Source organism: Rhea pennata, chromosome 2 (assembly GCF_028389875.1).
Source record: "Rhea pennata isolate bPtePen1 chromosome 2, bPtePen1.pri, whole genome shotgun sequence".
Taxonomy (NCBI): Eukaryota; Metazoa; Chordata; class Aves; order Rheiformes; family Rheidae; genus Rhea; species Rhea pennata.
The window spans coordinates 25,058,147-25,188,441 of NC_084664.1; the positions used below are offsets into that span (position 1 = coordinate 25,058,147).

A 130,295-nucleotide genomic window follows, 5' to 3' on the forward strand; every position below is an offset into this window, starting at 1 on the left:
TTATTGAAAGCTCTTAATATACAAGAGGTGACAGTTGGTAGAGCTGGAAACCATTTAGTTATGAATCAAACAGCCAATAGGAGTGTCCTCTTACAGAATAAAATAAGGAGTTTATGGCCTGACAAACTAGTTTATTAAATAATATCCATTAAATACTTCTATAGTTGTCATTTAGGCAAATTCCTCAAAGATGCTTAGGCACCCTTCAGGATAACAGTATATTTACATTTCTTAGGCACAATAAGCATCATGATATCTAAAAATCAGATAGATTCCTGGCAGAATGGAATTCGCAAAGCTCCAGACAATGATTTTAGCCACGTAAAAAGAAAGTGCATGTGAGCATAAGAGAGTCTTTAAATAAAAGTGAAGGATTCATAAAAACACTCAGTCCTTCGTAGATTTACCTAATAACATTTTAGGAGCACAAATCTTGTCTGTGATGTCTCTATTTTTCCTTAACTGGTGACTAAGGAAATAGGGTGATGTTGTCAGCTGGTACAGATTAGGAAAAAAAAAACAAACTTTGTAATTAATGCCAAAGCTGAGACTATTAGAAGTCCACACTGAAGACATAATATTTTTTATTAATAATAAATCATTCTAAGAAAAGCTAGTTCCCTTGGCTTTGGTGCTCTTTATGAGTGCTCAGAATTAGTTTTTCTAAAGTGCTACAATTTCCGATGCTGTTTCTGAAAAGGGACAGTAGAAGAGATGTATACAATCTTTCTATCTAAGTAGTTTAAATGTCTTCTGGCTTGACTCTCACCTTTTTGTAGACTTATTTCCAACTTTTCCTTTCATAGCCTACAACAAGTTAGTCCTGTCTCTGCACTCTCTCTACCTCCATTTTCACTGAAATCTCAAGCAGAATTGACAGAGATGGACTTCTCAGAAGACCATTAATGGTGAGCCACCTTAGGTCAATAGCTATAGTAAAACAAGTTTGCTAAAGAGAGTAGCAAAACATCAAAAAATAGGTTTCTCCTGTAGACTTTAAGTAAGGGCAATAACAAAATAAAAAAATGACCTGAAAGGAGATTTTTGAATACAATTACTATGATCTGGACTTAGAGTTCCCATCAAATTCTTGCGCACATCATTCAATCTCCATATTCAAGCCAAGGTACTCTTTAGTCCAATTCCTGAAACCATTCACAGTCATTAGGATCACAAATTACTGTTGGCTTTGATTTTGGTCTTTTCACAATGTTGTCAAGCGTTCATGCTGCTGTACTTCCTTATCCTGCTGCTTATTGATTATATCCCTGCAGGTATTACAGAGCTAAGCAAAACCATAAATTCTGAACCACAGAAAGACTCACTTTCTCTCCCTTCCTCTTTTCCTCACAGCCTTTTCAAGCATATTGCTTCAGCATCTGCAAAGTTTTGGACAGTTCTAGATCCCAAAAGCGTTCCTCTTTCCCAGCACTCAGAATCTTCCTCCTGCAATTTCCACAAGTGTTTAGGAAAAAGCTCACCTTTCTGAACTAAGCAAGTTCTCTACTATAGTGATTCACGGCTGTCACTCCCATGAACCAAAGGCAAGGTCTCTGAAGGAGTCTCAGTGCTCTTCTTTATGCTTGATGTTGCAGGGCCTGTTTTTTCTTTTCCCAACAGTGTTCAAGAAAGGAAGACATTCTGAGAGATAAGGGGGGACTTTAAACCCCTAAACTTCCGGAGATTGTCTAGTCCAACCTCTCCCATCCCCCTGCTCAAAGCAAAGTCAAACAGAACAGCTTATTGAAGACTGTGTCCAGTCAGAGTTTGAATATCTTCAAGGATGGGGACACCACAACCTGCCTAGGCAACCTGCTCCAGTACTCAACCACTTTTCCACAGAAAAGAATTTGACAATGGATAGTATTTTTGAATGGTTAGAAATTGAAACCAGAATAATAGTATACAGTTTTGGACAAAGAATCATTTTTTTGTAAAAATCATAAAACCATCAAGATTTATGAATACTTTTGCTCCACTTAAATACTTACAATTGATATAAAATGTTATACCAGTATTAACACTTAAATTCTTGAAAAATATTTCCAAATCTGGCAGAATGTCCAACATAACAAGTTCTAATTAACACAATTATTTCCTTATTGGAGATGTGTAATTACGTTGTCAGACTTTCTATGTAAGTAACAATTCCCCTACCAGCCAACCATAATAAATGTATTAACTCAGTAGTCCCATGGTAGATTTTTTGCCCAAATTATGAAGACAGACAACTTTTAAGTATTTATTTAATGCTTTATTTACTTATGTATTAATTACTTAAATTATTAAGAAATGTTTAATTATTTAAATAATTACAAGTGTATTGCAAGGTTCTGCTCCATATTTATTTAATTGTATCAGATTTATAACAACTGTCTGAACAACTTATTTTTTAAGTACCTGAGTACTCACAACACAGTGTTTTAAGATTTTCTTGCAAATTCTCATTTCTCAAAGATACCTTGGTATATAAGAAATGTCTTACAAGTACCTTGAAAGTGAATTTATTGTCTTCCTTCAAATCACCTTTAAAATTAGCAAGCTGTAGCAGTCGGACTGTTATCATCACTCTGAAGAGTGATGATACAGCCTGACATCCTAACCATCATTGTCTCAAAATGCTCCTTTAAACTTTCCAGTTCTGCTTCTTCCCTCTATTCTTCCATCAGCCCTCTCTCCTATTGTTTGTGGGCTTTGTTTGTGCAGGACCTAACACAATGGACTATGGTAGGTTTTGCAGTCACTGTGGTAACAAGCAAAGAACAGATGATATAAATGCAAGGTACAGTGTCAGAAAATGTCTCACGAATTTTAAAGAGTTAAGAAAATGAGGTAGAAAGCAGAAACCTTTTCTGAGAAATTCCTGAGGTAGAGGCCTGGGAAAGAACATGGCCATGAGAGAGATGGCCATGCAGTGTTTTGGTAATTTTGTGGTCTCACCACATGCCATCAGATATCCTCAGTGCAAAATACAACATTAGAATGCCATTCCCAAGCCACAAAATTTATCATACAGCCATAGCTAAGAGCAATAAACCACACTAAACATTTTTCATAAGATATGCTCTGAAATGTATTAATTTCAAATTACTCTTGTACAGATATTGTAATAAATTGCTTCTTTCTAACACTTACAGGTAATATATACACCACTGCAGAAAATATACCACAGCTCTTACACAATTAGACAAAATCTAAACTGTTTCCTTTAGAACAAAGGAGGAAAAGAAAAGTAAAGGAACTGAAATGGGATAGGTCAGATGCCTGCCTATGTGCCCAATGTCCTGTCTTTGTCCAGCAGTCCTTCCCCGAGGACTCATTCCTGTATTTACTTTTTACAGCCTTGAAGTGCAGCAGGTTTGTGAGCCAATGAGGAGAGGTGTGCTGCTGGACCTTGTGCCACAAACAAAGAAGGACTGGCTACAGCTGTGGAGGTTGAGGGCAGCCTTGGCTGCAGTGACCGTGAAATGGTGGAGTTCAGGATCCTGTGTGAAGGAAGCAGGGCAGTAAGTAGGATCACAATCCTGGTCTTCAGGAGAGCAAACTTTGGCCTCTTCATGGACCTACTTGGAGGAATCCCACGGGTTAGGGCCCTAGAAAAAAGGGGAGTCCAAGGGAGAGTCCAAGAGAGCTGGTTAATATCCAAGCATCACTTCTTCCAAGCTCAAGAACAGTGCATCCCTATAAGTAAGAAGTCAAGCAAAGGGGGCAGGAGACCTGCATGGATGAGCAAGGAGCTCAAACAGAAAAACTCAAACAGAAAAAGAAAGTACACAGAACATGGAAAAAGGGACATGGTAGGAGAAATACAGGAACATTGTCAGAATGCAGGGATGCAACGAGGAAGACTAAGGCCCATTTAGAGTTATATCTGACAAGGGATGTCAAGGACAACAAAAAGGGCTTCTTCAAATACATGAGTAGCAAAAGGAAGACTAGGGAAAATGTGGGTGTGCTGCTGAATGGGGTGGGTGCCCTAGTGATGAAGGATACAGAGAAGGCAGAATTACCGAATGCCTTCTTTGCTTCAGTCTTGACTGCTAAGGGCAGCCCTCGGTGAATCCCAGATCCTGGAAACAAGAGACAAAGTCTGGAGAAAGGAAGACTTTCCTTTGGTCAAGGAGGATCGGGTTAGAGATCTTTTGGGCAAACCTGACATCCAGAAATCCATAGTCCCTGATGGGATGCACCCACAAGTGCGGAGGGAGCTGGCGAATGTTATTGCTAGGCCACTCTCCATCATCTTTGAAAGGTCCTGGAGAACGAGAGGTGCCTGAGGACTGGAAGAAAGCCAATGCCCTCCAGTCTTCAAAAGGGGCAAGGACAACCTGGGAAACTACAGGTCAGGCAGCTTCACCTCCATCTCTGAAAAAGTGATGGAACAGCTCATTCTGGATATCATCTCTCAGCATGTGGAGGAAAAGAATGTGATCAGGAGTAGCCAGCATGGATTCACCAAGGGGAAATCCTGCTTAACCAATCTGATAGCCTTCTGTGATGGAATGACTGGCTGGGTAGATGAGGGGAGAGCAATGGACGTTGTGTACCTTGACTACAGCAAGGCTTTTGACACTGTCTCCCATAACATCCTCCTACATAAGCTCAGGAAGTGTGGACTTAGATGAGTGGACGGGGAGGTGGATTGAGAACCATGAACCTCATGAAGTTCAACAACGGCAAGTGCAGGGTCCTGCACCTAGGGAGAAATAACCCCACACACTGCTGGAAAGCAACTAGGTGGAGAAGGACCTGAGAGTTTTGGTGGATAAGTTGACCACGAGACAGCAATGTGCCCTTGTGGCCAAGAAGGCCAGTGGAATCCTGGGGTGCATGAAGAGTGTTGCCAGCAGGTCGAGGGAGCTGATCCTGTCCCTCTACTCAGCCCTGGAGAGGCCACAGCTGGAGCACTGCGTCCAGTTCTGGTCTCCCTAGTACAAGAGAGACATGGCACTACTAGAGAGAGTCCAGCGTAGGGCTACGAAGATGATCAGAGGGCTGGAGCATCTCCCCCATGAGGAAAGGCTGTGAGAGGCCTGTTTAGCCTGGGGAAGAGAAGACTGAGAGGGGATCTTATCAATGTCTTATCAATGGTAGCACTACCATGGGAGGGGTTGTCAGGATGATGGGGCCAGACTCTTTTCAGTGGTGCCATACAACAGGACAAGAGGCAACGGGCACAAACTGAGACACAAGAAGTTTCATCTGAGTATGAGGAAAAACCTCTTTCCTGTGAGAGTGACAGAGCACTGGAACAAGTTGCCCAAAGAGGCTGTGGGGTCTCCTTCTCTGGAGATACTCAAAGCACACCAAAGCACACAGGATGTGATCCTGTGCAATGTGTGGTAAGTAACCCTGCTCGAGCAGGGAGGTTGGACTAGATGATCTCCAGAGGTCCCTTCCAACCTCAACCATTCTGTGATTCTTCTACACGCTGGTCTGAACAGCCCTGTCAAATAATGTTGACATTATTGTTTTCTTTCACTGTATTTCTTCTCCTCAGCTTCCTGTAACTTGGTATTCATGACTTAACCCCCTTAAACCCTCTAGGGGAATTCAAGTATTTCAAGCAGTTTGAAAGCCACTTCTTTGAATCAGAGTTTGTATGGTAAATCCAAGCCAAATAAGACATTTGTTTGACTTTAACAATTTTATTCACTATGAACAGCTGGTCCTTTACTTTACATTCATTCAACAGGGGATGTAGCAGTTGTCTGCTTATCTGATTGCCTTCTATCATATTCCCTTGGAAAAGGAGCTTTACTAAACGACAATAAACCAAATATGTTGTCTAATGTGGCTGTTCTAAGATGGCCTTATCCTAAGAGAAACAAGCATTCCCTACCAGATTTATCAACAATTCCCCCTCACACCAACACAAACAGAGGGCAGTTACCACTTCTACTCCCAAATCAGCTATTCAGGAGTTAACACTGTCATTTCTCATACTGGTATTTTCAAAATTAGACTACATTTCAGAATTTCAAAATATTTCAAAAATTTCCAAGTTTGTACATGGTTCTTTGTGCTTTTAATGTTTTTCCTTTTAAAGAATCTTGGATTTTGAATTCTTCACATATCTTCCTTGCCTAAAACTTCAACCTAGTAACACTTGGAGTGAATCTCACAATTTCAAAGGAACTGGACAAATCCTCTAGGACTCCTGGGAAACTGTAGCTATCTTGGATCACAAAAATCTACGGAAAGAGGCACTTGGATCTGTACTATTTCTTCTCAATGCAGCTGGAGCAATGGAGTCTTTTTTCTCTCTTAGGTAGAGATCACCCTTCACAGACCTTGTGCATGTTATACTTTATATTACCTTTACACAGACAAGTATATCCAATACTCTCTATTCTCCAAGATTTATACAATTTATACAACGCAACTGCAGTGGCAAAAAAGGTGTGCTTCACTTTGCTCAGAGAGCAGATCCTGATAGCATAACCAACCATCATGTACCTTCTCATCCTTCATTTACTTATCTGCCATCCAATGAACCTTTTCAAAGACTCTTCATTTCTCATTTACCCATTCCCTGTTACACAACAGTAACTCTCAGACTTGGACTTGTGATGATGTAGCTGACAGCAAGAACAGACCTGTGCAATATTAAATGTGTGGACATGAATGTAAAAATCCTAAGATGTGTAAAAGGTAGAAAAAAACACAATTGAGAAAATAACTGTCTTTCACAGCTATCAATAACATTGTTCCTCTGACCTGAATACTTAAAACTGTGTATAGCGCCTTACAACTGATACCATTACAAGATAACAAAAACATAATTATATATTCCTTCATTGCTCTTGTTTAACCAAAAGTCAGCTGTCTTACAGACAAAAGAAATCAAGAAGGGTTAAGTATACCTTAGCTTTTCATTATTAGTTTCTTTCCCACACAGATCTGTCTACCCCAAAGAATTAATCTTAGCTTCTCCTTTGGACCATGCTACAAGTATAGCTTTAACTATGGACTTGCAGTTTACTCCAAGATGTCCATGTTTTCTGTTTATTGGCATAACAGTGCTAAACAGAACACGCAACCTTGCCTGAGCAACCTGGCTTATTCACCTACACTGAAATCAGAGGTGTTTACAGTGCTAAACTACAATTTATGGCAGCTATGAAGGAGTTTTATGTTCCACTTAGAATCTGAGGGTGGTGACTCCCACAGAGGAGAAGGCAAACAGCTGGGAAATGCAACATTTTCAGCCACACCCATCAAAATCTGCCTTCAGCTACCAGCAGCCACAGCTCTCCTGGCTTCTTTGCTGCCTTCTCTGCGCCTTCGGTGTTTTCCCCATTGCTTTTGCCACTTTCCTGACCCTGTGCTAGCTGGCAGAAAACCGGAACTACATAGGCTAGACAATGGTAGCTATATATGTTGTGTAGTTTTCATTCCCTAGTTTTCCTTCATTACAGTTCTCAGTGAAGCTGTATCTAGTTATGAAGTATTGGGATACACTCTAGGAAAATTTAGAAACCTGAATGGTGGCTGAATGGGATTTCTGGAAGTCTCTAGTCCAACATCCCACTCAAAGACCACTACCAAAACCAGATTAAGCTCTGGGATGCATTAGGAACAGTGTTGCTAGCAAGCCAAGGGAGGTGATCCTTTCCCTTAGCATCTGGAGTGCTGTGTCCAGTTCTGTACAAGAAAAGCAGGGGACAGTCCTGCAAACATAATGGGCTTTTGACATGTGTGGAAAGGCTGAGAAAGCTGACACTGCTCAGCCTGGAGAAGAGAAGGCTCAGGGGGATCTTACTACGTGTATAAATATCTGACGGGAGGCAGTAAAGAAAAGCAAGCTGGACTCTTCTCTGTGGTGCCCCATGAAAGGACAAGAGAAAATGGCCAGAAAGTAGAATATACGGAACCCCATGTAAACGTAAGAAAAAAACTTTTTTACTGTGGAAAAGTGGTCAAGCACTGGAGCAGGTTGCCCAGGCAGGTTGTGGTGTCTCCATCCTTGGAGATATTCAAACTCTGACTGGACACAATCCTGAATAAGCTTCTCTAGTTGACCCTGCTTTGAGCAAGAGGGTTGGACTAGGACATCTCCAGAGCTCCCTTCCACCCCCAATCATTCTGTGAATCTGTGAAGTCAGCTATCACTTTGGCTAGCAAAATTTTGAAAATTGCCGAGATTTCACAATCTCTCTGAATTTTCACTATCCTCCCAGTGAATATTTTTTTCCTAATGTACAAACCGAACCTTCAAGCTCTAACTTGTGGCCACTGACTGTTGTTATCCTCACTAGCACTACCAGAAAGAGTAGTGCTCTTCATTACCTTTGTAACTGCCCTTTAGGTATTTGTAGGCTGCTACTAGATCACCCATTGGTCTCCTCTTCACCAGATTAGACAAGCCCATCTTCCCCAGTCTTTCCGCAGAGATCATGTGGTGTAAGCCCTTCACCATCTTCATAACCCACTGCTGAACCTTCTCCACTTTCTGTCTGAAGTGCCTGCCTGGAAACCCATCCATTGTCTCAGTAGCTGAACCAGGCCCATTGCCCTTGTTCAAAGTACAAGGAAGGGTTTCCACTCTTCCACACCATTTCTTCCTATGCACCATCATTTCTGAGTCACCCAAGGGCACTCTAGACTTATCTTGCTGACAGTAGCAGTTACACTTAGCTTATTCAACATGCAAGTGTTAGTATGATTAAACCTCAGCATGTTTGTATCTGGAAGACCATGCCACTGCAATTTTTCCAACCATTTGGCAAGTTGTTCTCAGAACTCCTAGTCTAAACAGCAGATGCAGATGATTTGTCCTGACCATCGAGTTCTTCCTGTACAAAAGTGCAGTGAAAATATTCTGCAGATTTAACCACAATCAGGCAATCTTGTAAATGATGTAATCATTTTTCCCCCAGAAAAAAACAATCTACCATTCCCTCGTGGCTTTGTCTGAACAAAGATGTGATAAAGCACAGTGTTACTAAGACAGAGTCACTAAAGTGTTTTTCATCTCCAGAAAATACCCCCTCACATTTCAATAACCACAGAAATATTCCTCTTTTTCACCAAGTACATGCTGGGTTTAGGAGTACTAACACTCTTCTAAATGTTTGGAGCTAGCCAAATCTGCACAGCTGTAACTTTCTTTCTATGCATGAAATCTTCCCCATTCCACAAGTGCCAAGATAAACTACCTTACCTGATTCTTGTTATGCTTCCTACTATAAGTCTCACACTTCTTGCATAGCACTTGCATAAGTCACTGTTAAAATTTGTCAGCATGCAGAGGTATCACCTAGATATAAGTTGGAAGGACAACTGCCATGCAGTTTGCTTTCCAGTAGCCACTCTAGTACGACTGGTACTTTGAGTGAGCTGAAAGTAATGCCTTAGGGAAACCATGAAAACAAAGTTTGCCCTAGCATTTGAATCTGCTTCCACTTGTCAGCACCCAGATCAAATGAGTTTAACACACTTATTCACAGACAGGCACTTGCGATGCAGAGATCAGAGGCGATTGCCTGGCCACAGCAGCATAGCAGTGTCTGTGCAGAGCAGTTTACTAGCTGTTTAATACCCATCTCTTTCTTCTGCAGTTCTCTCTGGCTGGCTTATCATCTTGTCTTCTTAGAACACTTACTCTGGAGCTTTGCTCTTGTGCAATTTATCAAAAAGGCTTAAATTATAGGACAGGATATCCAGATGTTGAAATAGCTCAGCATCTAGAACTACTTTTTGGTCAACAAACTTAGTCCCCAGAGTTTACCATTGAGCTCTCTTGGAATAAAATGATGCTTTTAGGCCTTAGCATACAACTACAAATGCTTATTCTAGCCTCTGTCTTATGCTGATAGCCTGATAGTACAGCTTAAGTCACTGTGTTCTCCCCTATGTTCTCCCCGCTAGATGTCACCCTGCTGATGCTAGTTACTGAGAACTAAAAACAAAATCCAAAAGCAATGATGCAAAAAAGGAGCAGAGAGGGAAATCAAATGGGATTTTTAAAAAGTGAGAGTATGCAAAAGTTAGCATGCATTGTGAAGATGAAAAAATAACTAATGGAAAGCATGTGGAAAACTGCCTTCATACAAAGCAGGGCTGAAAACTGTAATGAGAGCAACTATTAATAAAAAGATTAAAAGTTAAGGCTTTAGCCCAAGAAGGGCAATGACTCTTTTATCTGTTCTAAAGCAATCTCCTCTTTTCTGCCAGATGTAGCATTCAGTTAGGAGACTATGTCCATTTAACATCAAGTCAGAAAGGAAAAACAAGTATATTCCCAGGATAAAAAGAGAGAGAGAGTAACTTGGCATCATTTCTGTGAAGACACCCTGAGGAAGCAGCTAGTAGCCCTGCGTGAAGTCAACATTTCTGACTCAGCCTGGCCACGCGTTGTGCAATGTCAATAACCCATTAGGCGCAATAAGACCCGCTCGCGCACACAGCGCTCGCACGAGGACGGCAGGCCGCACGTCCACGCGACGGCGCCTTCGGGAGCCTTTTGAGAAGCGCCAGCACAGAACCGGCGCGAGGCCACCGAAGGAGTTTTACCTGCAGAAAGGATTGAGCAAGTGAGGGCTGCTCCTGCTAGAAGCGGGATTCAATATAACTTTTTGTCGGGAAGGTTTTATGGCTTTTTGTCAGGAAGAAGGCTGGGGGAGGGACTAGCTTGGAAGAAGCAGTAGGGAAGGAAGAAGTGGCTGAGAGCTGAGCTGGTTTCCTGGGTGGGGATTTTCGGCGGGCCGCCGGGGGCCCGGAGCCGCTGCGGCATCCACGGGAAGTCGAGGCTCCGCAGCCGCTGCGCTGCTGCCCGGCGGCCGGCTCGCCGAGGGTGAGAGGCGGCGGCGCGGGGCAGGGCAGGACAGGGCGGGCGCGGGGAGACCCGGCGCGGCGCGGGGAGATCCCGCCGCCCGGCAGCAGCGGGCGCTCGGCGAGGCCGGGGGCGGCGAGGCGGGGGGCGGCGGTGCCCGCCGCGCACCTGGCTGCCCGCCCCCACCCGCGCCGGGCCGCGCCGCGCCGGGCCAGCACGGGGCAGGTGGAGGCGCCTTTTGCCCGGGCGGGGCGGCCCGCGCAGCCCCCGACCCCCACCCCCGAGGGGGCTCCGCTGCCGGCGGCCGCCCAGGCCCCGCGGCGCGCAGGTGCGGGCGCCGCTGCCGGCGGGAGCGGCATGGGCGGGAGGCGGCAGCGGGAGGGGGCGGCCCCGGCCCCGGCCCCGGCCCCGGCCCCGGCCGCGCTCCGCCGCTGCCCTCGCGGAGCCTGCGGGCGCCGCCGGCTAAGCTGCGCCCGCCCTGCCTGGCGCGGCCGCGGCGCTGGCACCCGCCGCCGGGGGCTCCGCCGCCCGTTACGGAGCGGAGCCAGGGCCCGCCGGGCGCCCGGGAGCCTGCGGTGCCGCCGAGCAGCTCCGCGCCGCCGCCGCCCCCCCGGGGCCGGGCGGCACCGCCGAGCCCGGGGCGGCTCCCGCCCCCGCCTGGAAGAAGAGGTCTCGGGGCGGCGGGTGAGGTGGGTGAGCCCGGGCGAAGGCGGCGGCGGCGGGGGGCAGCGGCCTCGCCGCTCCGCGGGGCGGCCCCGGCCCGGTGATCGCGGTGCCCCGCGCCCAGCCCGCAGCCAGGCACCGAGCCGCCCCCGCCCCTCCAAACCCTCCGGTTCCTTTATTAGGCTTGCCATCGGGCTCCGCAGATTTTTTATTTTTTAGAGCTGAATAAGCAGAGCAGTGGGAAAAGCTACTCACATCCGTGTGCTTACACCTTTCCGCACAGTGCAGCGGTCACCGCCAAGGCAGCGAGCTTGTTCTTGAGAATTTGGTGCTATAGTTTTCCGATGGTGCCGAAGGAGTGAGATGAAGCCGTTACCCCGTGCCTCTTTCATCGCCGTGTTATCCTGTGGTATCCTGCTTATCCTGTCCACTCCGTGGAGCCGGCTCCTAAAGTCCTTGCTCAGGAAAACCTCTCACGGACGTCAGGAGATACTTTCTCAGAGCAAGGCCTTTAGGTCCCTGTGGGCTCAGCATTACAAGGGGACAGTTTGCGTGTTAAGAAAAGCAGTAGTGACTCCTGGCACCGAAACGCGGCTTCCCGCAGCGGGACGTCCTCCGCTCCGGTTCGCAGGTAGATGTAGCAAGCGGTGCCGCTGCCTCCCCGAGGAGAGCGGGTATTCGCTCAGGAGGGACACTGCCACAACCGTTTTCCTTTGTAACGGTTGTGGCTTTCGTAGGACCATAACTGATGAGTTTCTGTCTCACACAGGACTCTCTTTGTGTTTTTTTTTCTTCCCCCCTCCTAAGATGTGTTCCCAAGAGGGGCATGCTGCGAACTCGTGTTCGCTGTCAGAACTCCTTTCTGACAACTTATAGGCACTTGAAAGTGGAATTATAAGTGTCTTGCATTCAGGGTTTTCCAGGGCTACAGCTTTGTTATTGGATGTATCCAAGAAATTTTTTTTTGTGAAGTCTGACTTGAGAAGCCAAGTAAACTCTTATAGTTCAGCACCTATGTTTCATTGCCCGTAGTTGCACAGCTGTAACCTGTATTTCCCTGGATGCATACATGCATCCATTAACATGTCATTTCCCTTTTTTCTTTTTATTTTGTTCTCTGCAGTATAAACCATTAACAGTGTATTTGACATAGTATTAAACATTGTTGTTTCCTAAGAGGACCAGTTAAGCAGCATTTAGGATCAGCAGCTGGCACTCTAGCTGACAGATTCTTTTCTTTTTGTGTGTGTGTGTGTGTGTTATCATATGAGACTTAGTACTTCCTTATCAATACAAACATTTAACTGGAGGCTATTACTGAATTCATCATTTCTAAATTAAGAGTGATAGCAGCATGCAAATCTGCTGAGTTAATCAGTGTTTCCACAGAGAACTTCCCAATCTAGAATATGCTTTTGGACATCCAAATACAGTTGCATCCACAAAGGAGCATTAGAAGGATAGTATGGTGGCAAAAATAAAGCAGTTCTGAAGATATCAGGATTGCTCTGTAAACTCATGTAGATTGTAACAATTGAAAGTTTAAGATCAGTACAGAAAAATTGTAAAACAGCAGAGATGTGGGCCATAAGATGCTTAATAATCTTTAGAAGAAAGTCATATTATCATGAGAGAATAAAAATTAAAAGTTCTCCAAATCTTTATTGTCTACCAGACCTTTAAAAATCGGAGGGTAGGCCTCAAAAATAGTGTGATTGCCCTAAGTAGTCTGAGTTCTGTTAGTAGTGGGTCTGGAACTTACTTTTGTTATCTTTGTTTCTGAGTAAGTGTATTATACTGAGATGTGTTTGTAGGCTGTTCTTTGTCATGGTAACATCTAGAAATGCAGGTCATTAAAATATGCAGAAACAGAGATTCTTAACTAGTCCTGGGACTGCAGGAGCTGAGATTTGATGAAGATACCTGATATCATGAAGCATGTGATAAAATCACTAGGACTAGCCCCAGGAATAGGAAGGAATGGAACTATGCCTTCATCAGCCCATGCGTTCTTGTGTACGGGATATACAAACCATCCATTAGCTAGCATAGCAAAGGGTTAATAGCCTGACCTTCAGACAGAAGCTCTTGTTGACCCTACTCTGCAATACGTGGCTGAAAGGTTATGCCCAAAGGGAGAGCTTGCTAGCAGGAGAGAAAAACCCAGGAAAGAAACAGTTAGGAAAAGAACACTTAGGCGTCAGAAGTCTGTTTACCTGGCAGAAAGTGAATTCTCATATCAGAAAGTACAAGAGTACAGGACTCATCTACTGAAAGAACCAGAGTGGGAAAAAAAGAAAAAAAAAGAAAAAGAAAAAATATAGACACAATTGTGTCAGTACAATTTCCCCAAGGTTTCATGGATATAAAAGGATCAAATTTTAGCTGTAGGATGACTGTACTGAGGAGCTGCCTAGTCTTAATGAAGGTAGCCACAGCAGTTATATTTTGGTACGAGACCCTGAGCTTCCAGTGACGTGGTGCTAGCACATCTTCTCGTGCTGTGTGTGACAAAGTGATGCACACATTGGAACGCTGTTGCAGGGTAATCCATGCAGTTATTTTGCAACACTTCAGCATAGTGTCTCTCTCATGCTATCTTAAGATCTTAAGGAAGAAACATCTCTTTTATTTTATCCCTTCTGTTCCTTTTTTCTGGCTGCTGCTTTCTCTATACCCTTTGTAGCTTCGAACCATTTCTGTTGCATCTGTGGATGATAAGCAATGACTACTGGCGGTGTACCTTGGAACAGGATGAATGAAGCTGTAATCAAGAGTTTTCTCAGCGTCTCAAAGGGCAGATAAGTTTCTAAAGACACAGACTGACTATACAGTAGACTGACATTAAAACATATTAGGAACCACAAATTTGAGTGGTTCCCTACATCAGCAAGTCTAATTCATTGTCATGACAGAGACAAGTTCATGAAAAGCTTTAATAAAATAATCAAAATCCTCCTTCGTAACATTTTACTTACCATTTTATTGAAAAGCTGTTTCAAACTTTACTGCTGTAATACTTAAAAACTTTTAGCCTAAATTCATTGATTCATTCCTCTGCTGACATGGGCATTTAGCTTAAATACTGTTTTTCATCAATGATTTTGTTCTGTTGATTCATATCCTCTCCTAGTCTCAGTTTTACTTAGAAAAACAGCTGAGCTCTTCTGCTCTCTTCTCAGAGGACAGACTTTCTGTTCCCCAGGTTATCATAACTTCTATGGCTAATGGGTGGAGGAGGGGAAAGAAAATGTTCTGAGGGAAAATAGGCCCCAAAGTTCCAGTAGTGTATTTCAAAACCTGATTTACATCCTGTGTTTGTTTTGCAGGGAGTTTCCGCAATGGAGAAGAGGGAAGGTGATAACTGTACCATTGATCAGAACACAGCTCAGAGCATCAAGCCAAGAAGAAATACAGGAAACCTTAGCAACTTGGTAATGCTTCTGTAAAAAGCAGTTCATATATCACACAGAATATTGCTGTCTTTCGTTCAATTTTGTCCAGAAACACTGGGTTTCCCTAACAGTGGCATATCATCAGTACTTCCTAAGTTATGTCACAATATTGACAGAGAGAGAAAAAAAACATAAGGAACAGTTCATTCTATTTAATCACAGTTCCTGCGAAAAAATACACAAAATTTGGGCCAGCGGAAAGCTACATGAAGGATCTAATTGCATTCTACCAGCTAAGCAAAGGTCCACAGAAATGAATAGGGATTTTTGTACAGGAATATAAAGTTTATCTTTGCAGGAATCTTTTTGGAATTACCACATCACATTAGTAAGTTTTCCGCACCACACAGAAGTCCAAAAGAACATCCGCTCCAACAGACTTTGCCTTTGCAACTGCTGATGCAGAGAAGTAGTTCAAGCCACTGCTTCCTATTCTGATGTGAGCTATTGCACATAGTATGAAATACTGAATTAGGCTTCTTTATAAACTATCACTTCAAGAAACAGGAATCTCTAGGTGAAACTTGGTTCAGAGGTGAAACTCAGTGGTTATAATTTATTCCAGCTTCTGTCTCTGTAATGCATAGACTCTACCTTTCTTCACTGACTAGAGCATAAGATTTTCTTAGATAACACCTCCACTGTTTGAAGGATATGTTTTTATCATCAGATAAACCTGTATTAGCTATTCAGCTATAAAATCTTAGTGAAGACCATGTCCTTTAATTTTACTGTGAGACACAGTAGACAAGCCAGGCAGACGTGGTAAACAGACTGCCATGGCTCTATTAAGGATTGTAGAGCATCATAGCAGCGTATATTTGTTATCTCTCTGTTAAAATAAAGCAAAACGAAACACCTCTGCACTACTGGAGGCGAACCCAAGACTTGCACTTACCCTTGCACCTTGTGCATCATGTTTGAATTGATTCTCTAATCAGCTTCACTATGATATTTGAGTTTTAGGAATAAGGCCAGATAATATGACTGAGAGAGAAGGATTTCCTGTATCCTAGGAGAATGCCAGCTTAAAACTTTCAAAATACAGACAGCTACCTTCTTCAAACCTAATAGTGCCACTCCTCCTTCGGGAGATCTAGATATGTGTCACATTAGCCATTTTAAACTTGCTCCATTGCAGCTTTAGTTCAGCTTACATTTTATGTTTTGCTGAAATATTAAAGGAATTGCATGTTACCAATTCTCCGTTCTCCCCATGGACAGCTGTCTGCTGCATCAAATGTGAAGTCCTGCTGTTGGTACACCTTTTTGTTTTGTATGTTCATGGGCATGTACCTCTTCCAGGAATTGTAACTACAGGACAGTCTTTAATTTTATAATATTATTCTAAAATTTTGTACTAGCTTAGCTCCCGCTAAACTCTATCAAAATTTTGCCAAGATCTTCTGTGAGACTGGAATCAAACCATGCCTGCTTGGCAGCAGAAAATTCAGCTTTTTAAACTGAAGTGACTCAGTTTCACATGTTTTATTTAAAGTTAAGTGAGGACTCTATTACATTTCGGGAAGGAAGAAGAGGAGAATGGAAATTGATCCCAAACATTTCTACTTACATCCCTATTCCCACAATTAGGTGTAATTAAAATACCAGTAGATGAACGAAATACTGTATTGGTATGTCTCAAGAGTCTGTTACCATGCATATTATTTGGGTTACAGTATTAAGTCTGTAGCTGAACTCTTGAAATCTGTAGCACCTGTCATAAACTGTAATGATATCTTCCTGTAATGTAACCTTTTGTGGTATAGTTAACTTCCTGGAATGAAAATCTACAAATTCAAATCAGAGCAGATAATGAATAGAGAATGAGAAATCTACACTTAAATTTCCTTGCTCAGCTACTGACCGTGCTGTTTGAAACTATATTTTCAAGCTACCTTGTCTTTAATAGCATGTATGTTGCTGTTTGGTATGCAGTTTCAGTGATGTTCTGTGCAAGTGCCATAATGGTGAATACTGTGTAGAGTCTTTATTCTTCTTTTAAACACACTTAGTGTTTACTTTCTGTCCTTTCCAGAATGTGGATATGCAAATTACTAGTACACCAGAAGCAGCTGCACTTTTTAGTTTACACCAAGCACACCATTTTGGTGAGTTTGAATGCTCTTCAGAACAGCACTGCAAGCAGGATCTATTCCCCAAATGGCACCTGCCAATGAAGATAGCATCTGTGATCTCATTCTTAATGTTTGTTTACACTTCTCTGAGAGATGTCATACATCCTTTTATAACCAGAAAAGAAAATGTTTTCTATAAAATTCCAATCCTCGTCATAAACAAAGTTTTACCAGTGGTTTCAATTACTCTTTTAGCACTGGTATATCTACCAGGAATATTAGCTGCTGGTTTCCAGCTGTACTCTGGTACCAAGTACAAAAGGTTTCCCCAGTGGCTGGATAGATGGATGTTATCAAGAAAACAATTTGGACTTCTCAGTTTCTTCTTCGCTACAATGCACGCCTGCTATAGCCTATGCTATCCAATGAGAAGATCGTACAGATACAAGTTGCTGAACTGGGCATTCCAGCAGGTATGATGGGCTCTCAAATGCCAACACTTCTGTGTTGAGAGAATCTTTGTTTTGTTAATCCAAACAAGCCTGGATGGATGGAAAGCTGTTTTCATTGCCTTTATTTGACTTTGAAGCATCTCCTACAGGCTCTTTCCCCTTAAAGAGATGGAGCAGGACCTAGTTGTTAAGACTTGTAATAGGGAATCAAGAGTCATCACAGCTGTGCCAGTTTGTGTTAAATAAATCACTTTCTTCATTTGGGTTTTTTTGCTCACTGTAAAATGTCCGTAATTATACCTGCCTCACAGGAACATTTAAGTCCTTGGCACACTATTACTTTAGTGTGGGTAATCCTCTCTGCACCAGTAGAATCTAACTATTTACAAAAATTGCTGCACATACCATTTTTAGAAATCTTTGTCCGGAGAATTAGCCAGCAATGAAGGAGAGCTGACACAAATCACAATAATTTGCATTTGCCACTAATATGAACTCTTACGAATGCAGCCACAGTTTGGCTAATGCACATTGACTTGTTAAAACAGAATTTCAATCATACTTCTGAGTCATGAGCAATAATTGGCTTACAAAGCATTCTTAAGACCTAACATGACTAGAGGGTTCCTAGTACTTGCATGTTGCCTTGAGTGCCAAGAGCATTCCCAAATAAGTAATATTCCAGTATAAGTTAAAAACAGCAAATGTGCATTTTTATTACAGCACAGAGGATACAATGTTATTAGCTTCTTAGGAATTCTGTAAACAATCAAACCTAACTGAAGAAAAATCTGCAAATCAGTCTTACTGGTAATCTGACCTGAGTGGTTTACTAGAAATTTCCTTGAGAGTCCAGTCCTAAAATGCAGATCAAGAAATGATCATTTCTGGAGAAAAATACACTATGGTGGTCACTAATAGCCTCAAAGGACTGTTGCAGTTTGTCATAAATAAGAGAAGCTTTGACATCAGAGTATTAAATTCACAACCTTCTAATCCATACCAGCTCTTATTCAGTGCAGCTGAATGTACAAAGGTGTTGTTTTTGAAAAAAATAGAGCTAAATGACTATCCTGGCATGATAACAAAGTAGTTGAGAATGCCTGCTGAATTAGCTTCTTAAAATAGTGCTGTTAATAATTTCCTGTTGTTATAATCTTCCAGATAAGGTATTTAGCCATAGATGGAATTTTTTTTCTTTTGTCAAAGATTTCCCCTGCTGTGAAGGCAGGCTAACAGGTCTCTTCTGGGCCAAGACACTGATGAAGTCTACAAATTCTTCTCACTCAAAAGCCCTTCTTTGCTCTGCAGATCCTAGTGGAGACCTTGTCATCAAAGGAAATAGAAGTTACAATCAGGGACATTCAAACAAACAAAAATACTATGTTCCTTGGCTTATTTCCTGATGATTATTGTAAAAATAGCTGTATTTCACAGAATCATCTAAGTATGCTTGTCTGACATTTTAAACATGGCGTTCTTGTGGCAGGTCAAACAAAAAAAAGAAAATGCCTGGATTGAACATGATGTTTGGAGAATGGAGATTTATGTGTCTCTAGGAATTCTGGGACTGGCTTTGCTGGCATTATTGGCAATAGCGTCAATTCCATCTGTCAGTCACTCTTTGACCTGGAGAGAGTTCCACTACATTCAGGTACACATAAATGTCATCACTGCATGTCATCAGTCCTCATTTGTAGACTGTATATTATCAGCTGAGGTCATCAGTAGTTAAAAGTAGGAGGAGTTAATGAAACCGGTCTAAAAGTTTACTCAGTACTTCTTGCCAGTTGCTTTGCAAGAAATGTTCATTTAATTTGTTATTTTGCTGAGAAGAAAAGACTGATCATCAGGTTCACAGCATAAAGTGGAAAAGATAACTCCAAACCATCTTTTAGTTCTTCTTCCCTGGTGACTAGCAGCAGCTGTCCCTTTAGGACCTATTCTTTGGTTGAAGATCTCTGGTGCTGAAGGCTTTTCAGTTATCCTCTGGGTCTTTTATATGTATGAATAATGCCCTGTATCCTGTTGAGTCAGGGATAGGTGGTATAGAGGGGTACAACTGGAATCTTGAATTACAGGTCTGAGATTTAATTCAAAGCCAACATTCTCTTTTCTTTGTTTTCAGTATGTTTGTTGAGGCCCTTCCTGCTTTTTATATTTGCTTAATAGAGTAATCTTTTGCCATAAATAACGATGTTTTCTTTCTCTTTTCAGAGCAAGATGGGATATTTAGCTCTGCTGCTGTGCACAGTTCATGCACTGGTGTTTGCTTGGAATAAGTGGGTTGATGTTAACCAATTTGTCTGGTACACACCACCTTCATTTATGGTAGCAGTTTTTCTTCCTATTGTAGTCTTGCTCTGTAAATGCATACTGTTCCTCCCATGTTTTAGGAGGAGGATAAAAAAGATCAGATGTGGTTGGGAAGCCAACACACAAGCCAATCAAACCAGCATAACTTCCAGATTGTAGATAAAGTATGGACAATTCTTGTCTGCTGCATGTAAATATGCCTAGGTCTGTGAAATGTTCACTTGCCAGCTCTGTTTTCATATTTTGCTTAGACGTTTCTTTTATACATTTCATTTCCACTTCAGGTGTATGGGGTATTATTTTATGCTATCTGGACCTTTGCTGGATGGGACAGCAATTTTACATTTTAATCTATTTGACATTCTGATATTTGCTCTTTTGTTTCTCCTGATTCAGTGCTTTTAAATTCCAAGTGCTTCCTCCCCTCAATCATATTTCAGTTGTAAGCAAAAACGATCATAAATCACTGTCCCAGATGACCACAGAAAGTAAATAAATGAGTACACTGCAGAGTTCAGGAATGCTTTCTGCTTCCCACAGTCATGTTTGTCCCCTGGTAACATCTCAGTATTACAGTGGGACAGTAACTGGGTATTTACCATCCTGATCCCCCATACACCCTTCATTCTACACATTTCACTCTGCAGAAGGGGGACCTTAGCACGTGGCAAGACAGAAGCCACGTTGCATGCCAGCAGGTATTGAACTTAAGGCAATCAGAGAAGTAGAATTCTAGGGAGCTTTACAGAGTAAATTTCTCCTGAGGTTTAGACACAATCTAAACAAATTTTTATTAGATTCCAATCTACAGCTTACAGCACATACATCTTACAGACATCTTATATGGTGTGTGTCTCTGTTTACTACACCTAAAACTGTAAAACATCCCCCCCCCCCTTTTTTTTCCATGAATATGTTCTTTTGTTTCTGATGCTGGAAATTTTCCATGCTTTTGACCTAAGCCTGTAGCCCTTGACATGTACTAAACTTTATTCACACAAATTACTCCTGTGGGATAGCAGTGGGATTTTACTACTTACTCTAGAGCCAGCACAATTGTATGACTAGAAGAAAAACATCAAAAATAGACATTTGAATCATGACATTGATTGGGTGAGATTTTCATGCAAAATTGCTTCTGGATGCATTGGCGTTTACTAAAATTCTAGCACAAGCTAATGAAACTTCACTTTTTTATGTTGTCTAGGTCTGATAATTATTTTAAAGAAATAGTTTGTTAGCATCTATTTTAAGATATGTTACACAGTAGTTACGATGCTCACCCAAAATCAGAAACATCCTGTTGCCAGTCTCCCCACATGAGTTGACTAGGATGGGGACTAATGATGTCATCTACTGCTGCGAACATTTGAATTCTAATTGGTAATGATTCTGATATTAAAACAGAAACAGGAAAACTATGGCTGCATAAAAAAATATGTAATAAATACATGGAGCTAATGATTCTGCAACTAATGATCCTGTTGTATAGTTTTGGACTTTGAGCGTAAATAACTGACCAACAAAGATACTACATTTTCTATTTTTTTGTGGTTGTAATTCCATGCAATTATTGCAGTTCAAAAGTTGGCCTTATTTTTTGCTTTTATTGTAGTAAGATATTGCTGCAGAAAATATAGCAGGATTGTGGTGGTCTGTGTAATATAGACCAAAGAGAAATGAGTTGGCATTGTGTATAAACTCAGTAATGCATGACAGAGACAAACACTGTCTAAAACACAGGAAACCAGTCTGCAATGTGAATCTAAGAAATCTAAAATAGAAAAGGAAAAGTGCACTTTTCAATATGTTAACATTTAAATTTCTATAGATGAAATAAGGAAAATTAATTAGAAATAGAATTAGGGATAAAGAATAAGATCTACAAAAGGCTTATTCAGAGTATTACCTTCACTTTGTTGTCAGGAGTCATGAAAAAACGTACTAAAATTAAGTTCCCTAGTGGAACAGGCTTAGGGAGGTGCAATGATAAAGAAATCTAATTGTATTCTGTATTATCCATTAACTATTCAGAAGGTGTGCCCAAATTTACCTTCTAAGACAAAGCAGAGATTGTAAGTTCTGCAGGCAATCCCTATATGCATCCAGTGAAAAATTAACATTTGGTTTTATTGAAAGATTTGTTAAATTGTGCTCTCCAGAATCAGTCCTACTTCATCTTAGAAAATTCTGGAGAACTTAATTCAATCTCCAACTTTGTTAAATTCTGGTCAAAAAGTTGGATTCATTGTTTACAGCTGACCATAGAAGCCAGCCATTTGACCCAGAGTAAAATAAACAGCTGCAAGGGTAACCAAGTGTTGTGACACAGAGCAGAACCTGACCCTTGATCACGGAAAACTGAAAGGAGGTGAATGAAGACACTGCTTGGAATAAGCCATTTAAAGCTATTAGTATGGCGTGTGTTAAAAAAGAAAAAACAAGACAAATATATATGTGTGTTCCTGTGGAGAGCAAATAGTTCTTGGGAATAAAAATGGACTTCAGGGCTTTTCATTATCACCATTACTAATTGAAATCCTTTGAAAGTAGGCTCAATTAGATGTGATCTTCCTTTTTCTGTGATCACATCAGTTTACACTGAGATCCATTAGCATTGAGAAGAGCTGTATGGTCAATATGAGTATGAAATTAAAAGTTGTTTTGGCCCTTTTGAAACACTTGTCCAAGTTCTCATAACTTTTTCTCACTTAAATCTATAAGACATTGTCTTAATTTGGTGTCTAACAGATAGATCTTTATTGCAGGTACCATCATTAGAAGACAGGCCAAAAACTGTGGGCCTGTAAATATATTACATACACTTCACTGTAAAAAGTGCTCCAGGCATCTGTTCTAAGGCATCTTTATCTAAGCAGAAGGAAAGAACTGTTACCCATACTGTTATACTTACAATGTATAAAATCAGAACAAGGCATATTACAAGCACAAAACTCCTTTCAAGAAGTACTAAAGAAAATGCTTGTACATGTACATCTTTATTTATGTAGGTATTCTTAGTGCAGCAGCAAAGAATTTAGAATCATCACACTTAAAGCTATAGAGAAGTTGTGTCCTAACAAAGCATTCTATTATTCTATTCTGCTTTATGCACTCATTATACAAGGTAGTACAAAATAGCATAACTTCATTAATTTTAATATCTGTTACTATGGGTTGAAATACTAACTTAAATTACAAATGAAAACCAATTACAAGATTGTCCCGTGCTATCCAAATTGACATTTAGCCTCATCGCTCAGTTGAGGACATTAAGCACACTTCAGTTTTTCTTTCTAGAATTGCCCAATGGTCTTTTACCAGCTGAAGTTTGCATAGCATCTACCAAAGCTATTTCTAAAATGACACATCCAATCAAGCAGATTTTTTCCGGTGGATTCTCTCAAATGGGAGCCAGATTTTCTGTGTAACAACTAGTTTTTCCTCTACAAAGCACTGTTCAATGTTTAGGGCCAGAATTTGAGACCTCATATCAAGTTTCTTCTCTGCTTTATAAGTTTTAAGTAAACTGTTTAACCTCTAAGTAACTCACTTCCCAACTACTGGAACAGTAACACTTTCCAGGACATTGCAACAGTAGGTTCAAGGTCCAAGACATATTAGATACAATGCAGGGGGGAGATCACCTAAGGCCTATAAAGGGCTAGAAAAGAAAATGCTGTTGACAGTATTTCATTTTTTCCCTTTGTAATGGATATGATTTAGTTGAAAAATAATCAAAATATGTGTATATGCACCTTTTAATTTATGCTTATCTAGCCATTTCAAAATGCAGTGTATTAATATGCCTATATACTACTAAAATGCATATAAACAATGAATCTGCTAGTTTGGGGCATTGATTTATATAACACTGATTACTTTTATAAAATTATGCATCATTAAATGCTTCAGTGTGTATCATATCTGCCATTGTGTCATACGCATCTAGGCCTGTACAAGGATAAAAAGGCACAAGAAGTTCAAGAAAAGCTGTTGATACGAACAATAAACTGGCTTTAATCAAAGGGAACCATTCTCCCCAAACTGGCTGCAGTGGTCTGGAGTCTCCAAAGGAGGGAAGACAGAGATGTGAGAAGCAAAAAGGATGCTTTCCTAGTGGAATGTACAAAAAAGAGTAGGAAACGTTTTACTGACAGACCACATATGTTGCAGTCAGAGGAGATTTTGTGAATGAACATAAGGCTGAGCTAGTTGTGGAATGCTTGGAGATAGATCTGTGATCCTTGAAAGCACTGTCTGAAGACCAAGAAGGGTGCAGGCGTGGAGGATAGGAATTGATCGCTCTAGTGTGAACATTTTTGCAATGCCTTTAAAAAGGCTGCAGACTGTTTCATTTCACTTGTTACATGCCCTTGATGTATGAATTCAGAGATACAGAATTGGAACTCTGGAGAGAGACTTTTAAATTGCTGAGGAGATTTGAGGAATTTTATGCCAAGTTTATCTGGGTTAATCAGATCCCAGAATACTGTTCCCAAGAAGTGGTACCAACAATCAGTGCCAGGGCCATGCTGGGTGTTTTCGATGTAAATTCCTATTGACAGCAGCATTCTGTGTAAGCAGTGCCTTTTCTGTTCTCTGAGGTCTGCTAACACAAGTGGTTAAAGCTGTGAAGATAATCAGACCAAGGAATTTGATCCAATTGAAAAGTAATCTAGGGAAAAGGATGATTCAGCCAGATCAATACCCTAGTCTGATTCACTTGACAGCCACACATAGGCTGGCACAAAGGTCAGGAAGAGCAGTGGCATGAAAAGGCAATTTAACTTAAATCAGTTTAAACTGGACAGAGTTCAGTCGTATCTATCCAAATGAGCCTAGTGACTGTCCTGCTGAGGTGAGATGTTAACCTGAATTTTGACTGATGACAATAGATATTATGTGTTCTTACATTCGGTACTCCCATTGAGAAGAATGATCTGTATCAGCAAACTCATGTTTTCTGTTAACAAGACTTTTAAGTGCAAGAACTGATGGAAAGAATTTATATTCTTCCAAAACAACTAACTCCCTGATTTCCAGATATGTTAGCTCGCAAGTAGCTGTGTTTGTGGATTAGATGATCAAATGCAAGGTCAAGGCCCACTCCAAAACTGGATGAAAAGCTCATTTATTGCCATCTACCTAAATTTTTCTCCACTGTCCAACATTCTTGTTTTCTTCATTAAAAGCTTGATCCCATTCCCACTATAGTATGGTCACTGAAAATACTACTTAAAATAAGATGAAATTCTTTGCTCCTGCAGCTACCTCATATAGCAACACTTCAGAACTTTTCTTGGCAAGAGCTTCTGAAATTCAAAAAACTTCATTCTGTTGCAGTAGCAGGAATGCTTTATTGCTTGGTTTATTTGTCAGACTCTTAGTTTTCCATGAATCAGTAGACAAAAAATGTGTTCTAGAAATTATCACCAAAACATACAAAACGGACTGACCTCAACATAACTGTGGAACTGCTTGGCTTCATTTGTACAGAAGATGATCTCATATCTTCCTTTCTTTTCCACTACATCCACAGTTTCTACTATTGTCCCTTGATAACATGAAATGTTATGTTAACCTTTTTTGAACTTCAGAATAACTTTTAATAATGATTTTCTTAAAATGAGATAGAATGAATTGGTTAAAAAAATAAAACACAAAGATGGAATTCTGAAAACATGCTGAAACCTCTGGAAAGTGTAATGTGCTCTAATCACTTTTATGAGTGTCTGTCAATGGTTGATCATTGCCACTGATCTTTTTCAGTAGTGCCAGAATTTCTTGGTCCCATCAGGGTGTTCTGTTGCTGATGGCAAAACAATTTCTTCTGGTGAGACCTTGGATCCCATAAAATCCCTTTGAATCAGTGTGGTACAACTGAGTTAATAAGTATGCATAATAAGTTTTCAGAGATTTTCAAATGAAAATATATAAAACCAGACAGTGAATCAAACTTTGTAAACTTAAAAAAGACCATAGCTACTTCCAATAAAGAGGATGCAACAGAAAATATTTTTTCATTTTTTGTTTTTTGATACATATTTCATCTTTGTAGCAAGAAGGTACATTAGTAAGATAAATATGCTATGTCCATGACTCAGTTGTGTAGTTGCTTGGGGACCAGTGGAATACTATCACTGCTATGGAAGGAAGGATTTGGTCCATAAATTTAAACTTTTGGATAAGTATTAAAAGTAAGTGAGGACTATGTGGGGATATTTTTGAACGGGACAGTCAATCTTGTAGTTTGAAGTCATACGTAGTCTTTATATACATGCTTACATTGGTTTGTTGAATGTATTGTACTGAAAAGTAAGTTTCTGGGTGAATATGTGTTGTAGAAATTGTATCTATTATTTGAAATGCTGACTTGAGGAAGGGCCACATGACTCTTCTGTAATTTCTCCTCTGCTTTTTTGTCCAGTCCTGCATTCAATGAGATGGTATTTCTCTGTCTTGTCTATCCAGCCATACATATGCATATACCAGGATAACTTTTGAGCAGTATATCTACTTGATTCAAAAATAGTCTAGGTGTTCTAGTGGGAAATCTATAAAATGCAGAACAAACAAGAAATCTGAATGGAAAAGAAACTAAACCACTTGCAGGGCATCTCAGGCATCTCTGCAATGGTTTAGCAGTGTAACAGTTGTTTGATGGCACCCATAAATAAAAATAGTGATGGCTACCTCTTGTCCTTTCTAACTTCCCATAGAGTTAGTATAGTCAAAATGATATGATTAGCCTGAATGATTTATTCCCAAATAATTAATGACAGACAAAAGAGTAAGCTGGGGAAGAGGAAGGTTAAAACTATGAAGCTATGTGAAGAGACATTAACTTAGAAGGGGAAAGAACAGGACAGTTGGAGATCCTGTTACAAAGTGAAAGAGATTGCAAACAGATTTTGTGGTAAGAGGAAAGAGAAAGGGTTTCCAGTAGATATGAAAGGGAAAAATGAAGTAGATGGGGGAAACAATGAGGTGAATAAAACAGCATCAAGATACTAGGGAATAAAAATTCTTGTTTAGAGGAGATGGGTCAAATGGAGAATAAATGAATGACAGAGAGGAAGGAGTCTGAAGAGCTTGAAATGAATCCTTACAATTTCTCCACCCTTGAAATGCCATTTGAGTCATTTCTGATAAAATCTATTCATATGCTGTTGAAATGTGTGAACACCAACAAGGTGTTAGACCCAATCTAAATGGGTCTGTGATTTGAAGGAATTATTCTCTGAAATACAGCCATGCAGTTTTATTATGGATAAAGGATTGTTTCTGAAGATTGGGAGACATGAGCACTGGATATTGCTCCACATTTCATAAAATTCTAGACAAACTGATTTATCTTTAAATAGATTGTGTTGGAACAGATATGGCTGTTTTACTTTATGGTAAATTGGACAGTATGTTACACTAAATGAATGGAAACATTTATTTAAGACAGTGAAGCATTCTTAAACATTATTTGCATAAAATAAGGAACCAAGTGAAGTCAAAGAATTAGGTGGTACATTAGACTATATTCAGAAAATTAATTCCTAGCAAGTTTTTTAATTATTCTGAGATCACTATCCTATTGCCAGTATTTAATCCTCATCATTTAGTTCTTGCAGATGCAAAATTCTAAGTGAAATCAATGGGATTTTTACTTAGCTATTCAGTCAGGCTTGTTCCCTCAGTCTGCCTTCTCCTGGACACATGTACCCAAGAATTGTTCACTTTCTCCAGTGTTTGGGATGGACTCTGTTCTACTGCATACCCTCTGTCAAGAAAACCTTAAATCTGGAATGGCACTAAAATGGTAGCAGCCCTTTCTCTATTGGCCTGGCATATTCAATATCACAACTCATCAGCTCAGTCACAAAACCTCCTCTTCACCAATAGCTTAGCTTCCTTTAGCCCAGTCTTAATATCCTGTGCTTGCTTAATTATTTCCAAATTCCTCCCTGAAATCTCCTCCATATAACTGGGCTCTTGCACCTATCTCACATCAAGGGCGCTTTACGGGAATATAAGCAGTAAGGAAGACTAGTGGTGGGGAATGTTAGTGGTGGGGAAAAGGAGAATGAATTACATAGATTAAGTGGGAATGCACTACATAGAGCTACCAGAATGAGGTGAAGCCAGATAAATGAAGCAGGGGACAACTGATAGCCTACATAAAGTTTGAGACATGGAAGGGTGAATGATCATGTACTGAGTGTGGACCATGAAAGTTAGGCTACAGAAGCTCTCAAATATGAACCTCAGCTTTCTCCAATGTGAATAAAAAATACGATGCCCATGCAAAGAACAATAATTTTTTTTTTACATTTAATTTAAATACATGAACACCCATGATGTTTTAAACAACTCTATGACTCTTGTCTCTGCATCTCAATAAGGACACCATGGGGGAAGGGAAGGTACCTGTCAGAAGGCTGCTCTGTTTCTGCAGCCACGAGCACAACTGAGCACATATTCCCAATAGGTAAGCACACACACATGCACATGTACAAAATTCACAATATACATACAGCCAACCCCTTTAATCCCCTTTTCCCTTTATTTTCTCATTCTTGTTCCTCCCTGATCCACCTTCATCCCTCCTCCCTCACTTTTGGTCCTTTCCCTAAACATCCCATAATAAGTCTGGCATATTCTCACAATCCCTTTAAAACATTCCATTAAAAGTTTTATACAATTCTCTTTTCCCTGCATCCCCAAATAAATCCTATATCCCTCTAAAAAACCACATCCGTAGTTTGCATGGCATTTCGGGGAAAGAGTTTCTTTCTTTGACTCACTTTGGTGGTTCTCACCCCAGGGACAATGGTCTGATCATTCTTTTTGGATGGTCTTAGGAGTAGCCAATTCAGCTTTATTTTCACTCATTAGGTTTCTGGGGTTCCTCTGCCTGTTATTGCTCCTCAGATCATCATCTTTGTGTTCACTATGGTTAGCCTTTAGTCACATGACCTACCATTACAGAGAAGAACATCTCAAATGATCAAGGTGTGGAGCAGATGCTTTGCTATGAGAGACGAAAAAGGAGGAGCTCTTCCAATGGGAGGGGAGAAGGTGGAGGGGGATATGATAAAGATTTACAGAATAATGAAGGCAGTGGATAAGATGAACATAGAGCTTTTATTCACCAAATCCCACATTATCAGGACTAGGGCACAGTCAATGAAACCAATAAAAGATTAATTTTAAACCAGTAAGTATGGTGGGAGGGTACAGAACCTCTGGAACACAGGGGGCTGTGCAGCCAGCAAGTCCAACAGGGGATCAGACAAATTCATGGACAACAGCTCCCTAAAGAGACTTCGCAGGCATGTACTCTATGATATCACTAATACAAATGTGGATTTTCAGGGAGGATACAAGATAGAGTGGCCAGGCTTGCATGCTCTCCCTGAATAGTTTTTTTTTTTTTTTTTCTGCTCTTGAACACATAATAATGGATTAGATGGACTATTGGTCTAACAAAGTATAATATTTCTTGTGATCCTATACTTCAAGAGGAAATTTCTAAGACATCAGCCTTAAACTCCTTTAAGTTTTTATGCATGGAAAACAAATATGTTGTGAATGGCAACTTAAATCTTGAGTAAAGAACCATTGCCTTGGTCTTGAAAAGAACTGTTTAACTCTCGGGCTCAGAAGTAACACACTGAACTAAGTTCATTTCATTTCATTTCATTTGGAACAGTATTAGTATTTTATTGTTCCATAGAGATACAAGTTTTTCTTCTCGCAGTACTAAACTGCAGTTGAACTACTGTTGTTTAATTTTCTTGTTCAGGGAATGTTTCACATAGTTGGCCTGTTCAGGGTCCCATTCAATTAAATAAAATGTTCAAAACAAACTAACCAAAGATCTAACCTAAGATGAGATATAACAAAGTTATAGATATTTTACACATTAAATTAGATATTCCAACATTTTCACATTCATGATGCTGAATGAATAGTACTACATACAGTGTGGTCTTAATTTATTTTTGCTTTGCTCTTGTTTGCTTATAAGACCTGCAGCTTTGTGAAGGAAATCTGAACTCAAAGAACTAACATCCCAAACTGTTATCAACACAAATGTGCTGGTCCTAGGCTGTAAAATGATCAAGCTGCAATCTAGCCTATGCTTTCCCCAGTTGTTTTAGTATTCAGGTAAGTATTAGCGTCTCTTTTATGACATTTTCAGTCTTCCAACAGCTAGGTTTCACTAGGAAGGATTCACCTCTGTTCTTGGTTAACAGGTCAACTGACAAAGTTTTGCTCTGGATCTAATAGTTTGCATTCTAAAAATAATCAGCTTTTCCCCCACCATGGCTTTCAGTCCAACAATTATTGAAAGCACAAGATCACATTTTTAGTATCTGCTTTCTCACTCTATAGATGCCTTTTAAGATGAGCAGCCACAAACCAGAAAGATAAACTTTGACACTCTATTACATATACCACAAAGCAAATGCTAGAGCAAAAGTTATAGGGAGAGTGGAAAGGTCATGTAAGATCGTGTGCTCTGTATAGAGCCAAGAACAAAGGGCCTGAAACCCTTTAATGGGGCTTCAAAAATGGCTCTGGGAAAGCATAGTCACAGAAAACTAGGAGAGGTTTCCTTCCTTCAGCTTCTTTCTGGTAGATACAATTAGTCAGCTAGATCAAAAAAGTAGAAATAAACATCACTGTTTTTCTGCTTGGTTTGCCTTAGAAAAAAAGATTTTATGTCTGTATCAACTCTAATTTTGTTGTTTGCTGATGGTGAGGTTTTTGTGCGTGTGCCCCCTGTTTGGGATGAATTGTCTTTAATTTGTAGTTCCTCCTGGGAAGAAGGGAGGGACTGTCTTATTTCACATGAGCTGCTGGAGATCCTCAATTATAGTTTATTAAATATGTGCTATACAGGCTTATTCAAATATTGTAGGAGAGGAACAGAGGCGTCCTATCTTGCTTTTCTTCTTTCCTTCTTTTCTTTTTCTTCTCCTTTTTCCCTTTTTCTTTTCTTTCTTCTTTTTCTTCCTTTTTCTCCCTCCTTCTTTCCTTCTTTTTCCTTCTTTCCTTTTCATCTCTTCTCTTTCTCAAAGAATACCCAAATGTTTTTGTGTACTTATTTCAGTTTGACTGGTTTTCCTTGCTTTTGACTACTACAAATTAGATCCTGAATGGTCTGAAAAAAGCAGTGGTACTCAAAGAATTCATGAAAATGGAACATCACAAATGGATGAAATCCAAACAGTGAAGGAAGGGAAGAGATTTTAGCTGGATATTTATCATTTATTTTTTTCTCTTTGATCACATTTAAAAAAATGTTAATGGCCATATTTTTATAAAAGAATGTCTTTATTAAATCCAACATCTTTTCAGGTAAACTATATCAGATTAATTTTAAAAAGCAGAAAGGAACAAAAACCAAAACTGCAGTTTGTTTCTACAGAAAGGAAAGAAAGAAAGAAAAAAGAAATTCATTTCCAGTTTCTAAACCTCTCAGATCCATTTTGTCCCTCTAAAGAAGGAATTAGAGGTATGAGTTTTATTTTAAAAATAATTGTAGGCAGTCATAAGAATTCGTTGGCCTGAATGTTCCTGGCTGGAAAATACTGTATGCTTCTGCTAAGATACGAAATTAGCTGTGTTGAGGGTAATATGCCAGAAACTATTGTATCTGGGTTTGTTACCCTTATAGGAAGCAAATTTTTGTTTGTTTGTTTTCACTCTCTTTCCATGGGAATCCCCTGGGCTTTGCTTTCCCCTTGCCAAGAGGAAGAACCAAAATATTTGTTTCCATTTGCCAATTGGAAGCTCCTTTGTTATGTTCCATCTCTGAAAGGAAGAAATAATAATGCCTGCCTGGACGCTACTTGAGAAAGAAAAATACCTGCTGAGTGAAAATAATCTCCCTTCTTTACAAACAAATTGTTTAAGACAACCCTTTAACAGGACACCAGAGAATTATATTATCTATAGATGTTTGTGTATAATCTGAGAGAACTAACTATCCAATTTCATAATCTCACTAAAAAGACATGGTCCAATTCTGCAGTGAGTTTTTTATATAAATGGTGTGTATAAACCCTTGTTCTCATGTTAAACTCAATGCAAAAACAGGACCTCTATGCTTCTCTTGTTTAAATGGATCAGTAACAGAGCAATGGAAAGGAGGCTGTAGTTGTTTTCCCAACAATTTTAAACATGGACATTGAAACTATAGAACCTTAAAAACATTTAAGGAAAGCATACAGTCATGTGAAGTCATTGAAACTGCTTTGATTTTAACTTTCAAATGTACTAGATCAAGTTAGTGGTGTCTGTTTAGTAGGCTGGTATACAATCACAATGCAAAAGTTTCTTCATTTACTCCTGTCCACAAAAGCTAAAAGTAGGTAGGTTTAAACATAGACAGTGAAAAAGTCACACTAAAAGAAGGGTTGAAGCCAAGGTTAGGGGATCAGCTGTCCAAAAGAGAAGAGGATAGTATATAACTGTAGCACACAGCCCAAGGATTCTGAGGCCCCCTCTTGGTTTTCCTTGTCTGTGTTTTATTCTGTAAAACACCATTACTGGTTACCAGAAGACGTGGAGATGCTTATCAGCATGAAGAAACAAAACAATGTAACTCACAACTTTATCAGTAAGGCTGGCTTTGTGCTTTGAATATACTTCGTTCATTCTAGGAACATGTAGAAACACTTAGAGTAGAAGAAATTAACAGCATAGCTGAGAAATGACCTCTGACTAAAGTCAGTGGGAACACAAATAAGTCAGACAAGAAGGACTGGGGTCTGAGCTGGCGTACTGTATATAGCACAGGCTGGAAGAAAGACCCGGTGAGGCTTACAGATGAAGAACATAAATAGTGAGCAAATCACAGGCCAAACACTGCACAAAACATCAGTAACAGTATTCAGGGAGCCTCAGCCATACTATCTGTTTAAGAAAAAAAACCTCCTTGTTACAAAGTAGATACATCTAATGGATCATCTCCTAGAGCCTGACTATTCTGTTCCAAGACTCTATCCAGAACAATACAGAAGAAATAATGCAGGAAACAATGACAGACATTCAGATTTACAACCTTCTTATTAATGTTATAATTCAAATAAACTAAACATTATAGGAATATGACTATTCTTATTATATAAGCGTATGATGTGCCATCATTTTGAGGGATATGAATTAGTCTCAGAACTAATTATGCCTATTTTAATGTAAATACTTTTATAGTTACAAAAGTCACATGAAGTAGCATGTAAAGAGAGACAACCACAAATAATGCAGAAAATAATATTCTGCTTTCTTCTTTTGGTGTATTTATAGATTGGACTAAAATTTTTAAAACTCAGACTACCGAGATGACTTTTGCATCAGTAACAAAGAAAAGGGGAATATCTGTTCATTACAACAGGAAACCAAAGGCCTGAAATGCTGGTCCTCACCCTGAAAAGAGCCAACTCATTCATGGGTAGTCCTGCAGCGGACTCACCACTCCACCGAGCAGGGATCCGGCCCTCACGGTCTGGGAGTTGAAAGTGCAGTCTGGAGAATCAGGCAATACATTTTCTGCACCTCTGTTTACCAAGTGAAAAAAAAATAATAATAAAGACGTGTTAATTATTTAATATGTGGGGGGGAAAAAGTAAAGAAAAACAACACTTTCTGAGCTTCAGTGATGAAAAGGTTTCTCAGCTTTCTTCTCAATTTCCACAGCCTGTTTGTTAGTAATTATTTATGGAAACGAATGTTTGAATTGACTGAACAGCCGTATAACCTCGCAGAGCACCATTAAACCAGAAGGCGCACGCCGTGCTTGCCAGGCGCTTGCCAGTCCTACGCGGGCCTGGGTGACACCCAAGGGGCGACCAGCGCCGAGGGCCGCGCGGCCTCCCCGACCCCAGCGCTGCCGGCGCGGCGCCCCGGGCCCGCCGCTCCGGCTCTCACTCCGGCCGAGGGCAGCCGGGGGTAAAATGCCCCCAAATCCCCGGAGCGGGAGCGAGGCGCCCCGGGCCCGTCGGCCTGCGGGTGGTGACGGCGGACGAGAGCGACGCCGGGCGCTGGGGCCCCGCTCCCGCGGCGCGGCCTCTCCCGCCGGCCGGCGGCGGCAGCGCGGCCGCAGGGGCGGGCCGCGGCGGCACGAGAGGCGCCGCCTTCCCGCCCGCCCGCCACTGCGGGGCCGGGGCCGGAGCCCGCGGAGACGAGGCAGCAGCGCGGGGAGGTGAGGGCGGCGCGGCGCGGCGCGGCGCGGCGCGGCTCGGGCCGCTCTCAGGCCGGCCGCGGTCGGGGCCCAGGCCCAGCGCGGCGGCGGCGGCGGCGGCGGCCCGGCAGCCGCGGGGAGCGGCAGGCAGAGCCGCGCCGGGGGGAGGTGCTCAGCGGGGCCGGGCCCGGCGGGCGGCTGCCCGGGCGGGGCGGCGGGAGGCCCGGCCCGGCGCGCCGCGCGTCTCGCTCCGCGGTCGTGAGGCTCTTGCGCGCCGCGGGGCCGCGCCGCCGCCCGCAGCGCCCGCCGGTGTCGGTGAGGAGCCCTGGAGCGAAGGGGCGTCGCCCGCAGAAGCGACGTTTGTATTAACTGCAGCGGCAACGTGTGCGGGCACCGCCGGGCGTTCCGCCTCGGCTCTTCTCCTCCGGTGGTTGTTCTTCCAAGGGCAAGGTCTCACCGCTGCGCCTCCTCCTGGGGGCCGCGGCTGGGTCACGTTTCCTTAGCCTCTCTAAGGGCACTGTCAAAAGCCTCGCAAATGTCAAATTTGTATCACTCCTGCTCTCCCCTGTATCCAGTAAGCTAGTTAGTCACCAAAGAAGACTGGTTTTGTTACAGTCTGTTCCTGAACAGCCCTGGATCTCCTTGCCATCTGAGTGTTTACAAATTGCTTAATGATTTGTTGCAGAATCTTTCCAGAGACTGAAGTTGGGCTAACAAGTCTCTGCTTCCCTCAGCCCTCCGCCTCCCCTCTTTCAGCAGTGCCTGCTAGTCCGCCTCTCCTGTCCTCTCCGACTTCTCAGCCCTCGCTTCCCTCCCTTCCGTAAGCATCAAGGGTGGATTTCGTAAGTGCCTGCTGACTTAAAAAATCTTAATCTTATCTTTATCTTTTACTCTTTAACTTCTATCTTTCTACTCTGACCTGACCTTCTGTCTGCCTGTAAAATTAATTTCATTAAATATCTAGTCGCAATTAACCTTTCTGCCAAAAACTGAAGAAGGTATTTAATACTTTAAGCCTATTTTTTTATCACCTATAATTTGTTCCTTTTTCCGAAGTAATGAACCTTGACTTCTCCTTTCACTTAGGATGTTGATAGAACCTTTGCTTGTTGTCCCTTATGTCCTTTACTAGTTGTAACTCATTTTTGTGCCTTCACTGTTCTGATTTTATCTCTATATGGTAGCAGTATCTCTTTTACTCATCCTTAGCTTTCTGCCCTTTTTTACTTTTTGTGTGATTCTTTTTTTTTCAGATCATTACAGCACTCTTGATGCAGTTATAGCAATCTTACACACTCTCTCCCTCCTGAATTGCCATTGTGTATTTAATATAGCCCCTTTCAGTAACTGCCAGCTTTCCCAAACTCTTACGCCTCTTAGATTATTTGCCAAGAAATCATGCCTACCTTTCCCTGATGCTGTTTTTTTGAAGTTCATTAGTTTTATTCTGTTCCTCATGCTCTTCTTTCCTTAGAACAGACAGTGAGGAACTTTGGCCAGTGGGCCAAATTCAGCTCACCACAGCAATTCGTCGTGTTCTACCTCTTGATGCCCCCTTTCCTAAGGATCTTTCAGACAAAACCCAGAAGTGCACTGCAGTATGGTTTGTTGGTACTGGTAGCCCATTTCCTCATGGAACTCCCTTTCTATCCCCAAATTTTACACCTTCACATCACATGGCATGAACTGAAATGGGCCTCTATAGTCACACAACAGATGCGTACATATTCTGTTGTACCTATTTGATGTTTATTTCTTATCTGATCAAAATAGAGCCATTTTCATTATGTTCCTGGATGTGCACAAGTCATGTACAGGAAATGCTGGTATTTTGCTTGTGTATTGGATGTCATTCTGGTTATGTGGTAAGAGATAAGTTGATTTTTTTTCAGTCTATCATCTGCCTCCTGTTTGTTCAGTCTATAAAAGTCTGTGTTGTCTGCCTCCTCCAAAAAGAATCTTTTCATAGGGTACTGATTTTGTGGTTACTTTCACATATTATTTTCCATCTTTAGAGTCTTAATCCAATTTCTGTGAGTTCTTTCCTTCTAGTCAGAACTGAAATCTAAAGTAGCCTCCTCCAATATCTGAAACACCAAGTTATTGTCAACCGTAGGAGACTATTTAGCATACATACTATATTTCTAGTGGATGGCTGGGTAGAGTCCTCTACTAAGCATTAGTTACCATTATCAGGATCAGCTATTGGTGGGTTGTTCAGGAAGAGCTTCATCCAGCACCTCCTTTTCATGTTATCCACTGTCAGTACCTCCCAAGCCACAATCTGGTGTTTTCTCTTTGCTCCTTCTCAGTCAGCTTGCCTTTTCTCATTGCTTCTTTAATTTCAGAGGTTATATATTCTTGTTATATGATGCATAGCCACTTTATTTTTCTCCCTTTCTGTCCTTTTGAAGCAAGCTCCATCTTTCTATACCGACATATTTATCCTATGGTTTGTTTCACCAAGTCACCATACTGATTAGGTCGTAACCATAGTTTCATATGAAGACTTCCTTCCTGCTGGTTTTGTTTGGTTGGTTTGGTTTGGTTTTATGTCTAGCTGAGATATTCAGAAGGGTGCCTGGCTGTTTTTCTCTTTGCCCTTGGTTTAGCTTTCCTGCAGTTTTGTGTCCTCTCCTCTCCAAAGCTACAGCAGTATTTCTTTCAATTATCTATGAGCTTAGCCATTGCTTCTCTTCGAAGTCTCCCTTACTTCATTAGCAAATTTGAGTCCTAAAACTGTCTTCCCTTTCACTATTACATGAAACTCTTCTCTTCCTGCTGTTAGCTTTCCATAGATTATTGTCCAATGTGTTTGCCTGCAGGATTTCTCCTCTCTGTCTGGTCTTTTCCTTCCACAGAAAATAGTTTAGCATATTTGAGACCCATGTCCCTCAAACTTTACCCTTGCATTTGTAGTAAATCCTGATTTGTCCAAGGTCAGACCTAGCAGCATCATTAGTGATCCCCAAAAAAGGCCCTGGCAAACTTTCCTTGTCTTTGCCATTGGATCCATATGGGCAGCCTATTTCCCATGCTGACAGGTGAGTATGTGTGCACCTTTTTTTCCTGGCCATTATAATCTGTTTTCCTCTCAGAACTGTGTAACCTGATATCACCTGTGTTGCAGACCTTCATTTGTCACATACACATTTCATATCTTAGTAATAGGATACCATAGATACACCCTGCATAAGCTTTTAATATAATCCAGATACCATGAACTCACTGTCTGTATGACAGTCAGAAACCAGTTATATCTGTCCTCTAATATTTTCTGTGGTTACCTAGTTTCCCAGATGCATTTATTCTGATTATTACATTGACTAATAGCTTCAGGAGCACAAGGTTATCTTTTGGTCCAATATTCTGGCATAGCTGAAGATGGAGAATGGGAGAAGATGGAAAAATTATCATTCAGAGAAGCTGTAAGTGTGTACTTATTCACAATTCCACTATATACAATAGAGAAATTAAGAATTCTAATCAACAAATCAAAGTGCCACACTTGATGTTACAAGAAAAGCTTTTCCTACTTTTCCCCGTGCCTCATGAATGTAACTTTACTATGTTAGCACCTGCACCTGAACCTGAATATGTGAGCAATGCACCTTATTCAGCTTATTCTAAGCAACTTATATATTTTATGCCATCATACAAAGATCTAAAAATTAAAGAAAACCTTGCATATACTGTGAAACACAAATTAGCACTACTTCTCTGCCTAAGCACATTTTAATATACTACTCTTTCGTATATGTGTGGTGGAATTCTTTATGCAACTTATGTGGGAAGAGAGGTGGGTAGATTCTGTTCTTACTTAGAAAAACCCTTGGGAAGTTTGGCTAATTAGAAGTGTTTCCAGCATTTGAAGTTTATATTTACAGTGTAAGCTTTTTTGAGGTAAGCACCAGAATGCTGTTATGTTCATACAATGCCTGGCACAGTATGATTTTTCTGCAACAGGAGCTCGGAGGGGCTACATTAACACAAATACTTAACAATATGTGTCCTGTTACTGGAAAATAAAACGGGAATAGAATTATTGGGATTTCCAGATTCCACCCTTTTGTGTTTCACATAAGGTTTGTTATGTTCCCTGGAGAAAATTCAGATAGTGTAGTCCTGAAAATAGCTGTGAGATTCGTCATGGCAAATCAACAGACATAACCAAAATAATCACACATAATATGTGTGTGATGTGTGCAAGATTTTTACATATAGCTCTCATCACAGTCCTCTCTTAAAAGAATCATAACCTCAATTTTATAGACAGGATAACTGAGGTACAGTACAACTAAGATCAAAATTTTTCATACTTAAATCCCTCTAAATCAGATATTTATCATTGACAGTTTGATGCCAGCATATAATAAATGTATTCTTCAGAAAGGATGTCAAAAGAGCTACCTCTTATTTAACAGATTATACTGTATGTGAAGACAAAATCTAACTGCTTGCCCTTCAGTGCTCCCGTTCTCTTCCTCTTTGTTTATTAATCATTAACTTCCATGCTGTCTCCCCACAGACTCTTTAGAGACACTAAGTCCTTCTGCAATATGCGTTTTTTTATTCTTTTTCCCCCCCATCAAGAACAGCATGCATGTCTCTCTATGCCTGCATTGATTTGCTGATTTTAGTTCAAGTGTCTTTGAAAATATATTGACTGCCCTAGGTATACATACTCCTTTTTTTTTTAAAAAAAGTTTTTCACTCCATCTTTGTTTACTTACATAACTGTATCACTGAAGTGCATGAGGTATTTTGTGGTTTTATTTGTATGTGACAATTACAAGACAAACTTAATTAGTGCATAATTTATGAAGGTGAAAATAGAACACCATAGGAACTAGGACCACTGATTTTGTCTCCAGAGGTGTTTATGATTTCTAATGTCTTGTAAAAGGTATTCTACTGCATTTTTCCTTCTGTTCCTTTCTGTTTCTTTTTTCTTTTCCAGAAAAAAATCATTGTAGGTGTGGTACATTGGAAGTATGGAATCAATCTCTATGATGGGAAGTCCTAAGAACCACAATGAAACTTTTTTACCAAATGTTGCCAATGGCATCAAGGATGCCAGTAAGATCACAATAGGTATCATTGGAAGTGGAGACTTTGCCAAGTCATTGACCATTAGGCTCATCAGATGTGGGTACCCTGTGGTCGTGGGAAGCAGAAACCCTAAACTTGCTGCCGAGTTCTTTCCTCATGTGGTTGATGTCACTCATCATGAAGATGCAATATCAAAAACAAACATCATTTTCGTAGCCATACACAGAGAACATTATGCTTCTTTGTGGGACCTCAAGCATTTACTTGCTGGTAAAATTCTGATTGATGTCAGCAACAATACAAGAGTAGACCAGTATCCAGACTCCAATGCAGAGTATTTGGCATCACTTTTCCCAGATTCTCTGATTGTCAAAGGATTCAATGTCATTTCAGCTTGGTCATTGCAGTTAGGACCAAAGGATGCCAGCAGACAGGTAGGTATTGTATTTGTATTCGTCTAATTTCTTTATAAGATTAAAATGACAGGAACTGACTGGCGTAAACAGCCAAAATTCACCTTGTCTGACTTGATCTATCAGAAATGTTGGATCTTTAGTCTAAGTTTTAATGGTCAGTAAAACTTGCAGAGTCCAGTTCACGTATAGTAAGGCATATAGAGTTAGTGGCCCAAATTGTCCTCTGGGATGCCTGTCTTTAAAGATTGTAGAGGAAATGTAGAAGATCTAGCTTAGACTAGACACTGACTTTAGCTGACTGTAGTTAGAAGAGATGAGTAGGGTTTTAATGTTTTCTGTAGGAAACGTTAATTCTTATTCCTAAGCTCTAAACAAGGGTGGAGGGAATATTTCCAACAAATTTTAATTTAGGCGTTGGTTCACATGATTGAAACTGTTGAAAGATATGCACAGAAATCTTAGATCCTAATGCCAGGTCTTGGGAGGTAAGCATTTTTTTTTAACTCCTTGCATTCAGTGCAAGTAACAGCAAAGAGAACGAAAGGCACTATTTAGGTTTTATAATGTCTCAAGATAATAAATACGAAGAAACAGAAGGAAGCGCATATGTTTATAAGTGATCATTCATCTGATCCAGGACTGCTTGAGAACGTCATGTTCAAATGTCTTCCTAGTATATCCTCAAAATCCCTGCATATAGAAAAAGCAGCTTTATGTTTTTCATGTTTTGCTGGAGTGGTACAAAGGATTTACGCCTATGCAGGAACCCAGTCCTTCAGACCTTTAGAAGGTGTAATGTGACTTCCGGAGACTAAGTTAGGCAGATTTTAAATTGAATGCATTTGATATAGAATCAGCATAATTATAAAAATAACCCCACTGCACTGTTTCTAACCCCTTTCAGCATAGCACTGCACTATAAGTAATTGACTTCCATGAAAGCTGATCATGTATGTGCTAATGAGGATGCTCAGAAACCAGTGATGGGCAGGCTATCCCAATGCAGATTTTAAAGGGAGTTAAAAGTACTTTGTAGCAGCACATTTCTTTCACTACGTAATAAACTGATTTTTAGAAGAAGTACTTATTTGTCTGCTGGTTTTATTTCTTTTTTATCTTTTCTGTTAAACATTGATTTTTTGTGGAAATCTTAATTGTGAAATGAAGCTAAGGTTATTATACAAAGAGATTACACAGTTCTCTACTTTTTGTTCTGTTGATGCTATAGCTATTTTAGGGTTATCGGGCAAGATTCTTGTCTTTTTGAGAGACTCCTGTACTTCAGGGATTCATTTTTTTGTTTCCATATCTCATCTTGGTGATACAACTTGTGATAATAATGTATAGTTTCAGCTGTAGTGTTGTGGTTTGGTGCTCTGAAGTTTCTTTTAATCTTTATTTCTCTGAGTACAAACAATTCACTTGACTTTCCCGACAGGTCTATATATGCAGTAACAATGTTCCAGCTCGTCATCAAGTTATTGAGCTTGCCCGGCAGCTCAATTTTATTCCTATTGATTTGGGGGCGTTGTCGTCTTCAAAGGAGATTGAAAATTTACCTCTGCGACTGTTCACACTGTGGAAGGGACCTGTAGTGATGGCTATTAGCTTGGCAACGTTTTTCTTCATCTACTCTTTTGTCAGAGATGTAATCCATCCATATATGAGAAATCAGCAGAGCGACTTCTACAAGATCCCCATTGAGATTGTGAACAAGACTTTACCAATTGTTGCTATCACTTTACTCTCTCTAGTATATCTGTCAGGACTTATTGCAGCTGCTTATCAGCTTTACTACAGTACTAAGTATAGGCGATTTCCACCTTGGCTGGAGAGCTGGCTGCAATGTCGAAAGCAGCTTGGACTGCTCAGCTTTTTCTTTGCAACAGTTCATGTGGCATATAGCCTCTGCTTACCTATGAGGAGATCAGAGCGATACTTGTTCCTCAATATGGCATATCAACAGGTAAGCCGATCTGTACTTGCTTAGGTAACCAAAGCCAAAAATGCATTGGTTGTATTCATGTGACTCAGGAACACAATATGTTTAGGGTTATCTTATGCATAGCTAGTGCTTAGTAAAGAGGAAGAGGAAAAGAAACATCTGTGCATTGTGCTTGCCCCATGTGGAGCAAGCTGCAGTCAAGTTTGTCTGGTAACAGAAATCAAGGGGGTGCTCTATTTAAATTTCTGATAGAAATATACAGAAATAGATTATAGGATAGATAGGAAAAAACAACATGAGAGGAAACGTCTGACTTCCTGAGGTGTTTCCCTTTCTGTGTATTCCTAGGATATGGGGGATATATGTATATCATCAACATATTATGTCATATCATACTATTGTATCATAAGTGTGAAGAACAAGTCTGGAAAAAGTGGTAAGGGTAGATAATGTGCACAGATACATCTATGTTTAAGAAATAAAAATTCTGCTACTCTGTAACTTTTCGGACCAGTGGTAAAAATACTTTGTTCATTAGAAATTCTGTGAATGTCATCTATTACAGGCAACAGACATTGACTCATAGTTCCCAGGAGCAGTTGGTCTTGCGTAACACTGAAGCAATCTCCAGAAAAGCTATCCTCTTGTAGAGAAGGGTCTGCTGCTCTTCTCAGTGAGATAGCTTGTTGTCATCTCTAACATGACAGAAAAGGAGCATTGCCACTCAGCATAAAAAATTTGCAGGAAAGAGATGGAACAGGGAAAAAAAAAGCAAACCAAGGAAGTCAAATCTTACTAATGGAACAAATTAAAGAGGCTTGGGTGCACAAATTCTAAAAGAAGGATTAACATGAAAAAATGAATTTAAAAGAAAGGCAGAAAGAGCAAAAATACAAAAGACAGGCAGCAAGGAACTGTAGATGTTCACACTTAGTATTAGCAGAGGACCTGCTGATACTTTTATTAAATGATTGTGTTTTTAATAATGTTACAGAAATCTGACTTACTAGTATTTGTAGTGAGCCACTTTCAAGAGCTGTCATAGTCCTCCTGAAAATGGAAAAATAATTGAATATCCAAGCATCTTAACTGTTAAGAACCCAAGTTTCTTCTCTCGCAAAGCTCTTCAGGCAGAATAATCTTAGAAATATCTGATGTCAACAGTGAAAGAAACAAAATAACTTGGACTCCGCATAGGGACCTGAAGCAATAATAGGAAATGATGAAAAGCTATTTCTAAATGTAGTAAACTAAAAACAAACTGCAGATTTACTCAGTTTATGATATACAATGTAAGTTGCTGAGGTCTGAAAAACACAGCTGCTTCTCTAAAGTATGTAGGAACATGCAGATTTATATATCTTAACAAGATAATTAATATAACTAGTATATAATACTACATTTTCTTCTACCTACTCATCCAAGTGTCTCTGTTTAACATATTATTAATCTAACGAGCTAATACCAGCTGTACGAAAATAGTCATTTTTCTCCAAGACATGAGGAAATCTCTGAAGTATTTGACCCCATTTTATACTTGTCCTTCAACTGTAAGCTTTTACTCAGCCAAATAACTTGTTGATATTTTTAATAGTCTGTAGAATAAAGGACTTGCTTTCTGCTCCTTCATCAGGTTCATGCAAATATTGAAAATTCTTGGAATGAGGAAGAAGTGTGGCGAATTGAAATGTATATCTCCTTTGGAATAATGAGTCTTGGATTACTTTCTTTGCTGGCAGTAACTTCAATCCCTTCAGTAAACAGTGCCTTAAACTGGAGGGAGTTCAGTTTTATTCAGGTGTGTTACATTTTAAATAAGAGGTTTTTGTTGCGAATATGAATTCATTTTAGTAATTATTATTATTATTATGAAAAGCGCTTTGCAACATGATGAGAGAATATTGGTTCTCCCCTCCCCTGGTAAGTTAATAAAAACAACATCCTTACTCAGCAGATATATATCTGTGAATGCATATTAAGCATTTTATGAGTGATAGAACAGGAATTATCTACTTCTTGTTCTTATTGGTCTTAAAGAACCAACACAGCTATGACCAAATGAGCATGAATCTATTCCTTTTCCATTGTTAGAATTCCTTGTTAAATTCAAATTAGATGAACATGGACTAACTCACTGAAGGCAACATAGTTTTGCTTATTAAAAGCAGAGGTGGTCTTCTAGTCCTGACATTCTTATTGCTCTCCTCCTTTTGCAGATAAATATCTACTACAGACAGACCTAAACAGCATAAATTACTAAGAAATAAGGTGGTGAAGGCTTTATACATAACTTAATATTTCTTGCAAACATTAGCATTGATTTTAAGTAACAGTCATTGATACGAAATGTCGTTAGGATTTAGTCTTGTGATAAAATCACTAATTATATATATGGGTGTCTGGGTGGCATTTTGGGGAGGGATTTGGGGCTCAGTACTCTAGTCTTAATTCAGTCTTATCTGATTAATGGCTTTAGGACATACACCCACTGTAATGAAGTTGTCTAGTTTTCAATCCTGTCACTATTGACTAATCCTTACCTTCTCAACATAGACATTTGCTTCACTGTTCAGGGCTTGAACTGGGTTTCATAACATACAGCATTTTAAAGGGACTGATGGAGAACTGATGGCTACAGCTGCCAGAAGTGTTCTGTCTGTGAAATAATATTTTACCTTCTCTTAGAGTTTCTGTGGGTGGAAGGCTCCATTTATACCTACCAAAACAGTATCCTGAAAAGTTTTTCAAATTAGTGTTCCCCTGACACAACTAGTTATTCTCACTCACTGTTTTGAGCTTTCAGAGGCAGTAAATAGACATTTTGCACTGTTGCAACGTCCTTACCATTAGGATCTCTCTATGAGGGTGACGGTAGTAATGCTGCTGTGTGACCTAAAATCTTAGTGCAAATGGAAGAAATACATATTCACTCATGAGTGAGGTGATGCCTTCATCCAGCCATGAATTCCATGCACAAACAATTCTCCTAAGTGAGGGGGGACAAGGAGTGGAACAATAATCATCTCAGATGACTCAGAAAGCAGTCAGGTCTCCAGTTTTAGTCTGAATCTGAGAGGATTTGCCAGAAGAATTCATGAACTCCTGTTTTGCATCTTAGAAATGACAAGCCGGTATAATCGCAGCAGATGTGATTATACCAGCTTGTTTCTTGCTTCAGCACTCCCCATTTTGAGAACAACATAGTATTGCTTGCTCATTTTAGTAAATAAGTTTGAGCAGAATAAGGATCTGGCCTACTCTAAAGAATTTTACTACTAAAACATACTCAGTCTTGAGTCCTGCTGGCAAAGTCTGATTCAGGCTGAACAAAATAATTGTGAACATAAGTCTTGAAAATAGACTATACTGTTTGTTCCAGTAGTACAGGCCTTGAGTGAAACCCATCCCCACCACCGCTGCCTATGCAGGTTTGAACAGCCCTCTAGCAAGAATCTCACAGTGTAGGACCTTTATCCTGTAAAGGAACTCTGGCTGTGAATGTTGATTTTGTCTAGAGATCACCATCGGCTTTGACATTCCCAGTCATTCTGGAGATGCCTCTGTCTTAATTAGTTTGGATTTTGGCAACATAGATGGCAGCAGTTCCAAAAATTCAAGCCAGCTTGATCAAAGGAAAAAGTCTTTGAGAGGAGCAGCAGTACAAGCCCCACTAATTCTAGGGAAGTATGAAAATGAAGAAAGAGATATAAGAAAGTTGGATCATGAGGCAAAAGGAAGGAACTGTGAGCTCTACCAGATGCTAAATGACCAGCAGAAAACTTGGGAGTTGCTGCTGTACAGAGCTGACTGCTACACTAAGTAAATATCTGATTATTTCCTTATGAATCATAGAGAAATGCTCATAACATCCAGTGGGAGGAGTCACAGAACCAGACAGGGATGAAGAAATTGCTCACTAGGAGATCCTAGAGAGTGGAAACATTGCACAAAGCTCTGCAGGCATCTTAACATGATGCAGAGATGGAGTTCACTGAGGAAAGAAGCAGGGAAGAAGCTAAGGCTGGTAAATTAATTCCTCGGTTTTATTAAACTCCACTTCCGTACTCTTCTTTTTCTCTTCTAAATATAGTTGGATAAGGAACAAAGATAGACATGGGCAAGAAATAAGAGAATTCATATTGTTAGAGCAATATGAATTCTAGCCTAAACCAGCTCATCACAAACAGAATAAGACATTTATTGAAAACAGTCCTTCAGTGTTCACATAAAATACATGGAAAACAGAAAATGTTTGCAACCAGTCCTGCACCTGGACTTTCAGTCTTTGGCTGCTGTTAGTTAAACTGTAAATATATAATGTAAACACATAAACTACTACTGCTTTTTTCAATCTATGGATTCAGATCCAAACCACACCACTCAGTGACAGTGGCCGCGGCAGACTGGCTTTGAAAGCTTAGCTTTCTTAGCAAAAATCAGCAGGAGTCACACTGCTATTTGCCTAATACGAAGCTGATCTTTTTGTAGATATTCCTTTTGTCTGTTAACACAATCATAAAGCCTTTGGAGCCAGCATTTTTAAAGCCTTGCCCTCACACATACAGGAAGGGCTGCCCTGCCTTCTTTCTCACATTAGGACAGAACAGTTTTCCCTCACAGTAAAGAAGCTGGTCATTTAAGGCCTGGGTATTTGGCAAGTTTGAGTAAGATTCTAGCCAAAATTGCTACAACCTGTTTGTACATTTAGCAATATCCTGTTACTGGAGGAATATGGAGCTTATGATGTATAAATGTAGACTTTGGAAAATGCCTTTTGTATATATATGTGGTTTGGAACTACTCAGCCATTGTAAAGGTAAGAAATCCTGATGCAGATTTGTCCCACTTTGTGTCTCTCCGTATGTATGTGCATCTTCTAGTACCATTTTAGGGAGTTTTTCCTTACCCATTACAGCCTTTTTTCTTCCCCCTCCTTCAAACAATGACAGTTTGTCCAGTTTCTCAGTGGCCTTGGCAGGGAATCTCCTGCACTGGCTGGAAAACTGACTTTGATCAGGAAGGAAAAGAAACAAAACGTGGAAGACAGAGAAGATCTAAAAGAGTTGTGAGGTCCATAGGAAATGTGCTAACCTATTACTCAGTTTCCAAGCAACATAGTATTATGGAAGATAGGAAACAAAGCAACCAAAGATGTTCTTCCCCTCTTCCCAGCAGCCATGTTAGAGCCTAGGCAGAGGCTTCCCAAGACTTGCAGCTAATATTGCTAAGTTCACTCACCGATGTGAATTTATCAGTTGAGGAAAAATATTCCTTCTTGCTGCTTTTAAAAGCTCTTAAAGATGTAGGCATTCTGTGCTCCTCTTGGCCTCTGTTTGGCAACATCAGTGTAAATGATCTTCCAGTTCTCATAGCCATATCCATTACTTTCTATTGAGTTCTTAAGAAGCAAGGAAAGGATGATAGAATTGAAATACATATATGCCACCTAAAGCACCACTGTAGTTTAGGAAGTCCATTGTTTTTAATCCCTGTATTTCTTCTTCCACATTGGCCAGGCTTAAACTTGTACAGGAGAAAATAACCTTGTATATCAGAATGACAGCTGCTCACTGTTCCTGTATTAAACTGACAACTTTCCAGCAATTGATAGCTTCCACAGCACAAACGTCTTCTATTTCTCAATAATCAAAATATGTTTCATGTTAGCATTTATGGGGATGCACAACTTTGGAATGTGGCTTCCTGCACCTCATACTGGCCAAGATTTGTAGTACAATGCAGTGCTACCAAATGGTTTTATTTTTACTATCTAGCTGCCCAAGAGTGCCTTTTCCTGTACTAGCTGATGACTTTCTATCCAAACTCAGTTAGTTCTTCCAAGTTCCTCATTTCACTGCTGTAGAGCTATTGCCAAAGTCTTTGAACATCTGCAGACACAGAAAAATCAAATGCCAAGTCTATATAACAAACACACAAGTCTGTCAATCAGCTCAGCCTCTGCGCTGCTGCCAGTGACATGGCAGTGAGACTAAAAACAATGCGCTGTTGTGTCTTCAAAAAAAAAATCAGTTTGCAATAGAAGCTTCTACAACTGAACAGAAAAGTGAACCTGACCTCAAGGTTCAGAAATCCGTTAAAGCAGTTTCAATATGCTGTGCACTGGAAGTGCCGCACAGGCAGAGCACTACCGTGTGATGCGGACAACACTTCTAGGCTGCAGTCCCCTACGGTTGTACTGACAGAGCCTGTTTTCGTGAGTTTTTGCTTAACTAGCAAGGGCAGCCAATTTTGCATGTACTTCTGGAAAAGTCATTGTCAAAAGCTGTAAGCAGGGATAAATGCTTTTAATGGAACTTTCTGGTGCAGATCTGGCCTGATTAAACAAAACAGAGTGCAGAATGCAAAGTTGCATGGAAAATACCCTGTCTCTAGCTAAGCAATGTTTTTCCTGTAGAAAGCACAGCACAGAAATAAGATAACAGAAGCAATTTACAGCCTATGAGAGGAAAACATTGTCAGCAGCAGCTCCTCTAGGAGTGTGTGGTGTGAGATTTTAAGATATGAGTGGTTGAAATGAGCTGATACATACATAATGTACCAGCACTTCAAAGAAGCATACAGCAACTTTCCACAGTTAAGAAGTAGAACTGAATAGAGGTGCATCACTTCTTTTTTTCTTGTCCCATACTGTTATTTCTAACTGTTCATATATACTTTTGAAGTTCCATTTTGACTATTAGACAAAAAGATATAAAACATGATATCTATATCATGTCAAAATTGTAGCTTGAATAAGCGTAAGTAAAGTTCTAGAAAAGGCTGGGAAGAGTCTCTATGGCATTTCCCTCTTGTTTCTTTTTCCAAGGATTGTTATAGTTTACATCCGTAAGTCTGACAAAGAAATGAGTGATATGATTCACTCATGCCCTTTTCCCTGGTGGCAACGATATAACAGCAATAACTTCAAGACAGTCATAGTAGCAAAAATCTGAAAATAACATATTGGAACATTGTTTGATAGTATCATTTTCTTTCCAAATTTCTTACCAGAATTTCCATTCAGATATTGCATATTCTGTTTATATACACAAATAATTGCCTTAGATTGTTCATTTTCATGTGGAATATTTTTGGAAGCAAACTGTTGTTTTTAACAAAATGCTGCAGCATATCTAAAACTTACCATCATGACTTGGAAAGCAGTGGTAAAATAATGCATAATATTGGAGAATTAAAAAATCTGGTACAAATCTGCAGAAATTTATAAAAGTATTTTCCTTTTTTGTACATAACATACACATATGTGAATCCTTGCAAATAGTTTTAGCTGAAACATTCTCCATCCCTGGAAACTGGCTAATCTTGAAGCAGAAAAAATTAATTCTTGCACTAATTATTATAGCTCCTTAGGCTGTATTTTTCTAAATGAAGACAGAGGGTATGTCATTGCCACATTTTTACTAGAATTAAAGCGAATCTTGGCAGTCAGTTACCTTTCAAAATTTTCATCCTTTGTGTTTTGATGATTTTCTACGAATGTTTCCTAAACCAAGTTAGACGTAACTACAGTTTTGATGGAAAAGTGTTTGTCTTCATTTGATAAATGGCAGAATTCAAAGCACAACAGTAATTTTACTATTGCTAGGGAAAGTAAAAGTATTTACATATAAGTATTTATATAAGTAAACCTATGTCTATAGAGCAGTATTATTACAGGGCACTTAGAAGGGCAGATTCACAGGAAAGGCAAATGCCTCCTGCTAGCATTATCTCCTCTCGCATGCTGTAAATTGTGTGAAGAGGCCATCTGCAAAGTGACAAAACAGTTCCTATAGCCCAAATATTCCCATTAACCAGTAGGCAGCAGCTGATGGAGAAAGGTAAGCAATCATTTATGTTAACTTCAAACAAGTGAATGCAGGACAAAACAAACCTCTCAGGGCAAGAAAAATCTGGACTGATAAATCCACATCTCTTCCTGCAGAGTTGCATTGCTCCATAATCAACACAGATTCTTGCAGAACAATCTACCCTTCTGGTTTAAAAAACAGAGAACTTAATTTGCAATCACAGCTGTTGTCACAGTTGCTCCAGTAACTTGACTGGAGTTGTTCCTTACTTGCAAATGTGTCCCATAGTTGACTTCCATTACTTAGAATTTGGACAAACCATGCCTTTGTTTCAGTTTTGACTAAGGCCTATAGATGCTATCAGATCTATTGTAAATGAGGATATTGTTCAGTCCTTAATTTTCAAGGCATTAGAACATAAGACTGCATATTGCTAATTTGAAGTAATACATAGGTAAGAGACTGTAGTCTAGTAGAAATATTAAAATAGTGGTTTGGAGTTGTCTCATTAAGGATCAAGAGTTACTATCTCTTCTCTTTCTCCCCTCCCACTCCCCCCTGTTTTCCCTTTTCTCAAAGTCTACACTTGGATATGTTGCTCTGCTCATAAGTACATTCCATGTACTGATTTACGGGTGGAAAAGAGCCTTTGAAGAAGAATACTACAGATTTTACACACCACCAAATTTTGTTCTTGCCCTTGTTCTGCCTTCCATTGTAATTCTAGGTAAGGTCATTTTACTTTTGCCATGTGTAAGCAGGAAACTGAGGAGAATTAGAAGAGGATGGGAAAAAAGCCATATTATGGAAGAAGCAAGTGGGTCTGTTCCACATCTCTCTCCAGAAAGGATAACTGTGATGTGATGATTGATTAGTATTTGTTAGCACTGTTGTAGACGGTTGTTGTTTCTTCTTTTTCGGTGGGTGTCTTAAATTTTCAGGAATTTATCTAATGTATGAGTAAAGTCACTGTGGACTTGCTCTCAAGCAAGCTCTCAATCAAGCTATGAGAAATTTATAACTACCAGCATGCTACTTCAGAAAACTACAAAAATATTTTTGTTTTAAATTATAGAGGGCAGATGATAAGTGAAAATTTTTAATGCTCTTTTGCACAGTTTTATCACCAAAAATATTTCATTATAACCATGCTTTCTAGATATTTCTTTGACTCAGAGTATATGTGCCAAAGTGCTATTTATCAATACCACATTTTCTGGGCAGTGTTTCTTTTATTAAAACCACACTTTTTGGTTAGTGAGTTCAGAATATGAACTGAAAGAGTTAATAATTCAGGAAATAATGAGGTTTTGAAACAACAAAATAATTTGTGATTATGTATTGCACATGTACAGATGTTATTCTTGTGTCGTTTTGCACCATACCATGATTTGAATATGTAAGAAAATTTCAATTATGGGCTAATTACGCATCCTGTAACCAAAATGTATTATGCTAACACGGACTTTTTTTCGAAGTACCACATAGATTTTTTTTAGACCTTTAACATCTCTTTATTTTCATATGAAGATGAAATTTCATAAAGGAAAATTCAAAACAATGTTATATAAGCATAGAAGGACTTGCAGGTACAAGCAACTAATTTTTGCTTTTAGAATGATTTGGAAATGCCAGGATATATATTAAAACAGCAACAGCAACAACAGCAAATACTGAGAAGTCTGCAACAATAAAAATCCATTTTCACTGTGAAACTTCCAGTATCTTGATACAACAGGGAGGCATCACAACACTCATGTTGTTTGTTTCTACACTGGAATTTCAGTTATTGTATATGAATTTCCCAGAGTCTGTCTTAAAATCTTAGTATCTTCTTGTGCAAATACAATCTTCTATTTTTATATAAAAGTCTTACTTTTACAAGTATCTGTGGGATATGCCTGGATTTTTGAGAAACAAAATTAATATTCTTATACCTCAGAACTTTAAATATATTGATAAATCGTCAAAATGAAAATTTACTTCTAAAACTTGGCATTTGCCTTTCCTATGGGATTCAAAAGAAAATTCAAAATTACTTATTACTACTGATTTATCAGGTTTTATTCTTCTCTAACGAAATAGCCAAACTCAACTTACTACCTTCAGGCTACTCCTGCTAAATCAGTGAAACTTTTATTTCAGTGAGTGTGTATTTGGTCCTGATTTTCTTTACTTGCATGCAATTATATTTTTCTTAACTGTTTCTGCACCGTTTAGGAAATCTGGCTTAGTTTAGTTGAATCTTCACCTATTACTTATTTGTTTGCAAGAATTTGTCATGATACATGTCAGAAATATAGACTGCTTAATCTTGAGTTTACCCTTGAAAATCTCTAGTTCTGTAAATCTCGTTAAAACTGTTCACAATGAAACCAATAGCTCCATAGAACAGGAATAGAGTCAAACTCTGTTCTCAGTTACACCAGCCTAAATCCAAAGAATTCATGCTAGTCATTCTTAATTTCATTTTAAACTCAAAGTATCTGCCACAATTTTATTTTCATTGTAGTATACATGTTCCTCAAACTTATATATCAGGCCTGTTTATATTTGCAGTTTGTTGCAGTCAAGAGACATTTGGACTTTTTCATGTCAAGCACAGCCAAATCCCAAATTAATAGAAAAGATCTTCATTAACATAAATGGTTTGACGAGTACAACTATTCTCTTAATTATAATTATTCATGTATGCAGGTGTTTGCAGGAATATTTGCTCATGGGTAGTCTGAGAGGGATTTAATCTTCACAAATCCATTGCGTTGTTTGCATAAAACTCTCAATTCTTTCACATTAGTTTCATGTTAGAGAAAACAGCATATATGATTTATATTAGCATATGAGGAGTCTTGGAGAATTATAGTTGGATAAATGCCATGCTGCGTCTGCCCTACTCCTATGCATGGATTAAAATCATAGAACTGGAGGGTTAATTGAGAGCAGAGGTTCATACCTCTGAATAAATTTAGAGGAGAAACCATTCCTGGTTGATAATCTGATTACATTTAAAAATTAAAAACACTGCTATTATTTTATAGTACTTCTACACCTCTGTAGAATAGATAATTAACATTCATCTTCCCTACAACTATCTAATTCTTGTTTGATGCAACAGTGATCACATTGCAGAACTAAGATACTGTAGTAATTAATTATTACTGTCAAAGTCCGTATGTTTTTACTGCCTCGTGCAAACAGTTAGTATATAGAAAAATGTATTTGCCCTCTTTCCTATGCAAAAAAGTCACCATTAAATCCTTCAAGAATGTTTAAATTGTTAAATTTTGAACTGCAAGAGGTTTCTGGAAAAAATAGTGATGTGTTGTTCCTTTTTTCAAACTGTAATTATATGAAATTAAAATGTGTTTTGATTTTTATAAGTTACATGATAGGTTGAAATATTAAAGTATAAATATTAGAATATAAATAGATGATATTTTTAGATAAAATATATAGAGACATTTTGTGAAATAGCTGTGCTACGAAAAGATATATGGTTCCCTGTTAGGCCATATATTTATTTCTGGAATTTCAAGTTGACTTGCAATTTAATCTTTTGTAGTTTTATTTTAAAGACTAATTCTATCCGAGAAGAAAACACTGTAAGTCTGAAAGTAAAATGATACTCATGCATTTACTACACAATATCTATCATATCTTGCAAATATTTAGTCACAAAAGGAGTCTATCTACATGATTAAACAAACACAGTGATTTCTATAGAAGGGCTTGCAAAAGAGCTTCTCCGTAGAGTCAAGATTTGAGGAAAAAGCCCTGGGGCTAAAAGTCCAGTGTTGATTGCCTAAAGATAAGCAACTAGATTCATTTGGATTTCTTAGTTATCTAGGGGAATAAATACATATTTAGAGGAATAGCCTGCTATGAAAATGTTTGTGTAGCATTATATAAACTGCTTGTTGACTGTAGGGATGGCCTGCCTAATGTGAAAAAAACCTTCACTTCTTGTCATTAGTATTCCATTAAAACAAAATAGTGCTTAATATATAATGCAGAACTTTACGCATCATATTACATATTCAAAATTAGAAAATGGAAACCTCTATGCGTTAAACCATTGTAATGGTATTTAGCTAAATGTTGTTTGTTTTCTATAGATATTAAGGTATTTTTTCTAAACATTGTTTAAAATACAGTTCTATTATGGATTCCGAATTTGTCCTTAATTTTTATTGTACAGTTACATTAATCATGGCAACTATGTACAAGCAACTATGTTCTAGAATTAGATTAATTATTTGAGATTCTTCTTTCTGTTTTTTAAGTTCCTTGCCTATCTAGCTTGGTGCCATGTTTAACTTTTTGTTACAACATTGTGCATTATATGAGGTACCAACATGAGAAAATATATATTGTTTTATTTTACATTAGCTATAAAATATTATGTATGTGTCCATATGTAATTAGCTATACATGCTCCCCAACTAGTATTGAGGGAAAATATTAATTATTATAAGCCAACAACTTCCCAAGTGGTTATAAATTTCACAGGTATAAATATAGTTAGGAAACAGCATTCCTCTTAATATGATAAATTCAAAGCTAGATATATCATGTGCGTAAGGATTAGATTGACATTTTCAGTATAAAATTTTCAACAGTACAGATGAATATATGCAGTGGTAGTGATGCATATGCATAGTTCCTTTCAGACAATGCATCTCCTAATACAGATATTTTGATTCACTGGATGTTCATCCTGCAGTATTTTCTGTAAATGTAATGAATAACGTTGGAGTATTGATATTGTATCACTATATGATACTGCTTAAATTACCTATATTGCAGCCTGTAAAATAAGTGACAATTGAGCTGATTTGAACAGTGATCTCTTCCATTATATATTGTTTCTCATGCCATGCTGGCAGTGTCTTGCAGTGAACATATGTCCCCCATGTGCAGTGTTTTCCTGGTATTCTCTTTGCAGTTGTGTACTCAGACTTTGTCAGTTTGTTTGTGTTGTCTCTCTGAACAGGGCTATTATAAATTACTAGCAATGCTTTTACCTATTTTTCCATAGACTCTGTTTTACACAAAAATCAATAAAAAGTCAGTGTCAGATATTTGGGTTTTTTCTTCTTATGCATATTTTTTTATATATATATAATATATCTGTGCTCTGATTCACATTTTCTCTGAGAACTAGAACTTGGATGTAAGCTCATAAAAATACTTCTGAAGAGCAGATTTGTTTCTTTTGCAATGGCTGGATATCTGATATTTCACAGAAATATACTGGAGAACCATATCCCTTATCCTAAAGTAAGGTGCTGTCCATGTTTTCAAAACACAAAGTGAACACTAAATACTGTCAACATATGTTCAGTCCAGTTTTCAGGGTCACTGGACAAACATCTGTGGCAAAAGTGAGACTGCTTGGCAAAAGTATGTTTGCCAGGTGGAGACATTCTTCCTGTTTGGTCATGCTTGTGCGAAAGCATTACTGTTTAAATGTGAAAAACAGAGGAACCACTTTGCAATCTTTAACTCTGAAAGTATATAACCTTGTTTCAAAGAGGCTTATACCAACATAAGAGGAGGAAAAGGATACACCTGAGGTGAAATCCTGCCAGACTAGAGGTCAGGAGCATAAACTGTTTTGAGTCCCGAGAAGTCAGAGTGCAAAAAGTCAGAGAGGCTGGCAGGATTCACATTTCTTTCACATTAACTTATATAATCTTCCCAGATTCCCAAACAAAACCATTTCCTAGTAGCAGTGGAATTTAGATATGTTTTAAGTCCAAAATATATCTATTTCCTATCCTAGCTTTTTAAAAACTTTGCCTTATTTTGGCGTATCAGTATGATTGTTTTATTGGGTATTAATACTATGTTAGCAGCTGGGACTTCAACTTAGGCCTTTGTCAGACTGTACCTGGTGCTATACAAAAACATAAACCTGTATACTGTGATTTGCTATGCTTGCTTTTGACAAAAAAAAAAAAAAAATAGATCGGTGTCAAGATCCCCATAAGATCCATACCACCAAATGATCTATACACTGTATTCTGATGACAGAAGCAGATAAATCCAGGTGTTGGAAGCTCTGTTGACTTCACAGGTTTAAGCTTGAGTCTGCTGCCAACCACTTCATAGCTCTTCTCTTTTTTCTGTATGTTCAGAACTTGGCTACATTCTGTAGATGTCAAACACAAGAGATCTGGCAGTACAGGCATGCAGTTTTCTATGTGGCCCCTTTCTTGCTCCCCTTCCCTTTCCCCCAAAACAAAACAATACAAAAGAAGACAGGAAGTCTACAGACTGTTTCTTAGGAGGACACCACTCTCCATATTTTAAAGAGCTTAATGTCAGATTTGAGAGACAGTGCCGATGGCTTTGAAAAAGTGTACAATTTCAAAGTAGCCAAGGAAAGGACATCACTTGGCTGGGGCTGAGGAACCACCCTTGCAGCGTGTGAAAGGTGTACCCTATACAGAATACAGTCCTTCGAAAGCATATGACCTAAGTAGGTAAGACAACAAATAAAGAGAGAGGAAATAATTCTCTCAGCAGAGTCAACAGGAGATAAATGGCATAGCTAGATACAAAACTCCGATCTTGTAATACACAGCTGTGTGTCCTGCACATCACACTACACAGTCACACTGTTTTATGTAATTTAACTTTACTTCAAGGATAGTATTTGCTAAGATGTCTTTTTACTCCAAAAGAGTTTGTCCTTGATCACAACAGAAATCATCTCTACATCAAGCCTACTTTTTAAATATATTTCTTAGCATTTGTAAGGCTTAGTACTTAACACTTCTGAATTAAAACTCTCAGAGGTAAAGTACTATAGCCTTGATGTCCATAATGTTATTTATCATCAATGAAAGAGGTAGATGCGATACAATACAATACAAGCCTGTTGTCTGGGGCAGAAAAGCTGTTCAATAAATATTTTCAGAATTGACTGCATGTTTTTGAGGATGGGCATTTGCCAGTTTGCTAAGGGCAGCAGGATCCCTGGAGTCAAACCTGCACAGTGTAGCTTTCATCCCAGTTTTAAAAGCTTCATTTATAAAAAGTGCTCAGTGAGCAAATGGACCTTTGCAGTATGATCTTTGGAACACTCAGCCAACAAATGGCATGTGACCTAAGCTTATAATTTACAGACTAGGTTGCCCAATTTAGATATATATTTGTCAGTCAAACCATATACACTTAAGCCACAATACATATACATTTCAGCTTTATATCATAGACTCAAAAAACCTTTGAATTCATAGAACATCTGTAAGTATCTGGACACTAAGCAAAAAAAAAATAGTAATAATCCAGTTTGCCCAGTGCTAACTGCTTGCTGTCCTGTAAACATTATCATTACAATATATCTCAAACAAATACTTAGTAAGAAATCTCCTTGTTCCATCCAGTGTAGGCCTGGATGCTAGACTACAGCTGAGAATATGGTCACCCACATTTAAAGAAATGAATGTTCATGGAAGGGCTGGTGAACTGGTTAAAGGAATGGAGACAGGCCATCCACAGGTCCCTGGATGAATGAAAGGTCAAGCACCAGTCCCCAGCTAGCAGCTGTGTAGTCTCATTAGGTGAATGCACTACAATTCCAATAAGTTCATTCCCTTGTGTCACCTATGTTCCTATGAAAGCAATTCAGGAGGTCAAGGATGCCAAGGTGGTCACTGCACATTCCAAATTAAAATCTATTCTGTGCTAGGCTGTATTTTTGCCATCACTGTGGAGAGTTTCAGTTGTGTACAGGATGACCAGTTGTATAGAAAGTTTGGACATGCTGTATTCTGCATTTTTCCTGTAATGGGGAGAGAATCTAGCATGTGTAAGCACTAAACCTGATACGCATCTTACACTGAAGAAGACGGGTATGAAGTGGGAGGGGAACAGCAGGTTTAAAAGCAGGCTGGGAAACATAAGGGCAAGAAATGTTTTGGTGATAGGTGGAGCCATAGGGTTTTCTTGCTAGTTTTTATTATCAATCACTTCTTCCAAATCCTACTAAGGGGCAACCAAGCGGAGCAGCCCAGCAGAGCACCTGTGCTACGCCATGCACGGGAGACTGCTGTGGCCACAGGAACTGTACAAGGCCTTTTGCTGTAGCCATTTCTGGATACACACCTCTTCCTCCACACGTCAGCCCCAACTCAGTGAAGAAATCTGGTATTTGAGGACAACTGGGAGCCGACGGGTTCAGCCGCACTCCTATCCTGGAGCCTGCGTTTCAGACGAGCACCGCACACCCGTCAGCATCAGGGCACCTTCAGGAGAGTGCAGGTATCCCCACAGGAGCGCCCACGTTCACAGCTGAGAGGCGCCACGGCAAACCTGGCCGGAGAGCTGCCAGCAAGGAGACGATATCCAGATCCCCTCTTCCACTTCTGTTCTAGTCGTCCACGTTTGGCACTGGTCTATGCAGAATAAATTCTCCTCCCTCCCTCCTCCCTACAGCCAGACGACCCCAGAGAAGACTGCCAGGAGAGCGGGCAGCCCAAGCCTCAGTTTGTCGAGAGAGGCGTCTCATCGTGCCTTTTTCGCGGGCAAAATTCAGGAATCTACCACCCGCTGTCTTCCAGTTCCCCCACAAGCGGGAAAAGCCCGACCTGTGCGTTATACGGGGAGGTTAGAAGCGGTTTTCTGAGCTGCGCAAGCCGTTCATAACCGAGGGTATGAGAAGGAGCGACTGCCCGTGCGGCGACCGCCAAGGCAGGGCCTGCCCAAGCGGGCGGCGGCGCCGCGGCTGGGGCCGGGCTGCGCCGGGGCCGCGCCGCGGGCGGGGGCGGGGGGAGGCGCGCCCGCCGCGGCCCGCGCCGCTCCATGGCAACAACGGCCGTGGCGGCAGCCGGCGGCGGCGGCCGGGCCCGGCCATGTCCTCCCTAGCCGAGCCCTCTGCCTCCCGGGCGCCCTCTCGCTCCCCGGCGCGGTCCCCGGGGCCCCCTCGTTGCGGCGGCGAGCGGCGCAGCTACGCCGCGGACGCCGACGCCGACCCCGGCACGGCCCAGGTGAGCTACCGCCCGGGCGCCGCGGGCGAGCCCGTCCCCACAGACCGGCAGCGGCCCCGCGGCGCCCGGGCGGGGGCCGCGCACCGGCAGCGCCCGTGAGGGGAGGTGACACGGCGGGGTGCCAGGCGGGGGTACGCACCGCCCCGCCCCGCCCCGCCGAGCGTCCCCGAGACCCTTCGGCTGGAGCCCAGGGGTCTCCACGGCGGCAACGCGCCGGTGCCCGCGCAGCTCGGACGCGGAGTCAGGCCGAGAACAAGCCCCGGGTTGTGCTCAAAACACAGCCCGGACGTCTGCGTCCTTGGGTAGCGTCTGCTGATACGTACTGGGCACTTCTACATATTAAGGCTTAATAACTGTTTTTGAGCACATTTTTTAAAAAAATGTAAGAAGTTTGCCTGTTTTCTAGGAATCACAGTTTAAATCAGTGGATTTGAATCATGTCATCAAACTACTTGAAGAGCCCAACTCGGTAAGTAAGCCTGGTATCCGATGGTTTTAGTGGCACAGTTGAAAAGGAGGCTTAGAAGGATATTTTATACAAATACGTTTGTACGTAATTCTAAGTAAACCAGATGGCACAGGCTGAGGCTATAAAGCACAAAGCTGGAGAATTTTTAACAGCAGTTTAAGACATCTTGTAAAGATGTTCATTATAACAGAGTGGTATCTGTGAATATTTTTTATTAAACAACCCAGTACATCTCTACACGCATGCTTCTCCAGAAAAGGCAAAATTGTGTGCATTTAAAAACTAGATGTACATAATGACTAGCTTATGCTGAAGTGTTAGAGTGCTGAAACCTACAGCTAAAAAACAGAAATACATTTAGAGGTATTTAAAGCATGACAAGAATTTATGTAATTGCCTGAGTTAACTCCTGAAGTTTCTCCAGGGAACTGATTTTAAAGGAGGGGCAACTATACAAAATTCAGTGTTCAAGAACAAATATGACTACCTAGGCACACAGAAGCATCTCCTGGACTTCACAGACTATTTTTTTATCTCTATAAGCAGATTTGGTGGATTAAATCACTAAGCCATCAGTTGCTTTTAATGTAAAAACCTAATAATTTATGTCTTTAAAACAAGAACTTAATCAAACATCATGCCACTTTTCAAGTTAATGTCCCACGGAGAACTTGTCTTTTTTTTTTTTCCTTTTGATTCAAAGTTGACAGAATAAACTCTTAATGATAAAATAAAAATGTGCTGGATGATATTGTTATTGCCTGTCTAGAGAATATGAGATATATGATAAAACACCCTCAGGATTCTGGGCTTGTAGATTCCTGAAACAACTCTTTGGCCTGCCCCAAGCTTCAGTAATCTTGCCTAGCAAGGAGATGCTCAGAGGAGCTGGAATGAATGCTGCATATCATCATTGGCACACCCTGATATAGCCTTACTTCAATAGCTCTAAAATTTGACTTTGCAGCCTATTTTCTGGTGATGGCAGAGCCACACCCTAAGCCACTGAGGTCTACATTTATACACATTTGTGTTATGTGTAAGGCTACAGAACATAGGCTTGGATTTTGTAAATTATTCTTCACAGAATTCCAAATAAATTAATAGAAAAAGCCCACACATTTGAATAAAACTTGCAGTTCTAAAAAGCCTCCTCAGTTATTAAAATGCAGACTGCATGTTTAGCAATGGGGCTTGATCAAAGAACTAATCCTGCTACAAAGTAGCTTCAGAATTTTATTGTATCTTGTGACTTTTTGATCTAGTTTCTACTTTTCATTTAAACTTAGAAGTGGATGAACATAATCACTTAAAGTTCTGAGAAAAACTGCAATTGAAACCTGCTTTTCATTTTTATATTTAAGAGTAATTTGGAAAGGCAGCTGAAAATTCTCAAGAAGGTAGTCAAGCGCTTTGAAAATGGGCTTGTATCCTTTTTGACAGTTTTTGGAATGCTAAAATCGTGGTGTTTGGTATATGTTTATATTTTGACTTATCACCAAAGCATTTTATGATCTGCTGTGCTTCTAGATGGAAAGCAGTGATGGTCCACTTATGTTGTAAACATTAACCTGTGCATGAATAGCCAGAGTTGATAGGGTTAGAAAGATTCTTGGATGCTAGATGCTGGATTCAAATTGCAATTGCTGGAAAATAAAATACAAAGAGATAGCAGCTACACAGTGATTTAGAGTGTTCAAATGTAAGGGTAAATGTAGTGTATTTTCAATTCAAAATAGGCAAAGATAACAATAGTTACTCTTGAAGTAGCTGATAAAATAGCAATAACTTCTGATGAGGAAACATTTTAAAGAAAAATTTAGACTAATTTGAAACTTTTTTTCATATTTACAATAGAAATCTAAAGTTTTCTAATAATCAGAGGTACTGAGGAGGTGTAGGGATATGAAAAAATGCGATTAATTTCATGTAGTTTAGCTAATTGCCACAGTGATTATGTTACTTCATAGTCGGGTCATGGTTATACAGAGGCAGTTTCCATGAGTCCAGTAGATTGGCAGTAACTTCTAAGTCTCAACAAAGTGTTTAGTTTTATCTTGTACCTCTACCCTGACTTAGAAAACCTGAATATATGTTTGGGTTCAAATTTTCAAACTTTTGTCCCTGATGTTCATCACATGGGGTAAGAGAAATAAAAGATTTGAATACTTCAAGGTTGTTTTGGACAGAATTTAGGTAGGTAGATCTGGCACTATGATGTAAAAATTTTCATCCTATGTTTTTGGACATATTCTGTGCTGAATTTCCAGTGAGTTTGACTTCTAGGAAAGCTAAATGAGAGTTGAAAGTATTTTACTTCTCTAAAGTAAGGCTGCTTCCAAGAGCTAAGAATAGACTTATATGTTTCATCTTAATCATCTAACTTTGAAAGCCTTGGCCTTGGTTGTTCTTGATTGTATCTTTGAGTTATGATAAATACAGTTTTCACCTTTTTCTCCTAATTCTTAGCAATATGAACAATGTGATTTCCTTAACTTAAAATCAAAAGCCCCTTAAGGATTTAGCACAAATATTTGAAATTCTTAACCTGTGTGCAGAAAAACTTACTGAACAACAAGCTTTCATCGAGCCTGTATGTGAACTTATTAAATTATGTGGGTAAGTACTTCAGCCCTTATTTTAGAGATTTTAAGCACTGCTTATTAACATGTTCATACATTTTCTAAGGCAAATGACGTGTCTCTGTGAGAAGGCATCTATTGTATCACCCTTCCTTTTCATGTCCCATTCTTTCCTTTAGTCCAATTTCTGTTGGCGCGAAGCACCCATTTTAGCAATTAGGTATCTGCAGAGGTACTTGTTGCATCATTTAGTACTGAATTATAATTAGCCTGAGCATGCTTGGAAGCAGAATTCCCCAGTGTCATTGCCTACAGTAAACTGTTCTGGGATTGCTGGGCTCGGGAGATTCAGCATTAAGTCTGGCTAAAGTGTTTTGTTGTTTCAAACAATCTCTCTAAGTGGGTTTAAATATATAGGCTTAAAACCTGAGGTGATACAAACAGACTTTAGGCTTTGTGAAATGACAAGCCATATTGCAGAAAAAGAGGAAAAAGCAGCAACTGGAGGATTTGGGATTTATAATCTGCTTTAAAATATATTACATAAACTTTTTGATATCTTCATTGTCACACTCTGAATTATTTGCAGAACAGGAAGCAGGTGTTATTCATATTTGTCCATAGTTTCCTGCTTCTTCCCAATAATTTAATAAAGTTACTGATGAAATACTTTTAACTTTCAGTTCCTCTGGAATTTAGTTATAATTGATTAGGATATGGAAGAGAAAAATATGGCAGACAGAAAATGAGTTGCATTTTAAGCCTGATATTCAAACAGTTTTTTACATAGCTTCCTTTCAGCTGTTAGGTATAATAAATATGCAACTCTTCAGCTGAAGCATCATAAGTTGTACTGCTTTCCTTTGCTGCCACATAGCGGAGAATGAAAAAGTGCATCATGAAGTTTCATTTTCTTCCGCGCTTGGCACAAAGGTGACAAAACTGAAAATGAGAGTGTACGGTCAATAAAATGTATTTGTGAATAGTACTTTTCATCCTTATAGCAGTTCATCAAAACTTGTGGTTTGTGCAGTGAATTTTGGAAGATTGCACCCTTGGGTTTTGCTTTAATTTTTGTATTATGGAAATTCCACCTCAATTCACTACTACTTCATATGCCAATGAGAAGTCTGTAACTAGAGCGAGGGATTGTTATTTGGAAATTCCTTTCAGATACTAGAACTCCCATAGTAGAGCTTTCAATATTTTTGTAACTACCACTATTTCTGTACCTGTCTTCACACTTTTTTTTTTTAATGTCTCTGTTTTTCCCCATTTATTCCATTATTTGCTCTCTCCTTTTTCTTCTGCCTGTGTTTACGGAGGTGAACCTACAGGAAAGCTGCTTCTACGTTATGAGATGCAGAGACCTAGCATAGTATTGTAATCTTTACAGTTAGAGAATTTTTTAGCACTTATATATTTATTTCATATCTGTTTTGCAAATTATGTTGGATTTGTCTTAATAGATTGTTTTTAAAACAAATTTATAGTTGGGCTGTTTGGAGTCAGTTTATTAGTTTTATTTTTCTCCATTTCTAGAGGTCTTGTCATGGGCTATGATCCTTTCTTTATCTCTACACATACTATTAGTAGCCTCGCCGTGGAATAGACTGATACTGCCTGACTTCCCAGATTTAATATTCCACATTTCAGCTACATTTGTTTGCTCAGATTATTTTTGTTGTATCACATATGAATTACGAAAACGTTGTCTGTGGACACGTACTGCTAGTTGCCAAAATATAATTGCCACATTACGGAAGTAGAACTTTCAGTTTACAATCAGCATTGCAAAGAATACTTTTGTCCTGGGAAAAGTGTCTTTATTTGTAAAGAAAGTTGAGGAAAAAGAAAAAAGCTATTGAGTTTTTCTAATGGCTTGATTAAAGTGTTTTTCTGTGGTGTTTTAAGCACGGTTTTAATAACTTGCTTATTTCATTTTATAGGTTACCATTTCAAAAAAATAAATTATCTGATGAAGTAAGCTATTCACTGACAGTCTCAAAGTCAATTGCACAGCTTGGTGAGTGTAGACTAATATGCCACAATGCCATCAGTATAGTAATATGAACTATATAAATATCACACTTTCAGTTGCTTCTTACTCTCTTAATAAGTTTAAGTAATTTCTTTCAATGATTCCATCAGTACTCTATGCTTTTTATTATCAAGAAAGTATTCTTATTTTGCTGTACCACTAATTCACACATTAGCTAACAGTTTCTTAATTGCTGATGTCAGAACCTATGCGAGAAAATTTTATCACCTGAAGAACTAAACTTCTCTGTAGCTTGTGTCTAATTTCACAGAATCACAGTTGGAGTTTTAAGGGACTTCTGAAGATCATCTGGTGCAATCCCCCTACTCAAGCAAGGTCAGCTAGAGCAGGTTGCCCGGGACCATATCCAGACTCTGCAACCTCTCTGGGCAATCTGTTCCAGTATTCAGCTACCCTCAGAGTGAAGGAGTGTTTTCTTGTGTTCAAGCAGAATTTCCTGTGTTTCAGTTTGTGCCCATTGCCTCTTGCCCTGTCACTGGGCACCACTGAGAAGAGTCTGGCCCTGTCCTCTTTACACCCTCCCTTCAAATGCTTGTACACATTGATAAGATCCTCCCTGAGCCTTCTCATCTCCAGGCTGAATAGTCTCAGATTTCTCAGTCTCTCATCAGATACTCCAGTCCCTTAATCACTTTTGAGGACCTTTGCTACACTCACTCCAGTAAATCCATGTCTTTCTTATACTGGGGAGCCCAGAATTAGACATCGTACAAAATTTCATTTTGTTCTGAGAAATTTGTGTATTACTAAAACCACTGAAGCCTGGGATGGGGGAAATACTTCATACTTCTCTGAAGCCAAATGGAAGAAAAAACTAAGACACAGTAACTCCTAACTGCCAGCTCAAAGCTTCAAAACCCGCAAGCCTGACAACTGTCCCCCCACAAAGGCAAAATACAGCAAGTCAGTAGTGCCATGCTATCTTAGAGGCAGCAGTTCCTGACTTCTGCCTCCTGCTGCATCTGCCATGAGCTCCTGTCTCCCACAAATCTATTTTAATAGAGCTGTTGAAGGAAAAGGTGTCAAACTGATGTCTCAGTGTCATTGGACTCTTTAGTACCCAACTATCTTTCTATGGCCATGCATATGACATTTGTGATTTTCAAAGAACAACACAGCAAGTGCTATAAGTCAGGAAAAGATTCAGTACTGAGGACAGGTGATATACCAGCTCACCTAATGGAAAAATTTAAATCTCTGAGAGGTAGGACCTCTCAGAGGTCATCAGCCTGTCACACACGAAAAAGCAACATCCTTGAAATGGATGAGGTTTCAGATAGTTGCAGATTCTCTTTAGTGCAGCCTGTTGAAAAACACATTAAAATATAAAAGATAGTTTATATTATCCATGTTAGACATCACTGGCTCTCAATTGGTTTCTTTCTATCTTGTGGAAAAGGAGCTCTTTTTTGTGCTCCTATTACGTCGTATAATGTTTGATAGAAGCAGAGTTACTAACATGATTATAGCAGCATAGTATATATTAGCTTTCTTCTGAGAGTAACTTTTGGAGTAACATCCAGTGTCTTATAAGAATCTGTGGCCATAAAACAGAAAAGGGCACTTTTTAATAAACCCTGTGCTACTACTGCAAGACCACTTTGTCCTTTTCAGTGTTGGAGGCACTGTCCCTTGAGCATTTTTATAGGCAAACTTAGCATGAAATAGACAGATTTTTAGGGGGTCTGACCAATAAAGATAAAGTACTGTAACGAAAAGTAGTAAGATGAATTTCAAAAACAATTATAAACTTTATAAATTCTTTTTGTTTCTGACAGGTTATTTGATGAGGGTGCCAAGCTCTCAAGTTAGAATACAAATTTGTAAGTGTATTGTTAGCTTTTATAATGTGGAGCCACCGAAAAAACTACTTTCAGGTAAAGCACAGTCTTTTCAAGTGTCACAAGAAATCAAATCTTAATTAACCCAACTGCTTTGAAATCTTTAAATTTGCTATGAATGATATCATTTATAACTATCATTACTATATCTCATTTGTTAAAAATACAGCATTGGCAAATATGCAATTAAAATTTTTCTAGAAATGCATACTCAGAATCTGAAATTATCAATGTGCAACATATGAATTAATATTACACGTAAAGGGATTAATATTAAATAGTACCTCGAAAATGTGAGGTGGTCACAAGTTCTCTGAAGCATGGATAGTGGAGGAAGAAAGACTAATTTAGGATTGGAATTATAAGAACAAAACGATTATCATTATCTACTTTGCATATGTAGCCTGGAGAGAAGCAGCTCTGATTTCATTTGCGTTGCTTGTGCGGGGTAGGTCTAAGCCCACCTAAATTTGCTTCTGTCTGTATTGTTTAAACACATTTGAGCAAGGCTGTAGAAAAATTCTGTGATTCTTCTACAGCAAACATTAGCATAAAACAAAAACATAAGAATGACCATAAAAAGGTCAGAACAGTATATGAAAAAGTAGGTGATAAGAAAAAAATGTAAGAATAAAGCAAGCAAGCACACCATGATATTTTCCTCCAATATACTGCCCCATTTTCAAACAATCTGTGTCTTAGAGAATTCCTAAAACAGAACTTATTGCTTCTATGCTTAATAGAACTTGATGGGGTTTTTTTTTCTGTCAGATTTTCTATCTGCTTTTTATAACCATTTACATCTTTACCTTTCATAGCACTAGGAAGAAATTATTTTCACGATTTAGTGTTATGATGTGGAAGAATTATTTCTTTTTGTTTGTTTTAAACCTAGTGCCAAGTAACTTCGTATTATGTTCCCCGTAACTTGCCTTGTGAGCAATAGAGAAAAACTATCCTCTATTCACCTTATTTGTGCCACTTTTCATTTTATGTATGCCTAGCATAGCCTTTCTTAGGCACCTCTTTTTTCAGGTGAAGAGGCCAAGTCTATTTAAACTCTCTTCTGAAAGCTTCTAATAATAGTCGTTGCCCTGTTGTCTGTATTTCTTTTTAATTTGCTGTAAATGTGGGAATTTCAGAGAGTCTTCTAGGTGATGGCACACCAGCCACTGTCAGTTTTACTTGCTATTCTTTTGTTAAAAATTTTTAATATTTAATTGAATTGTTTGGCATCCTCCTTTAGGATGTCGAGCTGGTATTTTTGTAGAAGAGTTCTCAAAGTTCTCTTTCCTGCAAAGTAACAGCTAATTTAAGGCTTATCAGAGTTAAAACTACCTTTCTGCATATGTATTATCTGTATTTATCAATCCTGCATGTCATCTACTATTTGATATATTTTTGGGGGGGTTTAAAGCTATTTTAGATAAACTTTACATTTGTAAGTTAGAATATATAATTATGAATTTCTTTGCTCAGTGCTTCTCTTTCCCCTATTATTCAATAATGAAATAACAATTTGTATATGCATGGACAAAAGTATAAACAAGGATACTTTAGAAATTCAAGTTTGTAAACCAAAGGCTGAATTCACATATTTTAAGTAATATGGTAATAAAAGGCATTAATTCTCTAATGAGTAAGCTGCAAAAAAGAGTTAAGTCATATACCAAAAGCATATTGCATGACCTGGACAAGGATTTTCACCTCCCTATGCTCCTGCTTGCCCCTCCGCTCTCTATTAACTCAAGAAGTCAAATTATGTGTTTATATAGCATTTCAGTTCTCTGGAGGGTAAGCCTTTTGGATATGCCTTAGATACTATTAATATTCAGATATAAGGAAAAGTCTTTTGTTGTTTATTAGAAATTTGTTTTCCATCAGTTTTAGGACTAAGGAAATAAACTCTCATTTCATTCCTTTTTTTAAGAAAGGGTAAATATTTTATGAAATAACAAGAATTCTCAATATTTACTATATTGTAACTAAAGCTATTGTGTGTGCAGGTTACCAGCCAACAAGTCCAAATTATAAAATTCAGATGGCTGAATTAGGAGGATTAGCAGAAACTCTTGTTTTATCACTAGCATTGGTTGAAAATCAACTTCCTGAGAAGTTATGGGTACTGAAAGCTCTGCAGTATCTCTCCAGCTCTGGTTAGTACAAATTGTTCTTTCAGTAATCTCATTACTTCTGATCTTAGATTGTTTGTTCTTTGAACATGCCTGAAACAGTTACTGACCTGCACGGAATTAATTATTCAGATTTTCATAATTTCAGGAGTAAATTGCAGACTTATGCTTAAGGCCCAAGCAGCCAGCAGACTCTGCGTGCGTCTGAATGATTCTGATCCCTCTGGACAGCTGATATTCCGTTCATCAGAAATCCTGTGGAACCTATTAGAAAGCACCTCAAAAGAAGAAGTTGTTAATCAACTGAGTAGCTTGGAATGTGTACAGTAAGTACAATGAAGCATTTTATGAATTAATATTATAATTTTGGAAACATCTGAAGCATTGTATCATTTTGTTTGAAATTAATTAAGGGAAAGAATAAAAGAAGAAGGGACATCTCCTATTAAGTCCTCATTGAGTTCTACACACCAGAACAAATGAGACCTTATTGCCAAGAAGCACATGATTTAGACCATTTAGATTTTTTTTTCTATTTCAGAAAGTTAGATAGCAGTATGGCCTATCAGATGCCAGAAAATGACAAGAGATATGAGAGGCGCCTAACAGGTAGCTTCCAAACTCTGTGGCCAGGGGCCAGTTAAAGTCAACAGCCAATTCGAAAAATATTTTATTGTCAAGCCTCTGTTCACTTTATTTCATAGTGATCCACTATCAGTTGTTTCTGGTATATGGCAAAAGGGAAGTCAAGATGCTTTGCTGCAGAAGTGCAGGAGGTATAGCCTTAACTACTGCTTTGTACAATGCAAAAGTACCATTTTCAAGCTTGTGTGTCAGGCCTGGTAGGTCAGTATGACTGTACTGTTGAAATGTATGCTTTATGATATATGAGGCTTAGATCCTCAGCTGAAGGAAATACAGGTTCTCTCTAAGTGTGTTATGCTGTTTTCACTATTTGAGATTAGACCATCTCCTCTCAATAATCATTCAACTACATCCCGTTAAGTATTTCCATATTTGAATAAGTGTTATACCTGTCTATTAATTCATTATAACACATATAAAGCAAGGTGAAATTTGAAATATGTGTACTTTGCATACATTCTTAAATTGGATTTCTAGTAGTATAGAGAAGAATCCATTCATAGCAAAATTTTAAGTTGCCTTTCTTGCAGTTGAACGCTAAGACTTTGAAAAGTATGATACCGAAAGGGGGTTCACATATGCTAGAGCTGTCTAAAATAAAATGTGAAAAGAAAAGGTAAAATACATTTCACTTTCTTCTAAGTGCTCTGAAAGAAGTATTTGTATACCTTCTCATGCACGGTTTCCGCAATTATGATCGTCAGCTAAGAAATGACCTCCTGGTGATTGCCACATTAGTAGCTGAAAATCCCGCAGCACCTATGATTGTAAGTATTCTGTTGTATCCCAGAGCCTAATAACTTTTCCTTTGCTATTATGTACTCAGTATTTTGCCTCATTCAAGTTCTAATATTTATTCCAGTCTGTCTCCAGTGCATTGCTCTTTCTTAGGTTTGCTGAGCAGGAAACATTTTTCCTTCCTGCAATTCCCCGTAGCTCAGAGAGATTTCAAATCTGTATACCATCAACCTGGAGTAGAAGTATCAACCTTATTTGATACTTAAGAAATTAAACCAACTGTTTCCATATGCAGAAATTAACAGAATTCCTGTATTTGTGTATTATTATGCAGAAATTAACAGAATTTCTGTATTCCTATACAGATTCTCAGATGTGCCATTCTGTTACAGTGAGTTTTGCACTAAATCTTATTCACTGTTTGGAAAACGTGGTAGTACAGACTGTATGATGGTGGCCTAAATTTGACTGAAGTACCCCTGCCTCATAACCAAAGACAAGAAGGGTTCTCAAAAAAAACTGCTCAGAAGCTCAGAAAAAGATCCTGCAAAGAGAATTGCCTAGTTCCAGTTAATAAGAGGCACATAAGTTATTTCTAATCTAAATGTAGTACTAAGTGCATTATTACAACTCTCTTAAAAAGTAGAATATGATCCATTCTTCTGTAATATTCCTAGAATTTACTGAGGAAATTGTATAAAAGTTTATGGGTTTTTTACTCTCATGTTTTACTGCTGAGATTTAGAACTTCACGTGAAGTTGTGACATACTGAATAATTTAGAACTCAAATTGTTGCTTATATAGATGTATTAGATGCTGTTTTGCAGCTTGATCAGGAATTGATTATTTTCGGGGAATTCATATTTACTTCAGTAGGAGTGTCCCAGTTGGTGCTATTGCTAAATAGTTTTTTTAATCTGTAATGAAGATCACAGATTTTCATTCAGGTTTTCTGTTTTCTCACTAACCATTTTATAAGATGTGTTATATTATTGCAGCAGAATATTTAAAGTCTAAGACATTCAAATCATTTATCTGGCTGCAGAACCAAAGCATTTTTATCCTACAAGACAACTAGCCAAGAGACAATATTTAATTCTGTATACTGAAAGAAAAAAAAATCAATACAGATAAATGTTTCCATTTAAATTCTCTATTCTCACCTTTCTTAGAGATTTTACCTCATTTCTGGAGAGCAGGTATAAGGTGTAAATATCAGCTAGAAAAAAAAATAACATTACTATTGAATCCTGTACTGCAGAGAAAAACAGCAAAATTTTCATCAGAACTTTATCTTTTTTTTATTAACACAGTCGAAGCAAATATAGAAACCTCAGGCTTATATTTAACATAATTCAGAGATCAGCTCAGAAATCTGAGCCTTTGAAAGAAAATAATTTTCTCACCATATGTAAGTTGTAAAATATATGTAAAGTAAGGCTGATAAAGGTATTAACTATGCTTATTTCTGTGTTATAACAAAACTCTCTGTTTAATGATTACTCACTGTTCTCCATCAGAATTTAGTACTGTAAGCAATAGTAATCAGTAAGGTGAAAACATAGATAATTTTTAGTGTAATCAGTTGGTTTTAATTAGCCACTTTGCAGTGGCTTTGTAAAGGGGGTATGATACTGTGGAGGCTAAAAATAATGGGAAAATGTTTATGTGCTTCAGTATTTTTAATTTAAAATGACCTTTGCCATATTTTTCTGATTGTTAAAAACATTTAGGTATGTTAAGGTGCTGATCAAATCTGAGCCCTTTTGAGAGGGGATGCATCTAAAAAGCTGCTGCAAAACTGCAGAGCTGCTTGATTCTTCTGGGATCGTCTGTTCAGAGTTTTGAGCTCTGCTCACGTTGGCAGCTGGCAGAAAGCTCTGTAGTGAGTTCACCAGAGTACTGAGGCCAAGATAATGTATTTGGTGCTCAGGAAGAACAGTGCCATGCCAACCATGTTTACATGGCTCCAGTCACCTCAGAAAGAGAGCTCTTTTGCCTAAATGCATTGTGTATATAACCCTGGCCTTGGCCCTACCCATAGTTATGTTATACGTAATTGTCCTGTTGGCTATCTAGAAGCTGTGAATTACTAAATTTCATTTTCTGAACTATATCTTGTAAATATTACAATATGAAATATTTATAAATACAGGTTATTCATTCATGCAGTTTTCATATGCTTACTTGTAAGTGTACTCAAGTTGAACACAATGTATTAGTATACACATCTGAATGCACAAAATTGTATATAGTGGTGACCCTGATGACAAACTTACATGTGCACAAATGCATTTCAAAAAACACAGCTCTAACTGTACTGGAGAATACCGTTTCCTTGTGTGGTAGATTATAGTAATGAATACATGGGTTTTGGGCTTCCCCAGACAAGTTGGTGCTTGTACAGAATGAGGCATAGATTTAACTAACCCTTAGCACTGTAATTAGTATTGTACAATGTCCAAATGGTTGATCTCTTTTCTGATAAATTTTTGATTATTCTGCAGTAGAATATATTAAACTGTGATGTGTTCTGAGGAAAAAAAGTGAAATTTAAATATTCAGTTTTAATTTCAGAGTAATTTAATTTAATTAACATATTTATTTTGAATGCCTGTTAGGAAAGTGGATTTACAAAGCAGTTAATAGTGCTTGCAACGTTTACTGAAGGTAAGAGATTTTATACTATTGGGATACAAGTATTACTTCATAATTACAATATTTTGACTTTTATTGAAGACTTTGTTGTAACTTATCTACAATTTCCTTCACAGTTAAAATCCCTAATCCCTTGGTAAAAGGTCTTAAACTTACTTACTCTTATGAGGACTTTGAGCTGAAGAAGTTGCTGTTTAATGTAATAGGAGTCTTATCTAAAGACCCATGTGCTGCACAGGTAAATTATAACAAAATAGAACATATTGTAAGCAAAAAAAAGAGCCAGGAGTTACAGGAATATTATTTAGCTGTCCATATGGCATGGCTCAATGGATAACTTGCTGTGGTCTAAATCAGAAATTCAAAACTATACACCATACATAGCTTCAATTCAATTCCTGCTGTTTGAAAGCATTGTACACTTCCGATTTTAGAAAAGCTACAAGCCTAGACCATGCTAGAAAAATTATCTGACAAGTAACCACAAAGCATTATTGAAATAAAGGTGAAGAACAAAACAGTTTCATAAACCACAGTCTGTGAGAATGCTACAGAATATAAACTGTCTGTGCTTGTACTGTTCCCAACATCCATTCTCAATAAAAGGTAATATTCTTAGTATAAGCCAGACATTTTTATATTTCTTGTTCTGTGAATATTCTAGCATTCTAAAAGGGGCTATAGACAGAAAGAGACCTGTAATGTACATTCAGAGGTCTCCCACTCTGGAAAATTGGGGGATCAAAACAAAGGGACCTTACCTTCTCCACAGTTTAGATGCAACCTTGTTGACTTACTGTGTGAACAGATAATATTGCCTCACAATAGAAATGTAAAATATTTTTTCACTTAAAGAATGTTTTCCTTTAGTGTGCAGTCAGTCACTGAATTAATCAATTACTATGGACTGATGAATTGTCTATTGATATGCTCATATTTCGTTGTTATTAAGTTTTGCCAGTATTTGGAAAATCCTTCCTACAAGCAAAATATATATTTTAAATATTTCAAAAAGGTGGTGGCAAAAAATAAAGCTAAAACTATTTAAAAGTAAAGTTGATTCATTGTTTCAGATTTTTCTTGTTTGCATGTGAAACCTGTAAGCTATATTTGTTCTCTCTGTCTTTTGACTCTACAGCTTCTCAGTGAAAATGATGTGATGCCAGCTTTGCTTTATTATGTAAAACCAAATCAAAAGCCTGGATTTCATGACTGGTCTGCTGCCCAGTATGAAGAATTACAGCTTCATGCAATTGCTATTTTAGCTTCAGTGGCTCCCTTGTTACTAGATAAATATTTATCCTGCCAAGCGAATACTCTCCTCCTTTTGTTTCTAGAGTGGTGTATAGGTCAAGGTCAGTAGATGTTCATGTCTTCCATACAAAATTACCTCAAAACACAGCTTATATGGACTCACTTTCTTTAGCAGATAGGAAAAAATGTAAAACTTGTGACCTTGGAATTATTCTTTTTAAATAGGGCACATAGGAAACAAATCTTTTTTAAAAGATCAGCCATAATAAATTTTTCTACTGGAATGTAAACTGGTACCTCATTCCCTATGTACCATTATATTGGCATTTTTTCAGTTGTGCAGGCAGTCACACCTGTTTACTGTTCATGTTTTAAGTTAATGAGATGTACTTACCGTGGCACTGAGTCCAACCAGTAATTCCTGCCAAGAGGCAGGATATGATGACTCAAACTCAGAGTTGTACACAGTGAGAAACCTTCCAGACTAATACTTATTTGTGGCCATCAGCTAAGAATAGAATGTAAGCAAATATATAATTAACTGCACCCAGTCTTCATGGATTGGTTTCCTGTGGATGGATAATTTTCACCATAGAATGGGTGATTTTTCCTATGAACAAATTTTAATTTGTGTGTGACTGAGATCAAAAGATTGTTTTTATCTGTCATGCTGGAGAAGATAAAGTTTTGTACATTGCTTGTTAACTTAGTAAAGTAAAAAAAAAGTTAAAATAATTTTAAGTGTTCATCAAAATCATATCTTTCTTATGAATATAAAAAGCATAGCCCTTCATAGAAAGGCTTCTTATTAGATTGTTTTAAACAAGAAGCCTTTCTAATATTAAATGATGTTTTTTTGCTTATTTACTTTCAGTTTACTTTCGTTGGTAAACCATAATTTTTTCCCTTATCACATTATTATTCTGAATACATACAGTCTGCCAAAGAAATACTCATTGTGCTTGCTCCACAGATCCCTTCTTCAGTCAAGGTAACAGTTTCCATGGAACAGGCGGTCGTGGCAGCAAACTTGCACAAATGCGCTACAGTCTGAGAGTACTGAGATCTGTTGTGTCCGTTTGTGATGATGCTGTGAACCTTAATTTATGTGACCAGGGAGCAATTAGCCAACTACTGGGTAAAGCACAATTTGTACTGCTGTACTTACAATAGCACATTTCTGTTTACAGTAGGATATGTCCATGCTTTTCCTTATGCTGTGTTTTTAATATGTTACTCATCTGACTGAAAAAATGAAGAAAAAAGCTAAAACAATTAATATATTGATTTGATTTTTAATATCATGATACTTTAACATAGAAAACTAAAGGAGTTAAGCAAAGCAGACAGCTGTAATAGTCTAGGTATGTAACTTCGGAGTGAAAGCTGTTCCTACTCTCTCTTTTATTGTATTTAACAATTTTTACAGTTTATTTTCATTGTGTTAGCCCCTAGGAACTTCAGCCATAAGGAATAGTCTTGTTGTACTTGTCTACTTCAGTATCACTTTCCACAACTCTTCTTTAGAATAGAAGGGAATTAGAGACAGAGAATTTAATGGGAGTAGCATTATGAAGAATAAAAGCAGAGTAAAACTGCTCAACCATTGTTCTTGTAACTCATTTAGATCGTTTTCTTGTTCAGTATCTTATACATACCATTACTGGTTATTTTGAGTGCTGATACGTGTTAGGTTCTTTTCTTACAGTAATAAAAAGTTTCCTCTGCTCTGAAAAAAATCATATTGGAAGTAGTAAAAAGGTAAAATCACTTAGAATTCAAAGAGTATGTTATAATGGAAAGCCTAGAAATGAAAGATTTTATGTTCCCAGTGGAAAGCTGATATCTGTGAAAACTCCATGAAAACTTTCAGATTTTAGTGAAAGCAAAGTTTACACTATACACAATGTATCACATTGAGCCAACTTTTCTTACTCTGGGAGAGCTATCTATCAGAATATCCTCTTTCAGATAGCAATTGCAAGGCTAATTCCCTCTACAGTTGTGGCATTTTCTCTCTCCCACATTTCCACTGTCAATACAGATGTTTGTGAGGCTGTATAGTAGAAACGGTCAGTGAGTTCTTTGCCTTTTTCTGAGGGATGTTTAATCCATATCAGTTCCCAGTTGCACTGGCACAATGCAAGAGGCAGCATGGAGGAAGGAACAAGGGGCTGAAAGTGCTAGTAAAAAAGTCAGTGCAAGCTGCAGTCTTTACCTCTGCCACCAAGGGCAAAGTCAGTGAAACTACAGCACTGTTGTAGTTCACTACAGTAGTACACTACAGCTGTTGTAACACACAGGAGATAAAATTGAATAGCATGAGTAGATTCCCTTAGAAATCTCTTAGTGTAAAAAAAAATGTTTTTTAAAAATCAGCTGCTAACTTACTTACATAAAGGACATTACATATGTATAAAATATATTCTTTTATAGATATCCTACAGTATGCAGCAAACAAATCTAAAGAAAAAGAAGATGCTATTCTGCTGGAGATCCAGGCTGATATATTATTTATTCTGTCTACTCTCTGTGAAAATGATCTCCACAGAAAGGTTTGTCTCTTTCTACCTCATACTGTGCAGAAATGAGATACATTTTCATTTAAATGATACTGTATTTTCTTTTCTTCAAAGGCAGATGTCCATTGCAGTTTATCACTAAAAGTTAGGACTAATAGCTGGTTTGTGTGACAGAGACAGTTAAAATACAACATCATTCAGAATTCCATTAGCCAGTGGCTCTGCTGTTTAATTGTTAGTTTATATAGGTTTTAAAATGAAAATGTAAAAATGTGCTAAGAAATGGAGTTACCAGATAGGAAGAACTAAGAATTTCTTACATATAACATAAGGAATGAGTGGGGCAAAACTATTACAATACAAATATTTCTAATTTCCTGTTTCATTTTGATTTTATTATATGTAGTTATTTAGTAAATATTATTTAAGGAAAATACTGCTTTAATTAATGTCCAATTGACAGGAACTCTTTGGCTATGAAGGAGTGGATATACTTATACCGTTCATGCAGATGGATCCGAATAAGTTATATAGCGGATTAGGCCACAGTCGTCTCCTTTTCAGTGCATTGGACTGCTTGTGGTTAGTGAAGAAATATTATAGCAAAAGTAACTCTTAAAAATTGGAGGTCCTGTATTTCAGGTCTGCAATGCTATGCCTTTTTTCTGCATCTATAGGCCCTTCTGTTTAAAATGTGGAAACATCTATTATACAGTTTGGCTAGTTAAGAAATTATTAATGGAATATTTTGCATATATTCTGTTCTAGATAGGGCTGAGTAATTCTCCACAAAGCAAGCAGAAGAGTTACCCCTCAGTACTTCAGTGCAGAGTTACATAAGAGTTCCTAGAGGAGAGGTGCATGGTTAGAGTCTCTAAATAACTTTAGAGGAGTAAATACAAGGAGAAAATAGACTGATAGCAGCTAAAAACTATATAAGCACAAGAAACGTTTGTATAAACTAGCCATATATTCAGCTAGAAATTATTATTTTTTTAATCAGAAATGAGATGTTTAAAACACTAATACATATGCTGACAAAAATTATCTTCTTTTAAGGCAAAACTTTTTAAACATACAAAAAATGAAATGATAGATTTGTCTAAGAAAAAAATATGGGCTCAGCAATGCAGAAGATCCATTCCGGACCAGATCATGACATGAGAAAGTAAAATAAGGAAGAAAAAGTGTCATGAATGCAGATTTTATGATCATTATAAGCTGGGAGAAGACAGCACTGTTGACAAAACAAAGTTTTCCATGTCTCACCCCCTCCATTCTGCTGGCAGAAATACTCATGCAACTTTGCAATGAATCAGATTAGGGATATGATCTGGCTGAATACCAGCCTGTTTTACTTAGTTTTAACTCAACTTTTACTCTGGTTTGAATTAAAGTGAATTAGATTGAATTCTAATCCAGTTTATTGTGAATCTGTCCAATTTTTTGGGCTGCCGCAAGGAAGGTACGAGCCATGTTAGAAAAAAGAGCAGTCAGGCAGTGTATATTTAGTTCTATAGTGTAAATGAAAAAAGTATTCATAAACATGCAGATATAGGCATATTGGTGAAACATACTTTTTCTACTCCCCAGAAGTGTTAAGCATCATGCATACCAAATATACAGTAAAATAAATGAGATGTTTCTAGAGTGTTTTAAAGCATAAAGTGGTTCTAAACACTGAAAATATTTCTATTTAAGGTCCTGTGTCATTGGATGCTACATTGCAGAGGATTCTTTTCTTGAAAAACAGGGCATTTTCCTCCTCTTGGATTTGTTGGCAGTAGGTATTTTTATTATTGTTGCTGCAGAATAAAACAGCAGTACAACAAGTGTGGAAAACTGCTCTTTTTTATCATAGTGTCTCCTAGAATTATTACAATAATAACATGAAGGTCAATGTCTGTAATTCCCTGAAATAGGAAGGTAACCACACAGCTCAGAAATGATTGGAAAGATTTTCCATGTATCTGTGCCTCTCCCTTGATTTATCAAACTATCAAACTTTACAAGTTTATACACCAGTTTTATGCAAATAGTTGTGATGAAAAGCTTATAATTACTTGATTTAATATTACAGGATTTGTCTTTCTTTTGAAAACTTTCACTGTGTTATAGGCAACTTAAAAAACTTTTTTTCCCTTTTTCTTCGCTAAGTTAAAGCAAAAGAACCTGTGCAATATAATTCTCGGAATTCTGCTTGAATTTTGTGATAACCCTAAAACCACTTCTCACATCAGTACCTGGCGTGGAGAGAAGGATCAAACAGCAGCTAACCTTCTAATACAGTTATGGAGACAAGAGGAGTTGGAGCTAGGAGTCAGACGTGATCAGTATGGAAGAATTGTTGGTAAGCTTTATGATAGATGTGAAAGTGTTTGTGGAAATTCCACTGAGTAAAGCAAAATGGAGTACGCTGTCCACTTTTGCAAGCTGAATCCTGATGAAAGTGAACTACAATAGTTACGCTATGCTATAGTTCTGACTAGATCCATATATACCCATATAAAGTATTTTGTTAATCTTGCCACTAGATGGCATTTTCTACATTAGCTGGACAACAGAACTGTAGCTAATGTCCTGAACTACCTTTTTAATGGTGGACAATTAAACTATTTAATTTTTCATCTATACATTAATTGTGTTTCTTAACAGAATTTTCCTTCATCACAACTATAAGTTTATTTGCGGGTATTTTGTGGAGATCTTTCCCACAAGTGGCATTTTGCTTTTGTATACTTTATAAAAAGAAACAAGGGGAATGTTATGATATCACAAATCTTTAGTAATAGTACTTAGTATTTCCTTGCCCAAATTATGCTTGAATTCCTGACCAAACTATGGGAATGACTCACATTAGTGCACAACTAATGGAGTCTAGTGGAACTGACTTCTTTCACAGAATACATCCCGGGAAAGAACACCTCAGCAGCAGCCTGCTAAAGCTCCTTATGCTTTATTTACACAGATAACATTTCCTCCACATTTAGTAGTTTTAGTAATCTTTCCTCTTCTTCTAATCTTGTTTTGTATTTTGAAATTATTAGACATGAAGAGACCTATTGTTAGCAGCTTCCAGAAGCAGCAAGAGGTCATTTCCATGCCTGCCAACTGTCCCAGCTTTGCCATTGTAGAGATTGCAGAAAACATAAGGGCAAAACTGTATTCATTATTATGCAAACTAGGTAAGACAAATAAATTGCCTCCTCAATGTCATACTTGTCATTAATTCAAACTTGAGGTATGTGGTCAGCATTTTGTTATTAATAGATGCTTGTTCATCCTATTCTTAAAAGCGTCTGTTGATGAGGATTTATGACCTCCTCAAAGTTTCACTGTCCTTACCATAAAGAAGATTTTTCTAAAATCAAACCTAAAATTTGCTTGAAATTTGCTGTAATTTGCTTTCCCACTCACAACATCTACTTTTCACGTATTTGAACACTCATATGTTTCATCTCAGCCCATCTTCTCTGGATTAAAATGTCCTAATTTTTACAATCTTTACTCAGAGAACTCATTTTCCAGAATAACCTCTAATCAGTCTCATTGATTTTTATTTTTTTTATTTTTTATCACATTTCCAATTAGTTCACATTCTTCCTAAGCTGTAGCATCCCCAAACCAAACAAAATACTCCAGCTGATGCCCCACTATAACCAAATAGAGCTATATAACTCGTTTTTTTCTTGTAAATAACAGTTCTGATATTAATTTTAATGGTTGGTATGTTCCCAATGGCATCATATTGTTTACTTGTTCGACTTGTGATTTTGTACAGCCCCCAGTACAGATTACTACTACTGCTCTTGTATTTGTCCTTACTGAATTACTTCCTGTTTTTTTAGATAGTTTTTCAAATTTGCAAGATTAATTTGCGTTCCAGTCTTTTTCTTTGATATGCTGCAGTTCTTAATTTGTTATTTGCACACTGAATATGAATATACATTACAGCCTCACTTAAAAACCTAAACTGAAGTCAAAGTAATGGTAAGCTCTCAACATTCATAAGGTTTCTTATCTAGCTGTAGACAAAAATTTAATTGATTGATATGGTCTGTTATTAATTATTCATGTTGGCTATTAATGCTTTCACTGTGCTGTTTAGCTGCATACATAGTATTTGATAATTATGTATTTCAGTCTTTTCCAAGAACTGAATTTAACCAGTATTCTCTGGCTCCTCCTTTTCTTCTTTTAAAAAATAGGTGTTGTGTTTGCTCTTTTTCAATCTGTCCATCACAAGTTCAAAGATGATCAGTAATACTTCTGAGATTGCTTCAACTACTTGCCTGAGTATCCTAGGGTGGATTTCCTCAATCCCAACTGATTTGTAAACATCTTTAGTTTCTCTTATAAACTATAGCCAGTTCTTTCTCTGTTAGAGCCCAGGTTATCTTAGTGTTAATTATGTTAAATTTTGGATCACGGCTGAATTCCTTATTTAACTTTGAAGCAAAAAGGCATGAGCTTATGTTCTGCCTTTCTCCTATTTTCACACATGCCTCCATAGAGTTATATATATTATAATGTCTGCTGTGATGTACTGAAATGGCATGGAAGTAGGTAATAAAAAAGGAAAGATTTTTATAGTCTCTAGTGAAGTCATGCTTTATAATAGCCTGTGACATGACAATCCAGAAATCCAGCATCAGTCTACCTGCATTTATGGCATTTCTTAACTTCAAAATGTGATGTATTCATATTCTAATAAATATGTGCTACATTCCTAGTTACCACATAGATGGTATAATGAAATCTGTAGTGAGTTTTGATACACTATTTAGATATTGTTAAAAAAGATTTTTGAATATAATTAACATTCAGCATGTGCAAAGTGAAGCAGAGCCCCACAGCTGTACTTTCTCTTCCTTATTCTTTTATGCACTTAGTAGAAATATTTTTAAAAACATGGAGTCATCATGCTGAAGGCATGCGGGTCTATGAGATGGAGGAGACTCTCATTATCCAGCCTTGAAACAAAGTACTGGAGACCCTGTAATGTGATTCTCCTGTTGGCTACTGTACAGCCAAAGCAAAGTATGTTTGTTCTAAGTTGTTTCTTTAAAAACAGTGACCTGTGGCCTTAACTGTTTGTCTGCTTTAACTGGAAGAACAAACTCTCAAAAGCACAACAAATGCAGTACTGTCCTGGCTTTACGAGAGATTGGAAGGTCACTGGAGCCACTCAAAAGTAAAGAATTAGAGTAGAGTAAATCTATTTACAGAGAAAACAGTTACTTTAATACCAAAAGCCTGCTCAGGGTTAGAGTGGCTGACTTGTGTACATATAATGAAGACTTTTCCTGTGATTATATGACAAATAAGGCGGTGTTTGGTTTAGAATGTTATATTTTAACATAAATAGATTATGCTGTTAATACTGAGACGATTAATGTTCTTTTAGGTTTTGAAAATTTACCTGGCTTATCTGCTAAGGATTTTGTCACACTTGCTATTATACGTCGTTATCTTGACTTTAAAGTAAGTATTGTGGAAAAAATACTACTACTGTATCTGTGTTTGCAAAAACAGCAAATACATCTCAGGATACTACAAACATAACCCTTCAATACCTAAACAAGCCACCCATAGTTTCACAGAGTATGAGCCAGAGTTACCATCAAAAGAAATAATCCCACCTCCATTGTTCCAACACTCTCCAGACTCTTCCTTTATACTTCCTTTATAACACTACAAGTGTTCGCAACTGGATAGTGAATCTGACCAGAAACCAATGCCAGTTAAAAATAACTCAGGGAGGGGAAAAAAAAGTTTTATCTGTTTGCCGGCTTAAGAAACAGGAATGTGCAAGAATAAGGGTAAGCAACAGAGAATGAGCTGTAGAGCAAGGTTGCCTCTTTGTGCAGAAGCCAGATTATGTTGTTTTCTTTTTTTTTTTTTTTTGGTAATTTAGTAAAAGTGGCATTAAATACACATTTGGAACAGGTTCTTCCCATGCCTTCTCTTTGTGCCCACATCTATCTACCTATCAAAACTTGGAGTTATACTGCTGTGTTTACAAGAAATACAGTAACAGGCTTTGCAGGGCCCATCCTACTCAAAATATGCTTCAGTTTATGCTAATCTTTTGCAAAAAGTCTGCGAGAGCATAATTGGATCTTTAGTAGATAGTTCCAAGTTCCATTTTTGCCTCATGTTATAGTTTGCTCCAATAACATGCACAATCTGAGATTTTATTGAAGAAGCCAGTAAAACACAACATTTTGCTCCTGTAATGTGGGATCTGTCTGTTTTTCTTCTGAGTTTCCATCCTCATCAGCATTCCTGTTACTCCTTTGCAGGGTCAAGCTCGAAGAGCTTAGGGAGGATGACTTTGAATGAATCTGGCATAGTATTACTGAAGTCTAACCTTGCATTACAATTCTAGGAAATAAAACAACAATCAGAAGTGGGATTATTGCTGTATTATATTTTGAATACCTGGAATAGAAATAAGAGATAAATATCAAAGTGTGCTGCATGTTTCACACAGACTGGAGAAGTTTGGAGTGAACTGTGTGCAGAATTAAAAGAAGAATTCAGGCCTGTTACTTCAGATGAGGAAGCATTGAAAGTTATTTCAGAAGTATCAGAAGATGTTGGAGGAATGGTTGCCGCTCTTCAGACTGAAATGCTTGAAAGTCAACAGCATCAAGAACTCCGAGAGGAGGAAAAAGCTTATACAAAGGTAAAACAAGGAATTTTCTACAAAGCTTGTGTAAATTATTTTGTCAGTTTATATAACTATTTTCTTATTATATTTGATTTCGAATCCCATATGCGTGCATTATTTTAGTTTGCATCTGTCTCAGCACTAAAATTGTAATTTTAAAAATTAAGTTAACCTTAATTAAGTTCTCTTGATTTGTGTAATTTTTCCAGTATTTAGAGAGTAACATGAAAAAATGAAGCAGCATCTTAAAGGAAGCTGTATCATCAGTGAAGCATCACCAATGGTATAATGACAGGTGATCACAGTGTTACTATAGAAGTGGCACCCGTGTTTCATCTGTAGCAGATGAAAATTTAAAGTAACCATTGCAACCAGATCCATATCTTAAAAATGAAACATAAGCATCTCTTACAATTCCAGTTAAACTTTGCTGGTTGAATATTCACAAAGCTTCATTATTTCAGAAACCAGGGCTTTGTGCTTCCCAGTATGCTAAGAATGAGCACGGTATAGGCATTGCCTAGCTTTGGTTATAAGGCAAGGATTTGGCATGTTCACACATCTACTGTCTCATCTTCTACCTCATTCTAAGAAATAAGGTCCAGTTGTCTGAAATCCTACCTTAGTGCTTTGGGGGACTTGTCGTACATATGCATTTTCATCACCAGAACTGATTCCATCTATGTGATTCAGCACTTGAGAGTGAGCATATTCAGAAAATATTCCTGAAAGAGTCTGGGCTGTTTCAACATCTGTGTTGAAGGAGGGGAAAATTAGTTGACAATTAGTTTGTTTTTAAAGGCAGTGAATAACTGAAGTTTTTAAAGAACAAGTGTGTCACTTTTACAGCATTTTCATCCAGTCTAGGTGAGAGAGGTGAACTAAAGGAGCAAGGCTGAATATACTGTCCAAAACAGCACAAGGAAAGAATTCAGGGAAGTTGAATAGGAATAAGAATGTGTTATATTTCCTAAATCTCATTCACATTACAGATTCACAGTATCCATAAGCAAAGGGAAATGGTAAATAAATCTTGGGAGAACTTCTTGACTCGAACTTCGAACTATGAGGCACTAAAGGTAAGAAATTTGAGTGATGAAGAGAAATTTATGTTCAGTGTGGTTATAAGAAATGGGAAGTTCCAAACACATTTCTTAATTATGAAGGTGTTCAAATAAAAGCTATATTAGATTTTATGTTCACAGGAAGAAAATAAAACGAACCACAGGATATATTGGCAAAGCTGTGCAATCTTTGAGTGTCACCATAAACTCTTCTGTTTACGGTGACAACTTGGGGATCGGCATTCTTTATGCCACTGTTAAAATTAGATATATGAAAACGTAGTTGTCTTGAGACAGTTGAAACTAAGAAGATAATCGTTCTTACTTTTCTTTATTTTTCCTAATACTTCATCCCCATTTTTAGTACAGCAGATACCTTTCAACGTAGGAAATATTTTTGGATGAAAGGAGCTTCTTTTAGCCATAGTTATGTGTTTCCAAAATATTACGAATGTTAGAATGTTGATTAGACAACTAGCATAAGTTAAGGAAGGAATAAAGTCAAACGTAAAGAAATGTTCTGCAGCTGAATTTAATTTTTCTTCATTTCCCAAAGGACGTACAAAGGAGAATACAGGAGTGCCTACCTGGCCTTTAGTAAAGATCTATGCTAGAATTAGAAATCAGAAAGGCACAGAAAAAAAGATCTGGGGAACTGCAGGTTGGTTAGTGTAAACTCAGTTGTCAACTCAGTCCTTGGAAAGATTATGGAGCAAATACTCCTGGAAACTGTTCTAAGCACATGAAAGACAAGAAGGTGAATGGGAACAATTGGCCTTGTCCTTGATCAAGGACAAATCATGCCCAGCCAACATTGTTGCTTCTGTGATAAAATTACTAGCTCTGTGGAGGAGGCAAGAGCAGTGAATGTCATTTACTTTGACTTTAGTAAGATTTTCAGCACAATTTTGCACAGTGTCCTTGTAGCCAAATTGGAGAGATACGGACTACAAGTTAGATGGAAATCTGGGTGAAGTGCTAGGCTAGGACAGTGGTCAGGGGTTGAAGCTTAATTGGCAGCCAGTTTTGGATGATGTTCCTAAGGTTAATAATAGGGTTGATATTGTTTAACAAATTCATTAATGACCTGGGTAGTGGATCACAAGTCATGCTCGTCAAGTTTGTGTGTGACACCAAACTGGAGGAAGCAGTCCGTATTTTGGCGTTTAGGGCTGCCATTCAGAAGGACCTTGAGGGCTGGAGGGATGGACTGACAAAAATCTCATGAATTTGAAAGGAAAATGAGAAGATTTGCGCTTGGGGTGGAGTAACATTGCCATGCATCATTACAGGCTGCGGACTGACTTGTGTAGCAGCTTTGGGAATCCCAGGAGATGATGAGTTGAGCATGAGTCAACAGTGTACTCTTGTGGTAATGAAAGCTAACAGCATACCAGGCTGATTTAGAAAGAATGCAAGTGATTATTCCTTTCTGGCACTTAAGAAGCCATGCATGTTTATTCTGTTTTCAGGCCCCAGTACAAGAGAGAGTCACAAACCAGAGGGAGGGAGTGCAGCAGATGACCACTAAAATGATTAGGGGGCTGGGACACATGCCATACAAGAAGAGGCTGAGAGAGCTGGGTTTGCTGAGCTTGAGGAATGCTCAAAAGGAGCAGCAAGTCCACGGTGGCTCCACCGGAAGGAATAAGCTATGAGTCAAGGGTGACCCCAGCACAGGCAGCACCCTCAATAACCAGGGCACAGTGCCACCATTTCTGAACAAGGCAGATGATCAGAGGTTCTTTTCAATCTAAATTAAGCTATGATTCTCTGTGTAGAAATCATATTTCCTTTTCTTAATGAAATGATCTAGTTTGTTTTTTTCCTAATTGAAATATCCTATAAAATCAAATTTGGGTCAGCTGAATGTTTCCAATTCTATTAATTAGTAATTTGCCATCAGAATTCAAAGATACCTATAGAAAGATGGAATGTTAGTGATACTCTTATCTGATACATAACTTCTGGTTGTAAGTATATAGACTTATTCAATTTGGGATGAATCTGCTACTCATGATATTCTTGATAGTGGTACTCACTATTAAAGGCCAGCAAAAATGATACCTCCTTATTTTGTTATATTATTTGTACTTTTTCTAACAGGTACAAATGATAGAATTCATTGTGATTAAAATAATTCGGGCTTTTTTTTTTTCCAACTTTTTTTAGAAAGCAAAAAGGCTTCAGGAAAAATCAATAGAGGCTTCTAGATCTAAATCAAAGTCTCAAAATGTAGCCGTCCATTCTACTGATATTAAAGGCCTTGGTACAACAGTAAGTAATCCCAAATAATGCTGATTTATTTTCATTAATATGTAAATGGTTTAAGGTTTATTCTGCTTGTATATGTGCTGCTCCTTACTCTTTCTTTTAATTTTATGCTGAAAAACTCCATGCATGTAAGAGACAATCATTATCTCCTGTAGTTGAAAGTTCTTCAGGGATTAAAAGAAACAGTGTCATCAGGAAAAGGCACTAACAAAGTCTTTTATATATCTATATATCTTACTGATTAAGCCTACAAAGACCATGAAAATGTGCTGCAAAAGCTCTTGATAGAGAAATTGCCTCCATCTTATTTTTAGATATATGCACAAGGCTCCATCCAGTAAACAGCAAAGCACCACTTCCCTCTCTGACATATCCTGACAACAGGCAGTTGGTCAGAATGAGAATCAGATCTGAAAGTTACTCAGAAAAAAAGTATAAGCAAGATGGTCTCTATGTTACTTGACAAGGACCTCTTGTAAGAAAGCCTTTCATGAAAAGCGTGCTGAGATCAAGACCTTTTTTCATTTAGTGTTGGGTAAATCTGTGTAATCCTAATCCAGTCAATAAAGGTGTCCTTTCTAGTTGCCTGACTGTTTGCAGATAAGCCATCCACTACATCTGCAGGGAAGATTTTTTTTTCTTATTTCTATCTCTTAATTTAAGCATGAAAAAACACAAATAATTTGTCAAGATCTTGCTGGGGTATAACAATATGTGCCTGGATGTCGAGTTTTGACAAGCTGGGTAAGACAAGACAGAATCTGTATTTCAGTTACTACCTACTTCTGAGCTAGCTGTTTTCCATGTAAGCCTCACAGCCACAGAGTATTTTAAAGCTTGATGGTGGCTTATAAGGAGTTACTCCTACATGTGAGATGAAGGAGGAAAGAACATGAGGTGCTTGTTTTCAAAGTTTAACAAAGGGAAAAGGGGCTATTATTGTGGGCTTTGGGGCATGAACGAGTAAAGACAAGTAAGGTGGCTGCATCCTGTAAAAGAAAAGAGGCAGTCCATGTTTGATGTGATGAAGAAAGGATGAGCTTAATATAAAGAAAGGGGATGATTTCAGAGTGCTGGAGCAGGAAAATTATCTTTGTTGTAAATGTATGCAAACACATATGAAAGGACACATCTGTGAATGTAAGATGAAGTGGAATAGAAAAAAGGTATATTCGCATGGATGTGTCAGTATGACTGTTCATCAGACATATTTTACAGAAAGAATCTGAAAAGTTTAGATAGAAACACCAGTATTCTGGAAACTGTTGGTGGAGAGAAATATGCAGTTGGATTTTATGTTAGAGATTTGGGCCTCAAGCCGAGACTGTCCACTTCTTTGGAGAGAGAGAGAATTTAACAAGAAAGCATCTTCACAGTTCTATAATCAATGTTTCAACAGCTATAGACAGAAACAAGGAAGAGGTTAGTCCATTTTGGAGAAGTGTATTAAGAAAATGAACTCATCAGCAACATCAGATAAAATTCTTTAGCAAACTTGCTTGGAAGAATTACAAATGACAGCTATTGCTGGCATTTTTTTTTTCATGGACCAGTTGTCTTTCTATCTCTGCTAAACATTTTCAGTAGCTAAGATGCTTGTTGCCAACAAATAAAGATCATATAATCGAACACATGAGTCACATGCACTCTAAGAGTTTCGCAGTTTGTTTTAGTAGGTCATGGTTAGAAGATAGAGGTGTCATTCAAGGAATTTATTCAAAGGCCTGAACATATTCAGTATGAAGAATAGTAATGAGACTGAAAAATGTCGTCTCAGTCTTGGAGTCTTACAGTTTTCCTGGAGCAGTGGATATAAGCAGTTGCAGACTGAGAGAAGCAGCTTTGCACATGTGTATCTCTCTCTCTCTCTGTCTCTCAAGTGCTAAAGTATAATGAAAATCTGAGAACAAGAACTATGAATGATATTACGTGTAAATCCCAATGACAGAATACATTGCACAACAAACTTCTATTGTAAAACAGGCTTGGTTTTCTTTTCAGCTATTCTTAAGATCAGACATGAAGGCCTGAAAGAAAAGTACTTAAAGGTATCTGCTGAAAAAACACTCTTTTCATTGGTGGGAGCGATTTGTTATTTTAGTAGTTTGAGTGGACCTACATAACCTCAGCATGCATCTCTACCCACTGAAAAATATTTTCAAGAGACCAGCTCATGATTTAACATTCATTGTATTTTATATACTAAACGAATGTCAAGCAATGGATTTGTTTTGTTTTTCAGATTGGATCTGGTCGCTTAGTAACTGTAGAAAGTACACCTCCTCACTTAGTTGGAGGGCCACTGGCTGATACAGACGTTGCACTTAGAAAGCTCTCTGTTCATGGAGGAGCCTTAAAAAAGATCAAAAGAGTTAAAATATTGGACTCATTCAAGAAAAATTCAATATCTGTAAAATAATACTATTCTGAACAGTGCTTTTAATTTTTTGTTAACGTTATGTGTATTTCATGTACAAGATACAGTCTATTTGTAATGGTTTAATAAATTGCATTGTTGTTCTTAAGAGTAAAATTATTTTTTGTCTTACACTAATGTAAACATGGTAATAGTTTGTTAATAAAATATTTCACACAGTATGGTACAAAGGTGTGTTAAATCTGATAATTTTGTGTGCTAGTGTCAGGTTGCCCTGATCCGCTGTCAGTAAGTCTATTTAGACTTCCCTCTTTTGTTGACAAAAGTACACTCTGCACACATTGCAGTTTAGGCATCCCCTTCCTTGAGCAGGCTGGCAAAACCTTCACAAAAATACGTTTGGTTTGTTCTTTTGGATACTGTACCTCAGCAGTGCTTTCCAAGTCCATTTGGTTTCTTGGACATGTCTTTAGCATCAGGATTTCTGAATTCTGTTCTCTCTAGGGCATAGCCGGAATTTCTTGACAGATGCTCTGATAGAGCAAGATTTCCTGAGGCCATTATCTCATTTCAAAATTAGTTACTATCCGGCAGTATGGCATAAACTGCAGTGACATTGCAAGGTGTTTTGTGACGCTTAAGTTGCTGTATGTGGTCTGTCATTTCTGCACATAAGCAGCCCTTTGAGAAAAGTTCAAACTTTCATTTTGTTGAATGCAAATGTAAAAAAAAATGGAAATAAATTTGAGGTAATCATGTAGAACTTAGTTTTGAACTCCCTTTCTTACTTCCCTGAATGAGAGGTATGGTGCATGTGTGTTTGTATTTCTTCACAAGCTATTTGCTCCTATAACAACACATAGCAGTACTTGGATTAAAAATGAAAGCAGAGATTTTTGTTCAAGAATTGTCTACTTAATTTCTATAAAAATAATACAAAGGAAATAACAGCATAAAATAAAGCAGCCATAGGAGATGATGCTTAAACTGTAGAAACATCTCCACATGTCCAATTTCCAGCGATCATCAGAAGAATTTTCTCATGGACAGATTTGTTAAACATTACGTTGTAAAGTAAGACAGCCATCTATTACTTACCGTCAGAGAAATTAAATTAAGCTATGCTAATTTAATTTCGTTCTCATGCTTGCCCTTTGCTAATTGATAATTTTTAAGTATAACCTGGCTTTGTTAGAACTTTTTTCCCAAATTAATCTGCATAACATTTAAGGATGTTTTAATTAAACAAGCCTCTGTGTGTTTTCTGCATGGAAGAAAGATAAGCTAAAGTATGTAGAGCTTTACTAACTGAAGTCTTGTGTGTCAGGTATATATGCAAATGTGTGGATGATACATCATTATTGCTAACATGAAAGCACTGGTCAATTTTTTCCAAATACATAGGACTCACATGTAAGTCCTTCCAATTTCTGAGCAAAAGCATTGATGCTTCTGTAACAATTTTAAATCAGAAGCAGAGTGAGCCCCACAGCATCCCTCCCATGCGTGCACTATCCTTTGGTTACGCACACATAGTTCTGCGTTGCATAAGACTAAGGTGGTGGCGTCTCCATCACTGGGATGGGAAGGGTCAGGTAACTTCCCAAGTCTCCTCCACACTGATTTTTATGTTCATTGATCAAATGTAATGAACTTGGACCTTAAGCTCATATTATGAGATGTGTGTTCAATGTTGCATAGCTGATGAGAGTCTAGGACACCTTCTACAAGAATTCTCGTGTAGCAATTCCACCATGCGTTGCTTGTTTGAGCATTCTAGAGCCAATTATGCAAGACGCTAAACATCCTTGTCTCCTATAGAAAACTAAAGAGAATAAAAGTGTACAGCATAGGAAAGATGGGGCTTTTAAAAACATACAGGATACCTTGCTCTGGCATTCAACTCAAAGATCAACCTGATATAAATGTGTATGAAACACTAATGTTACTATAGTTTTACACTTCCATAGCTGAAAAGTATTTCTTTTGTAGTCGTGAACAATGATAACTTCTTTATAAGGTTGTATGACAGTTAAAACATTCTTTATTTGTTATAAGCTTTATTTGTTATTCTTTATAAACTGGATATCCCTGGAACAGATGAGTGAAAGATGGATCTCAAATAGCCACTCATCTTGGTCTATCATTTTCTTAAGCTACTGGTTTTGGATGTGTCATGACTCCCTCTTTATTTGCTCAAAAGAAGAGCATTGTATTTAAAATATGTTTGGAATCGGTGATATCCATGAGAAAGGGAAATTCTTCACTACTTTTATACCCTCTCTAGAGTACTCTTAAGAGACATATTTTATAAGAATCAGTTCAATATTATATTTAACTTAGGTGAACATATACAAACCTCTGACCACTGTTGGATATTTTATGCATTTTATTGCATTGGATATTTTATATTTGAGCATTGTATGTAATGGATTTCTTGTTACTTAAGAAGGTTTTTGAGCTGTTAATGCATGAGTACTGTTTTCCAGTGCTGAGTACTGTCTTCTGTAGTAACAAAACCCAGCTGGGATCTCACAAAAGGCCACTGTGGGCACCGAACAAACTGTATCACCAAGAAGTAAAGCAGAGAACAGTCAGCAGCATGGAGTGTCCCAGTTTGTTATCAGGTTTTCTGTGCACAGAAGAAATGGGTTATTGAGACGGTTAATCTCCCTGTACTAGCTTACCCATGCTGAATGATATGTTATAAAGGGAGCATGACTCAAGCCAGTTTCTCCCTCTTTCAAACCAGTTTGTGCATGAGGCAATGGTGATGCTGCCTGCGATTGCAGGAACAGATTGCATCCCCTAATTTATCCAGACAAGTGTGTAAGAAAAGAGCAATTTTGTGAAAGCTCTCTTCTTAATATGTTTCTTGCAAAAAAACATATTAACAGACAAGAACGAGAAAATGACTATTATTCAGTCTTTGTTGCATAGAAAAATATTTTATTTAATATATAGGCTAAGCAGTGATAAAATACAAAGTTTAGACTGCACAAGACATTACAGCAAGCATAATCCTCTCTAATTGCATATTGCACTTTCACAATTGTTCAAAATAAAGCTTATTGTAATGCAAGACAGTGTATAAAATGTGCTTGTTGACTTTGTCTCATTTGCTTAATTTACAAAAATATATTGGGTTTCCATCAAAGTTAATGTTTAAAAAATAATATTCGGAAAAGATGGGCCTCTACAAAAATAGAGCACTGGTTCAAGCAGCTTACCTGAGAGAACAAAGGTATTGGATCAAAACAAAAATCATTCACACATGGCTTGGGAAAAGGCAGCTTGGTAGATTGAGAGAAACAAAGGTGACAGTGGGGGCTTGAAGCACTTATCAGTTTAGCAATGATTAAGTACATGATCCAGCAAGGGGGGAAAAAAAGAAAAAAAAAAAAAAAGGATGAATGCAAACAATGGTGTTGCCTAATGGTCTAAAGTATCTGTTGTGCTTTTGTGCTCCATTTTCATTGTCTGGCTGAGGTATCGTAATTTGTCTCCCCTTTTGGCCTAAAACGGCTTGGTGAAAGCTGACCTAAAGATTATGAAAGAGAGCTAGTTGTTTTCAAAGAAATATGTCTAGGAGTGCTGGGATTATGTGATCTCCATATTCAGTCTGGAAACCTAAAACTCTTCTGGATTCATCAGAAAAAAAAAAAAAGTACTATGTTAGATTGGTGGAGGCGGGGGGAGGGCTTTTGCAGAGAGGAGGAAGGAAGCCAACAGGTCTAGGAATGGTTAATAAACTAGCAAAACAATCACCTCTACGATTTCAGTTCACATTCATCCCAGACCAGGACGACCAGCGTTCGTCACGGTTGACTATCTCACATTATGTGCCGACAATTTCAACAGGAAGGAAAGCATTCAAGTGGTCAGGGACTTGAACTTCCCTGCTCACATGCAGGTGATTCCCCAAAGTTAGGGCTGACGCCAATTTACTAGGAAACTTGCAGTGTTGTAATGCCATTTACATGTACATAGTGCTAAACAGAGAATGGAGCATCCATTTACACACACTCCCACATGCATACCTGCAATTTTTTACACTTTGTTAAATATAGAAATTCTGTACCTTAACTACTTATGTGTTGTGAAAGTAGCTACCATTAAAAGATGCAAATATATCTGACAGAGACCAAAAACTGTAAATGATGAACACCAAATTATCTAAACAATCAAAGACAAGGATAGAATAGTGCTTCTGTTTAATGTCAGTACTTAGTAGACTAACATCATGTGTTAGTTACCTTCTAAAGTTCTCTATGAGTATGTGGAAAAATATTTGGGAGATGCTAGTTGTCTTCTGCCCATTCCATGCGATCTTGAGAGCACACAGTCTACGTACATATCCCAGAAGTTCTGGGCTAAATCATTGAAGAGTTCATTGTGCTTGGGCTTAGGCGATTCCTTTAGGAACATCATGAAGTCCCAAAGAGCAATGACTGTATCCGCTACCTTGAGTTTCTTCATTTCCACCAGCGCATGGGATGACACCTCCCAGCACTGATGGTCAATCTGGCCCAGGCTTGCAGGTGTTTCCTTTTGATAGTCTAGGCTGGCATAAACCAAATTCAGCATCAATATACAGCCCAGCTGAAGATACCACCTTCTTCTCCATACAACTTCCATATTCCAAGCAGATGCCTGAAAGAAAGTGTATGAAATCACACAGCTTCTGTTATTATGTAATTTATTCACATATAACATTAAAGGATACTCCCCAAGAGATGACTTATGCATAATATTTAATACTTACAGGACAATATCAAGCCATGGGATAAATACCAACCAATGAATCCTAACAATGGAGCTAGGACTGCACCTAAAAATTGTCAATGCCATTTAAAATGTGATAACCTGAAGCAGAAAATTTAATCTCTGACTAAAGTGGTCATAGTCTATGTCAGAACTATTCCCAGAGCTCAAGCATTGTCCCCTTCCATTCTTGGATTTATACCATTAATAAAATCAAATTAATAGCTAGCAGTTGCTTAAAGAAGCCCAGTAGTATTCTCTTTTGGTAATAATTTAAATGATTGCAAACAAATAACAAATTTATAAATATCCAGTCTTTCATAGAACAAGCCTAGTCAGAAATGTGGAAATGAAAAGAGCGGACCATTACATAGTGTTGGGTGAGTGCCAGCATGGTATGAACTCATTCAGTAGCTATTGCAAGACTGGAAAAAATAGGCAAATTCCTTCCTGGTTTCCATTACAAAGTTAAGCAAACTTTTGGCATAATTCTATCATATATGAATGATCAAAATTCTAAAACCATCCAGAGAATGGAAGATGGAAAGAGTAGTAACATAAGAGGCACAGTGGGAACTTCAAACACTACAGAATACGCGGGCACTATCATACATTGAATCCATCTGTGAAAATTGCGTTTTTCCTGTAATTCAGTTCCAAATGCTCAGAGCAAGTTTAGACAGCAGCTTATTAAAGCACCTGATAATTAGCTCAGTTGGTTAGAGTGTGGTGCTAATAATGCTAAGGTTTCGGGTTCGATCCCTGTATGGGCCACTTGCTTGAGGGTTGGGACTAGGTGATCTCCAGAGGTCCCTTCCAACCTTACTGATTCTGTGATTTTTTTCTCAGTCCTTTCTATCAGGGTAAAGTGCAGTGATAGAGGAGAGTACACATAAAGGGGAAAAGAGAGAACAAGGAAGAAAGAGAAGTGAATACAGGAAGGAGTCTCAAGAAAAAGCTGACATTGGAGACTCTCAAATACTGCTGCTAGTTGTGGTATCCTAAATCAAATGCAGGCTTGCAATGACTATGCCAAATAACTGGTGCCACACTTATTCCCACAGTTTCCAATCCTTTTGCCAATTCAGAAGAATATTAAAAATAATTATGAAATGATGTAAGGTGTTGTGCAGACACAAAACCATGATTTGGGAAACTTGGTGTGAAGTCCAACAACATTACTCTAGTCAGAATAAGTTTGGGAACTGGCTCTAAGAAAAGTTATCACTTTGAAAATATCAAAGACTAACACCCAGATATCCTCTGGGTGCAACTGAAAAGAGGATAATCCATAGATAATTCCAAAGTTATGTGATCTATAAGAAAATACAGCCAAGGTGACACCATGGAGTTGAGAGTCATACCAAATCTGGTCAGAAAGTAAAATAGCTGGTAATAGGCCCTTTCACCAGGGCCCCAGTGTTCTGGGATGATTTTAGCTTGAACGTACCACCACACCAGCACAGCCATATGAGGTCTTTAAGCTCCAGTATTGCTTTCCCTGCCCAGGACAGTTAACTTACCTTCAAGACTCAGAAGAATTAGACAGATATCCACCAATCTAATTCCCTTCTAAAAACATTTTTGCTAGCTACATTTCAGCATGCAGTAGATACACGCCCCCAGCATCTTGATATTTGCATTTAAACTTCTCAGAATGTTTGCTTTTCCATGGATTATTAGAAAACTATATTCAGTAAACGAGCAGTGATGAAAGTGCTTCTTTTCTCATTTCCACTTCATTAGGAACTAGCATTTCCAGGAAGAATGTACTAGCAATTCAGCTACAAATCAGTAAAACAGCAGCTGGGAAGCCACTAAAATTTTGAGCTGTTTTGATTTAATGTTTTAATCCAGTTAAAACTCAAACGATAAAGGCTCACTTGAACAGCTCAAACAGGAGCAGAGACCACAAGAACCCTCAGAGACTTTGAACTAGTAACTCCTACTATTCAGTAGGGGTTATGTATACAGCTAGAGTATAGACAAGTAAGTTTCACAAAGCTGAAGAGAAGTAGTGAAGTTATACTTACAGTGTTTCTGCGATGAGATCAAACACTCTATCCTTGAAACAACAATAACCAGCCACTTGGAGAAAAGTAAAGAAATTTCTGAATGGGCTGCAAGTGTCCAGCAGTTGCTTGATGCTCTGAAGATGTTGGGATTATGTAGCAGAGAGCCTGGAAGATGCTGGCACTGGCAACGCAGCAGCAGCGGCAGCAGCAGCAGCGGCAGCAGCATTAACTCAGGTCGGGGGAGAAGGAGAGAGGGAGCTCGTGGTGAGAGCCCCACCTCCCTCGCAGCAGTCACCAGTGACCCCCCCGGCTCAGGGGTCTCACCTGCAGAACAGCCCTCACTGTTGGAAAGCGTGTTTGTGTGTGTGTGTGTGTGTGTGTGTGTGTGTGTGTGTGTCTGTGTGTGTGTGTGTACACTGGAGGAAGGGGAAAGAGGGCTGCCAGAGGGGAAAAAATACACTGGATAGCAAATTTTCTTCAAATCACTAACATGAATACTCTCCCCATTTCATAAACCCAGGTTTTCATCTGCTACTCTGCCTACCCACCAGAACATAAACCTGCAATGTTTGAAAGTAATGGAAAATGGACTTGCAGTAAAGAATTTATAGCACAGTGTGCATCCAATATTCCAGTTCTTTTTGTAGAAACTCTCTGACTTGAGGTTAATTTTATACTATGTTCAAAAATCTCCAACAACCCAGTTACCAGTATCTCCAGAGTCATTTTGTTTGCAGTTAACAACAGCCCCTCCAGAACACTAGAGCCAGCACCAGGTCTGTGAGCCTGAGTTTATGTCCCACGACTTTATATCCCGTAGCTGGGAGCAGCCCAGCTATATCATTTTTTAAAGACTCCTCTTCTCTGTTGTTTTCTTTCTTACTTACTAGTTACTTTCTGTGCTAAGAAACTAGGCTTATGTGGACATTTAGAAGAGCTCCATTTCCTTCTAGGAAGAGAAGCTTATGAAGAAGTCCAGCTTATTAAAAATTTGAAATACTTTTTCCAATGCTGAAAACATGCTTTCTCATTCTACTCATTTAGGTTCATAGGATAACCAGTTGTGCTGTCCGATCAGATACTGAAGTGTAAGTTTGACAATAGTGACAAAGTTACTATACTATACAATAGTTACAGCTGTTGTGGATTTTCCATGTGTCTATATAAAAGTCCAAAAACTTCTATATCTTGCTAGTAAAATGAGGTTAAAAATGCCATTTTAACATAGAGGGGTGTCATGAAGCCCAGAGCAATATAATTTGTAAAAGGCCTTCAGTTCCTTCAGTGGTAGATGTTCTTCTAGTGCAAAGTCTACTCCTAAAGTCGAATTTATTTACCTAACTTTGCAATTCTGTTTCTCCCTCAGTCCTGGCACTTACTGAATAGCTCAGGCAACTCCACACTCAGCAAGCTGGTTTTCTGGAGCTAATTCTAGGTATCTAATGCAGAGTGGTGGCTAATCAGGGTAGGATGCCCCAAAATCAGACTCTGCAAAGATAAGGGGGTTTTATAGCTATCTTGTCTCATATAATTAGTGATTTGATAGTTTTACATAGATTTTTCTGGCTAATTTTTCAGCCCCAGCCCATATTCAGATCACTTCTTAGATCACCAAGAAAAATTAATTTGTCTTGTTCTGATATGCAATTTCTTTTTGATAGAACTCTTCATACATTGCATATATGCTATCTAAATTCTCCAAGAAGACTTTCTCTTTCAAGGAGGATCAACAGTCCTTCATCTTCCAAGGCAAGTCAGTCTATTCAAAGTTTGTCAAAGCAAAACCACTAGCATCTACCACCACTGAACTCCAAGCATTTTCACAAGAGCACTGTAATTCTGTGTATCATTCTAACCTTCTGCCGTTACAGGTGAGATTTTAACTCGATTTAGTTGCCTCTCTTTATGTGAGTCAAAAATTCCTAGTAATTAAAAATAATAATGCTACTGATCATGCCTCAGAAATGCTCCTGAATGTCTATGCCCATTTTCACACTACCATATTACATTTGAAACAACGTTCCCCCCTAGTGTCTCAGGGCATCTCCTCACCCAGCTGAGCTGTAGTGCCTTGTCACTTACAGAGAAGAAGAGTTCCTAACCTGAGCAGTACTGCCCAAGGGATTTCCTGGTCCTTTTGACATTGTGTCTACATGGAAAGAAGCTGTTTTACTTCCTCCTCACCTACTGAGAGCTGGAAATGGCTCTCAACAAGAGAGAAGTCTATGAATTCCTGTAGTCCAGTGCTGGTTGTACCACTGCCTTGCCATGTGGCCGGGAGTGAGACTCTTAAATTATTTCACTAACTTTGGGCCTAGATGTTTGCTCATGAAGAACAGCTTACAGGCCTGGCGCCTGCAACCAGCACAATTTCCTCGTCTATTAACTTAGTCTGTCCTATACCTTGTGAGGGTCTATGAATGTAAAGTGTTTTGAAGAGATATGGCATGAGGAGTGCTAAACAGTTACTCTGTAGAACCAGATTTGAAAGCCAAAGGAAAACATTCATGTGGAAAGTTTAATTAGAAGCGCAGGTTCTTTTTCATATACCATCGTTCTAGCACAATTGGGAGAGAAATACTTTACCTTCAAGTACTGTTCAGACAACTTAAAAACAAGGGCTCTGGATGTCATCTGCCTGGTAACTGTCTCACAGAAATCATGTCATTAGAAAGGCTCTTCTAAGGATCACAGCAGAACGTAGGTACCTGAGGCACTCGTAAGACCTGCGCTGCCCCACAGCTGCCTCCTTCTCTTTGAAAAAGAGATGTGAAATTTGAAGTGACTGCTTTTCAAAGGACTATGAAAATACTTCAGCTGGCAAACAGCAGCAAGGACTCTGGAGCTCTGGCTCCATACAGGATTCAGACCCCTCTAAAACTACACACAAAACCAATAGCTCTCTTTAAGGTAGTCTATGTAGTTTGGTATTAGTAAATCTTTTGCATAATACACTGCCTGAAGAAGCGGTGTCTGCTCTATACCAGAAGAGTCTACTACACCACTAGCTCTTCCTTTCTTGAATTTGAGTGTCACCCAACAGATCAAGATTATAATTTAAACTTTTTTTCCACATTATCATATATGAATAATAATGTACGTAGAAACAAAATGTCTGAGGCACTTAAGCATGTAAAACTGCCAGTAGTCCCAGTTCCAGAAAACCTCCTATCTTTAAAGGCAGCACTGATAAAAACATAGGACAAGTATGTAGTAAAATTGCTCTATCAGGGTTTCATAACATGCTTTGGTGGAACAGAACAGGACAGGAACAGCCTGTTCTTTTATGTGGAAATGTAAAAATTTATGTCATGAAAATAATGTATACTGTATTAAAAGCAAATAAAGATCTGTTTTGAAATTGACATTTGATTTCAGCTGGAGCAATTCCAGCTATCTTCTAGAAGCCTTTCCAGCATTACTGATCTAAACATTGTTTCAAAATATTGCTTCAAAATAATAACCATCTTTGAACCTAAACAGCTTTAAGAAGAAAACATCTGGAAAACTGGAATACAGTTAGCTTATCTCTGAACTTTTTGTAATATTAAAACAAGCTAAAGCTATACTAGACATAATTACACCTTGAAATTCTAAAGAAGCATTAATAACCAAGGAGATTAAAGTGTTAGGAAGGTTGTGCAAGGAACCTACCTTTCAAAGAGCTCCTTCATACTTTGCTATTAAGCAAAACAGTTTTCAGTAAGTTTTCAAATCAATAACGCTTTTCTTCTTTCTGTTTGCTTTATGGAGTATTAAATTTATGAATACGATTAATTTGGTAGTGAAACAGCCAAAATTTGAAAGGCATTTAAAGACACTTAAAAAAGAAGGTAGGTAGCTTCTTAGGCACTGCAACAACTCCTTCCTGTCATTTAGTTCCCATTTATAACATTTAGGTTCATTAGCACAAGATAGCGGTCTAAGCACAGTGATTTCCATTTACTTCAACAACCATAGACGTCAGTACTCAATTCCTTTTCTTCATCATACAAGTTTATTTTTATCAAATGCCCTTCTCTTGCATTTCCTAATCTAGTTAATAAATCCATCCTTTTAACCTTAAAATGAGGTATTCCCAGAACACAACAATAGAAATCAAAACTATAAGAAACAGATTTTTCTTAGGACTTTTTTAGAAATAAAAAATGGAGTTCTCTTCTCTTTTTGAAATCCTGTGTCATCAACCACGTTCTCTTTCAAACACTACGAACTTACATGAAAACCCTTTGATAATACCTAAATAGTCCCCTCTCGAAGTGAGAACTGTTTTGAAGGTTGTCATATTTCATTTCCATTTATTATCATATATGATTGACAGTCAAGGCTCTGGGACCTTATAAACTGTGTGAGAGCACCACCTGGAACACAGTTTAACCCATGAATTTATATTGCCGAAGATCAAAATTATTAATAACTAATAATTCTGTACGATGTTTCATGAAGACAGTAGGATTGGACTAAGGAAGTACATGAAGAAAGACACTGATCACATTTATTAGGTAAGTATTACTATTACGATTTCTAGTTCAGAAAAGATAAGGTAAAAAAAAGTCAATTTGTTACTCTCTTCACAAAATCTCATGTACCCGAAAGCTACATAAAAGCTCAGTTTTATGATGAAAGCCCTTAAAACAAGAGTCCCTGTCCACATACCTGGGAAAGCAGATTTTTTTCAGTCAGTGACTAAATATAAATGACATTTTGACAAAAAAAAAATGTTGTGTTCTCCATTCTGCAAGGGGATTCAGGAAGAACTCAAAAGACGCTAGGCATACTAAATGTGCAATCCACAGAATGCACAGGAGCCTGCAATCCAGCACAGCTGTTTCAGAGATTAAGATTCATGAGATGGGATTAAAGAAAATGGTAGCTCCTTCTGTGATTTTAATGGTTTAATTGATAACAGAACTTAGGCAAAAAAAAAGTATGCTCAGAACTCTTCCAACACTCCCTAACAGAAGTTTTGAGCTGCTCTACTTCAGTTGATTCTTTTTAATATAATGGTGGAAGTATCTCCATCTGGTGGTACTTTTTTGTACTGAAAAGCATATCCTTGGCATTGGTTAAATCTCCTTAATAAATAAATAAATAAATAAATTAATTAAAGTAACACGTCAATCTTTTAGAGCATCTGAAATTCAGATATGTGGGTATAGTTATTTCTTTCAACTTCAAAGAGCTTTGTGCCAGCTTTCCAGTATTGTAATGAAGGGTTGTGTGCATGTTTAGAAAAGCACAGAAAGAATACGGACTCATAGCTTTTAGCTATTCCAATTCTACTTTAAAATAAAGCTATGTTGTTAAAATGTTCCTAGCTTAATTTTTAAACATTTCCACCGATGTAAGTTCTTTTATAGACTGAGAAAATACTGCACATGAACTACAAATTTCAGAGAACTGCTGCTCGAAGTTTTAAAATCCTGATAGAAAGAGATTTTATAGCTTGTTCTTACTACAGTTGGTGACAGTCCATGTACTACCTAGTGATTTATATCACGAGAGAAAAGAAACAGACTGCTAAAACTGGGATCCGATGTAGCAGTACCTTTGTAAATTTCAAGCTATCATACACAAGCATTTGAAGCTAAAAACAGAGCAAAAAAAGCAGGAACTGAAGCATGAAACTCAGAATATGTACTGACTATGTGTAAATCCGTTCAGAGAATTTTAAAACGCTAGCAGCCATCTGTATAACTGAATTATAGCTATCTCTGTACACTCTTACGTAAATAGGATTCACTAAAAAATTGAGTCACCCTCTGTATCACTGATTAGTAGTCTGAAGTAAAGAAATAATAGAAGTGATGTTCTACAATCAAGCTTGTCAGTGAACGGGCCCGCAGTCCTGCTATTTAAATTCAAGTATGGTGCACCCACTATGTGATTAAACAGCCAACACAAATCAAAAGATAAAGATGATAGCATCAGTACTACCCTGGCAAAACAGAGTATCTCTTTAGATGAGCAGATACATTTTTAAAGTACAAAAGTTAGTAAATAAGCCATTTAACTAACCTAAATCTTCAGAGCTCTAAATGATTACAGTGCAATTTCAGTAATTTTTAGCACAGTGGTATAAAAGATTCCAGAAAATGCAAAATGGTACATTTCAAATGAAATATTTTGTTAAGTTGCTGAACTTCCTGCTCTTGTTGGCATGAGCTTGTTCGGTGCTGAAATGAATCTAGTGTTAATGTCAATGGATTAAATACTTTCATCTCACAAAATACATAGGAGAAACAGTTTTTCTTTGTTTCTTTGCTCAGCTTAAGCTGTTGGTTGACTACATGCAGTTGAATTAACCTTAGTATCTCTGCCGGTATCTCTGGACAACTCTGCACATTAATCTGTTGTTGCATTTGACATCCTGCTGTGTGTTAAGAAAGCTCAGCATATTTAATCTAAGGCTCTGCTAGCTAAAAAGCTATAGATCCTGCTACTCTCAACAGCCATAGTGATTCAATGGTACAAAATTAAAATAGTAATCGTCTTAAGGAAAGAACAAAGCATGAGAGCACAGGGTAATCTGATATATTTGTGTTGGTATCCAAGGCAAGCACAGGGACTATGACACTGAGTTAATCCTGGAAGATCCTTGATAACCCTCTTGCTGTCTGCAGCTTCCCCACATTTTCTTTGTCTCACCTAGCAATTCTCCTGCTAATTCCCCCTTTCTTCATCCTTTTCTATATAATACCAAATCCGGTGCTTTAGTGAAGTCACAGAAGCGCAACCTAACTTTTGCACAATCTGAACTTTGCTTACAATTCAGATCAGACTCTCAAATCCTTCACATATCATAAAGCTTAAATCTGTACAAAGTATTCCTTTGATATATTTGCAAGCATTTGCAGAGTAACATAAAATAGAAAGGTTCTCCTGAATCATACACTTCCCTGCCACTACAGAAAGCTGTCCTGCAGAGTCACCTCATAAATTTAACAAGCATCAGATTAAAAACAGGTATGTTTTTACTCCCACTCATTTCATGGAAAAGCTGTTTCAGAATGTGATTGCTCTACTGACTAGAAACATTATTCTAATTTCCTGACTATTAATAAATGTTTCATTTTTTTTTTTGTTCTCCTGCCAACATTGTCCTGCAAATTAAATGGTTTTCATCCCTTATGTTTTCTTTCCTGATATATTTATAGACAGCACGCATATCCCCTGTCTTTGTTTTATTCAAGTAAACAAGCAGAGCCCAGTCTAAAATCTTCTCATACAAAAGACTCTCAATCCCTCCAATGATCTTTCTAGCCTTTCTCTATCTCTGCTTCAGTTCAACTTTCTTGATTTAATTAGAATTACAGAACAGTAACTTGGAAATTTTCACTGCACCCCAAATGAAATCTCACCAGGGTCTCAGACAATTATATTAATACCTCCCTACTTTAACCAGAAACACATCTCCTGAAATATTCTCTAGACTTATATATCACCACCAGATTTCATCAGCATGAGCTTACTGATTGTACCAGGGATACTAGGAAAAATATTAAGGAAGATCATTCCCAAACCACCCCTTGAAGCCTACTATCTTCCTTTTCAACTTTGCTTGTGGCTATCTCACTTCATGGTTTCTCTCCTAATCTCCATGTTCTCATTCCTTTCCAGGTATATCAAATATCAAATCAATATCAAATGCTTTCTTGACATCTTCTTCTAGATCTGTATCTCTCTGACAAACCTGTATTTCTCTAAAGCTTTGTATACGGTTTAACTAGGCTTATAGGTTGGCCAGATCACTTTTCTCTTTTTAAATACAAGCAATTACAGCCCAGCTGCAGCCCACTTGACTTTAAACACTTAGCTGAGTAGAGAGTCATTCAAGATGTGACTTGCCTTCTGCAGATGCCTCTCTCCTCCGATGAGAAAAGGAGTCTAAGCAAACAAGCTTCCCAACTAGAACTCCTCAGGCCTTAAACATGATGCTAGGCTCATTTTTGGTATTTTCCAGTCAATTGGTACCATGCTTAACAGATCTGTTCAAAACTCCTAGATTTTATGTTTCACCTGTTTCAAAATTTCAGATGTAGTCCACATGATCTGAAAGCATGACCCAAATGCAAAGCTTAATAGTTTTACATTTGTTTGCAGTTGTAGTCATTTCTGCTTGTATTCTGTCATTCACCCTGTCCGTCTAACCTTTGTCCACATGGTCAAACTACTTCGACACTGATGAAAGTCATATATTTAATTTGGGGGATTTAACTTACACTTTTAGATGACAGTAACATCTTTTCTTGCAGATAAAGTCAGATGTTGAATCTATTTTAAGTATTAAATTACTCTAAAAGGTAATGACAGCCCTCAAGCTGTTTGCAAATGAACTTAAGAAAATATGACCTACTGGAAAGGCTGGAACAGGTGGAAGATGGAACAAAAGAAGACATAGTATTTCCTTTTTTCCATGATGACTGGTTGTTTTAGGAAAAAAAAAAGTGAAAATACCTGTAAGTATCTGAAAAATACTTTTCTGTAAAATAGACTTATGTAAGACCTAGTTGAGGGGCTCTTGTTTCACCAATTCTACCCCTCCCGATCCTAGTAACTTTATTATTTAAAAAATAATTGCCCACTTGCAACCATTTAAAAAAATGCAAAATACTATATAACTTATTAAAAGCGTGTACTTTCAAAACTGTGATGCTTATCCTGAAAAATAACCTTTGAAAGCTCAGGCCCCGATTTGCTGGGGGAAACACGTAAACCAATTTGTTCAGCCGGCTTCACAGGGCCCAGCTGCAGAGGCAGGGCCGACAGGGGACTCCGAACACAACCAGGAAAGGGTTTCCAGGGAAAACACACCACTAGAGCCGGCGCACCCTGCCGACCCCTCGCAGCGCTCGAGGCCGGGGCCTGGCTCTCCCCCGCCCGAAACACCTCAGCGCCCCTCCGCCTGAGGCTGCGCGGCGTTGGGGGGGACTAGGTGGGGAGTCAGCCCTGCCCGTCGTCGCGCCACCGCCCGGCGCCCTCAACGGCGCGGTGCTCCCGACGGCGGGACCGGCCACGCATGCGCGCGGGCGCGGGCCCGCCTCGCCCACGCCGTCGCCATGGCCGAGCGCGTAATGGCGGCGCGCGCCGCCAGCGCGGGAGGAGGCGCGAGCCCGGCGCGGCCGCACCGCTGCCAGCTTCCCGCGCCCCGGCCCTGCCGTCGTCCCCGCCCCGCTCCCGGCAGCCTTCGCGCGGCGGCGCAGGCCGGGTCGCGGCAGAGGCGCTGACTGGCTCCGCCATGGTGCGGGGCGGCGGGGCGGTGCTGCGGCAGGTCGGTGCGCGGGCGGCCCCCGGGAGGCAGCGCTGGCGCGGCGCCCCGGTAGCAGCGGGGCTGCGGGTCGCCTCGGGCAGGCGCCTGCGTCCCGCGGCCCGGCGCGGCCTCGGTGCGGCCGCGGCGCTTGCACGCCCGCGCCCCTCGGGAGCGGAGCCGCGGTCCGAAGGGCCCCTCGGCGGGGGGGGGGGGGGGGGGGGAGCGCGGCCGCCCCGGGCCTGGCGCAGCCGGCGCGGCCCGCTGCTGGGCAGGCAATGCCGTGCGCTTATGTGTTTAAAAAAAAAGGCCTAGGAGCGTTGCGTGTCTGTTCCCTGAGCTTATTTTTTTTATTTGCCAACATTTTTGTGTAAAAGCGCCATATAAGCAGTCTTTGCTGCTTTGTTTCTAAACGCTGTATAAAATGAACAAATAAAATGACTAAATCAGTGCCGTGCTCACGTGAGATGTGGTGTTTTGTCAGTATGGCAGCTTTATAGATGCCCTGCGGCTCTACGTGCGAGGAGGAACGGGTGGCATGGGCTATCCTCGCCTAGGCGGGGAAGGAGGGAGAGGTGGCGATGTCTGGTTCATCGCCCAAGAGCGAACTACCTTAAAGAGCATTAAAGACAGATACCCCCAGAAGCGATTTATAGCTGGAACAGGAGCCAACAGCAGGTAAGAATGCATTTTATGAAGGTTGTTACATAGCTCTTTTCTAGAGAACAAAATGCCACCTTAAGTTACTAAACCTGATTTAACTTTTCCCAGTGTCAGAGCGTTAAAAGGTGAAAAGGGAAAAGACCGTGAAGTTCACGTGCCTCCAGGGATTTCAATTCTTTGTGATGATGGAAAGCAGATTGGTAAGGACCTTTGGGTTGTTTTAATACGTCTAATAGATGCTGTCGTATTTATTAATGACAGCTAGTAAACTTCTCACACTACTGAAATAGAATATTTAAAGATTTAATGTAGAGTTATATATATTTATTATATATTGAATATATATTTCCTTTTGCTTTTCTTGGGCAAAGAAGCATTGATGAAAATTACACTTGAATAATTGCTGGAAAAGCAAGTTCCTCTTTGAGAAACTTGAAGTCATTTGTATTGTTGTATCCAGCAGAAAGAAAGTTTCTTTTGCAGCAGGTGTTAAAGATTGTAAGTCATACTGATTCTCTGTTAATGAGCTCGCGTAGATCATGTGTCCATGAACCAAGGTAAGTGACCTTCTAACTTTACTGAATTATGAAATTGCTTAAAAAGTTAACCTGAAATGCTGACATAAGGATCTTTATCTAAAATATTTATAATTTGTTTTAAATAAAGTTTTCAATGATAACCTGGAAGATCTCTTTCGAAATAGTGATCCTGAAATAGCTCTCTGCAGTTTCTTTGTAGTTTCTCAGTGTTTTTGCCCTCACACTGCTCAAACTGAACTCACAAATGACTCTGGATGATTCACTTACGGCAAACACTGTTTATGTTGTAGGTATGTAGGTAAATGTAGCCATCATTGTATTATACAAACCTTGAAAATTTTTTTTAACTTATTCTAACATCTTAAACTTGAGGGAGATATAGCAGGCATCCTTATGGAAATTATAGATAATTTGAATTTGATGTAGTTGTGGTATTCATAAGAAATACATGTCTGTAATTCTTAGATTCAGAGTATTTTTTTTAATCAAAACTGCTATAGCCACAACTTTACCAATACCTGCAGGTTTATCTAGATTTATTTGGATTCTGAAGTACTGGAGGCTTCAGAACTGTCATCTTAGCCATACTTTGCCTGTCTATACTTAGCAATTCTTTCCGACATTAATAGCTATATGACAGAAGGGTCATTTGGTTTATATTTAGTTTCATTTGTTTATAAGCACAGATGGAATCTCTATTGCTCCATCAGTGCACACCTCTTGCAAGGAAACTTAATGAAAATTCTCCCTTCAATAAAGACAGATTTAAGTGGGAAAATGAGAACTAAATTATTGTGGAGAATTAGGTTTTTTCATTAGTAAATTTATTTTCAGGAGAGCTTAATGCAGCAGGAGAGCGATGCCTAGTAGCTCGTGGAGGTCTCGGAGGCTCTTTGGCTACAAACTTCCTGCCTTGCAAGGGTCAGAAGCGAATTGTTCATCTCGATTTGAAACTTATAGCAGATGTTGGCTTAGTTGGGTAAGTACTGTAGCTCTGCACTTTCTGACATCTCAGCTCTCAAATCACAGTAAAGTAGTAAATTTCAGTGAGACTGCAAAGAAACTCTAGAGTTTGGTGAATAAGTGTCAGTGTAGGTTTGCCTTACTGCTTAAATTACTTGCAATTTGCAAAAATCAGGTACAAATTAAACACCAATAAAAAACCATTAAAATTGATTCACATCAGTATTAAAATATGGCAAATATTGGTTATGTTTTTGTGGATTTGCTTGGCTTCTTGCATCAGGGTCATGAGTTAATATCAGTGAGTTTAGCAATTAAAGTGATTAACATAATATTTAGCTAGCATTTATGAAGTAAGTAGGAGGTGCAAAATAAAGCCAAGATGCTATCCATATTGCATCTTTCACTTTATGGTACTGGCACAAGTGCCTCTTTTTTGTAGTTGTTTTAATGAAAATTGCAAAGGATATGTACTCTGTTCTCCCGAATAATCAGTATGGAACATTAGAAGGAAATAATTACAAACTAGAACTGTAAAACTTCCATTTGTATTGCTCTGGTGCTTTTCAATGTTGCTGATTAATAGCAAAACGGATAAAAATAACGATTTGGAGAAAGCTTTTAACAAACTAAAATTGTAAAAGTATTGATTCACATAGATCTACTAATGTGTTGTTCCCCTCCATTCCCTACTTTTAAAAACTGTAAAAAGCATAAAATGAGAAAAGTGGTTTTAGGTGGAAAAAAAATCTTATTGGTATATACCTTTATTAGTATACCCTTAAAGCATGGAAACTTGAAGACAGCATGGTTTGCCAGCTAGAATTTTCTCATTTGCTTAGAAATAAATTAACAGTTCTATTAATATCAAAATCACCTGAAATTCTGTCATTTTCAAGAGGTCTTCAGTATTTACATGATACAAAATATTTTTTTTTTTTACTTTTAGAGTTTCTGAAAAATACAGAGGCTTTGTAACAGTGATTATAAAAACTGCTTATGACTGCTTCTTTAGACCTGCAGTTTGGTTTATATTTTAGCTGACAGTTTCACTGTAAAAAGCATAGAAAATATCATTATCAGTTAATTGGAGGAGAATCTTATTTTCCTGTTGAGAGTATGAATCAGCCTCTGATACTTTGTTGTCGTACTTTGATCTCTTTGAATTTGTTGTTTTTATTTCAGTAGATTTACAAGTGCTTTGCTATTAGATTAGGCCAAAAAACACACAGACTTGAGAAAGGATCATCAGGTCTGAGTACAGATTGTGATGTATAGTACTGATTGCAATTTAAACTTCAAAGAGTGTATTGTACCTCACTGGAAACAAAATACTTGCCTGAGGAGATGACCAGAGTAACCTTCTGAAATGTCTTTAATGCACCTTTCAACATCACAGAGCATTAAAACTACCCTCAGTAATTTTCCCTCTATAAAAAGAGTTATTATGTCTCTTCCTTTATGAAAAATAAAGCCCCTTAATGTTACATTTTTCTTGTTTTTTATTAGCTCATGTTCTCTTTAGCTGTCCATGTTAACAGGTTATTCTTTGTGTAGGTATTGAAAACCAGAGTATCAGTTTTCTGTGTATGTCAGCTTTTGAGTGACACATGTCTTTATATCTTATGACCAATAACCAGTTACCCATTGACACAGATTTCTTTGATCACTATTGTAAATAACAACAACATGTATGCAAATAACATCATGCATACATCACTAAATAACAGACTTGTAAATTCAACTTTAACAGAAGTCTTGTATGATTTCCAGGTTGCAACAGATGGCTGTAAATAGGGACTATAGTCTATATTCTGCTATAACATTAGCTTGAGGTTTGACCAATGTCAAGGCCGCTATCTTTTACCGTTTGGCTTAATCTTTAAAATTTTCGATTTTAACTTAGATTTCCATTTCAACAGATGGATACAGTCTAGATAACTTTTTGTAAAAGATACCATTTCCTTAAAGGAACTTCTTTGTTTTAGTACACAGGTATAGCTGATCCTTGTACAAGGAAAAAGTTGAAACAGTCAGGTCTGCACCAACCAGATTTTGAGGCTTCACAGATGTTTTTATTTAGAAAATTAGCAATAGCATGTGGAGAACGAATACAGGAAGCCCTCGATAGTATGCTATTTTTCTGCCCAAGTGACTTTGAAAGATTTCCCTCAAATCTCTTCCATGTGTAAGTGTGCTTATATATCTTGCTGCCTACAGTCCTGGGAAGCATTGTAGGATTTATAAAAATGGTTCAGAATTGGTTAAAAATCTTAATGATTTGTGCTCAAAAAAAAGTCTCTGTGGAAATGAGTCTGTGACATTGAGGCTGAATAAAGTAATAGCATGTATTTGGTAATAAAATACACAGCTATCACGTATTTATTTACTGTCTAAATGCTGACATTCCTTCTAGGTTTCCAAATGCAGGAAAATCATCTCTGCTAAGCAAGGTTTCTCATGCCAAACCTCAGATTGCAGATTATGCATGTAAGTTCATATTCTTATTTTTACTGCTATAGCGTTTCATAAGAGCAGTAAGTCTTTTCTCGGTCTTGATTTACAGGTTCATAATAGAGAACAGGAAATAACCATGTTATGTGCTAAATGTGTTACACACATTTTTAATTACTAGAAATACTTTAAAGAGGTAACTTGCTGTTTCATTATCTAATTCTTTTTGCTACCTTGTTTTTCACATGCATCACCTCATAGTGCTTGAACCTGTTGATACAAGGTCTGTTCTTTTATGTTTTAGTTTCAACCTATTTATTATTGCCTCTTGGACTGGATGCTGTGAAATATCCTCAGTCTACTAAATATTCAGCATCGCATTCCTTTGCATAAGTATCTTGCAATAGAGTAAGATTTTGTTCTTGAATCCCTCCACTGGAATATGCTGTTTTTATTAGTGTTCTATCAATAAATTAGGATTAGTTATCAGGTTATTTCTTAATTAAAGCATCTCAGTTAGAAATGTGCTGGAACTTCACATATTTTTTTTTGTCTACATCATTTTCCCAGTTTTCATTTTGCCTTCGGATGCTGAGGGTTAGATAGGTTTGTGTTGAAATCTACATCCAGATGCCGTAACTATACATGGGATTTCATGAATGAAGAAGTCACCAGCCACATAATTATCTTAGTGATTTCACAGAAGAAAACTTGAAGCTAGTAAAATTATTTAAGGGAGTAGTAACTTGCAAAACAAGCTGCCAGAGAGAAGAATGATGCATGTGAATAATTACAGTGGTTTCATAGATCAAGGTTGCAGATACTTGTCCTCCTTTCATTTCTTTCCTTGACCTTTGATTCCCAATTTGCTGATGGAGATATTCCTTCTTTGCATCATCGTTAATTCTGTCCCAAGTGATGAAATGACCAAAAAAAGAACAAGTAATCTCTCTGATCTCCATTACTGTGGGTCTCCATCACTTCTGTTTTCGTATCAGTCTTAACTGCACCTCTGTAATACCTAGCAGCAAAAATGGTACAACCACAGAAGCAAAGGGAGAACCAAAGAAGCCCCTCATGACCTGTCCTAAAATGATCTTGAATTTTCTGATAATTAGGACAATAGAAATATTATAGGTAGAAACATTTAAAAATTATAACCATACAAAATTGGAGGAGATGTTCATCTGCCTGCTATCTACTTCTGAGAGGAACCAAAAGTAGATTAGTGAGCGGAGTGTAAGAACACAACAAATATATTAGATACTTCTTCTATGTGGGCGTCCAGGCTAAACCATATGAGGTTCAAGGACTTCCTCAGCCAGATGTGATTTTTTATGTATTCAACAATCTTCAGTATTCTTGTCCAGTCTCCCCATAAGTAACTAAGTTTTTCAGCATCCACGCATCTTGTGGCAGGGGGTTCTGTAGCTTAACTACAGTTGTTTGAAGACTGTATCCTTTTGTTTGTTTTGAATTTGTCACCACATAGTTTCTAGTGATGGCCCCTAGTGCTTATGCTGGGAGAGGTAATAACCCTTATTCATCTTCTCATACCACCCATGATTCTGTAAAGCTTTTGATGTTCTTACTCAGGTATCTCTTCTGCAGTATGACAAGTCCTGACCCACTTTGCCTTTTCTTAGTTGAAAACTATTCCATGCTTTGGATCATCCTTTTTGTGTCTGAGTCTTCTCTAGCTTCTCTATTTAATTTCTTGGGATAAAGGAAACAGAACTGCACACAGTGCCAAGATTTGATGAACCTGACTAGTTTAATTGTATTCTCTTCTCTTTTTCTTTGTTCCATTTGCCTATTTTTTGTTTGTTTTTTTTTTTTTTTTTTGTGAGAACTCTTGTTTCATGTAAATAGGGAGAATGTTCTGCTACACTTAAGTGTTTTGTAACATTAACAGTTTTAAAAATTTTTCAAATACTTTTGTTTCCTTCCCCTCCTCTTCCCCCCCCCCCTTCAATAGTTACAACAATAAAGCCTGAACTGGGAAAAATCATGTATGCAGATTATAAGCAGGTTGGTATGAAAGTTTATTCTTATTGTTCCTTAAAAGCATATTTAATGGCATGTTATGTTGTTTAACATCATTTCAGAAAGTAAAAGGAAATTTCCTACCTGTGTTTTTTCATAAGTATATATTATGTATACGTATATAATAAAATTACATGCATTTTATGGAAGCTTGTCCAATAGCTGCAGGTCCATACCAGTGAGTGAGAATAGAGCAAACAGAGCCACACTGCCATAACTTATCAGGATAGGCTGTTCTGACTTCCTTTTGATTTTGTGTATAGGTGTGGTGTATGGGGTTTTGGAGGAGGATTTTTTTGTTTGTTTGTTTTGGAGGGATTTTTTACTTAGTTAAAAAAGCAAAATAATACAGAGTGAGAGTGATTGCCCTAACAATCAGGATACTGCATTACCTGGATCCAGTTCCATTTGCAGCAGGCTGTAACTTAAGACTCATGGTACTACTGCCCCATCACCTTGTTTTTTGCCAGCTCAACTCTAGCTAGATTCTTCAAGTAAAATTAACAAATAATTCTGTGATACTTAGAATCCTTTCTACAGTATCCACTGGGGCGGAGGGAGGAGTTGCCCAGCTCAAAGTGAGACTCCTTACAATTAGATTTTGGTACAGAATTGGGCCCCAGGTTTATGTAGGGCTAGAGCAAATATCTTGATTCCTTAAGCTTGAATCTTCTTTGATGTATTTTTGTTTTGTTTTTTAAGTATGTGTGAGCTCATCACTTCCAAGATAAAAGGCAAATGCATAAAAGAATTGTAGATGAGTTAACTAAAAAAGTATACATCAGATGTGAAAAGGTAGAAAACTTTTTCCTCTCAGAAGCAATAATCTTAGGGGGGGTCTGTAGCTGATGCTTGAAATCTGTGTTTACTCAAATTAGGAAAAGAAATCAATACTATATTTCTTTGCATCAAGCTTCCCTTTCCCCATATTCCCTGCAAATGATGCTTTAGGTCACAGTTAAAGGCTCAGAAAACTTAAAACTTAAAAAAAAGAATTTGGTATTTGAATACTTAATTTTTGAGCAGACATGCTATTTGTTAATTTTATCTAATTACTTACAATATCTCTTTTCTTACTGCATGTCTTGTGAGTATATTTAAGTATAATTAGGTGATACAAATACGAAACGTTATCCTTTCAGATTCTAAACACTACATATTACTTATCAGAAATTGCAGGTGAAAATTAGGTCCCCCTTGTTTTACAATGCAGAGGATCATAAGAGTCCTTAGCACCCTACAGCTTCATGAGAATAAAGTATTTTTTTTGCAGGGTAAATGACATCTAGGAGTATACATGTATCTTTTGTTTTAGCAAAGTGAGTAATCAAGATTTCTGTATGATGACATGTTAAAATATTATCTCATTATACATGTGCTTTAGATACATCAGAAAAATACTGGGTAGCTACAGAAATGCAAAAATACTGGAAAAGTTTGTGTGTGTGGTTTTTTTTTACAAGATCTGAAAATTTCAAGCAGCTTATTTAATTTGTTGAGGTTTTTAGCTATGAGTAAATCTAACAATTGAATCCTTTAAAACGGTTATAGTATTTTAAAGTATTTTTAACAAAATTGTGTAATAAAGGAGGTATATCTTTCTCTAAGCATCTAAGGGAAAATTTTCCTATGTCCATTTTATTCACTAGTTGAGCGTAACTTATTCTAGAAAACTGCTGTAGATAACAAGATAGTTTCTGATTCATTGCAGGTAAGCCTTTTAAAAGGCTATAAACAGTCACCTTTACTGATATATGGTACTTGTTTGTATACTACAGTGCTGGGTGCTGTATAAAAACTATAAGTACTGTTTTAAAGTTAAAGGAGGTAGTGATAATGATTAAAATAAACATCTATGAGTAAGAGAAAGTACTTCAGATCTAAATATGGCAACTGCTGAAAAAGAGCAATTAAGAGCAATAATTAAGGTCTTGTACCACACTCAACAGGTTCATCTACTTATTCCTAATTATATCTTTCTTTTTTTTCCCTGTGAAACATTGAAATGTTTAAGAAAATATGTAGCAATTGGTTAGTTTTATCATAGTATGCTATAAAGGACCAAATATAGGCAAATTATCTTTTGCCATTTGAGTCATTATCTGGTACTTGGGGGGGGGGAGGGGAAGGAGATTTGAGATACAAAGGCACAGAAGTAGAAGATTTGAGTAGAAGTCTTGAGTTCAGATCAGTAGCAGATGGTAGAAGATGGCAGATCCTTTTATATCTTCTACCAAAATATGTGAGCCAAGTGCTGTTTTGAGAGAATCTGAGTTTATTTATAAGCTCTATAAAAAATATTTCTTCTTTGAAAGACAGTTAAAGTCAGAACAAAAGTGGTGGTGATTTCTAGTACACCACCCAAACACATCACACTTGCAAATGGATGTTTCTGTTCTAACTCTAGCTTATTTCTAGTTGCAAGTCTGTGCTTCACCTACCTGTATCTACCTGTTGCTGTAAGTCATAAAGTTGGAGACAAGACTTAAAATATATAGGAGAAGCATAATGGTCAAGAGTTAGTGTGGAAGGGGAGTGGGAATGAAGCTCACCAGCAAGATATAGAGCAGTAGCCTACCAGAAGGGCCCATCCTACAGTAGGCAGCACACTGGCAATTTTATTCTGTGCTGGCTTTGGGCCCAGCTTACTTGAATCCAGTTGATATCTAAATGGGTATCAGATACCTTTGAAGCCTGCCTTTGCTTCCTTCTCTGACATAGCTTTTTGTGAGCTACTGAGTAGAGCTTGGAATTTCTTTTTATTATTCTGTTGCTCTTCCATCTGTCTAAGCTCTCCCTCACCACTGTGTACAATCCTCCCAAGCAGCAGAGAAAATGACAAGATTCTTGTCCGTTTTGACAGTCCCTGCTGGTCTCTGGTTGGCAGCTAATATACCACACAAAATCTAATTGCAGTTTAAGAGAAGAGAAAGTCTTAGAGTTGCTTGTGTTTGGGAGAACAATGTTACATGGGTTTGCATTTGCAAAAATGATTCTCTGTAGCTGCAAGGAACAGATTTCCATTTTCTTTTCCAGTAACAAATTGATTTCTATACAGACTTGATAGCCTAATCTGCCTGCTTTCCAGAATCTGTTTTATTGTCAGGTAGAAGTAACTTTTGGAAGATCTTCGCTGAGGTGGTATTATCCTTTATTTTTTAGTTGGCAGATAGCTATACATGAATAGATGGGAGAAGATGAGAATTGCAATGCCTATGTAATAGTAGCATTTTGTTTAAACCTGCCTCTGATAATAGATTTTAAATGTATTGAAACAGCCAATGCATATTGCCAGAGAACTAGTGCCCTGTGCAATTCCAAAGAATACATAGTTGTAAAAGAAGTCCCAAAACAGGTATTTCTGATGCTTTCTTTGGTCCGAGTTCTTTTGTCTGTATGAAATCATAGTAGGTATTGATATTCCAAAACTACTGTTTTTGCTTAATGGAAATCTTCTGTCTGAAACTTTTGTTTTCCTAGATTTCAGTAGCTGATCTCCCAGGACTGATAGAAGGTGCACATGCAAACAAAGGGATGGGCCACAAATTTCTCAAACATATAGAAAGAACGAAACAGCTTCTCTTGGTTGTAAGTTAAATAAAATTCAGGGCTTATTGAAATCAAAGGCAGTGCATTAAATATAAAATATGTTTTAATTGCAGTGTATTTGGAATTTGGGAAATCACATTTGCAATTTGCATGTTTCAGGATAAACAAATGTAGCTATAATTCTGTTTTTAGAATGGAGAGGTCAAATGACTGATGATAAACTCAATGCTTAAGTAGCATTTATTATGAAGCTTGAGAAGTAATTTAGATCAGGGATATACTCCAAGCCCAGGACATGGTAAGACATGGGGGCGGTTTCTTTTCTTCAGTTAGATTCTTCAGTTCTACAATTAGATCTCCTCACAAAACAGGTTTAAAAATCAACTTTGAGAAACATGCTACCAAAACCAATCACTTTGTGTCATCAGTGTGTGTGATTTTATTTTGGTGTATAGTTGCCTTATTGTTTGCTTAAGAATTAGGGTTATGCTCCTGGACATTTTATTACAGAGTAGTTGATGCAGAGTACCTCGATGTTGTAACATAATCTTAAAGCACAAAGCTTCTTGTTTTGTAACTTTCCAGGTTGATATATCTGGGTTTCAGCTATCTGTCAAGACTCGTTTCAGAACAGCCTTTGAAACTATATTGCTTCTGACAAAGGTACTTATCTTCTTCATTGTTGGTTGTAGTTGTTATTGAGACTAGAAAGGGGATTATACAGTTTTGATCAAGAAGTTTCAAATGTTAATATGACAGTTGGATTTATGTGGCCAATTAACAAGTTCAAAATTCTGTGGAATAATGCAACCTTCATTTTAATGGTCTTGTTGGACCTACTTTGCTTTATATTCAGCATAATTATTTCGTTGTTAACCTGTGCAGCATCTGAAAGGAGGTATTTCTCATAATAGAGCTAAGATTAAAAAAAGAAAAAACAGAACACCTTTTCAGATCCACAGTTTGGTAGACTTTTAGGAAGTAGAAATGCATGTGTATAGTTAAATCCCTGCCTTGATGCCTTTACTTCATATACTAAGAGAGATCAAGGCCTAGATAAGAAATCAGGCCTGAGGTTTGCAAACTTTCATTATTTCCATCATTTCCATCTCTTGTTATTGTCTCTGATTAAAACAATTTTATATAAAGTCCAGCAGCTCTTCTTTCTCTTGGTCAATGACTTTACATAATGAATCTTCTCATCTGTGTTTATTTTTAGCTAGTTCATGCTAATGCTTTTATGTCCAATATAAAGCATTGTCCATTGAAATGCTTAAGAGTCAGAAAGCTGTCCAAGGGCTTTGCTGATAAGTCTGAACTTTTTCTAAACAAATTGATTTTGTGTATGAACTTATATAAATACCAGAGGGAAAAAAAAGGAACAAAACTGTCATTCTTTTGTAGGAATATGTTTCATAACTGTCCAGGCTTCTTACCTGGAACATCTGTGTTTGAGCAAGTGATCACTGAATGTTTTTTGACATTGTTTTCCTCTGTTAGGCTGCTTTAATACACCAGCCTTGAGCATCTCAGTACAGTTCACAGATGCCTAGCCACAGAGACTATTTAGACAATTCAACAATAAGAGATAAGGTGTAAAATTGAAATAGCACTTGTTAAACTACAAATACTCACTAAGTCAAGTTCACTTGTCTTTTAAGGAACTGGAGCTATACAAAGAAGAACTTCTAACAAAGCCTGCACTTCTTGCCATTAATAAAATGGATTTGCCTAGTGCAAAGGAAAACATGAACGAACTTATGAAACAGCTACAGAATCCTCAAGGTATATTAACTTCAAAAAATTAGCTTGGACAAAAGAAGTAATAAGCTTTCATGAGGGGTAACTCTGGGGATATTGGCAAAGAGGTGTTTGAAATTTAATAGCTATCTTGAATTTAATTCAATTTATTATTTGAATGTATTCTCTAAAACCAGTTCCTGCATTTAGATGCTTCTTTATTTGCCTCTTTAAAGAAAACAGATCCTGGAAGGTCTTTCCCAGCTCAGATAACAATAACCCGTTGCTTTGATGGTTTCCTTAAAGGCACTGATGTATGTAAATTTTAGCATATGAAGACTGTGGCCCAAGCACATGAAAGTTTTGGGCAGCCCTATGTAGGTTTACTGTATTTTAGTTTTGCTATATATACTGAGGTGAAGTTCTTCCTATTTCCTGGAGCAGACTAGAAACAGAAATGCTTAAAACAATCTGTCCCTGTATTCTAAACCTGAGATTTCTTTGCATTCATCTTAGAGGAGGGGTGTAAATACAGTATGATGCAACTGCTATGCTAATATTTGTCTTCTGATACTTAACTATTTTTTAAAAAACATAGTTTTTATTCTGTATTAATTCCAGTAATGCTTATTATTGTCATTTATTTATTAAAGTTTATTTCCCAAATGAAATGGGTTTTTGTGGGATTTATAGTAATACACTATGTGAGATTTTTACTAACTCTTTCTGTGCTATTTCAGACTTTTTACACTTACTACAGGAAGAACTGATTCCTGAGAGTACGATCAAGTTCAAAGATATAATTCCTGTATCAACATGTACTGGAGAAGGAATTGAGGAACTAAAAGCATGTATCAGAAAATCACTAGATGAAGAAGCAGAGAAGGAGAATGAAGATTATCGGAAAAATAAACTACTACTTTTACGAACTTCAGAAGAAAAACAAATGAATAGAGGCTAGCATTCTTAGATAATGTGCTTCAGCGTTTATGAACTTCTGAGAGGATGATTGATTTGTATTTTACCTTAAATATAACGACTTGTTATGAAACAGGCATTGATTTTGTCATTCTGTGAACTGAGATCACTGGTTAAACCTTCCTTTTTAAGACAGAGCTGAATTGTTATCTGTTATGTAAGAAATAGACAGTGTAAGACCAATGTTTTCTAAAATGTGAAGCATAATAGTGTCATTCAGGAATAGGTAAATTTTAAAGAGGAAAAAATAGTTGTTATTTGGGTAGAGCACAATGGGGAGAAGAACAGTTTTGCTGCTTTGTATAGGCTACAAACTGAGCAGATCAAAGACATCATATTGTGATTCTTTGTTATTTTGAAGATGTAAAGGAAAACACAAATGACACCAGGAAGTGACTGTAGGAGCATGGAAGAACAAGACTTTTGTGTTCATTTTTCTACACCTGCTTGTGCCTAGAGTAGTCCTCTTCACACAAACCCCGATTCCCAATTCCCAGACTTAATTTGGCAATTCCTCCTTTTATGGAGGCATAGGTCCATGCGACACTGTTGAAGAAAATGGTGGCTGCTTTCAACAGAGCTGCGTATTTTTGGGAATAGTTGATGTTACCAGTTTTTGTATTGAAAGTAAACACATTTACATTTTACTTAGAAAGCCTTTATTGTACAGAATGTTTCCCACTTCAAAGCTATTAAAATGTAAAGCAAAATAAGACTGAATTCATTAAAAATTTCTCAACTTAATCTCTTTTTTGTTTATTTTTTAAGTATATTAATCAAATCCTGCCTCTAAATGTTGTTAAAAGCACAGGCATCACTGTGAAGTAACTTTAGAGCGTTTTCCTAATTTACATAGAGAAAATACTACAATAAGAATAAGCATCGAGGGGTAGTAAACAACCAAATTAACCCATTTGGGGAAAATGGGTTAATGAAAATAGATTGCCTTTTTTGTTTAGTCCTGACATTTTAAAATCAAGTTTTTAGATTGGTAGGTGTCCATAGCACAATAGATAGCTGTTTTATGTAGAATTCTATGGTACAAGTAAATTTCTGAAGTTTTTTTTTTTTTTTTATCTAGGCAAGTGGCAGCTGAAGTTGCTGAAACAAAGGAGAACAAATTAAGTAAAAGCTGTATATGTGTTAATGCTTGGGAAGGAAGGGTAAAGGGAAAAGAGACTGGTACACTGGAGTATCAAGGCTAGGTCATGCTTGCATCATGTTTTAAAGGGTTGCAGAAGTAGCCTGAAAATTTAATTTTCCCTTTAATTCAAGTATTACAAGTATTTTCTATTTTGCAGGAAGAAAAAAATACCTTGAAGCAGAAATGCTTCAGGCCTAAAGCTATGGTTTAAAGGAGGCACACTGTCTGGCAGATTTGTGTCCTGTTAAATCCACGACGATATAAGGAACTTTGGGGTGTGTTGTATGTTGCGAGAAAATAGTTGTGGTAGCTCAGTCTACTATTAAAAAATATCTAGGCTTGTGAACCTGTTGCATCTTAACTGAGTTTTTTTTTCCTCTGACACTGTTGGGGCTGGTGTCTTTTCAGCAGAGCCGAGTATGGGCCGTCAAAGCCCTTCAGTGTTCCGTTTCACGCTGGGAAGTAACGTTTCTCTCAGAGAGCGCCGCCTGTATAATTTAAACACTAGTTCAGATGTCATGTCACAACTATGAATTAAACACGTTTCAATCTATAGGTTGGTAGGCTTTATTGCATGAGTTTCTAGGCTTATGTAGTAAATGGACTAGAAAATACGTCACCTTTTGCTGTCTCTCAACTTCAAAGTTTGAGACAGCAAGTGTAATACTAAGCTAGTCGCAGGAGACATAAAATTAGCTCCAGCCTCTGCACTTAACACTGAATTCATGTGCTTTATGGCTTGTTAGTTTTGTTGAAAGCACTGATGCTAAGCGTGGTGGAAATGGGTTACCTAGTTAAAGAACAAATGGATATTACATTCCAGCAGAGCATATAAATAAATTGGTCCAAAGATCCGTTAAAAGCTCCCTTAAAAATGTAAAGAAAAAAAACTGTAATGCCTGAAAAGGCCTTGATATGAGTATTGTGGCCAATGCCTTTGACTTCATTCAAAATTTTAAAATATTTGAAGGATTTATTTTAAAGCATCATTTTCCTCCGCCATGGGACTAGCCATGAATCTCAGCTTTCCTTAAAACTAGACGAAAGCCAGGGGGCAGCGCCTGCGGCTGCGGGAGGGGCTTGGCGGGCCCCCAGGCCGCCGGCGCCGGGCCCAGCGCGGCTCGCAGCGGCAGCGCCGCGCCCCCAGCGAGGGCCGCTGGGAGCTGCAGCGCGCGCGCGGCGCAGGCGCATGCGCAGGCGCTGCGGGGGCGCCGGACTACAATCCCAGAACCCTGCGCGCGCCCCGCGAAGGCCGCGGCCTCCCGAGAGGCTGAGAGCGCCGCGGCCGCGCCGGCAGCCGCAGGCGGAGCGGGGGGAGCGGCGCGGAGCGGCGCGGCGATGGCGCCCTGGCTGCGCGCGCCTGCACCCTGACGGCGAGGCGAGTGGCGGGAGCGGGCTGCGGCGCGGCTCCGGCTCGGTGCAGGCGGCTCCGGGCGGGCGCTGCCCCGTGGCCGCCTCGCCCTGAGGCGCTGCCGTTGGGGGCTGCGCGCTCGCGCCGCGCCTGCGGCCGTTGGGCGCGGGGGAGGGGGAAGTGCCGCGGTGCGGCGGCGGCGATGTGTTTTCCGGGTCGGTTTTATAGCTCTGCGTCATGTATTTTCTTTCTAATCGGTCTGTTAAACAACTAGTCGCGTTACCGGTTTTTCTTGGAGCTGCTGTGCTAATGCGTTAGCTACAATGCTATTTCTGATCCTTTGCAGCTGGATTTAACTTTTAATAGGATTTTTGTAGATCTCGAGGCCGTGTGATTGATTTTAGAGAAAATAGACTGACATCGCTTATTCTGTATCAGTTACTTCCCGACGTCTTGAAACAAAGGACAGTGTTGTTAGTCCCTTATGTCTTGTGGTCAGCTATCCAAAATTCCTCATAACTTTATTTAATTTAACTGATAATTATGTTGTTGAAAATATTTTTAGAGTGCACTTGCTTATAAATTCCCTTACTGTGACTTTGATCCTGCAGGGCTTTGTAGAACGACAGTCATTCCTACATCATGGTCCAACTCCTGTTTCAGCACCATGGATTTTTAAAATAGAAGTTACGCTAAAATCCATCCCTGAAGCAGGGCTTTTGATTAGTGTGGATCAGATGTAAGAGAGTGGCTCGAGCCTGACATTTAAGGTGAGATACCTATCCTGGCTAAAGTGTGCCTTCTTCCCTTGGAGGCTAGTTTGAAAGTGGCCAAGGTCTCTAGTTTCTGAACACCAGCAGTGACAGAGTGTAAAACAAAGTGGCCTAAACTCTGTTAGCTAGAGAAAGAGAAGCAAAATTCCCTGTCTGCAGGAAAGCAGATTTTTCTGAATCGGATATTGTAGGATATTCTATACTTGTTCTGTATCTGTGTATTATAACAGCTGGTGGCCACAGGTTTACATCATTTGGTGGGAGGGGCTCATGGGCTTGGCGCTGTTTGCTTCCTGACAGGAATGTTTGCAAGTGCTAATCCTCTGTTTATGGTTGTTATTGAATGTTGTGGCCTGTATTTTTGGGTGTGAACTTCCAAAGGGGGAGATAGATGTTTATACTAGCTTAGGGTGCTGTTGAATGTCATGGAATGCTTGAAAATTGCTCAGAAATGTCACTGAATAAAGATAGCAGCTCCCATCTGTACACTATTATGTGTTTTTTCTGTTTAATTCCATTCTGGCTGTTGCTTTTCCTCTGAATGCAATTGGATATGCTGACTCTGTTTTTTGCAGCTCTCTGTAGTTAGTTTGCCCAAATTGGAGCATCTCCTCATAGCAGTCTTGGTTGTTTAACCTGGCAGTTGAAGTCAAGTGGATGCTTGGGGTGGTTATGTCTGTGTTTCTGTGTCTTGAGGGTAATAGCATTTATCCTGGAGGACCATAGACTTGGAAATTTATTCTCTCACGCAGTGAGAAATTTAGATTGTATAAGTATATGTTGTAAGAGCTCTCTCTTACCTAGATCGTTTGCTAGAAGAATTTCTCTAATGCTATACCCCAGGAGATACATATATTAATGTTACAATATTCCAGGTTGTGATAAAAGTAAATTAGAATAAGCACTATATTCTTGTATGCATTAGTATGTTTCAGCTAGCCCACCTTCAGGCAGTGGCTTTTACAGTCACATAATGAAATGCCTGTAGGTCTGACACTGTCTGGTAGAGACCTCTTTGACCTGCACAGTTCTTGGGACTTAGTGATGCCCAGCTGTGATGTATGGTTGGGGGAACCCACAAGAGGATCCCTTTTCTTCCTCTGAAGAAGTTGTACAACTATTGAAAAGGAGTCATTTGTAGGCTAACTAGTACTTTCTGCTTTTTTTCTTTTCCTCCAAACCTGTGGGTAGAAATGAGGAAGGAATAGAGAACCACAAATAAGTAACTGGCTTTGGAGTCTGTGTTTTGTTCTCTGACAATAAAAATCATAATTATAACTTTTACCCTGTCTTTCCCAACTGAGTAATGTCTTTATATGGAATTTGATGCTAGAAATGTAAAACCAAGGATGTTAACATCTCTGTGTCCCAGAATACCTGTGGAAAAGTACCTTTCTTGTCTATTGCACAAAGATAGAGATGAGTATATAGAGTGCTCTGGAGAAAAATCCTGGGGGAAAAAGAAGAAATTGAGGAGCAGGTAGTTCGAGTTTTGCTTTTTAAATAAAAGAGGAAACTGTAGAAAGGTGATAGAGTTCACCTACTGGAAACATGTAGAGTTCTTTATTTCTGAATTGCAATGTAAACATTGTTGCTGGAATTGCATGAAACAAATCAGATACTGACTTCTACTTGTTCTGTTTCCTAGATCAAGTAATACATTTTTCCTTCTCCTGGAAGTTTTCTCTCAGTTTGAACATACCATTGGTGAGTACACCAGACCAATCTTTATGACAAAAACTATTTGTTACTGCCTTAATCGGGATTCTGCAACTGAAGCTATAACTGCAGATATAAAGCTAATGGTATTTGCAAATGGGATATCATAGGTAGCATACCTACAACTTTATTTTCCCTTGATACCCTCTAGTGGGAGAATGAGCTATCTTCTGTACTTTCCCTTCCTAACCCACAAGAAGTCAAGAAATACCAAGGATACTTGATTAAAAAAAAAAAGAAGGGGGAGGCATCTTGCTGCATCTACCAGGAATGGCCAGCAAAATCAAGGTGTACAGGGTGGCCTGAAATACCTGGCAGCTATAGAGTGAACAATACACAGAAGGCTTTTGTCTAAGTAACAGAGAAAGAATAGAAACAATACAAGTTTTTCCACGCTGTCTCAAGTTCTGGCTGTGTAGACCTTGACGTAAGTATACTTTGTGATAATCTAGAAGAAAAGGAAATACCCCATTTCTTTTCAATCTCTAGCATTAGAGTATGGGTGGACTTCACATCACTTCCTCCCCACCATTGTTTATTCTGTCCATTTTTTTTATCTCCTACTACTGCAATGGAGCTGTAGAAACAATTTTTGAAAATTGGCAATGTTTTGCTTATTTCCACCTCTTCTGGTGGGAAGTTCTATCTCTGAGTATGTCCTGTCTGCATGGAAGTCATATCCAGTCAAATTCCTGGCAAGGAGAAACTTTTTTGTGGAAGAGCAAAAGGATCAAGCCTAAGAAGAACAAAATTTGATACTGTATTAGATTTACCCCCTCAAGTGTATCAGCTGTAATTTCATTTCCTTGCCAGTTGGTTGCTTTGACCTTATTGAAGCTGAGGTTAAGCATAATATTAAATGAATTACAGTGGAAGTAAGTCTTGGGTACCCCTTCCAGAGGATGTCCTACTAATGACCCACTAACTAAAAAGGCTGTTGCCTTGAGAACAGTAGCTTGCCCATGCTCAGCTATTTTTAGTGCAAATATAATACCCTTTTGATGAATAACATGCATTTTCAGCATAAATGTGATTGTCATTATTTCCTTACAGATGTGGTTATTTAAAAGAATATGAGCATCAGGTGAACGTTACCAAGATACTGTTGCAGCCATAACATCCTGTCTGACTGTGAAAAATTGCATAAAAGGAAAATAAAGTCCTTGTTTCTTAGGAAATAAGTCAGTTGATTTTTTTTATTATTATTATTATTTATTTGCCTGTAAATCAGTAAAATGTTGGCCAGGTATATAGCTTGATAATACTTGTAGTCTGTTTCCCATATACATGGAAATTCTTCATTCCTCGTCTGCGACCTTCCCTGGGCATTTCATGTTTGCAAGTATAGAAGAGTAGTAGGGAGTATGATTTGATTTCCTCTTTGGTTGCAACCATGTATGTAATCTTATTGTAAAAAATTATTTTTAATTGTATGAACATGTGATAGAACTTCAGTCTGTTTTATTACTGGTGTCTAAAGAATTGTTTAGTGACTAGAAAAATAAGCACAATGCAGGATAGCGATTAGGAAGAAATTTAAGTAGGCATTTATGTCCTAATGACTTTCAGTTTGAAATTTCAAAGTATCAATTTTTTTTATTGATTTTGTAATTTTTAGTGCCCTGCTTCAAGTATGTTCCAGGGTGGATATTCAGTACCTTTTCTGTGTTAGGCTTTGTAAAGTCTTTCAAGTACCTAGAGATGGGATAATACAAATTAACCAATCACATTTGGGAATGCATTTTTTAAGAAGACTCATTGAAACTGTTACCCAAGATCTCTCCACATACTTCCTCTATGGTCAGATAAGAAGCTGTGTTAGATACAAAGACAGAGGTTATATTGAAAAGGAAGAGATATTTGACACTTCCTCTGAAGAGGAAAATGTAGAAGCTGAAAAGCCATCTACTTTCTGGAATTGTTCGTGTGGTTGAACAACTGCTTTTGAAAGGGCAGAAGAAGTGTGGAAGAAGTTTCAATTACTTTTTGAAAAAAATCATATACAGTAAATTACTGGACAGGGCCTTCTCCACTAGGTTGCAGCTTTCATCAACAACTGGGCCTATGTAAAATATGGATAACTGCCTTGTCCAGTCTAATGATGCTGGTTCTAAGCTGTTCCCCTTTACTCACATGGCATTATGGTAGGACTGAACACACACCCTGCACCTTGGCTGGAAGCTGCCTTTTGAGAAGGGGTGAACTTCTTGAATTGCACTGACTCAATGATATTCTTTCTCCACACAGACTGTAAAAGTCTGTGCAGGGACACAAATTGAAAGGTTGTGGAGAATTGCACAAAGTGTTCCTTGTTTGAATTGAACAGAGCAAATTTAGCAGCCTATCAGCTGAGCAACGATAACAGTCTGTGAAATAACCTGAAGTTTCATAAAAGTGACAACTTCTGAGTGTTACCACATAAATGTGGAAGAAGGTGGTGCCATATAGTTACTGCCTGCCCGCTAGGCCACACAAGTTTTTTCAAGTGGCACAATTGTAATCTGACTGTAATCAGACCTATGTCCGTAAACCAAGACTTGCTGATTTTTTGAAATCATTATTTTTAATTGCAGAAAGCATCTTCCGTGGGCAGGCATGGGCTGCCGGGATGTTCATGCAGCAACGGTACTGGCCTTCCTCAGTGGAACAGCCTCAGTAGCTGGACTTCTTGCTGCAGTTCTGCTTCCAAACTGGAGGCAAATGAGACTGTATACGTTCAACAAGAATGAGAAGAATGTGACGGTTTACACTGGACTCTGGATTAAGTGTGCTCGCTTTGATGGGAGCAGAGACTGTGTGATATATGACCCACAGTGGTACACAGCTGTTGATCAGCTGGATTTACGTGTTCTTCAGTTTGCCCTCCCCCTGAGTATGTTAACTGCTGTCTCCGCTCTGTTTCTCTGCTTGATTGGTATGTGTAACACAGCCTTTGTATCAAGCGTGCCAAACATCAAATTAGCAAAATGCCTTGTAAACAGTGCAGGCTGCCACCTCGTGGCTGGCCTCTTGTTCCTGCTCGCATGTGCTATTTGTCTCGCTCCGTCGATCTGGGTCATTTTTTATAACAATTATCTGAACAGAAAATACGAGCCTGTCTTTAGCTTTGACATCTCTGTATTTATTGCCATTGCCAGTGCTGGTGGTCTGTTTTTCACTTCCATTATGTTATTTCTGTGGTATTGTGCATGTAAAAGCTTACCTTCCCCTTTCTGGCAGCCCCTCTATTCACATGCCCCCAGCATGCACAGCTATGCCTCCCAGCCATATTCTGCACGCTCTCGCCTCTCTGCTATAGAAATCGACATTCCTGTTGTGACACATGCATCTTAAGAATACAAAGTCTGGGAAGCCAAGTTCTTGTGCTTATTCAAACCATGAAAATTGCAGGCTTGATTCTCTCTACTGCCTTGCACTGGACTTAATCTTTTCTAAGGTCAAATTCTTGAAGGTGCAAGGCAACGGAGAACTAATTTCATTAACTCCTTTGCATTTTTCGTATGTTCCTTCCTGAACAACTTTTTTTTTTCCCTTCAAGCTCACTAGAGACGAAATTGCTGCTAATGCTGTGACAGTACATTAACAGTAGTATCCTTTCATGCAAGTAGTTTTGCACATCTGTTATTCTTTCTGTTTATTGAGATCAAAGTGGATTTGAACCTCTTTGATAAGCTATTATTAGATTCTGATCCCATTATAGGAATTACATATGTAGACCTTTGCACCCATGCATTACCCAAATCCTTTGGGGCTAGGTGTAGGGGGTTTACTGAGTTTCTTGTTACAGATGAGGAAAATAACCTAGTCTAGTGGAAAGTATATGATCATTTAGCTCAGCAGAAAGAGCAGAAAGGAGATTAAGAAATGGGTTACAAAACCTTTATTTAGACACATGTATTTTAAGATGTGGTATTTGGAAAGGGTATTTGGCAGATTAAGTAAGTTCTGTAGCAGTGTTCTTTGTTTTGCACTGTACACACAAAAAGCCCCCTGGCTTATGAACTTCTGCAGTAGAATTAGTGTCAAATTACCCTCTAATTTCAAAGTCGCAATCAAACTTAGAAATAAAATTGATTTAACTAATAATGTTCTTCTGTACTGTAATTAGCATTTTCTGAATCATTGGAGGCTGGAAACTTTTCTTCCATTAATTTTCTTTCTATTTTTTTAATAAGTTGTCAAGTTCAATAGATCTATTTTGTGATTTTTTTAAAAAGCAGAATTTTTAAATACAAGTAGTCTTAAAAGCTTGAATATTTTATTTGAAGGCCTTCCTCAAGTAGGCTGAGAAGGCTTTAAAGCATTATTCAGTTCTGGAGAGTGATGTCGTTCACATTGCAAAATAGGTTAGGAAAAGCATGAAGAATTCTAAAGACTATGAAACAGTGTTTTGCAGCACTGTATGAAAGCTGTAACAGTGCTTCGCAGGGAGGAGGATTATAACCCTGGAGAAAGATTTTTAAATCTGAATGTCCCATGTATATGCAACTAACAATGAACCTGTGTAATTTTTTTTTTCAGAATTGATGCTTATGGGCAGTTTTAAAGGCAGCATGTTGTTGGACTTTTCATGCTGTAGCCTATTTAATTACTGATGAAAACTTCACCTTTTCAGTCTTGTTCTTCAACACCTTTCAAGCTGAGCTAACTTAAAATCCATCTCCCTCACCTGCCATGCTGCCACCTCACAACTGGGGAAAATTTCTCATTCTTATTTCTGTAAAGTGAGGTTCCTAATCTAAGCTTCACAGTATAGCCTTACAAAGGTCAGAAAAGGTTCTAAATTCCCAACCTGGGATGTCTTTAAAGCATTTTTCCACGTAAAATGCAGAGCAGGTCACCCCTAAGGATCAAGGTCAATCAATATATCCATTGAAGTTGCTAGGAAATTTGGAAAATCATGACAGGAAGCAGAAGACTATTATAATTTAGGCAAATATTTGGACTTGCTCAGATTTTGGCAAATTGAGATCCTGTGGTTAAGATATCATTCCAGTAAGGAAGGTTATTCTGATCAGTGGTATTCTGGAATTTGGTGGATATTTAGATCTTAATAATCCTAGAACAAATCTGCTTCACTAAAAATCAGTTTTTTAATTCGCAACTCTGCAAGCTCATCCTAAGCTCTGAAAATCAGTTCATTTCCTTTTCTGTGCATTACAAATAACAACAATGTTCTACAGGGAAAATCGTGGTCTGTTGCAATCTGCATGATAATAGTGTGTTAAGAGGAGTCACTTTGTCCTAACTGGCAGGCCTTAGGCTTCAGAGGGCTAAGTGGGGAAGCTGATCTCTCCTAAGTTCCTAGCATAGTCAGTAGAGAGATAAGCCTTCCAGAAGGTGATGTAGCATGCTTGATTAAATCAGTCTGAGGAATTAATCTTGTAGATGATAAAGAATAGTTAAGGAGGTGGACCCTGAAAGCTACATGGATTGAATACCACCTTAAGTTTTCAAGGCATGATATTAGATGAAGTATCTTCTTTCTTTTTAATCAGCTCATGACTTGTATGGAATCATGATATGTATGAAGCTATGCAAGGCCACTTTTTTTCTTCTTCCAAATTGAACTTTGCTTTACAGTTAATTGTTCAACCATAGATACTGTTGCCGCTCTTGCTTTCTGTGCCCCTGCATGCTTTATAAGGTCAAAGCAAAGGGACCATTAGTTCATAATTTCACATTACCATCCTTCCAATCTGTCTTCTATTCTGTGTGACTTGATTAAGTTATGAGCTGGCCAGTAAATGTTATTCTGTGGGCACTGTTTTGTGTGCTGTTGGAACCTGAACTTAGTGTTTCACTCACATTGGAGGGATGATAAATACATATGATATATACAATACATTTAAAATGAGCTGAATCTTTAGCATCTTCAGCAGTCTGGAAAACTGACTTAGAGTATTTTCTGTGGAGCATAAATGCAGCCAGTGTTTTGTTCTGCATAGATTAAATAGCAGATGTGTCTGACAGCTCTTTTGCATTCTGACTTTGATTTTTATGCACTAGACTTTCAATTGGTATATGCTGCTGCCTAAGCTGATAATGTGTTGCTTTGAAAACAGTGTCTCTTCAAAAATCTGAGATGGGCCTGAGTTATGAAGAGTAGGGATCCACAAGCTCAGAGATCCAGAAGATCTAAGATTCCAGTGGAGGTTTCAGTTAAGGTCATCTTTATCAAAAAGACTGTTGCATCATGTTTAATTTATAAAAGCACAGCTGAGTTTCTTTCAACAGTGCTGTTGATGTGAGTTGCAACTACATCCTAAGCAAAGCTAACTGGAAATGCTGTGCTCTTTTGGTCCTTGTTTACAGGACAACCTGTGACACTTGAGCTGTGTGCCACTTCAGCAGTTCTCCTGCTAAGTTGTGACCGGGGAAGTAGCAGCCCTCCCTGGATTTGGGGAGAAGAAAGCTTGCACCTTGCATGTATCTGTGGCAGGGGACAGCTGCTGTGGAGCTGTTAGCACCCCTGCTTTTGACCAGCTGCTACTTCTTGGCACTTTGTTGTATGCAGTACAGGCATGTTGGTCTAAAGCACAGGAAGATTTTAATTTGCGGCTCATGTAGCCAAAGGTTGGGTGCTCTGGGATTATCAAAGTCTGTATTTTTTTTCAAGTAATTCCTGACCGCTTTTTCAGTTGTGTTTAACGTGAGTTCTTTTTATGTAAAATGGAAAATGTATTTTTAATAAATCCTGTTCTCATACAGCTGTAGTTTGTTTCAACTCATTTTGTTGAAAACAGTAATGATCAGAATATGGAAGACTTGCCTGTTTTGGCATTGATCACCAGACTTGTCAGAATGTTTTAGATGCATTAACAGGCTTAGATATATATTATGCTGCATTTTTAATTCCATAATACTACATTTCTACTGCTTAAAAGAATCTCAGTCACCTTCTGAAACTCTTAACTCTTATTTATCGTTTCCCCCCCCTTTTTTTTGCTATAAGCTAGTCTTAAAAAAAAAAAAAAAAAATTCCTTAAAAAGGAAATGAGTGATTTCCCTTAATCGTGACATGAATGCAGGCCAGGATCTGGTTCAGCCCTATGCCAACATACCAAGGTCATGCTGGAAAAGAGAACAGCTGAGTCTTCTCCAAGACTGGTAAGATTTGCTTGGTTTGTGTTAGTGTCACCCAGCAAAGGGAGTGGTGGCATTTGACCAGAAACAGGATCCTCCTTCCTCTTTGCTTTAATATGCTACAACCTATGTGTGGAAGTTGTTTAGGAGCCGCAGGGAGACACATCAGTCTAGAACAGCAGTGGCGGTCGGTGATGGTGGGTTTCCATTGTGTGCTGCTCCTGACAAGTAAAGCTCGGCAGTGTTATGGTGCCTATGGGACCAAGCCTTCCTCCAGGGTTACTGGGCAAAGTACACGCTCTTCTGAGCATTAGAAAGGCTGATGCCATAGTGCAAGTTCACAGAACAATCTGGGCTGTTTATGCTGGCTGTGATGAGACTTGCTGCTAATTCTTTTTTAGATTTTTAATATTTTAAAGTGGCATTCTAGTAATTTTTTTTATCTGCTTAGGGAACTAATTTTTATATGAGAACAATTGTTATGGAACATGCCTAGTATAAAGCAGTTTGCAGTACTACAAATCACTTAGTGTGGAGGGAAATGGTTCAATATTCCACGCTTCTCTGGGTTTGTTTCCTCCCTTGCTGCCACCTCAGGACAGTCTCCTGAGTGCTGTTGGGACGTGACAGCTGCATTTTTAGTGCCCAATACTGAGCACACTGTGCAGAGACACCAGAGCTGGCCTTGCAGAGACAGACCTAGCACTGGTTGTTCAGCATGTCACTTGGGCTCCATCTGTTCCTTACCATGTGCTCCAAACTGAACCGCTGATAGGGGAAATGTAGCCAAAGTTACAACTGCTACTACTCTTGTATGATTATTCAGTCTGGAACTGTCTTGTTCTTCTTTTTCCTTTTTTTTTTTATTTCTTTTTTTGGGGGGGGGTATAAATTAAAATTTTATTTTTAAAACTTGAATTTAGTTCTGCTGAACTAAAGCTTCAGTTATGTAGAGTGTATTCGCTTTGCCTCTGGCAGACCTCTATCTGCATTACAGAGCCCACAGGCAGTTTGGTACTTCTGGCAGTCAATAGGGGCTATGAGTTGGATGCTAACATAAAAACTGGGATCCAGAGGGCTCAATTTTTCCCTTAGGTATCTTACCTTAACTACAGACACTCTTTGAGCTACTATTCAAAATGTTCAGCAGGCAATTTCTTGATGGGTTTAAGCAGATGTTAATCTGTTCTGCCACCAGAAAACAAAATTCCAACTTCTTGCTGTTTTTTTTCCCCTCCTGTGCTTGTTTGGCCTTCAGCCTCCCAGGAGACTGATCCGGCTTGCCTCCTGGCCACCTACGCTTTACTGCCAACACAAAGGAGGCAGCAGGAGTGCGCAAGGGGAAGTTAGAAGGGCAGGATAACAGCCTTAGGTTGATTTTTCACAAAACCTCACTTTTAGAGATGTTTGTTTTCTCTTTTAATGAGTGTTCCACATAAGAAAGACTGTATTAATTCTGCAATTATCTTTTAAGGTGGATTCTGTTTATTAATTGAAGATGTTGTTGAAAATACTACATTTTGAGGAAAACATTGAACGTTTGTTAGCAAGAAAAAGTTGTATTCCCTTTCTTTCATTTCCTCCTCATTTACTTGCAAAAAAAAAGATAGGGCAAAGAAAAAAGGTAGCAAAGTTTTTTTTTTTAAAAAAAAGGGGGAGGAGAAGAGATTTTTTCATTAAAAGAATTTGAAGATTAGACAGCTTTAAATTATGTTTATCTTCAGTAATCGCAACTGATGATATTATTACTAAAGGAAGGAGCCGGTTTTGGAATAGGTGAATGATTACCATATTTGCATAAGCTTGCAGGTTAGAGTCCGGCT

At 38.4% G+C, this 130,295-nt stretch overlaps 6 protein-coding genes across 12 annotated transcripts; 5 read left to right on the plus strand and 1 right to left on the minus strand.

The window, feature by feature from the left end:
* Window positions 1-10,397: 10,397 nt before the first annotated feature.
* Window positions 10,398-25,745, plus strand: STEAP1 (STEAP family member 1). Of its 2 annotated transcripts, none has more exons than XM_062569086.1 (5): window positions 10,398-10,538; window positions 14,770-14,874; window positions 16,934-17,446; window positions 18,915-19,079; window positions 19,643-25,745. In XM_062569086.1, the coding sequence occupies exons 2-5, from the start codon at window positions 14,782-14,784 to the stop codon at window positions 19,898-19,900; spliced, it is 1,029 nt and encodes a 342-aa protein (XP_062425070.1). In that variant the 5' UTR covers window positions 10,398-10,538; window positions 14,770-14,781; the 3' UTR covers window positions 19,901-25,745. The 2 variants fall into 2 exon arrangements, with proteins under 2 accessions (XP_062425070.1, XP_062425069.1); XM_062569085.1 differs by lacking the exon at window positions 10,398-10,538 and adding an exon at window positions 10,721-10,798.
* Window positions 25,746-33,911: 8,166 nt separating this feature from the next.
* STEAP2 (STEAP2 metalloreductase) lies at window positions 33,912-52,479 on the plus strand. Of its 2 annotated transcripts, XM_062569088.1 has the most exons (5): window positions 33,912-33,947; window positions 38,887-39,412; window positions 40,833-41,360; window positions 42,973-43,137; window positions 49,730-52,479. In XM_062569088.1, exons 2-5 carry the CDS (start codon window positions 38,921-38,923, stop codon window positions 50,012-50,014), a joined length of 1,470 nt encoding a protein of 489 aa, XP_062425072.1. In that variant the 5' UTR covers window positions 33,912-33,947; window positions 38,887-38,920; the 3' UTR covers window positions 50,015-52,479. The 2 variants fall into 2 exon arrangements, with proteins under 2 accessions (XP_062425072.1, XP_062425071.1); XM_062569087.1 differs by lacking the exon at window positions 33,912-33,947 and having other exon boundaries at window positions 38,811-39,412.
* A 5,478-nt stretch (window positions 52,480-57,957) lies between these two features.
* On the plus strand, window positions 57,958-88,135 carry CFAP69 (cilia and flagella associated protein 69). 4 transcript variants are annotated; one of them, XM_062567735.1, is made up of 23 exons: window positions 57,958-58,146; window positions 58,553-58,615; window positions 59,980-60,042; window positions 61,125-61,234; window positions 63,147-63,223; window positions 65,038-65,136; window positions 67,107-67,256; window positions 67,381-67,558; window positions 68,521-68,644; window positions 71,238-71,286; window positions 71,391-71,512; window positions 72,413-72,629; window positions 73,502-73,666; window positions 74,965-75,083; window positions 75,514-75,632; window positions 76,752-76,833; window positions 77,208-77,400; window positions 78,098-78,235; window positions 80,458-80,534; window positions 81,547-81,741; window positions 82,719-82,805; window positions 84,963-85,067; window positions 87,307-88,135. In XM_062567735.1, exons 1-23 carry the CDS (start codon window positions 58,012-58,014, stop codon window positions 87,481-87,483), a joined length of 2,844 nt encoding a protein of 947 aa, XP_062423719.1. In that variant the 5' UTR covers window positions 57,958-58,011; the 3' UTR covers window positions 87,484-88,135. The 4 variants fall into 4 exon arrangements, with proteins under 4 accessions (XP_062423719.1, XP_062423720.1, XP_062423721.1 ...); XM_062567736.1 differs by lacking the exon at window positions 65,038-65,136; XM_062567737.1 differs by lacking the exons at window positions 75,514-75,632; window positions 76,752-76,833.
* Window positions 88,136-91,710: 3,575 nt separating this feature from the next.
* FAM237B (family with sequence similarity 237 member B) lies at window positions 91,711-92,079 on the minus strand. Its single transcript, XM_062567740.1, has one exon. The coding sequence runs from the start codon at window positions 92,077-92,079 to the stop codon at window positions 91,711-91,713; it is 369 nt and encodes a 122-aa protein (XP_062423724.1).
* An 11,305-nt stretch (window positions 92,080-103,384) lies between these two features.
* On the plus strand, window positions 103,385-117,143 carry GTPBP10 (GTP binding protein 10). The gene is made up of 10 exons (XM_062567741.1): window positions 103,385-103,491; window positions 103,952-104,145; window positions 104,239-104,330; window positions 105,504-105,648; window positions 108,049-108,122; window positions 110,065-110,117; window positions 113,613-113,720; window positions 114,267-114,344; window positions 115,343-115,466; window positions 116,162-117,143. Exons 1-10 carry the CDS (start codon window positions 103,459-103,461, stop codon window positions 116,380-116,382), a joined length of 1,122 nt encoding a protein of 373 aa, XP_062423725.1. The 5' UTR covers window positions 103,385-103,458; the 3' UTR covers window positions 116,383-117,143.
* A 2,366-nt stretch (window positions 117,144-119,509) lies between these two features.
* On the plus strand, window positions 119,510-128,096 carry CLDN12 (claudin 12). Of its 2 annotated transcripts, none has more exons than XR_009957566.1 (3): window positions 119,510-119,664; window positions 121,316-121,374; window positions 122,440-122,663. XR_009957566.1 is itself a non-coding variant. In XM_062569089.1 (3 exons), the coding sequence occupies exon 3, from the start codon at window positions 123,982-123,984 to the stop codon at window positions 124,717-124,719; it is 738 nt and encodes a 245-aa protein (XP_062425073.1). In that variant the 5' UTR covers window positions 119,510-119,664; window positions 121,316-121,374; window positions 123,960-123,981; the 3' UTR covers window positions 124,720-128,096. The 2 variants fall into 2 exon arrangements, 1 of the variants encoding a protein (XP_062425073.1); XM_062569089.1 differs by lacking the exon at window positions 122,440-122,663 and adding an exon at window positions 123,960-128,096.
* The last annotated feature ends 2,199 nt before the right edge of the window (window positions 128,097-130,295 follow it).

Bases quoted from the DNA above. Each gene is read 5' to 3' on its own strand.
- CLDN12 (XM_062569089.1), top strand. From the start codon at position 123,982: ATGGGCTGCCGGGATGTTCATGCAGCAACGGTACTGGCCTTCCTCAGT.
- GTPBP10 (XM_062567741.1), top strand. From the start codon at position 103,459: ATGGTGCGGGGCGGCGGGGCGGTGCTGCGGCAG. The intron at 104,331-105,503 runs GTAAGGACCTTT...ATTTATTTTCAG, and splicing joins TGATGATGGAAAGCAGATTG to GAGAGCTTAATGCAGCAGGA. The intron at 115,467-116,161 runs GTATATTAACTT...GTGCTATTTCAG, and splicing joins ACAGCTACAGAATCCTCAAG to ACTTTTTACACTTACTACAG.
- STEAP1 (XM_062569086.1), top strand. From the start codon at position 14,782: ATGGAGAAGAGGGAAGGTGATAACTGTACCATTGATCAGAACACAGCT. The intron at 14,875-16,933 runs GTAATGCTTCTG...TGTCCTTTCCAG, and splicing joins CAGGAAACCTTAGCAACTTG to AATGTGGATATGCAAATTAC. The intron at 17,447-18,914 runs GTATGATGGGCT...TTCTTGTGGCAG, and splicing joins TGAACTGGGCATTCCAGCAG to GTCAAACAAAAAAAAGAAAA.
- STEAP2 (XM_062569088.1), top strand. From the start codon at position 38,921: ATGGAATCAATCTCTATGATGGGAAGTCCTAAGAACCACAATGAAACT. The intron at 39,413-40,832 runs GTAGGTATTGTA...CTTTCCCGACAG, and splicing joins CAAAGGATGCCAGCAGACAG to GTCTATATATGCAGTAACAA. The intron at 41,361-42,972 runs GTAAGCCGATCT...CTCCTTCATCAG, and splicing joins TCAATATGGCATATCAACAG to GTTCATGCAAATATTGAAAA.
- CFAP69 (XM_062567735.1), top strand. From the start codon at position 58,012: ATGTCCTCCCTAGCCGAGCCCTCTGCCTCCCGGGCGCCCTCTCGCTCC. The intron at 61,235-63,146 runs GTAAGTACTTCA...TTCATTTTATAG, and splicing joins GAACTTATTAAATTATGTGG to GTTACCATTTCAAAAAAATA. The intron at 77,401-78,097 runs GTAAGCTTTATG...TGAAATTATTAG, and splicing joins TCAGTATGGAAGAATTGTTG to ACATGAAGAGACCTATTGTT.
- FAM237B (XM_062567740.1), bottom strand. From the start codon at position 92,079: ATGGAAGTTGTATGGAGAAGAAGGTGGTATCTTCAGCTGGGCTGTATA.